We start from the raw sequence: 112,594 nt of genomic DNA, 5'->3' as shown, positions 1-112,594 counted from the left end.
CGACGATCGTAAACATCAATCTGTAATGCGGGGCGGCGGTAGCCCTCCCGGGAGCCGTTCCAACGTTTGATCTCCGTTTTTTTGTGATGTCGGACCGAGCTGACCTCGGCTCTTCGTGGCACGGACCCCACTGCACGTGCTGGCCCCCCCCAACCCGCCCGCTGCCGCCCCCCCCCCCCCACCGGTGTTGTCTTCGTGACGCGCAGGGCGCGCGTCACCGACTCCATGGGCGTGTTCAGGCGCACGTGGTGGCACGTCGAGCGAACGAAGCGGAGAGTTTGCTCTTGACTTAAAGCTTTCGTGACTTGCAGGTATGAATATTGTTTGGGTGTTTCGGTAAAGTCACGTAGGTAGAACAATAAAGTAATAAAAAATCTGAATGAAAATAAAGTGAATAAAAATAATAAATAATAATAATTAATAATAAAAATATCACGACGTTTCGATCGCAACACAAGCAATTGCCATTAGCTGAAGAAAGAGGGGGAAACGCTGCTGAGGCAGGCTGTTTTAAAGGTTTAAAACAGCCTGCTTCAGCAGCTTTCCCCCCTCTATTTTTCACATGATGACGATTGCTTGTGTTGCGATCGAAACGTCGTGATATTTTTATTTTTTATTCACTTCATTTTCATATTTTATTCGATTGTTCTATCTACGTGACTTTACCGAAAGACCCAAAGAATAAGAGAGTTTGCCGTCGTGATAACTTAAAGCGGCCCTGCCCAGCCCCTCTCCTTCACTTTGAGGCTTTCAAAGCGGCCGGCGCGGGGTTTTGGAGCCCGTGCCCCCTCGCACGGCGTCGAGCACCGGGGCGTGTGGCGGAGGAGGAGGGCAGGTGGATGGAGGTAAACAGAAAAAACCTGCCGCTAATGGGAGGCTGCTGTTCAAAAAGCGTTGCCAGCTGGCGCGTGGCCACATGCAATAGGTGAAAGCGAACTAAATAAAAACTTCAAGTGTTTGCAGACATATTTGGCCAATGCCCTCCGATTTGGACCGTACTAACTTTCAAGGCAACGTGTCCTTGCCAGTTAATGGGATAAGTAATGTTGTTGTGGTCGTCATAGAGCTACACGTGGAGACTGACGATGTTATTGTTTACATTCAGAGCGCAGTCGTGCCACTTAAAACACACAGGACTGGGTTTTGTGTCAAGGGAAGCAAGGGTCTTCTTTGAATATCAAGCAATGTGCTATTTCTACTCCTTAGGCAAGTGCCTCGTGCATCGATGATGGCTTGCTTCCCACAGTGATTCTGTGCGTTCTCGACTGTCACCGGCGGGGAAGTTGGTAACTTAGCGAGTCGAATGTGCTTACGGGTAGTGTAGCGGTTAGCGTGCTCCGCTGCGAACCTGGCCAGCTGGGTTCGATTCCCGCTCACGGCCAACACCAAGTGACGATTATCTTAACCGGTCCTGGACCTCCCCTAGGTCGGCTCAGCCTCAAATAAATACCTGGTGAGATGTGTAAATATGGCCAATGAAGAGATAAAGGTGGTCGAGCGAGGTGCTGGCCACCCACCCCCTCGTGTGCCGTGCTGGTCTTCATAGGTGCTCGCTCACAGCACTTGCCCCTACAGTCTCTTAAGACTATACGGGGGAATCTTCTTTTGTCTTCTTGAACTTCTTTCGCACCGTACGTAGCCAACCGTGCTTATCGGAGGTGAGTCGGTGGAGCTGTGAGCTCCCTCCTTCTTTGTGATCTCGCCGGAGAGACTCAGAAAGCGTGCAACAGAGCCGATCCGAGTGCTGCCTACATCAGTCAGCGGGGTCTTCAGCCACACAGACTCCCCGTGTGTGGCGGTGTTGATGTTGGCAGTGCCGGATTATCCCAGTAGCACAAGCTGCTGCAAATGCTACGGGCCCCGCACGCTAAATACTTTAAAGCTATCAATTCCGGTTCAGTGATTCTGCACTTGCTCTATTACTATAGTACCATACTGCCTTCAACGTTTATGAACTAGGTGTTTAAGATTAGCGATTTGTGGTATTATCTGGCTGTATACCAAATGAAAGTAAACAAAATTGTGTTTTAATATTTACGTGTTTTAAAAAAAAATTAGGGCCCCTTTATAACATATACTACAGGCCCCGTAACTAGCTGAATCCGACACTGAATGTTGGATTTGTTTTTCTTCAAAGGAGGCTGTAAGGACGTACTTGTGTGTCTTCCAATGAGATTGTTTGCTGTGGCAGAGTTCAGAGAAGAGATGTATGCTTTGGGTGGCACCGATGCCTCTGACGTGCGGATGATGTGGCCTGGCCTGCGTGACTGCACGGCCGTGGCTGATTTCAGGACCTCAGTGCTAGGAGTTCGTCATGTGGACCTTTTTTTGCCAGTATCAAAGTATGAAAAATAATAATAGGTTTTTACCCTTTCTGGCAATAAAATAGGCGTTAAGATGTCTGAACACCAAATAAGGTACATTTTGCAAGGAATCAAGTCCGCATTAACCACACGTACTTGTGGTGAACATTACAACAAACATGCTGCGATAATATACGCATTGTATATGATAATATACGCATTGTATATGATAATATACGCATTGTATATGATAATATACGCATTGTATATGATAATATACGCATTGTATATGATAATATACGCATTGTATATGATAATATACGCATTGTATATGATAATATACGCATTATATATGATAATATACGCATTGTATATGATAATATACGCATTGTATATGATAATATACGCATTGTATATGATAATATACGCATTGTATATGATAATATACGCATTGTATATGATAATATACGCATTGTATATGATAATATACGCATTGTATATGATAATATACGCATTGTATATGATAATATACGCATTGTATATGATAATATACGCATTGTATATGATAATATACGCATTGTATATGATAATATACGCATTGTAGGCCAATCGGTTTCAAAGACAATGCGTCTATTATTAGAGAATGTTTGTTTGTATGTTCACCAGAAGTCCCGTGTGTGTGGTTAATGCACACGTGATTCCTTGCAAAATGTATCTATGTGGTGTTTAAACATATCAATACCAGTTCTATAGCCAGAAAGGGTAAATCTTGAACTTATTTATTTCCAGAGGTGTGGACTCGAGTCATGTGACTTGGACTCGAGTCAGACTCGAGTCATGAATTTGATGACTTGCGACTCGACTTGGACTTGCATAACAATGACTTTGTCCCACCTCTGTTTATTTCCCATACTAGTTTCGTCTGTCCTCCGCAGCGAATTTTTAAATGTTTTCCGAATGCAGCGTCGATGGGCACTTCTCCACGGCTTTGAGGTGCCCTGCATGTGTGCAGGTTCAGTGGGAGATTTATTGCGGCCATGAGTGGGAAGAAATCGAGTAACAGACTCATGCCATCAAGGGTACTGCCGCATTCATGGTTCCTGGGCCGTAATCTCGTTACTCAAATGCATTATTTTACGGATATTTCCGGGATAGCGCTACCAGCATGGGCTGCTGCAAACAATACCCATTGTTGTTCCGTCCTTAGGATCTCACTTCCACGTCCCCAAACGTTGAGTGACCCGGACTGACCACCGGCGTGGTGAAGTATGGTCAAAACGCCTTGATGACCTGCGCTTGACGTGGCAAAGCGAGGCCGTCATCCTGCAGCAGCGGCGGCCTTGACGAAAGGGCCCAAAGTTCACGAGTCGACCAAAAGTTGTGCCCAGCCAAAAATACCAACAACAAAAAGCAAGCCCGTAACGACACGCGTACAAAAAACAAACCAGGCACGCGGAAACCAAATACACTCAAAGTGTAAGTTTAATAACTACGAAAAAAAAGCTAATGTTACAATTAATACAAAAAAAAGCACGTGCCAAACGTGATAAGCATGAGGCGATGTATCTTGTGCTGTGAGTGCGTTGTGTTGCGCGGGCAGTGGCGAAACGAGTGTGCGGGGTCACCACTCAATGTCACGAAGCTCCGAGTAAACCCAGAGGTGCTGATCAAAAAAACCATCGTTCCATCGAAGCGGTGTGCGAAATCTTCCTACCAGAGGTGGGACAAAGTCATTGTTATGCAAGTCCAAGTCGAGTCGCAAGTCATCAAATTCATGACTCGAGTCTGACTCGAGTCCAAGTCACATGACTCGAGTCCACATCTCATAGGTGGGACAAAGTCATTGTTATGCAAGTCCAAGTCGAGTCGCAAGTCATCAAATTCATGACTCGAGTCTGACTCGAGTCCAAGTCACATGACTCGAGTCCACATCTCATAGGTGGGACAAAGTCATTGTTATGCAAGTCCAAGTCGAGTCGCAAGTCATCAAATTCATGACTCGAGTCTGACTCGAGTCCAAGTCACATGACTCGAGTCCACACCTCTGCTTCCTACCCCCACCCACCCCACCCTCCCCGATCGCCAATGTCATCGTTGTATCACGACTATACGTTGATCGTTACAGAACACAGATCATGAATCTAAACCGGTGGGTCTTAGCCCCCCCAGGGGGTGCACGCACACCCTGGGGGTGCGAGATGCCCTTTCGGGAGGGGAGATGGGGGCGGGTGCGAGACACGGCCATTTTTTTTTTTAGAAAGTAAATAATGAAACTAATTTAGCACGGGGCACCGTGCTAACTTAGTTTCATCAACCCGGACATGTTTATTAACATTTGTTGTTAAGATTGAGAACCAGATTGGCGAGGCGTGATCGTGTGGCCGACGCCATATATCAAAAATCGCGATACGATATGTTCACGATATGGCGATTATCGCGATGTGACCCCCGTCTCACCACGCACACCTCCCCTCCCCTCTACTTAAGCATTATAACTGCATCTCGCATCTTGCGTCATTATTGTTTTTAGCTCGCAGGCCCTCCGAATAATTATTCGAATATTCTTCATCGGCACTTGACTCAACATCAGCCTGGCACGAGACGCTCACGCCATCAGTAGCACTGACATCAGTGAGTCACAGAGAAGCCGTTTGCGGTTGCAGCTCGCTGACCCGCCCCGTAATGGACATCTGTGAAAAAGAGCTTCATTGCTCATCGGATTCCTACGGTCCCAGTAAAGATTCTGATTCTGATTCATTAAAAACCAACGGTGAATATGATCCGTTATGATACGACGGCATAGTATGAATGTGATGATGTCATATTATTATTATTGATGTGGTGGCGTCATTTTATTCTGAATGTGATGACGTCATAGTATTATGAATATGATGACCTCATATTAGTATGAATATGATGACCTTATATTGATATTACCGTACGGTCAATTATAGCACCAATGTCACAGCGGTAAAATGTTACATTTACTCTTTGGTTCTTTCGGTAAAGTCACGTGGAAATTTCCACGTGGCTTTACCGAAAGAATCAAAGAATAATTCCTGCAGTCACGAAAGCTACAAATCATGTTAAACTTAATGTCATCGTGTTTGTGATGTATTATTTGAAGAGAGAAAAAATAATGATTTTTTTGTGTTTTTTAAGGTTTTTTTTAGTTTTTTGGTTTTAAATTGCAACGAATTATATGAATCGATGTTGGGAGCCAATAAAAATAGTTGTGACTTCGACAAAATTTTGAATAATAAGATGAAAAGGAAAGAAAATTTGCGATGTCACCATATTTGTGTGTGTGGGGGGGGGGAACGGGACAATACGATTATCGTTCACCTAACATCGTACGTGGATCTAACATCCCTCCACATTTAGAAAATGCAATGCGTTGAGAGTATTTGGCTGCTATGAATTTCCACACGATAAAGGCACTTCGTGGAGCTATAATTTGTGGCCAGGTGACTTCTGAAAAATAACTATACTGTATAGTATAGCTCAATTGGGCTTTACCTGATAAAATGAACATCGGTATTTTAGTTTAGGAGGGGAAGGAGCCCCTGACTCGTAATAAGAATGATGTTCTTATTTCAGATGCACTTCTGCGGCCGGTTGGAACGCTCTTCCGATATTAGGAAGCCACTGGAGATTTGCCCCTTTAAATCAAGATTGAAAACTCATCTCTTCAAGAACCACTTGTTGCGTCTAGTTTGTTGTCTTCCAGCGCCCCCGATTAGCACGGTTGGCTACGTACGGTGCGAAAGAAGTTCAACATACATACACATGGCACCATCTCCCCAGTGAATCCGCTGTGAGCATCCGGCCGCGCGCCCTCTCAATCGTGGTCGCCGGCTGGGGGCGACTCGGCGCCACCCGGAGGCGAGGAGGCCTGCGGACCTCCCGGGCGCTGCTTCTTGTAGAACACTCTTTGATTCTGGAACCACGAGGTCACCTGGCCACCATCATCAACAACACGAGACAAACACACGCGGTCACGGAACGGTGTCGGGTGACGTCGGCAGCTGCGGCACAAACGACCACCGCATTGCGCGGCGCTTTTAGATGTGCTTCTGCGGCCGTCTGGAACGCTCCTCCCTTCCGATATTAGGAAGACGCTGGAGCGCTCTACTTTTAAATAATCTGGATAGAAAATTCATTTCTTTAGAACTGCCTTTTTGTGTTCAGCTTGTTGTCCTTCCCGCACCTCCGATTCGCACGGTTGGCTACGTACGGTGCGAAAAAGTTCAACATTCATACAACGTAGACTCTCAGCTGCCTATATGGCAGCAGTTTTTTTTACGAATGGTACGAAAGAAGTTCAACATACTGTACACACAATGACCAACTCGCACCACCAACAAATGCGGCTCTGTCCAGACCACCAGCTCAACGGAACTGAATGTGCGACCATGTCTGTCGTTGTGACCGCCAACTCAAAGAGTCGAGAAAACGTGACCGTGCCAACTACTTGAAAGACAAAGAGCGACACGCGTTTAGATATTTTTGAGCACGTGGTTTGGACAAGGCCGGAGGCTTTTGTACATTAAATGCAAATATCTTTGTTATTGGTCTGCTGTAATTTACAGGGAATGAATAGGCAGAGTTTGACTTCTATATTTTGGGGGGTAGGCAAGCGGTTCGCTTTGTCCCGCACGTAAGGAATCGCGTGTGCATATCATTAATGATTATTATAAACTACTGAAAATAAACTAATAAAGGTGACCAGTTTGGGGAGGGCTTGCCTCCCCCCCCCCGTGCCCCCGCCCTTTTTATCGTGGTTTTTATTCTTATCTTAAATGTATTATTTTTTATTTAAAATTTTTACTTTATTATTTTTAGTTTTATTTTCTATCTACGTGACTTTACCGACAGAACCAATAATATGAATTCCTACAGTCACAAAAGTTTTAAGTCAATGAGTAGTTATTGTGGATGGTATCTTATACTCTATTGGGAGTGCCAGAACTTTTTTTTCATGAATCCATGGTGGGTGGCGTATAGGGCGACCCGTAATCTCTCAATAGCCCACTGATTTGTAACTAATGAAACCACGGACTTCTCAACAGCTTTTTGACTGCTGACCATCGAACAAAGACGGTCACCACATCGCGTGGCGCTTTCAGACGCGCTTCTTGGGCCGTCTGGAACCGCTCTTCCGTCCGACATTAGGAAGCCACTGGAGCTGTGCACTTTTAAAACTAGATTTAAAACTAATTTCTTTAAAATTGCTTTTTGTGTTTAGTTCGTTATCCTCCCCACGCACCCACGATTAGCACCGTCGGCTTGCGTACCGTGGGAACGAAGTTCAACATACATATGTAGTGACTACTCATACATGACAACAGAATACATGCCGATAAACGGTGCGTGCAGCCTATTGAGATGCAGTCGCTCTCAGACTCATCAATATAAAACCAAATACAAATCCCATTGTCTCGTGCACACACAAAGTGCATCCCCTGCTTTGCGCAACAGGTTTTTGTCTTTACAGCTGCCCTCCCACCCCACCCCTTGAACCCCACCACCCTCCTACCCCACGCCACACCCCACCCCCACGCCACACCCCACCCCCACTCTCCACCCCCACACCACACCTCGCCGCCACTCTCCACCCCACCCCTTCACCACACCTCACCCCCACTCTCCAACCCACCTCACCCCCACTCTGCACCCCACCCGCACGCCACACCTTACCGCCATGGGCGTGGTGGTGATGGTGGTGGGACCCTTTGAAATTCAAATGTCGACCTTTGGGGAAGGCGCGTGTGTGCATGCACGCGCCGCATTAGCATGCGAAAGAGTTCTGCCGCGCTTCATCACCTGCATCATTAGCATCGCAAGGTCGTGAGAGCGGGGGGAGCGACGGCTTTGCATTTACGCATCACTTCTTTCTCATCCGTACGCAGCCGACCGTGCCAATCGGAGGTGCGGCTTGGCGAGGCCTTTATCCAGCAGTGGATTGAGCCTCTAACTCCTGCACCAAATTGTTAAAATGCGAGTGGATCGCTCATCTCCTGCGGCGCAACGCGGCGGTGTTGCCGAAGCAGCAGCAATGCAACTGCCACGTGCGTTAATCACGCGCGTGACGATTTACGAGACACACCTAACTTCAATTGCGATGTAATGATCTTCTTAGGTTTTTTCGGTAAAGTCACGTAGGTAAAACATCAAAATGAATGAAAATAAAATAAAATCAAAAATCACGACGTTTCGGAGGCAACACAAGTCTCCGTCATCAGGTGGGACCGTCACAGCCAGATTTAATGCCCACACGTGACCTTTCCAGGTGACCCACCCACTCACAGGCACTCAATCCGCTCATTAAATACATTCCAGTACAAGTCACGTGTCGTATCTACGCTTAAACAATCGCTGCTTGATAATGTCTGCAAAAACAATTAGCTGATGGGACCAGAACAGATGCATGTTCATGCGTGGAGACGGAACGGGGTTTTGCTTTTGTTATACTGTGTATCATTGGGGCCGACTGGAGACAAATCCCAGCAAAGGGCCTCCCCTCTATCGCTGTTATCCCGCGATCATCTCTCATCCCGTAACGTCTCGCCTCCTGCCCGCGGCTATCTCTCACCTTTGGGACCCCCTCCAGACCCCCATGGGGGGGTGAGGCGGGGTAACCACCCCCCAACCCCCACCCACCCTCTCCCTTGATCCCCGAACGCCCAACGGGCAAAGCAGCAGCAGCAGCAGCAGGAGGCTCGGCTCTGTGCGGAGTGTGAATGGCTGGGGTGAGAAACGGCGATGGGGCGTGGAGATAGAGCAGCAAGTCGGGAGGGAGACATCGGCGCTAGGCCACGGTCAGGTTTGTAATTTAAGGCGCAGCCCTGCAAGTGCTTGGTAATTTCTACTGCTAGCTCGTAGTCGGATGGGGGGCAATGAGTTCACCACAATTGTACGCAAGCACGGGGCACGCGCGCGCACAAAGACGCGCACACCCCAACGACAAAGATCCCCCCTGCAGCCTAAACAGGCTGTCAGCGCAAGTGATTTTAGCGAGCACCTATGAAGCCTGGCACGGCACACGAGGGGTGGATAGCCAGCGCCACGCTTGGCCGCCTTTGTCTCTCTAGTGGCGATGTTTACACGCCGCACCAGGTATTTATTTGAGGCTGAGTCGACCTAGGGGACGTAGCAGTCGAAAACCGCTCAATTTAAAGATTCCTTTCTTTTTTATTAGAACAAATTTTGAATGAACTTAATACTCTATGAGGGGAAGCTCTTATCTTTTATTGTTTTCTAACTATTCAGATTCGAACATCATAAAATGCATATTTTTTTCGTTCAAAACCGCTTGAATCCGAAAAATCTCAAAACGCAATATAACATAGAACAATGGTTCTTGCTTTAATTTGTTTTGCTGTTGAACGCACTTTCAAATGAAAAACCCCGCAATCTTATAGTTTGAATGATTTATGAATGACACCAGGCACAAACAATGCATGGGGCACTTAAAATCGAGATTTCGAGGCCTTACTTTAAAATGAATAACGTCGAATATTCACATTTTTTCAATTGTTTGTTGTCCTAAAAGCTACCTGGGTAGCAAAATGTCAGCTTTATGCCTTGTCGGGAAGTACCCTTGCGTTTTATTGAGACGTACATACAGATCAAGGTATTTATTTTTATATTGTTATTCTGGCTGAAAATACTCTTTGGTTCTTTCGGTAAAGTCACGTAGGTATATAATACTATTTTAAAATATTATTTTTTAAAATATTATTTTATACCTACTTGACTTTACCGAAAGAACCAAAGAGTATGGATTCCTGCAGTCACGAAAGCTTCAAAGTCAAGTAGGTATAAAATAACATTTTAAAATATTATTATATACCTACTTGACTTCACCGAAAGAACTAAAGAGTATGGATTCCTGCAGTCACGAAAACTTCAAATCAAGATTGGATGAAAATAGCTGAATAAAAACGGACGCGTCGCGTGGTGTGGTGGGTGGAGTGGGTGGGGGGGAGCGGTGGGTCAGCGAACCCTGAGCCCTCACCTGCTCTGGAGTGAGGCCGATGGTGGCCCCGAGGCTGGCCCGCTCCGCGGCTCCCGGGCGCGGCGCGCGCGCGAACTGCCTCTCGAGGGCGTCCAGTTGCTCCGCCGTGAAGCGCGGACGCTGTCGGCCTCGGCACCGCTTCGGCCTCCCCACCGCCTCGTGGCCTCGATCCGAGCCCGCGGAGTCCGCGGCGACCTCGGAGGCCGCGGCGCCGTTGCCTGATAGGGAAGGACGCAGGTGGGACGACGGGGGGGACGCGGCGGTCAAACTTCCACACTCAAAATAAAAAAAAACATTTGAATATATATTCGTACCGGAGGAAGCCAATGAGCTACGGATATCCACTCGTATGGTGGGTGCCAATCCGTTTAATGGAAACCCCCTCGGTTGCCAATGTCCATGCACGTTAACACTCTGTCCTCTCTCTGTGCGATATGGAGACCATCACATGAACAACATTCCACCCAGGTGAGCCACGGACGTCTATCTATTCACGGGGCTCACGCTTGGGGTGTTTTGCGCTATAATATTTGATTTTCGCTAAATTTTCGAGATTAACCCACACGCGTGCACAATGAGGGACACGAAGCAGTTCCTGCACACACACACACACGTGGGTGTATACGAGAAGACATTTGTGTTGATATGATTTACGGACGGTGAATGAGTGTGCATCAAAAACAAGGGAAACCACTTTCGTTGCGTGGATTATGTAACGCTTTCGAACATGCGATCGTCCTTGCAAGCCCTATTGTCCCATAACTGTTTGAATGAATGTGTAGGTAGGTGGGTACTCTTGACGACTTACCAGAAGCTACAGCTGCGCTCTCCATCAGTGTCCCAGCAGCAGCAATAGCGGCGTGCCGCTGCTGCAGGTAGTGCCACGGAACAGGGAGAGGAGCCGGCGGCCCCATCAAGGGATACGCGCGCACGTAGACGACCTCGCCGGACAGCAGCGGGTGAGGAGGCAGGAGGACGCCACTCGCCGCGGGCCACGGGAAGGCCAGGGGGCCCTGTAGCGGCGAGATCACGGGCCTCGCGGGGCCCACGGGGCCCACGGGACCCACGGGCCCCATGAGGCCCACAGGACCCACGCGGGCCGGGCCCTGCTCGACGTCGTCCGCGAGCAGCGCCTCGATGGTGAAGGGCCTCTTGGGGTGGTTGTAGCCCAGCGGGTGCGCCAGATAGGAGCCTCCGTAGATATTCATGGTGGAGTTGAGGTCGGGAACAGTCACCGACGAGCCGCGCGACCAAAGACACTTTGACCTGGCGTGTGACCCTCCCTTTTAAAACTCACGGCTCGCACGGCGCATTATTTACATGCAACTCAAATGCAAATGGGGGGGGGGGGTCGCTTGCGAAGAGGGCTTCGCGCACCGATTGCGTTGTGTGAACGCCAAAGATGAGGGCGGGCAATGCGCGCATGAATAGCCCGGCCAACGAACTCTCGCGGTCTATTTTCACGGCTTGGAACTTTTGAAAGTGAGAATTATTTGAACGTCGTCGTAATTTTGTCGATTCCACTGCTGGATGAGAGGCCTTCACGAGTCACCTCTCACGATCCCACGATGTTATCAATCCACCGAGCGCCTGATGGAAAGTAAATGGGATGTCTCGTTTACGTTTTTGCTACAGTTTGACTTTAATTCTCTTTCATAGTCTCCCCAAAAGTTCGGCATGAAGACAATTTAAATTACGGTAGCGAGATGTTAACTACCTTGCCTAGTATGCAGGAGGTCGTGGGTTCGATCCACGACCCCTGTAGTATGTTTGGAGTTTGTACGTTCTCCCCGTGGTCGCGTTACTTTTTAGCCGGGTCCTCCGGTTTTCCCTCCACATTTAGAAACGTGTTTTACGAGTAATTGGCTGCTATACATTTACACATGATAAGCCATTTTGTGGAGCTATCACTTGTGGCCAGGTCGCTTCTGAAAAAGAAGCTATATAGCTCAGTGGGCCTTACCTGGTAAAATACAAGTTTTTGTTCGTCTTTTCCATCATTAGCAGCATGCACAGCGATTGATTCTTACCGACGGAATCCACGCAGCGCTCTACGGGGCCATCAAGATCTCAACACAGGCGCCGACAGGAGTGCTCTAAAATGGACGAAAAAACATATCGGAGTTGCGGGTGAAGGACAGCGAACTGAACAGCTTTCTTTGTGTTCAATTTGTCGTCCTTCCCCCTCGCCCACTCCAACGAGCACGGTTGGCTACGTACGATGCGAAATGTGTGCAGCCATTGCCGCATTATCCCAGTAGCACAAGTAGCTACACATGCTACGGGCCCCGCGCTAAATGCTTTCAAGATATAAATTCGGGTTCAGTTATTCTGCACTTGCTCTATTACTAAAGTACTATACCGCCTTTAACTTTTATGAACGACTGGGTGTTTAATGTTCGGGGCCGTCCATAAATGACGTCACGCACCTAGGGGGTCAGACATTTGTGAGAAATAAGACGTCACATCAAAATGCGCAACTTTAAATATGAACAACACGTTCTACTTAATTAAATAGAATCGTTATAACAACACTAATTTTGATTAATTTTTATTATTAACTATTTGATTATTTTAATTTATTAAGGTCACCTTTTATTTATTCCATGAAGGAGCATTCTGCTTATCCAGAATGAAGAAGCATAAATTTAGTTATTCAACATTTTTATTTTAATGATTCTACCAGCGCTTTTCATTCTGTGGAATGATATGTGATTGTTATAATTGTACTCTCCATTTTGCTTCATTCTACTACAAAGTTTCAAGTATTTTTTATAGTTATAATTACTTTTAATATATGATAATTCTAAGATAATTTCAATATAATATTCTGAACATCTGCAGTTTTAGTTAGACGATTAATATTTTCAAGTGAATTTTATGCTAAATTTCAGCTTTCCAACGCCTCCTTTTTAATCAATTAAATACGCACTACAATGACAATAGTTTAAAGCGATTTGAAGCATGTTTTATTTTCAAAATGGAAATATGTTTTTGGGGGGGGTGCAGAGCTTTGTGACATCATATTTGATAAATCGCTAAGGGAACAGTCCCTTAGCGATTTATCGTATTATCTGGCTGTACAGCAGATGAAAAAAATGCAATTACTTTACTATGCAAGTTAAAAATTCGTGTTTTACAATTGATGTTTTTTTAAGTAAGGGCCCCTTTATAACATGTGCTACAGGCCCCGCACTAGCTTAATGCGTCACTGTGTGCAGCACACGTGCATATGTACATAAATGCATGCGTTTCGCGAAAGGGCCGCGTGTCAGTCAATTATCATCACACACGCACACACACGAGTGTTCGATCGCGGTGCGTCAGTGAAGTCGCGCACAGGTCCGTTACAACGCGTTCTGTCGGAATACGCCCGTACGTTGGCACCGTTTGAAAAAAGTTTTCGGGTCGATCCAAAGGGTGATTTGAAGCGTTCGTGACTGCAGGAATCTATACTCTTTGGTTCTTTCGGTAAAGTCACGTAGGTAGAAATGATCGCTTGTGTTGCGATAGAAACGTCGTGATTTATTTTATTTCTACCTACGTGACTTTACAGAAAGAACCAACGAGTATCGATCCGAAGGGTTTGACACACCCACTGCCCCACTTTGACGTGCGCGTGTTGCTGAACGGGAGTCGTGGCGAAGTGTTTTGTGCACGTCCCCATACACCCGGCGGCGACTTGTAAGAGTTTATTGACCACAGTACACATTGGTGTGCAGAGACGGGCATAGTGATTGTGTACAACAACAATCAGGCCGTGGGTTCTCGAATACATCTGCGGAGTTGAGACTGCCAAATAGTAGGAAATCCCCTCGCCTCGGCAATCTTCTTCGCAATATCAGCAGCAACAATGGTTACATGAATATTTTCATCATCATCTGGAGCACCATTCCCATACTTGTCAACCCATTCGGTTTACCCCGTGTTCTTGTGCAGAAAAAATGAATTTTCACGTCCATACGGCGTATAGTCGTTTTAATACGGGATCAATAAAATGTTTGTCTCTTTGTTTGTGTTTCTCCCTTGTGATGGGACTTTGTAGAATGAATATTGAGATGTATAAGGGCACGGGGTGACCAATAAGGCCTGAATTGGTCTGAAATAAGGTATGGCACTGATAAGGGGTTGATAGGAATGCATTCTCTCACTATAAACACCCATTTATTATTGTATTTGATCACCATCACTGTAAATATACTCACATAATTACATTCACAACCCGAGTAACACAAAGCCCCGTGGACGCTTGGAACCTAATCCTTGCGTCGACACATTTTTATTAACAATTTTTTCGCCTGTTGGCAATTCGCAAGCGGTTGATTTAGCACGAACCCCCAGCCATTACGTCTCCGCACGACGCGATTTCACACAACACGGAACGCGTAGCGATTTTACTGCCGTTTCAGCTGCGACTCTTGCTTGCGCATGCGTGCAACATCATGGGCCCTCTGCCGCGCCTACCTACTGATCTTTACTTAACACCATGAATTCACAGCCCGTCGCTCTTCAAATGTAAATCGGGGGGCACGCGTCGATGCAGCCATATGCGCATTTACCCGACGAACCTCCACGGCTTATCTTCTTGGTTCTTTCGGTAAAGTCACGTAGAAGGGAAGTAATAAAATAATGACTTTACCGAAAGAACCAAGAAGATGAATCCCTGCAGTCACGAAAGCTTTAAATCGAAAAATCTCCACGGCTTACGTTTGATAACCATATCACGTGCACGTTGGTGTGTCGAGATGGACAGAAGGCAGTTAGTTACAAGAGTGGATTCGTGAATTTATCTGTGCGGAGATTAAACGAGCAACTCTTGAGTGCTAAAAGAGCGGGGGGAGGGGAGAATTGGAGATTCTAAGGGCCACTTTTAACGAATTTTATTCGGGGGAAATGTCGACCTGGCTCCGCTACGGTGGGGAGGGGCGAGACGGAGGGGGCGGAGGGGGTTAGAGGCCCCCCTGTTGATGGGGGGTCGCGAGGACTGGGGCTGTGGGGAGGCCGTCTTCTTGGACTGGAAGGGAAATAATGTTCCTTACCAGGTTTAAATTACTTTTGTAGCTATGTCCACATGATAAGCTATCATTTGTGTCCAGGTCGCTTTTGAAAAATAAGTTAATAGCTGGATGGGCTTGACCTGGTAAGATTTTAAAAAGTTTATTTGTGCTATTTTTAAGTGATTTGTTTACCTTTCCTATACTTTGCACTCCTATCGTGTTTTTGTTTCTTGGTGTAACGTTTTACTGCCGTTTCAGCTGCGACTCTTGCTTGCGCATGCGTGCAATATCATGGGCCCTCTGCCACTCCTACCTACTGATCTTTACTTAACACCATGAATTCACAGCCCGTCGCTCTTCAAATGTAAATCGGGGAGCACGCGTCGACGCAGCGATATGCGCATTTACCCGACGAACCTCCACGGCTTACGTTTGATGACCATATCAAGTGCACATTGGTGTGTCGAGATGGCCAGAGTGGATTCGTGAATAGATCTGTGCGGAGATTAGACGAGCAACTCTTGAGTGCTAAAAGAGCGGGGGGGAGGGGAGAATTGGAGAGACGAAGGGCCACATTTCATGAATTTTACTCGGGGCCCATGTCGACCATGGCTAGGCCACGGTGGAGGGGCGAGGTGGAGGAAGTTACAGGGCCACCTGGTGATGGGGCATGATCGCGAGGACTGCGGCTGTGAGGACGACGTCTTCTTGGAGTGGAAGGGAAATAATGTTCCTTACCAGGTTTAGATGATTTAGATTATGCTGCTGCTGTGTTCACATGCTCAGCCATTTTATTGAGCTATCATTTGTGTCCAGGTCGCTTCTGAAAAAGAAGCTATATAGCTCAGTGGGCCTTACCTGGTAAAATAAAAGTTTCTGTTGTTGTGGTGCAAGTTCATAACTTCCCCTTATGCAGAAAGGCACGAGTCCAAACACACTCAGCACAAAAGCAGACGTTTATAAATTATCCGAGAATAATCCCAAACGCGTACATCATTGCAGCCAATTATATTAGAACGTGTCCAAAAAATATTTATCTTTTTCTTTACGCGCGAGTCAAAATGACAACGGAGCCTTGTGGTCTGTGTGCGCGCGCGCACTCTCTTTGAGGTCAGAGCAGGTCGTAGAAGTAGTTGAGGCCTTGCCCCAGCTCCCAGAGAGCCAGTCCCGTGCCCAGGCTGCTCGCCAGGTGCAGGCGCTCCCACACCGACTGAGGCGGGGACACAGGCGGGGGGACACAGGCGGGGGGACGGGGCAGACACGGAGCGGGGTTCACGAAGCGAGACACGTGCCCAGACAAAGAGACACGCGCCCACAAAAATAGACACGCGCCCACAAAGAAACACGTGCCCAAACAAAGATCCCCCGTGTCGCCTTAAAAGACAGTTGGGGCAAGTGCTGTTAGCGAGCACCTATAAAGGCCGGCACGGCACAAGAGAGGGGTGAGTGACCAACACCACGCCCGGCCGCCTTTGTCTCCGAGTGGCAATAATTACACGGCGCACCAAATACTCATTTGAGGCCGAGTCGACCCAGGGGAGGCCCAGCACCGGTTCAGATAATCGTCACCGGTGTTGGCCGTGAGCGGGAATCGGACTCGGGTGACTGGGTTCGTGGTGCAGCGCGCTGAGCATTGCACTACCGCCCATCGCACACAGAGACTCGCAGAGCGAGAAGGGGGGGGGGGGCACAGGAGGGGAAGGCAGAGGCGGCTACGGGCACAGACTGAGCAAGAGGGACAGGCACAAGTACAGAGTGGGGCAGATACGTAATTGAGAAGCGCGAAAGGCCAGGGATGTATATTTATATCAAGGGAACAGCAGTGGTGGTAAAGGGGGAGAGGAGGGTGGGTCGATGGAATGTATTCAAGTGGTGCAGGGGATAAGTACAAGACATCTTGCGACGTGTGTGTGCAGACATTTAACGTGATCAGTTGAGACTTATTTTCCCCCGATTGAAGATAAGTGGACCTCATCCATCAAATGCTGCAAGACAAAAGGGGCCGTGCACCTGGGCGCAATCGGGTAACGTGTCCACGAATCTCGCTCACCTGCAGTGTTGGGAAGAACACGATCCCCTTGCCGCCTCTGTCCCTGCCACATCAACACAACTTCGTGTGAACCAGTGCCACGCTTCAGAATATGTATTCATACCGGAGGAATCCGATGAACTATAAAGCTCTTTCTTTTTACAGATGTCCAGTAATTTAAAACAGGTAAATGTAGGAATGCCCCCTGACACAACATATTTTTTGTACCTTACAAAAACAAAAATAGCATTCCATCAATCCACTGCTAGATTGGATGAAGGTTTCCCCCAGGCCATCGGCCATCTCCCACAATCCTTGGATGCAACAATCCCTGTTGTAACTCTTCCAAAGTCACGCAATGGATAAACTCGAGCGGATTGCATGGTCGTGTGACAGGTTACACCGGTAACACACAGACGCTTACGGACAGACGTGCAACAGATGTGCCCTGTGCAACACGACGCCACCACACACAACGTTCCATAGCACGTCGGAGAGATTTCCCAATGCTCAATCGAGCGTTACATAGTCACTGCCCAGAGAAAATGGTGAGAACTCCACGTGGTGTCATTTTGATGTACACGTTTGCTTACATTAAAATATTGAAATGATTATATACATTTAAAAAATTCGGTTGAAACTTTGAAAAAAAAAATATTTTATAAAATATTTCAATGAATACATTTAGTGCGGAAACAATGGGCACCGTTAACATTTTATACACGCAAGCCTCAAAATACAAAATCAAATACAAACTTGGGAACCCCCAAAACACCAGAAAATACAATTATCTCAAAAAATGTCATCTGAAGCCCCTCCTTGAGTGGAGGAGCCGTGGGCGCGCACACACAGGCGGGCGCACACACACACACACAGGTGGGTGCACACACACAGGCGGGCGTGCACACACAGGTGGGTGCACACGCACACAGGTGCGCACACACACACAGGCGGGTGCACACACACACAGGCGGGTGCACACACACAGGTGGGTGCACACACACAGGTGTGCAGCACCACCTGCTGGCGGAGATCGAAGCCAAACAGAAGCGTCGGGCCAGGCGCACGCCAGCCAATGCTGGCAACCACCACTCAATGCTGGCAACCACCACTCAAATCATCACCAGCTATCGGAAGTAAATTGCACCACAAAGCAGCGTTGCTCAGGTTATCCTGGTTCCTACTAAAAGACGTCCGTATGTATCCGTGTGTGTCGGACTTCTTTCGTACCATACGTAGCCAGCCGTGCTAATCGGAGGTTCAGGCGTTTTAGAGGCCACCGATATTAGCTGGGGGAAAAAAAACGTGACAGCAGAGGACCCTTATCGAAGAGCTGCTGTGGCTTTGGCGTGGAAGGACGTTGCCATATTATGATCATCTTCTTGGTTCTTTCGGTAAAGTCACGTAGAAGGGAAATAATAAAATTATAATAAAACATAATAAAATAATTTTTTTGCAATTGTATTTTATCATGTTTTATTTTTTGTATTTTATTATTTCCCTTCTACGTGATTTTACCGAAAGAACCAAGAAGATGAATCCCTGCAGTCACGAAAGCTTTAAATCGAAATATTATTATTAATTTCCCATTGCGCATCTCCCGGCGCGGCAGCTAAAACAGAAGTTTTTTAAAACCCCCCACACCCACCCACCTCTGTCCACGCAGCAGCATGAATGGGTCACGCTGCAGGCTGTCCACCTGCAGGTTGCGTGTGGCGGGATAATGTGCACATCTCCACCTCTTTCTTCTGAGACGCCAGGCCAGTGTGAAAGACCCACGGACACACTTCTTTAGGAATCGCTGATGCTCTATGTAAAATGCACAAGGGCTGTGTGCTTTTCACACTTTTTTTTGCATCTCGGTTGCAACGTATGGCTCTCCAGCCTTCACAATTCTTATGTTTGCGATGCGTTTCCCCCGCCCCTCCCCATCATTCACGGATTTGCCTGGATAAAACCGTCTAGAGGGGCCGATTCAGAGCCCTCTCTAGCCAAGTCCCCTTCTACCAGCAGTGGTGTGAGAAAGCCATCGCAGGGCTGCACCTTTGCCTCACGTAGCCCAGTGTTTTCAAGGGACCGCAGCGAAAAGCTCCAGCTCCGACTATAAATGTCAATCTCTCTTCTCTAAAAGCCAGACGGACCGCTGACTGAAATAAGTCCATTTAAGACTTTGAATGACGGGGGTGGCGAGATGTTTCTTACGTGTTTGTACACCACTACCAAAGCAGTCCCATCACTTCTGATCCATTTTTTTCTTCTTCAAGTTCCGTTGGATCACCGTCACAGTAAGGTTATTCAGAAACGTTTACAGCATCACGATCTTTGGCTTGTATTTTTTTACGTGATAATTTCATTGATTTCCTGAGAAAATGCGTGCCGATTTTGTTTTGGAAAAAAAAATGACGAATTAAGATCTGCAACAGATTCTCCTTCAGGGGAGCAACCATGCCAAATTTGGTGAAACAAATTCTGGACAGAATCCAAACAGCTGTTTCCACATTCCTTGTGTCGTGACTTATATGGAGTCACTATGGTGTTTAGCGCCAGCTACTGGCACCAGAGTGGATATGGCATGGAAGCGGACCCTATGGGAGCATAGTTCTGGTGAGGGTCGGAGAGAGAGCAAGTGAGGAAGTGATACTCTGTGTGAACCCGAGAGGGCACGTGACCGGGTAGCAAGGGGGCCCGAAAGGGGGCTCGAGGGACACGTGATATGGGCCAGAGCCTTCTAGTAGGATCTAGTAGGATATGTGGCCGAGGGTGGAGCGAGGCCACGCTCGGGTGCATAAAAGGGAAGTCCCGAGAGCGATCGAGGTTCTCTGTTTGAATGGAACCCGTGGGTGCTACGTCTCTTCGATCCTCGGTCTTCGATGTTACGCTTGGCATCGTGGGTCAGGCAGTGCGTTACTGACTGACCTGGTTATGTAGTTACCCCGTTGTGGTCTAGTTAACCGTGTAGTGATCACCTAGATGTAGAACCAGTGTACGTTGATGTAGTTAGCCCTGTTGGGGTGCTGTAATAAACGTGTTGCCTCCATGAACAAGTGTGTGTCTCCGTACAACACACTACACTTTCACCAACCTCCTACCACCAGCGAACGACGCTGATGGTAAGCAGACGGGCTGCTGTACTTTGCGTGCTTTGGCACACACCAAGACACAAACTGTGCATTGTGTGCAGCCAAGTGTTGTTTGTGCAGCCATCGACGGTGGCCTGGCACTATCCCCTTCGACAGAGAATGGCCATCCCTGCAACAGGCTGCACACGAGGGCTGTAGCAGCACCGGCCCTTGGCGCAGACTTTTGTCTTTGATGTTCAAAACTGCAAACGTCTCATTTTTACAAGCAGTTAACAATGTTTTGGTTTTACCAGGCTAAGGCCCAACTGAGCTATGTAGGTCTTTTTAGAAGCGACCAGGCCGCAAACGAGAGTTCAACAAAGTGGATTATCATGTGGATATTTATATCAGCCAAATACTCTAAACGCATGTTGAGGACCCAGAGATATATCCACACGTCCACGGAGAGAACATGCAAACTCCAAATATACAAGTGTCAGGGTTGGGATCGAACCCACGACCTCCTGCATACCAGGCGAGATAGCTAACATCTCGCCACCGCAAACTCGGATTGTTGAACGTGTTTGCAAAGTATTATCGTTGTGCAGCGCAGGTAATTATAAAGTGTTCTCGCCATTATCGGTGGGATCCCACCACAGGCTGTAAATGACTATTGTTAATCAAATATAAGTTCCCTAATCTCCAAGTCATAATTTCCCGGTGACGCCTCCGCGATGGCTCTTCTGGTTGTACCGCGTGTCGTGGGGCTGCCAGCCCGTGGAGCGAGACGTCGGCGGACACCGTGCCTGGACAGCACAACCCGGAGCAGCGCGACTCCCAACACCCGTGCAGTGACATCCCCGTCGTCCCAAGTGATAACGACAGTGATCTGCGTTTGATGGAGTCACTCGTCCTTCACACCAGGGCATCTCGGAGCGGCTTCGCACGCGACGAGCGACTTGCATCACATCCCGCATCAAGACGTTTTAAAGGGCACCCCCGGTAGCAGCTGTCACTGTGCGGTGCAAGGCGACGCTGCACCTGAACTGCAAGTGGGCATCAGTCTGCCATTGGGGGGGAGGATTGCTGCTTTGTGTCATCTCAATTGAGTAAGCTGTGGGTAATATCTTTCGAATTTTGGCGAATTTGGACCGTGACACCGGCACAAAAATTTACCCGACTCGTCACGAATGACGTCAAATGTATCTTTAACGTCCGCTGCGAAGCAGACGGCGAGTAATTTATAGCCAATGCACACCGCAGCAATAAGCAAGGCGGCTTGCCTGATGCGAACCGTGAGCCAACAACTTCACTGCGTCGGCGTACGTACGTTTTGTACTCAAAGAAGTGCTCGGCTGTCTCTTCGTCCCACTTCAGCTTGGGCTTGTGCTTCATTAAAATCTCCAAGTACCTGCAAACGTGAGCAGCGCGTGCGCACATGAACACACGGGTCTCCCTCCATCGCTGCGGTAAAAATCGTGAGTGCAATGTAATTGGTAACAAAAACAAATCGCCCGACGAAGCTGGTTGTATTCACCAACGAAACGTCACAGTACTCAATTTGTAAAAGTTGTGGGTTTACTCTCCAACACACCGGTGTGCTGAACTAATAACCAATTGGCACGTTTTATGTCACAAAGCTCACTAATTGGCTGTTCCGGGTGGTGGCGAGTTAACGACACATTTCTATTTACACAATCTAACCCCAAAAAAAAACATTATTATGAACGTGCCCCAACAGCTTATTGAGGCTATACGGGGAGATATTTGTCTTTGGTCTATGAGCTGGTTACCGGGCGATGAGTGTGTTGAACGAGCGTTGACGTACCGCATCCCCAGGATGGGCTGCCCTCCTGTGGCGCTGTACTCCATGCCGTAGAGGTTGACTCCGAGCAGCAAGCGCTCGCGGTGCCGGGAGAGCGGGTCGAGCGACTCCACGCACCTCCTCATCCAGCCCAGCGGCGCCACCGCCCCGGGCCTGCCGCGCCGCCAAACACCGCCGCCGCCGCCGCCGGCAATAGCAACCGCCCGCATTTGAGCTCATCCCGGCAAAAAGTAGAATTCAAAGAAAGTGGAAACATAACCGGAACGACACGGAGAGCGCGCACGCCGTGGAGTATGGAGCGATTACAATACCTTGCTTATCTCAAGGAGCGCAAACCATCGCGCAAACTCCGGTCATCCTCGCAGCGTCAGCGGCTTTTTGGCTCGCCATCGAACAAAGATGGCCACCGCATCGCGCGTTTTCAGATGCGCTTCTGCGGCCGTCTGGAATGCTCTTGCTTCCAAAATGAGGAAGCCACTGGAGCTATGCACTTTTAAATATACATTGACAAGTAATTTCTTAAGAACTGCTCTTTGTGTTTAGTTTGTTGTCCTTCCCCCGCACCTCCAATTAGCATGGTTGACTACGTGCGGTGCGAAGGAAGTTCAACATGCACACATACATAGCAGCTTATGTGCGTATTTATACATCACAAAACCGTGAGAGACAGCTACAGCTCACGGAGACCTTCATCCAGCAGTGGATTAATCATGGCAGATGATGCATTCAACAACACAAGTTGTATTTACGACATGTCTACGTGTAGCCGCTTCTCAAGACAGCCTACAAATGTTGTGGCATGCACAGGGACAAACTGCGGAACACGCACGCGGAGATACCTGCGATGTAAACATCCGAGTGACCTTTCAGGGGCGCATGAACGAGGGGGAGATGCTACGAAGATGCAGCAGCGTGGTAATGGTGCCGATGAATCCACTTGGTTGTGCTTTGTAGGGCTTGCCCGGTTGTGCACGTCGCTGTGTTTGTGAGCGTGTGGCGTGGATGCGCGGAGAGGACTTGCCGTGCCGGGTTGGAGTAATCGTAGGTCATGAGGCTGAATGCGTCCACGGTGAGCACCAGGCGAGCAAACTCGGCTTCTCCAAACTCGCCACGCTGCTCCCCGGGCCTGGTCCCACACACACACACAGAGGGCACGCACGCCACCGCGGGTGCGGTCGGTGTAAATATAATAAGATCCGATCGATTTATTACACGATGAGGCCCGCACTGACCGCTGTGAAAGTGGGGAAACCGTGTCGTCACAAATTAAAAGCAATTACATTAGGAGCCAGATTCATTGTACGCAAGCTATCCCGGGGAGGAAAAAAAACTCAAGACGAAACATGGCCAATGTTAAACAACGGCCGATGAATAAAACACAAAGTTTCGCCAGCCGAACATGGGGCACAACACACTGCCAGGTTAAGTGCCACGCACAGACAGAGCAAATTGAGCCACTGTGTATAAAGTGAGCGAAGCCTCTCAGGCTTCCCACTGCCCTCTCCTGGTCAACGAGGTTGACGCTCGTGCAAAGCTTGGTGCAGCGTTCTCGACAGTGCAGTTTCATACAAGGGCAGTCATGATGAGCGAAGGAGCGGGTGGCCAGTGACTGATGGGTATAATTACCATCGCTCTCTGTCAGCGGTTCTTAATCTTTACTGCAGCCTTGCACCCCTTTGGTTCTCAATTGTTACAAAAATGTATAATGTTAATAAACACATAGAGTTTGAAGAAACAAAGCAGCTGTACTTACGTGCCCACGCTGAATTTGTGTTTCAATTATTTAACTTCAAAAACTAAATCTGGCCATGTCTCGCACCCCCAGAAAAGGCACCTCGCACCCCCAGAGGGTGTGTGCACCCCAGGTGAAAAACCACTGCTCTATATGATCCTACGGCTGGGTGTCAAGCTGGTCACTGGGTGCAAGATATGGGTGTGTGGCTGTGACGTGGTGCAGTGTTCACTCAGTTTTCGACAATGCGGACACGGGGATAACAGCGATAATTATTGTCTAGGCCGAAACTCCCACTGGTAAGAGAGGCTCGTGGCAGTGACTTTGGATTGAGCAGTAATTGGCTCCATTTGCACACGTGTGGGGGGCAAATGCTGCATGTCCCCAGCAGAATATGAAAGTGCTGGCTCACTTGTGGTCTATTTTGCATGGTTTTAAAATCAAGCAGTTGATTGTCTGGAATTGTGCAGAGGGCTGATACGGAGCAATTAGGTAGCGATGTGTAATGGATAAGGGTGGTGCTGCTCTCCCAGGAATGGTATAAATAAAACTCAGGTGCCCAGAGGATTTGGAAGACATCAACAGCTAGCCACAGTAGAGGTCAGCTACGCTACCAGCAGCGGTACCAACAGTAGTTACAGCAGTGGTCGACTCAACAGCCCACTCGAAACTGCCAAGCTTTGCTCTGCGAGTAAAAGCCTACACTATATATGGTATTTAATGTATTATTCCATACACCAGGGTCCTTGAATAGGGGACTCCCATGTGAGTTACAATGGTCGTTGGTCAAGTAGAGTGCAGAATGGGAGCAGAGTGGGGGGAATGCCAAGGGAAGTTGACTGACGTCATTTCAAGTCGACGTTCCTATGCCCCCCCAATATAAGGACTCCTGCTGACAAATAATCACGTAACGCGGCATTGTGCTTTAGATGTCACGTACCCCGGGACGATGCCGGGAGGAATGACCAGGATGAGCTTGAGCTGCTCCGCGTGGAAGTCTTCGGCCAGGCGCTCGATCAGCTTCATGAGATCGCTGTGGGCGCCGGCACAAACACCGCGAATTGGAGGCAGCCAGACGGCCCAACACGTGTCAACTGGCAGAGGCATTTATGTGATTTACAACGAATGTGATATTGTTACGTCTGAAGATTTTCTAACGCCTACACAGCAGTCTTTGCCTTTTTTTTATTAAACCATCTCACGTGCGCCTAATCCAATCGGCCCTTGGAAGCTGAGCACGAGCCTGGACGGCGCCTGGATGGGTGGCCACACACGAGTAGTAGGGAGTAGTAGGTATTGTGGGCAGTGTAGAGGTGAGTGGCTCTCTATCAAACGGTTGTGAGTTCAAATCCAGGTTGGGGATGGATTCAACCCATCATCTTCCCAACGTTGACAAATGCAGTGCCACTTTGTCGGGGAAGCCATTAGTGTTTGCCATAGGAATGTTGAATTTCACCACTAGCTCAGAGCAGTGAATGGGAGATGGATACTGCCTCAATGATCATTTGAGCATAAAGTCACTTTGGCTTTTGAATGCCTCTGAATTTGTGGGATCAAAGGCCCGTCCTTTCTGATAAAATCAGATTATCTTGCTTGGAGTTTACATGTAAGAAGTCGCCACCAATGACTACATAAAACAACCTATTCAATACAAGTGGATTAGCGCCCACTTGTTATATTTAAAAAGGGGACAATCTCGTAATTGAGCAGCAGCTCCGACCTCGCACAAACTGCAGATGGTGCTCCCTCTGCAAGGTCTGGCGACACCACCGGTGAACACGATGCATGTGCGCCTATACAGCCCTGTCGAACCACTCCTGGATAAGGGCATTCCGCACACACTGTACAGATCCAGGGTTATTTGACCAAATTTCACTGCACTGCTTGTCGGTGTGGGTCCAGGCTCGACCCAGACAGTGCTTGGTATGGGTGACCACCAAGTACAGCAGATGACGAGAGCCTTCTGCGAGGCGATCTGGTGTCCAGCAGAGGGCAGGTTCGACCTGGCTAGTGCTGTTGCATTCTGGGTGATGTTGGTGGATGTGTGTACAGTACGTTGAACTTCTTTCGCGCCGCACGTGGCCAAACGTGCTGATCGGAGGCGAGGGGGAAGGACGACGAACTAAAGCTGGCACGCGGCGTGTGTGTGTGTGTCTACGTGGGAAGAGCTACGACCTGCCTTTTCTTATGGCCGCCAAACTGACTCCACACCTCCAGCACAAATCCATGAAACTTGTCCGTCTGAGGGTCAAACACGGCAGATGTTTACACGGTGGTTCTGCACCCCCTGGCGGTGAGAGATGCCCTTTGTGGGGGTGCGAGACGTGGCCAGATTTTGCTTTAGAAGTCAAATCATCGAAACACATTAAGCATACAGCTACTTTGTTTAATCAAACCGATATATTAACATTATACATTTTTTGTTTAATGGTTGAGAATCAAAGGGGTGCAAGGCCGCAGTAAAGGTTCCCCACTGCGACAGCAACAGAAGCCGAGTGGAATGTTTCACAGACAACCGACAGAAAAAAAATCACTTCCCCTGCAAATGGGATCCGTGTCATCGCTCTCACATGGTTTTAAATGTCGTATGCGCTGTATGGCTACTCATTATTTATCTATCAATCCTTTACTTTGATGTCCAATATCGCCCTCAAAGTGGACATCGTGCACATTACAGCGGGCGCGGTACAGGGTGGGGCACGGAGCAACAGGAGTGAAAATAGAAACCCGTCACTACCTCATCGGCTAACACCGACTGAACAAAAAAAGTGCACCTGCGCACGACGAATAGCATCAGAAAGTAAATGGATCAAAATTAATCAAATAAGTCAAGAAGGCAAGTCTGAATAGGTGTCTTGCACAGACCACAGTGAGATGCTAGGAGTATTATTTTTATGTGATCTGATGTTATGATTATTACGCTCGTTCACCCAGGAGAGCCTTGCAGAGTTTCATGACTTCTTCAATAGGTTCCCGCGAAATTTTCACAGAGATGCGATGATTGGCATCCAAACCCAGGTACACGGCACATGCAGAATATATATACACGCACCTTGGCGACTTTTATGAGGGCCTTGCTCAGTAGTTTTGCTTCTTTGCGACTGCCAAACACTTGCGCGTAATCCGCCACGCTCCACGCCTCAAAGAGCACGCGGGGAACTGGGCACGGCACACCACACCCAGGCGCTCGCACGACGACTCACAGCGACACCGCGACACACGCCACGCGCCCATCACTCTCGACCCCCAAGCACAGATCAAGCGACTGGACATCTGTGAGCTTTACAGCTCCTCGGATTCCTCCAGTATAAATATTCTGAAGCAGAGAATTGCCACCTCCCCTCGGGTTAAAAGAACAGAACCTATCGTGGGAAGAATATCTCACAATACCGGAAGAGGGGGTAAACTAAAAGTGAATTGCAACGTCTTGCGTGGATTATCATTGTTTGCAAACGATGAAAACTGGGATCTTTAAATGTCCTGGGAAGACTAACAAATCTTTCTTGGCCAGCTAGCCGCCTCAATGGTATTATTCTGGGAAAACCAGGACAGGAGTCAACCCTAGTCCAGCTTGAGTTTCGCCCCCTATCTCACACACACACACACAACACCTGCCGAATAACACATTCGCACAAACTGCATTTACCACAACACAAGAAAGCGCTCCATCACATCGTGCACACCTGTCAGGTTTGAGGAAACTGGCTGGAATACCTGGCAAAAACTCATCCTCGAAGGTCTGACGGGGAGTTTTTGAAATAACAATTGTCGGGAATGTGTTCCAGGACTACAACTCTCATCCACCGGTGTAAATAATGATGGATACAATGCATGAAGCACAGAGTTGTTGTTGTTGTTTTTACTACAATGTGTAAGCGATCTGTGTGAAATGAGAACCGAGTGGGGGGAGGGACTCACGGATTTTGAGATCCTTTTTTCCTCGTTTTACGTCCCGTATCCATCCTGCGTGGCCAAAGTGTGAACAGCACAACAATGCCCAACATTAGTTGGCAACGGTAGCTCGGCTTACGTTATGACACCTTACACAGCCACAGTCTTCTAGTTTACGTACAATTACTATATATTACAAGGCAGAATCATCATTGTGATATGCGCAAAGTGTTGGACTACTTTTAAATTACTTTAAAAAATTATCAATATGCAATTAAGAATCTAAAATACACATTTACCACTATGCCTGTTCATCATTTTTCATGAATGTTCTTCCACGGCTTTGCAGTGGGGGGGGGGGGGGGGCGATGTTGCTGTATGTCATCCCAAATGAGTAATTTGCAAGTAAAGTTTCAGAACTGTGATTGTTTTGGCCAATACCAGTTACATCGCGTGGCGTTTTTTTTTTAGCTATGGGAGGAAACCCTTGCAGAACGTGTGCCCTCCGTGGCTTAGTGTTGCGAGTCTCGACCACCAGCCATCATCCCTCCTTGTGACATGTCTTGCCCAAGCCCATTGTTTTAAACGTTTTTCTTTACTTTTTATGTTTTATTTTACCAAGTAAAGCCCACTGAGCTATGTAGCTCTTTTTCAGAAGCGACCTGGCCACAAATGATAGCTCAACGAAGTGGCCTATCACGTGGAAATGTATAGTAGCCAAATGTTTATCATAACAGATAAAATCACGTCTCTAAACTTGCATATGTTCTCTAATCTATGTATTTCTCTTTCCATCTCTTAATGTGTCCCTGCAGAGACGCTGAAATCTATTTTTTGGGACTTGGAAGTGGGTCCCTGACAGATGCACCATCTTCAGTGGGGGCATCCACCACTTTACATTAATGGTTTGCAAGTGTGATTGTACAATTCAGAACCGGAGTTGTACGCAATGCAAATGATGTTTAAACGGTGTCTTAATGAGTCGAGAGTGAGGCGTGTATGTAGAGTTTGGTAACCTTGATCAACGTCATGGCGACCTGTGACGTCATATGACCCCTGAACCTTGGGTTTCACCTGCAGCCATACTGGAGAAATGGTCGTAAACTTTGACCCCAACGTTTTTGCAATATCATATCCATGACTGTTCCACTGAGGAAGGGAAGGAGGGGGAAAACAAACACATCTTGTCAGTGTACAGTAATTGGTGCAAGCACCGTGAAAGAAAATCACATCATGAACATCCAGTGAGACAAGCTTAACAATAAACGTCCGTCACGTGCCATTTTAAAGAAAGATGACTCGGCGTTTCCCGTGCCTACATCGACTTTTCATTTTCTCGTGGAGTGGCTTTGGTTGACATCATTGAAGCTACACTGAGAGTGCCGTTTCCGTTTTGGTGGCATCTATACTGCAGTTCGGCAAAACCGTGTAAAGTGTGAGGTTATACAATTTAAGTCCATTACTTGTTAACATGATGCTCAACATCACAGATGAAGTAGGAATTCCTGCATCTACGAGATAGATATACAATAAATCAATGTACCTACTCTTAAAAACTTACGCAGATCCATAAGAGAGGTTTTTGGGCTAGATAGCATAAATATAAATGTGTCGTTAAACCCGACACAGCCAATGAGTAAGGTATTTCACGTAAACAAAACGTGCCAATAAGTTACTCGTACAGCACTCCGGTGTGTTGGAGAGTAAACCCACAACATTTAGAATTCGAGTTCGACATTTCGCCTCTATCATGGATAAGATTGGCAATTTAATACGTAGGATACGTAGGATTAAATTGCCACAGAAGCTGTTTACCGGTGATCTATCAATCTGTAATGCTCCAGCTACATTGTGACCAACACATCAACTCTGAAGGCCCCCTTTTCACCTTACATGCTCCGACATCTGCGTATGCCTACAAAACCACTCCACCTCCACACTTGCAGAACTGTTTTTATTGCTGTACGCAAAACAAAGATCTCCTGCTTTGCCTTAGAGAGGGATATTATTTCAGTGCAATATGCCTGAGTAAGCACCTCTAAAAGTCAGGATGACATACACAGGGCTGTGTCACGCAAGGTACTAATTTTAGACTTGAGTCTTCGGGTAAAAGGTCACCAGTTTGATCTCCCCCAGCATGGAAGTTGAAACAATGGGGGAAGTTGTTTAAATTCCCACCCACCCATCATCCCCCCCTTGATGATCCACCCATCAGTCGATCGGCAGGTCGGGTGTGGTGGGGCAAAGTGTGGGTACACCCTCCTCGTCTTAAGAAAACTGGTCAGCACGAAAGAGGTAGGGGTGGGCACCCTCTAGAGCTCCCATTAAGTGAACGCCCTTCGGCTAGCGGTGACGGCGTGCGAGAAATTCCAGGGCGGTACCTTTACCCCTCGCTACGCCATTGTATGAACTGTATGTAGAACTTCTTTCGCACCGTACGTAGCCAACCGTGCAACACATTGGCCGTGGGATACCAACCTCGCCGCAACCAGCACCGACACCACCCCCCGGCCTACACTGACCGGTGTGATGTAGCCGAGAACGGGGCCAGCCAAGTGAGTGGAGAGGTTCCGTCGAGGGCAAAAGGTCCCGTGCTCCTTCACGATGTCCTTGGAGCGTGGCGAGAGAGTCACCAGGTCTCGCTCCCACACGCTGGCGTCCGCCTCCAGTAGCTGGGGAAGGACAACCATGCATATACAAGTTCATTTATTGTGTAAAGCCCTGTGAGCCATTCGGCTCTTGAATCGGGTGCAACCGCAACAAACAAAAAACTAAAACATGAACAAGAAAACATCTTAAAGTGAATATGTGACTAAGTGCAAACAGAAAATCCAAGAAAAGACAGCAAAATATTGCAGAAAAAAACACCGTACACAAACGCTGTGCAAAAATCCCAGTGGGATGCAAGTCAAACAACAACAACCACAAGACAACTTACATTAAGGCCATCAGTCTTACTCCTACTACAACAAACAAACATGGCCAAACCAGTAAACTTTTCGAAATCACCCAAATAAAGCAATGAAACAGTGATCATAGGAACTGTGACGGAATTTTCACATATACACACACTCTGACCCGATGGTCATTTAAAAAAAAATGTAATGCTGGGTCAGAAGATGCGGCCACACTACTTGAGCATATTGGCACTGCAGGACGGAGGAAACGGTGGAAACAATAAATGACGAAATGTGCAGCGGACACCAAATTTACGGGTTTATCTGCCCACGGATCGAATACCTGTCAACCCCTTATCAATGCCCTACCTTATTACAGACCAACTCAGACCTTATTGGTCACCCCATGCCCTTACACATCTCAACGTTCATCCTACAAAGTTCCCATCACAAGGGAGAAACACAAACAACTTTGACAAAAAAATGTTTAATTCCCCGCATTGAAACGGCTGTACGGTGTAGGGACCTAACTCAATTGCCTTGTACAAGAATACACGGAGTTAAACCGTGATGTGTTGACAGTTATGGGATGATTATGATTGCGAATTGAGTCAATGCAAGGCTCCACTACCGGCTAATATCCAGGCTAAAACCCTGCTTAGCTTACGAACGAGACGAGCTCGGGGAGAGATTTGAGTGGAGTCGCGGGTCAGGCGGATGAGGAGCGGTGGTGCAGCGATTAGCCCGCTGCGCTACGATCACGTGGGCACCCGAGTTCAATGTAAAGGCCAACACCAGGTGACGATTATCTGAACCGGTTCTGGGCCTCCCCAAGGTCGGCTCAGCCTCAAACGAGTAACCTGGTGCGGTGTGTAAGCATCGCCACCGGGGGAGACAAACGCGGTCGGGCGTGGTGCTGGCCACCCACCGCCCCTCGTGTACCGTGCCGGCCTTCATAGGCGCTCACTAACAGCACTTGCCCCAACAGTCTGTGAAGGCTACACGGGGGATCTTTGTCTTTTGGAGTGGGGCTCTCACCGTGACCTCGGGCTTCTGCTGCCGCTCCTTCTGAGTCCGCGAGAGCGCGGAGCCCGGGACCAGCAACGTCAACAGCGCGAGCAGCAGCCGCGGGGACATCACTGCCGACAACAGCGACACGACTGCCAACACTTCCCACAACACCCCCACCACGCCTCCACCTACATCACCACGCCTCCACCTACATCACCACGCCTCCTCCCACCTCCATCACCACGCCTCCTCCTCCATCACCACGCCTCCACCTCCATCACCACGCCTCCACCTACATCACCACGCCTCCTCCCACCTCCATCACCACGCCTCCACCTCCATCACCACGCCTCCACCTCCTCCATCACCACGCCTCCTCCCTCCATCACCACGCCTCCACCTCCATCACCACGCCTTCTCCATCACCACGCCTCCTCCCTCCTCCATCACCACGCCTCCTCCCTCCTCCATCTCACGCCTCCTCCATCACCACGCCTCCACCTCCATCACCACGCCTCCTCCCACCTCCATCACCACGCCTCCTCCATCACCACGCCTCCACCTCCATCACCACGCCTCCACCTCCATCACCACGCCTCCTCCCACCTCCATCACCACGCCTTCTCCTCCATCACCACGCCTTCTCCCTCCTCCATCACCACGCCTCCTCCCACCTCCATCACCACGCCTCCTCCCACCTCCATCACCACGCCTCCACCTCCATCACCACGCCTCCTCCCACCTCCATCACCACGCCTCCTCTCTCCATCACCACGCCTCCCACCATCAACACGCCCCTCCCATCAAAGCTCCATATCGCCACTCCTGCCGACTTTTCCGTTCTTCTCCGCATGGTGGCAGCATCGTTATTGTTGTTTGAGGAGCTCGATTTAAATCTCGCCGCGGCGAGATGGCCTCGCGTTTGCGTTTAATCTATAAATGACTCTCCGTGTGAAGAGGCGCAGACTACTGTTGTGTATGGTCAACCAGCACACTGCCATGGCTTGTCCTTTAACTTTACATTTGCTGTTGATGTTCTGATGCTTCTAGATTTGAAGCTTTCGTGACTGCAAGGATTCATATTTTTAGGGTTTTTTCGGTAAAGTCACGTAGGTAAAAAATGAAAATTTATAAAAGTATTTTACTTTTCGAAAATATTTTACTTTTATTAATTAAAATTTTTTACCTACGTGACTTTACCGAAAAAAACCTAAGAATATGATGTTCTGATGCGGTCGATGGCTGCATCAGTCTTTGATGGGGAATGCAACACTATCGCTCCATCCTGTACATTGCACAACAGCTTGCGGAAACAACGCTTCTTTGCGCTTGGTGAAGAAGAGGCGATGATGTTTCATGCAGTGTCTGTGGGTATATTCCATCCGTTTTAAATAAATGATACGAGTATTGTAGTTGCACACCTTTTAGGCCCTGTCCCAAAACGTCCAACACGGGTTTTAAGATTCGCTTGTGGGAAAAGCGTTTGAAGTCGTGGTCAGCCCTGCTGTCTGTGCAGTGTGTAGCACCAACGTGGACTTGGCATCAGGCACGAATACACGAGGCAGGCCACGCGTATATGCAGGCCGGGCAATCTACGTTTGTTTAACCAGGCGAGGTCACTCAAGAGCCCCAGGATTAGTCTCATTTGCAAGAATGATTGGGGGGCATTAGTCTGCTAGTCGATAAATGCTGCTATGGCTAATCCATGTAGAATAATAATTTGCGGGTAATTTTCGAATTTGGCAGTCGGTGGATGTAGAGTCTGAGCCGGACCTCAAGGCGAGATGGGCAAGGCGAGATGGGTAGTAAAAGGGGGGCAAATGAGACCAGCCCTTGAATCGATGAACGCAAAGTAGTAATATGATGGCCGCGTTCAACATGAGTGACCTTGCGATCGATATCCGAGTATCGCTGTGGCGCAACACCAAAGCCTGCAATGACCTCGCAGGCGAATTTTGTGTCCGAATGGAATTTTCTTCCGCCTTGCGTTGTGGGACTGATGAGCGATGGAAGTTACGACGAGGTGAGCTCGTGTTCATTAGCACGGGAGGCATTCATCATCAATTAAACCCTCATCGTTTTCAGCCAAGATCGACCCACTGCTGGATGAAGACCTTCCCAAGCGCATCGCCATCTCTTGTGTGATGCAGAAAGTTGATGTCATGTCTCCGTCTCTGTGATATGGTCTCCTGCCACACAACGCAGTGGGCTGCCACTCTGCTGTTACCGTCGATCTGCCGGCCACAATCCCATCCTAGGCCCCCACTTATTTGTGTGAAGTCGTATTGGTCTGCTGAGGTTAACTGGATAGTCTTTTTGCACCCAGTAGGAGTTTAGGTGAAGGTATAGTTTACTGGTGGAAGGCTGCTTTTTGACAAGGATAAACATGATTGTACACCATTGCCTGTTGGTGGCTTAGAGTGACCTGATCTGACATTAGGTCAACATGACGAACCACTGTGCGTGGTGGTGCATGCAGTTTCTTGACAGTAGCTGAAGATGTTTACCCACAACTGTGTTCCTGTAAGTTACTTCATGAGTTACTTTATAAGGGAATTAACGTGACTGAACACTGATGTGTATCGGTATGTTGTAGTTGATTGACACGGTTAAAGCACCTTTTGTCGAGATGGCTAACCGGTGTGACGGTTGAGTACGTGATCACTTGGTCGTGGCGGTCAGCTGGAACGAGTCGTCCCGTGGCATCGGCTGACTTGTTGTGGCTGTCGACGGGAGGCAGACTGATGTACTAAATTCTCGATTGGTGGTCTCTTATAAAGAATTGCGAGTGTAGAGAATGCAACATGAACAGAGTGAGCAGGTAATACTATCACCACAAGGAGTAGTTTAGAGCTGTGCTGGATATGAGCTGAATGCTGATATATGACTTTCCTGCTCACAGCTGATGACAAATTGCCAACTGGGGGGGAGCTTGACAACTGCACTCAAAGTAAACCGCAATCATATGCGTTGTTGTGGAGAATATAAATAAATAAGCAGACATGTCCACTTATCCGTCCCTCTACATAAAATAAATATCAAGAATTTCATTAGACGACCCATCAGCAGCATTCCCTTCCAGAAGTGCACAATTTCAGCTGCGTTATGTCAAGACAACCAAACTGTGGACCGGTTTAATTCGAGCAAGCCAGACACTCTCTTTCCGACAGCCCTGTTCTTCACCTGAGGACGGCTGCTTGCGTTGTGGCCGAAACGTCGTGAAAATTATTTTATTGTTTTATTTTTATAATTTTATTATTTCCCTTCTACGTGACTTTACCGAAAGAGCCAAGAAGATAAACAATATATTTATATCGTATATAATATATCGCGGCAACCCTAGCGACATAGTGAGGCGAGGCTCCGCATCGAATGACGAGGCCGGCTGGAGACGTCTCTCCGTGGAGGGACGAGGGACAGGCGGTGGCTGAACAGTGGAATCAAATACTCTGGTTCCTGAATGTTTATTAAATTACCCCCAACCAAAAATAGAATACAAAACACAGTGCAAGCAGATGAGGTCATTTTTTTCTGTTTGTCATTAATGTGCAACTTTGCTGATCGTCAACTTTGTGAGTCATGAGTGGTCCACAGTCCCGTATTGGAGTGAGCTTATCTCTGTCTTTGTGTGTAGCGTGTGGTCTGCAGTGCTGTGTTGTAACGGAGCTTATCTCTGTCTTTGTGTGTAACGTGTGGTCTATAGTGCCGTGGTGTAGCGAACTTCTTTCTGGCTCTCTGCGTCGGAGCCTGGATGGCTCGATCCCGTTGAGAAGCCGTTCGTGGTCTCTTTGTCGGGCGGGCCCTGGGAGCTCGCAAGATGCGCGTATCGTCCCGTGCGGTGCTGGGCAAGGTAGGGGCCCCAGTCGGCCTCGGGCCTGCAGACGGCCTGGAAGCGCTGTCATGTCAAGGAGAGTGCAGAGTTAGATTATTGTGGAGAGCTTCATCGATGTCAACACCTAATAATCTCGACGTTTATCCATACAGACATTATTTTGTCCACAAAGACAAAGATCCCACCATATAGCCTTAACAGACTGTTGGGGCAAGTGTTGTGAGCAAGCACCAGGTATGTTCAACATTGCAAGTACCAAAGCTCTCAAGCCTTATCCAGACCACCAGCTCAACAGACCTGAGCGTGTGGCCATTGTGTCATTTAGAACACCAACTCGGAAGAGGTGAAAAAATGCTTGTGGCCATCTCGACAGGCACCAGTGAAACAAGCTATAGATGGGTTTCATCCTCATTATAGTCATCCCTGTTTGCTGCTCTTGTATGCATCTGGGAGCCCGATATGGAGACTCTGGGGACCCCATTCGCACTGCCTCAAAGGAACAATTCACATCTGTAAACGATGAGAAATGCCCCATCGAAACAGAAAAAAGTGTGCAGGCTGGAAGACCAAAAATTAAACAACACACAAGGATGTGCATTCAAACTTATTCAGTCCCTGTCCAAAACCAGAGGTGCTTCGTTTGAGCGGTGCAGCCTCACCTCCCAGATGGTGCCACCTCCTGCCTTGATTATCTTCCACACGCCAATGATAGGGATCCAGATGAGACTGAATATTATCATGCACCAGCCAAGTGCAATGGCCCACATGGGGTAGACCACGTCTCCGTATGTTGGTGCTTGAAATGTGATGATTGACCACAGGAAGATGGCCTGAAACGGGTTTTTGTTTACATTCAATTGGACGAGGCTCGTGGACACAACAGGTCATGTGAAATTCAAGCACAGGATGCTGTTACTTTTCATGATCAAAATACATTTTCCAAAATGACTAACCTGCTCTCACGCACCTGTTTAGTTCTTAATTTGCATCAACATTTACACGAGATAGACATTCTCAATTGTACTTTACAGTTTTGGCCATTATCACACGTGTGTGTGGATATATACATTGGCCTTAAATATCATAATGGGCAATTTAGAAGACAAGCAACTGCATAAGCAAACTGGATTACGAAAACAAATCTACAATTGACCACGTACGTACGATTATCTGGAGGGAGAAGGCGATGGTTAGTCGTGCACAGTCGGGAAGTGATTTGAGGCAGCCATCGTCGTGAGTGCTCATAAATTGACTTGCGGTAAGGAGAGGCGATGGACTTACGATGAGGAGTAGGGGTGAGATCACGAACCAACACGCACGCCACCAAATCCAGAAAAGCTGCGACTTCTTCCCAATCATCATCTCAATGTCGCGGATGAAACGGTTTCCACCTGAAAGTATGCAAACACACTTACCTCCAGCTCTCAGAGGGCCGTGCTCGAATTACAAATGTAAAGCAGACATGTAGCAGTGGCCGTATAACAGGTGGCCAATGTCAAAATGGTAATCCTCGAAGCACGCCGCTATAGCACGGTGGTTATTGTAAAATACGTTTGGAGTGCAACTGGTGAAGCCGATTTGAAGTGGGCACGTCCCTTAAGACTTCCCTTTTCCAAGCTGCTGGTTCGACTACTGAAATACATTACATGTGCCCATAAGTGGAAAGCGCAGGCAGGGTCATTGGTTGTCTTGCAAGAAGACACCGCACGTAGTCAACACCTCTCGAAGGCCGACAGGACTAAGCTGGAATTACGGGTATGCCAAAAAGTCACCCCAAAATGTTTTGTTTTAACTCCAGCTGGAATACCGTCGGCACGTAAACCAAGCCATGTGACGGAAGGACAAGTTGGTGTGGTCATTCGTAAACATGTTTCAATTAAAATGCATTTAATTTATAAAATGTCCAAGAATCTCACCGCACCATCAGTAGGCCATGATCGGTGAACCAGTGCCCGTGGGCACCCGCGTGGCATGAGCGTAGAACGCACGCAGCTTGCAATGTTTTGTACTTTAAATATTTTTGAGAGGCATATGGCCAAAATCTTGACTGAGCTGAGTCTGGCCCTGATAAGTTTGAGGATTGGAATAAGGAACTACAACCCACATGTTGGCTGAGATGAGTTTTACATGGAGACACAGACTGCTGTCTTATTTGCTACTCACAATCCTCCACGACAGAGCGCAAGTGTTTCTAGCACAGGACATGCATGTACTTGCATGGATAAATAAACATGTGACGCGTGCTCCTTCACAAAAGTAACATCTCATCCACCACCTAATGGAATTTCAGGACCAATGGTACCCAGGTAGCCTTCGCCATACAGCAACAATGCCTGTACTCCACTGAATTCGATTTGGAAGCCCAAATTTTACGTCGATGACTTGTCGATGCCATCAGTCTATCCAGTATCATGAATCTAAAGGCCACACTGCTGGTGCAACTGTAGAGTCGATGCTGGTTCAGGGTTATTTTTGGATAAACAATGCTCTCGCGAGCACTGGCTTGTATCGTTGCAGCTAAATGTGTTATATCTCACCATATATCCAGTTGATTCCAATCAGCTCTAGCGCAGCAGCCACCAAAAGTCCCCACCCACCGCAGAAATGGTCAACCAGATTCACCCAGTAGATCCCAGTCTTGGGAGATGAAGACACGCATACACACGGTAATACAACTGTGAATGCACATCTTGCCTAAATACGTAGAGCATCCCAAGAGTCCGTACAGAGTGATTCACAGAATAAAATAATCATAAGCTAGGCTCCGACGTCGATTGAACCTCACTTGGGCTGCATGCGGCGTGCGGGCCACGTGGTTTGGGCAACAAAGCGTCACCTTGGCAAGAGAGCAAGGGGCACCTGAGTTGTGGTTGTCAGCCCGAGCAGGAACAGCAACATGCACACCGAGAAGAGTAGCGGGAGGCGGCGCTTGCGGAAGAAGTTGGGGAACTCGTCCACCAAACCGGTGGTCACCGTCTCTGCAGGTGACACCACGTACTGTGCACTCACGGGGCGAGCGAGCCAGGAGCCAGGACACCTGGGGTCCGGTGTCTGTGCTCCCGGCAGTCGGTGCAGCTGCTCTTTCAATCGTTTGCCTGCTCTGAGCAGGGACTTTTTGTTTTGATTTACTAGGTAAAGCCCACTGGGCTATACAGGTTTTTTTTCAGAAGTGACCTGACCGCAAATGACAGCTCAACGAAATTGGCTTGTCGTGCGGAAATTTATAGCGGCCAGAAACTCTAAACGCATGTTTCTAAATGTGGAGGGAAAAACTGAAGGACCGGGAGAAAAATCCACGTGACCACAGCGAGAACATGCAAACTCCAAAAATACAGGCGTCGGGTCCCACACGTATCATGCCTAGAATAAAAAAATATATACATATATTTTGGAATAACAAGACTTTTCATCAGGGTTCTACTTTGTATTGTTTGTCAGCTTCCTTAACATAATGTATTTCTACGTTCCAATGCCTATGCTCCTTACTTTCACCAACCCAACGCTTACCAACGTGGCTACGTTTTAAATACTCCCCATGGCCAACATCGTGTGGCGAGGCCCTCTTCCAGTAGTGCAATGCCGTCAGGGCTGTCCGTACGCGTACATACTGTTACCCCGAACACTCGGATATTTATTTTTATTCAACTCGCCGGTGAAGGAACAGATTACGAGCCATGCAAGGGGCCCAGAGCGCATGAACCCTGAATGTGGAGCGACGCCTCCGTGCTCCATAGCATGGGCATGAGCCTTTTTTGAGAGGCATGGTTCATGGGAAATGTGACGCGGACTTACCTATCGTGGCAAACTGGCTGTCGAGGCCCAGTGTGAGGAACATGAGGAAGAAGAGGATTGACCAAAGGGGAGAGATTGGCAGTTGTGCCAGCGCTTCAGGGTAGGCCACAAACGCCAGTCCAAATCCTGTGGACAACAACATCGCCTTTGTCTCTCAAGTGGCGATGTTTTTTACACACCATACCAGGTACTCATTTGAGGCTGAGTCGACTTAGGGGAGGCCCAGGACCGGTTCAAATAATCGTCGCTGGTGTTAGCCGTGAGTGGGAATAAACCTCGGGTCGCCGGGTTTATAGCGCAGCGCTATACCAGCGTCTGCATAGCACCAACCGCACAGGAACTGTGCAATCGCTGTGCAATAGCTGCACACGGGATCCGTGTAAGAGCTAATAATAGTTTTTTTTTACCCTTTTTTCTGGCAACAAAACTGAAACCTTTTTACAAGGAGTCATGTTTACATTAACCACAATACCTGCAGTCAGAATGCAAACACAAAACAGCACTCTGATAATGTATGCATTGTCCTTGAAATTGATTGGTCCACACCAGAGACAGCTTTCGTTAGAGCCCAGTCTCATATGGTGTTCGACCAGATGACGCCAAAAGGTGCACAACTCAAAGACAATTCACTCTCAGAGTAATGAGGGCTCGGGGTAAGGATTTACATCATGAGGCCTCCTTTTCCAGTAGCAAAATATATTAATAGTTTTTTTTTTACCCTTTTTTCTGGCAACAAAACTGAAACTTTTTACTGTGCAATAGCTGCACACGGGAACCGTGCAGGTAACTACAGCAACTCACCGGCATCGGCCACCTCTGAAACCGGCTGCCCGGTGGTGTAAGCCATGTGCCCAAGAACACTGAAGATCACAAAGCCGGCGAAGACGCTGGTGGAACAGTTGGTGATGGTGACGATGAGAGCATCCTTGAAGCAGTTGTTGTGGAACTTGTTGTAGGAGGTGAGAGCGATGAGGCAGCCGGAGGCCGTGGCCAGGGAGAAGACGATCTGGGTGGCTGCGTCCTTCCACACCTGAGGACAAAGACAAAGATCCCCCCCCCCGTATAGCCTCGACAGACTGTTGGGGCAAGTGCTGTTGGAGAACACCTAAGAGCACACACACAGCCGTACACGTACAGTGGCTGCGCGTGCAAAATACACCCTTGGCTCGAGATAAACGTGGGTAAAACGAATTTCTGGAGGCCACAAACTTGGCAACGCACGATACGCACGATGCAATTTGGGTTTTTGTCGCGTGAAAGTACAGCTGTATCTGTAGAAGTTGTACAAAAAAATTGGGAGTCAGCAGAGGGAAGCCCAGGATCAGTTCAGATGTCATTTACCACTGATGTGAAAAATAACTCGGGTCACTGGGTTCATAGCACCTCCGATTAGCATGGTTGGCTACGTACGGTGCAAAGGAAGAAGTTCTACATACACATTGTAGTGACGCTCGGACAACTTGAACTGTAGAGGTTGCTTCATTTATTACTCGGGACGCGCCACGCAGATAACTTGCCTTGGGCAGGGATAACGCACAGATCGCTTGGGCCAGGGATGGCACGCAAGTAGCGATGACGCGAAGACAGAGACGGCGTGAAGACAGTCGACCCCGATCCCACAGCAGCCCCGAATCTCGCCTCTCACCCCCTTTTATTGCCAGCGTGGCCCCCCACTCCGCCTTCGGCCACGCCCTCTTTCTCGAATTAGCTCGCACTTTCCCGAACTTTCCAGACGGTTCCCTTCTGTCGTTACCCCTCGTGACCACTCGGCCACGCACTGTCCCTGCACCCGCACTGTCTCTACACCAGCACCATCTCACTCCCCGCACTGTCCCTACATATACATAGCACAGTGCACTAACAATTGTACCACCGCTCTACTCTCCACGGTTGATTGTCCAAGAGGAGGAATGGATTTGTCTGGCTTCGGTGTGGAGGTTTGGAGTGGGAAAGCTAAAGCCATGACGAACCTCGGCAGATTGCAGCTTCGTGAAGTTGGACTGGCGTCCGATGTAGTACTCGATGCCCAGGATGGCTCCCGGCAGCGTTGCCCCGCGGATCAACAGAATGATGAGCACCACGTATGGGAAGATGGCCGTGAAGTACACCACCTGCATGCGAAACATGCAGTCCATAACCCCACATGGAATCAGAAATATAGTCGCAATCGTACGGCAACACGGGCAAAAAGGTGATTTCCAGATGAACAATATGCAATTGTTACCATAGGATGAGTCCTCTCAGCATGCCTTGCATGTCACGTGACATCACCATTCTACACGTGCAATGCGCACAGCATTGTTTAAAAGATGGCGAGTCAATGTTGTGGCCCTGTCATTTCGCACAACGGCTCTACACCGGCTCCATCCGTCTTAGGAATCACTGAGGCCAGTCTAGGCATCCTTGGTTTCCCCTCCTGCTCCCTTGTGCCTCGCGAGCCGGATGTTGCCTAGGGGCAACAATAAACCATTCCGAACGCTTCCCATCCTCCTGTAAAACGATGGAAAAAGTCGTCGGGACGGGCGAGCGTGCCCTCTGACCTCCTGGTCGTGCCCCCGCGTGCCCCCTTCTCGGCGTGCGAGCGCCCACCTTGCCAGACGACTTGATTCCCTTGACGAGGGCCGCGCACGTGACGATCCAGGACAGCAGCAGGGTGAGCGCGAGGTGCCACACGACGTCCCCTGTTTCGTCCATGGATTCCGACCGCCGCAGAGCGTACTTGCTGGAGGGGGGGCGGGGCACCCGCGCGCACACGTGCATCGGTGATTCTTGATACGTAGGTCTGCTCGGCGAATATCGCGATCAGCAGCCTCATTCGTTTAACAGCCTCATTCAAAGAGCCTATTCATATCCTTATTCCACTGGGACATCTGATTCGATCCGAGCCAACGCCGGGCCCTCGAGGTTTGGGTGCTTTTCTACTGGATACTTTGGGTGCCGTCCATAAATGACGTCACGCGATTTTGGACGATTTTTGACCCCCCCCCCTCCCTTCGTCACACGGCGTCACAAAAAGTCAGACCCCCCCCCCTCAAATATGACGTCACAAAGCTCTGCCCCCCCCCCAAAAAATAAAACATGCTTCAAATCGCTTTAAACTATTGTCATTGTAGTGCGTATTTAATGTGGCGCTGCACTCTGATGTTGTAGGAGAAAACATCTATTAAAAAGTCTATTTAATGAAGTAGAACGTCTTGTCTATATTTATTTAAATATGGACGGCCCCTTGTATGCCGAGGCAGATCTCTTGTGGCCCCAACAGGCAGGGCCAGTGACGTCGCATTCGACGCGTTCGTTGCATGTGAGGTCGGTCGAGACACGGTGAGGGCACGGCGTCACCGCGTCATTTAAACGCACCTCGACTCGTTCGTTGTGTGTGTCGGTGGCAGAGCTGTGGCATTGCAGTGGGAACACATCCGGTGTTTCGTGAGCCGCACCGGGCTGGCTTGGCATGGGCACGGAACGTCACAGTTGTACCGTGGAAAAGAGCTATTAGTTGCACTCTGTATGTATGTTGAACTTCTTTCGCACCATGCATAGCCAACCGTGCCAATCGGAGGTTTTAATGCGGCACACTGCATCTGCTGCTTATTTACACAGCCTCACAGATGGACAAACCGAAATGGAGAGAAATATTTATTTAAAATGCAAATTATAGATTTCAAGAGTTTTGGAACCATTTGTGAGTGTCTATACCTATTATTATTATTTTCAAACTGCTTTGCCCGTTATACTTTTCAAGTACCGTACAGTGTGTAACACATCTTACACCAAAGGTAGCGAGTGACCCAGTGCTCAAACCGAGGCCCCTAGAGCTGCTGATTCTGCGTCACAACACGAGCGTCAGCCCCGCTGACGGGGCTTGCGATGGGGGAGCGCTGGGCTGCTACTGCTGTGAGTGTGTGAGTGTGTGCGGATGGGCAGTCCTCACTTCCAGTACTGCTCGCTGGGCGTCTGCTTGCTGGAATTGACGCTGGAACAGTTTGCCTCTGCGAGGGAGCTGTTGCAAACTTGGAACAGAGGGATGCAATGTCGCAAAAAGTGAGCAGTCCCAACAGTAAATGTAAGTCCATAATAATTTACTTCATGCTTTAATGCGCCGACAACGAAAAGGTGAAAATAGTGCGGTGCTGATAATGCACAGTTCACTAGCGACTCCGCCACACGTGGTTTCACGTCTCACCTGAGCGGTCGAAGCAGTTTCCGTCAGCTCCCCACCACTTCTTGCAGGATGACCACGGCAGCTCGGACGTGAAGCTCGCAAAGAGGTAGAAGAGTCCGTAGGCGATGATGGCGTTGTAGTAAAGTGCGATGAGGGAGGACGTTATCACCATCATCCAGCCCAAGCCTACGGGAGGGAGGGAGGAGAGGGAAAGAGGATATGGGGTAATTTATTTCATTCTTTTCAAATATTTAGACTCTGGACATGCTTGCAAACGAGATGTTCAATTTCGATTTAAAGCTTTCGTGACTGCAGGGATTCATCATCTTGGTTCTTTCGGTAAAGTCACGTAGAATGGAAATAATAAAATAATAATAAATAATTTTTAGGTTTTATTTTTATTACTTTATTATTTCCATTCTACGTGACTTTACCGAAAGAACCAAGATGAGATGTTCAATCTCAATAGATTTTGCAGGTACACATATTTATTAAAGTAAAAAAAAAAGCCATCATCTCAATTTGATCAACAAGGCAGGGTTCTCAGCCAGGGCTTCATGATCTCTTGGGGGACTGGACACGGATTTATTGAGTGGGGGGGGGGTTTCCTCCCAGTCTGACTCTATCCTGAGACCTACTCAGAGACGCACTTCGTTTATCTGTGCACCTTTCAACTCGGGAGACACCAATCGCGGTCATGATGGGGCTCTGCGTAACACGCTGCGTGAGCTGGCTCCGGTGACGAGCCCACTGCGAACGAACCCCCGGCCACACAGACCCCGGCCTCGGTCGCACCTCAAGTTCACTCCACCCCCCCCCCCCCCCCCACGTGTGTCACTGACCTTTGAGGATAGGGACGACCTTCCATATGGTGATGGGACCCAGGCTGGCGAACTGGCCAATGGAGCACTCGAGGAAGAAGAGCGGGAGCCCCACAAAGGCCAGCATGATGATGTAGGGAATGAGGAAGGCTCCTGTGGGGGCAACATCCGGGGGGGGGGGGGCACGGGGGAAGGAGAAGAGGACGCGTTTGAGAACCGGGCATGAGAACAAATGTCGAGCCGTTGGTAACACGATACCTTGAATATATTCTCGGTGTTCAATGCAGATTCTATAAATGTACTTGTGATTTGAATGCCGCTGCGGCGTGATGGTTAGCAGCACACTGTACTTGCAATCCAGGGGTCGCCGGTTTGATCTCCCACCGTGGTAGTTCAAACAAGGAGGCAGGTTTATTAAATCCCGATATATGAATCGCAATGGACACGTCACAAGATTGCAATCCAGATGAAACACAAATCAGATGTTTTTCTGCAATCCAACTTATTTGAGTGAAGTTAAAACAGAAGTATGCATTCGTGAGTCCTTGACATAGAATAGGAAATTGCAGTGACGGAACACTTACAGCTTGAAAATAAACTGAATTTAGCTTATAATGCTTAACTAAATTATGGAGGCTTCACGCCTATTTTAAGCTGATGGATTACTGACCCTGCAAACAACTGCAATCTTAATAGCCTCACTAAATGGGTCGTACTTAGAGATTCAAAAAAGTTTAACCTGTCGTTTTACTGATATGTAAAAACAATATAAATAAGATTGGCCAATGAAGAGTCCACCCATCGCAATGGCATTCTGTGTTGCAGCCTCGCGATGGTTAATGGTACAGCCCTGCAAGTGCTCGCTCGCACCACCGCTGGTAGAAGACTTTCCACGACAGCCGGGGTCTGTAACCTGCGGCTCCGCAGACGCATGCGGCTCTTCAAGGACTGCTTCATCTTCTTGGTTCTTTCGGTAAAGTCATCACGTAGAAGGGAAAAAATTTAATAATAAAAATAAAACATAATAAAATAATTCTCACGACGTTTCGGCCACAACGCAAGCAGCCGTCCTCAGGTGAAGAACAGGTCTGTCGGGGAGACAGCGTTGTGGCCGAAACGTCGTGAGAATTATTTTATTATGTTTTATTTTTATTATTTTATTATTTCCCTTCTACGTAACTTTACCGAAAGAACCAAGAAGATGAATCCCTGCAGTCACGAAAGCTTTAAATCAAAATTTAAGAACTGCTTCGTGATGGTTATTTATTCCGGATGGTCTCGCATTCACATGCATCGCGGCTCTTTAAATATTTTAGTTTTTTACCGGTTTCGGCAAAAATGGCTCTAGAGTCGTGGTTGTTCAACTTCGCTGCAGCCTTGCACCCCTCCGGTTCTCAATCGCTTAAAACAATGTCCAATGTCAATAAACACACAGGGGGTTTGACGAAACAAGGTTGTACTTCTTGGTTCTTTCGGTAAAGTCAGTGACTTTACCGAAAGAACCAAGAAGATGAATCCCTGCAGTCACGAAAGCTTTAAATCGAAATTTAAGGTTGTACTTACGAGCCCGTGCTTAATTTGTGTTTTGATGATTTACTTTCTAAAACAATCTGGCCGTGTCTCGCACACCCTAGAAAGGGCATTTCCCACTGCTCTGGAGGGTATTTTTTGCCTACTCTTCCAACAGAAGGGGAGGAGAGGGGAACTTTATAAACTAAAACTGATTTTATATTAAACTTACCACAGTGGTCTCCACGAAAGTAAACTCAACTTAGATTACATATTGAGGTCATTCTAGTTGAGTACTTGATCTATATTAGCTTTGGCTATGGTTAACATACAAGGTATCCGTGTGTCTTTCAACAAGAGGTGTATGAACGTGTAGAAAACACATGGGCAATACCCACAATGCATTTCTTGAAATAAGCACACCTATAGGGATACATAACTCGCAGGGAAAGAAAAACCTCACCAGCCCTGCAATCTGCATGGCACGCATGGCCTTGAGTTGCAATGCGGTTTGTGTTTTACGCTGTTCAACCTTGGTTCTCGACACAATAAAGTAACATTTATGATGCCGAGTGTTGTAATTTATGATCAACCCTCGCTGTTGTTCCGCACATGTCAAAGGTCTTCCTTATTGCTGAATGGGATTTTACTTGACTACTTTTATTCCTTTGGTCAAAACTTCACACAAATAATTCTGGTTGATAGCTACTCGATGTGGTAGAAAACCCTTCCCCAAATCCAGCTTGCTCGTGTGTGTTTGACTGGTCTCTAAAAATCAATCTGTTCCTTATTAATTTCATGAACGATGCCTGTGTGTGTGTGCGCAAGTAGGTTAAATCGCTTTGACGAATAAATCCGTTATGCCCACTCTGCCATGATTTAGAAGAATTTGTAATGACAAAAAAAGAGCTGAATATTGCCTGGCAGCATGGAGAGATGCATTCTTGAAATGACACTGAGAGATAGAAAGAGACTCGCATGGATTAGGAACATGCACACAAGATTTTGACTTAAAGCTTTCGTGGCTGCAGGAATTCATATTGTTAGGTCTCTCGGTAAAAGTCACGTAGATAGGTTCAAAGAAAATAACCAAAAATAACAAAACAAAAAACCAAGAATATGCACACACGAGTTAGAGACATAATTCTGGTTGTTAAGAGAACCAGAAGGCCTTCGAGAGGACGTGTCGTTAGAAGGCAGAGTGGCTGGTGGACAAGCCTGATAGAGCAGAGATCGCAACTGAGCATGACCACCGTGGAGATGGAGTGTGCAGGACTGTGCGGAGAGGCGACAGTGTGAGGTCTTCATCCAGTCGTTGGTAGACCAGGCACTATGATAATGATACTAATTGGGTCTCAGTGGTTTCTATCTCAAGTGAACATTGTGGTGGTGCTCATCTCCTGTTTTACAACTCTGAGCCAGCGGTGGAAGCTCCACGTTTCTATGACGGCAGCAAGTCTATCCATAGGACAACCAGTGCTAAATTTCGATTTAAAGCTTTCGTGACTGCAGGGATTCATCTTCTTGGTTCTTTCGGTAAAGTCGCGTAGAAGGGAAATAATAAAATAATAAAAATAAAACATAATATAATAATTATCACGACGTTTCGGCCACAACGCAAAAGCAGCTGTCCTCAGGTGAAGAATTATTCACCTGAGGACGGCTGCAGTGCTAAATTCCCCACAAAGTGGATCTATTTGTATCGATGGGCTAAGTCAACCACCAACCACAATGTGAACCTGGAACCTTCCGATCGCGATCCACTTGGTCTACCGCTGAGCTAATCGTGCGATGAATTTGTGGAGGTTTACGATGAACGTAGGAGATACATACATTCTCAAAAACAAGACGGGTGACGGGAGGACAGCAGACCTGAAGATTCGTGGAATGGTTAATAGATACGTGGACACAGATGGCAGATGGTTAACGAAACACGGACAGGCAGTTGAGTGATTCACCGCAGGTCTTAGGGCTCTTTATATCCTTGCTGTAGAGTTCTATTCATAATTGGGTTTTATATATGAGTAGTGTCATCTGCTTTTGCTATTTACAAAAACATTATCTGTTATTGTATTGGTAGGATCACTGTATTTTTTATGCAATACAACATTAGATGATCCCACATGAACCAAAGGTTTGTAAAAAGTTGAGTTTGCTTTGAGGGACTCGACCTTTCGCAAACGGGCAACATTGATCTCGGGGTTTGCTAAAACGTGGAGACACAAACCAATTAATAAAATGTCTCCGCTTTTTTTGTCTCGGTCATGCTCTCATCGTGACTTGCAGGCCTACCACCTCCTGTGTGCCTGATGCAAGTGCTACCTGTTTTTTTAATTAAATATTTACGAGGACAAACGCACGTTGGAATGCGTTACATAATCCATGCGTACGCATGATTTTTCTTCCTTCTTAAACATTTTAAATTTTAACCATTTTCAATTACATAACGTCGTGGGATATTATGACATTTCTATTCGCGACAGAAAGACGCAACGCGGTAACTGCGATGTTGAACGCATGGTTAATTATCTGACAGCTCGGATTATAAATCGAAATGTAAAAGAAGAAAACTGTTCTGAGGCTTTTTGTACATGGTGCTTTAGTCTTGTTGTTCTTAAAGATGTTGCACCATTAACGTGTTGCTATGATCGCCGTTTTTATTAGTGGTAAAACTGAGAGCTTGGACAATACATCTCAAATGAGTACGTTGCTCTTGTTGGTTTTTTCGGTAAAGTCACGTAGAATGGAAATAATAAAATAATACAAATTAAACATAATAAAATAATTCTCACGACGTTTCGGCCACAATGCAAGCAGCCGTCCTCAGGTGGAGAACAGGTCTGTCGAGGAGAGAGAGTCTGAAAAAAAAATGAGTACGTTGCTATTCAATTTCTCTTATTGTTGTATACTACCTTGCAAGGCGGTGTGTGGGCGAAACTTAAGGGGGAGGTCCTCATCCAGCAGTAGATTTACAAAAGGGCCGTACACGTATGTGTTCTTCCTTGCGCACAGGCATGTGAAAAAAATACAATTGGAAAGCACAAGGCGATTGCCAGAAATGTGTGAGGTGACGCTCCTGGCCACCACAGACCGTGACGTATAAACATGCCACGTTTCTCTTTACAGGCACTTATTTCTAGTCAAGCCCTGTTGTGAGGCCTCGAATGGACTTCGCCGGTTATAAAGGTACTTATTTATGACTTTGAAGACACGGACTCGATTGTTGCGTTGCAGATTCACAGTGGGGTAGATGCCCTCTGTGGAGATTACGAATGCGACGAAAAAGGTTCAGAGATGAAAGAAGGGGAACAAGGTGCAGTTGATGAAATGATGGCTGAGAAGGGAAAGGTATCTTTTCTTAGCAACAATTTACTGCTGATGACAAAACCAAGTTTAATAAAAGCTCCACAGATGATAAGATGAAACCTTAAAACACCAGCATCGTACCATGACTACAAGACAGAACACGTCTGTGCAAGTTACATTAAGCACATTACAACACGAATCACAGAACAATCATTCCTTATGCATAATAAACCGGCAACCTCAAGCAAATGAGAATGCATTGAATGGAAGAGGCAAGCTCAATACACCACATCTCTTTTGTATTGTTTTCATTCATACTATTTGGTTCTTTCAGACGACGTCATCAGATGACGGACGCTTGTGTTGTGCCCGAAACGTCGTGAATTATTTTATTTTATACCGACGTGACTTTACGAAAGAACCAAAGAGTATGGATTCTTGCAGTCACGAAAGCTTCAAATCAAGTGTTTTCATTTGTTCAGAATCATGAAAATAGAGCAATTACGCATCGAGCTACCAATGTACAAAACTAGTGTTGCAACAGAACAAAATGTTTCTGCGTTAGACGAATCGGGCATTTGGTCAAAATTCAATACTGCTCCCAAATATCCAGCACAGCCAAATGTTCAGTGCATCTCCATATAGGCACATGACCAACTACACTATATGGTGAAAGCATTGCTCGTAACACATTCTGCTGCGGAGGGAGCTGGTAGGAACGTCGGGTTGCTCGGTCAATGGCCTGCAGGGTCAACGGCGGCGTGGTGTATTCCGCAAATATGGCCGACTGTGAGGGCGGGCACAAGCCGGCGTGAGTAGGTTAAACGTTGAGTTTTATAAGGGCACCACGGGGTGACCAGCCCCTCCACACCCAGCCCCACCCCTCCCACCCCCCACCCAGCCCCACCCTCCCCAACCAGCCCTTCCCCACCCAGCCCCTCCCCGCCCTCCCCACCCAGCCCCTCCCCACCCTCCCCTCTCCACCCAGCCCCACCCCTCCCATTTTTGGGATTCACGACGGACGGACGGACACAATAATCCCCTGTGGGCTGGTGTAACCAGGAGGTTCCTACCAGTATAATGCCAGAACGTGTGTGTGCATGAATGTGGCAAGCGGTGGTGCAGTGGTTAGAGCGCTGTGCTGCAGACTTGGTGACCCGAGTTTGATTCCCGCTCACGGCCAACATCAGTGACGAATACATTAACTGATCCTAGGCCTCCCCTAGGTCGACTCAGCCTAAAATGAGTCCCTAGCGTTCTGTAAACATCAGCACCAGGGAGACGGCAGTCGGGCGTGGTGCTGGCCACCCACTCCCCTCGTGTGCCGTGCCGGCCTTAATAGGTGCTACTCGCTAACAGCACTTGCCCCTAACAATCTGTTAAGGCTATACGGAGGGGGGGGGAATCTTTATCTCTATCTCTTTGCACGAGTGCGCGCTCACCGCCGCCGTTCTTGTAGGCCAGGTAGGGGAACCTCCACAGGTTTCCCAGCCCAACGGCGTTGCCGATCATGGAGAGCATGTATTCGCTCTTTGACGTCCAGTTGCCGCGCTCCGCATTCTCATCTCCAGAGCCGCTCGCGTCATCCTGCGTGGCCCGTCACAATTCCTCCGACGTTGGGTTAAAGACGCTCGCGCAACAACAAAAAAACATCCCCGCAATTCAACGGAGAGCGCACTCATATTTTAACCAGGTGAGCTTTGTGTTGAGTCTTCACTCGGTGTCATTTCTTGCACGTGCCTCTCTCCGATTCTTGGCACTTTTCAGCTTTTGTTCCACTTTAATTGAAACTAAACTATTTTTTTTATTTTACTAGGTAAGGCCCATTGAGTCTAAATAACTCTTTCTCAGCAGCGATTTGGCCACAAATTATAGCCCAACGAAGTGGCTTATCATGTGGACATTTATAGCAGCCAAATACTCTTAAACACATGTTTATAAATGTGGAGGGAAAAACGGGAGGACCCAAAGTCGAATCCACACGACCACGGGGAGAAAATGCAAACTCCAAATATATAGGCGTCAGTATCTGCATCGGGGACGTTTCGCTCCTCTTATAATCCGGCGTGCGCGTGTGCGTGCGTGAGTGAGACCAGATTTGCGTGACCTCATTGACAAGTGGCGGCGTGGTGGCGCTGGCGGTGGTGGTTGATGATGTCTGCGAGTTTGCGCGTCTTGACTTTTTCCCGGAGCGCGTCTTATTATGATTGCGGGGATTGGTCGCAAAAGACGCGCGGACGCAGCCGGTGGCCTCACCTGGGACCGCTCGCCACTCTCCCCTCGTCGCGAGCCGCGCTTGGCAGGAACCGCCACGGCATCGACGCCGCCACCGTCGCCGCTGTCGCCCATTCGGCCTCTCGGGAGTTGCCGCCACCACCACCAACTCAGTCCGTGCGTCCTGTGACCGTGGGGAGGTGTGGGGGTGGTGGTGCTGGTTGGTTGTGGGTGTGGAGAGACGGACGAAGACGCAGCACCGCAAACGCTCTCCTCACGCCCACTGCTGCCAGAGAGGAGGAGGCTCCTCCACTCGCCGTAGCTGTTCGGCTCTTGGCCTACTCTTCAACTTGTGAGAACGACTGGACTGGTGGGGGGGGAGTTCCCACGGCGTTTGATCCCACCGCGCGTCGCCTTGCGATTGACCGCTATGCGTGGTCTACTGTCCGCTGAACTTCTTTCGCACCGTACGAAGCCAACCGTGCTGATCAAAGCTGCTGGGTGGGTACAGGCAGGGAGGGGGGGGGCGTGTGGTTTTAAGTTACCCCAAACAACTCTTCAGAATCACGATCAGAACATTAATTCGTGCTTGAGAAATCCGATGAGCCGTGAAGCTCTTTTTCACAGACGTCCAGCAAGGCCAGTGTGCTGACCGCAGCACCACGACAGATTTGACCTTTTACAACAACCACCTTTGACGGGCTCAACCAAATTGTTTGGGTCTTTCGGTAAATTCACGTAGATAGGTTAAAAAAAATGTTTTTAAAAATCACAAAAAACTACGACGTTTCGATCGCAACACAAGCGTTCGTCATCAGGAACCTATCTATCTGGCTTTACCGAAAGACCCAAATAATATGAATTCCTGCACTCACGAAAGCTTTAAGTCAAGAGCTAAACCAACTTAACCTGCGCTAACTAAACACAATAACACCGCACGCCATGCATCTTCAATACACACCCAGGGAGGTGTGTGGATCGATCTTAAGTCAGCATCATCAGCATCATCGTCCTCGGTAGCGGTGAGTCGCCAACAGCAGTCGCCAAGGAACCCCACAGCAAGCTCGTGTGGCCCACGACTGAGTCGCTGATTCGGCTGAGTTGGCAGCACCGCAGCCGCGGGCTCTCCACGTGTGCCCGGCCCACCGCTGCGCCCAGGGGCGGGTTTCGAGTTCCTTTCCACGGCTCGAGCCTCGCCGCCGGTGACTGGCATAGAGACCGGTCTACGCGCGTGGACTCCGTCCATAAATGATGTCACGCGATTTTGGACGATTTTTGACCCCCCTCCCCTCCCCTCGTCACACGGCGTCATAAAAAGTCAAATCCCCCCCCCCTTGAATATGACGTCACAAAGCTCTGCCCCCCCCCCCCCCCCAAATTTTTTTTTAAAATAAAACATGCTTCAAATCCCGTTAAACTATTTTCATTGTAGTGCGTATTTAATGCTGCACTCTGATGTCGTAGGAGAAAACATTTATTAAAAAGTATATTTAATTAAGTAGAACGTGTTGTCTATATTTATTTAAAGTTGCGCATTTTAATGTGACGTCACATTTCTCAAACTCCCCCCCCCCCCTCGTCACACATCGTCACAAATGTCTGACTCCCACCCCCCCCCCCTAGGTGAGTGACGTCATTTATGGACGGCGCCAAGGTCACCCGTACACTCGCACAAGAGACCCCGAGGTTTGCACACTATTTTTTATTGTTGTTGTATTTTACCAGGTAAGGCCCAGCTGAGCCGCGGTAGTTCTTCTTCAGAAACGAGCTGGCCACAAACGATTGACCAACGAAGTGGACGATTTCCATGAGCCACACGCAGTAAATGCATGCTTCTTAATGTGGATGGGAAACCCCGGGGGACCCGGAGAAAAAATCATCCACGCAAACTCCAAAATATGCAGGCGTCAGGGTCGGGATGGAGCCCACCACGACCCCGGTGTACCAGGCGAGGGAGTTAGCAACTCGCCACGCAGAACCGTCGACCTGTGTAGACGGAGTTGGTTCTCAAGTTTGGTTGAGTTGATGGCCTCAGCCCTGTCAGCAATCAATGATATAGCGAGCCATAGATGTAGATACAGAACCGTAGACTTGCATAGAGACCCAGATAATTGCAGAGACCCATATGCTCACAGGGTCTGAGTTGTGATTAAACCCATTTGTCAAGTGTGGTGAGTTCATGGTATCAGTCCGTTCACCGATGACTGGCATAAACCTTTATTTTATTTATATTATTTATTTTATTATTTTTATTATTACTCTTTTATTATGTATTTATTTCCCTACGTGACTTTACCGAAAAAACCTAAGAGTATGGCATAAACCTGTCAATTTTCTAGGATTATTATCCTTGACACTCACGCGTTGAGCATCTCGTGGCCGTGCAATGGATTTTCATGTTGTTGTTGTTGTTGTTTTTGTTGTTGTTTACCTTTCGTACACAACTCAGCCCTATGTATTGCCATGTCTCACCGGTGGATGCTGCCGATGGCTCATGCCTCATGTAAGGGTCAGCTCCAAAAGTGCTGTCTTTACCCACAGCCTTGCTCTAAGGCAACAGCAGGAAACTCATCACAACTATCCAAGGTGATTTTAAATTATCATTGACATATCAATGTTTGTGTGCCTCCCTTTATTTGGGGTTTCTCTAAAATGTATTGGGTTTCATCAGGATACGAAGCCTTTGGGGTTGACATGTATGCAAGACCCATGGATGTGCGCATTGTTACAGGACAGCTGCACGGAGTAGAGGCTTTCAGTAATGGCCCTGCTTAGGATGTGTTATCAATGATCTCCCTATCATCCACCAACCCCACTTGCAATGTGTTGGATTACAGGTGTGTGCCACCAATTGTGGATAAACACGTGGTGGTTGGGATTAAAACAATTTGGAGATGTGACGAGGGCAGTGGGTGGGTGGGATTGTGATGGGTAGTGGGCGGGCTAGAAGAGGTAGTGGGTGGGATTGTGATGGGTAGTGGGTGTGGCTAGGAGACGTGGTGGGTGGGGCTAGGAGACGTGGTGGGTGGGGCTAGGAGACGTGGTGGGTGGGGCTAGGAGACGTGGTGGGTGGGACGAGGACACGTGGTGGGTGGGAGTAGGTCACGTGGTGGGTGGGAACAGGACACGTGGTGGGTGGGACTTTGGAAAACGAATGGGAAACAGAATAAATCGAGAAAACAAATTAAAATTGCAGCTGGGTTCCGCGTGAACAGCATTCGTAGCCACCTAGAGGAGTGGGAGTTGGGTTGCCACCTTATCCTGGATTTCCCCAGGATCGTCCTCTCTTTGGGGCAACTGTCCTGAGAAATCTGTACGTCTTTTGCCAGTTTCGTCATGATTAAAAAAAAAAACACAACACTCGCGACAACAATGCATGTGCGTGAAGTTTTGCTCATTTCCCTTCTTGTGGGATACTATTCCCACGATATGTTCTGGGGTTTTGCACCTCAGGAGTAGTTAACCCTAGGTGGCAGGCAGCTTTAAGGGTCCATAAGGGACATTTTTTTTAAATCCTTTATATTAAGTTCGCTTGCTTGCTTGCTTGCGTGCTTGCTTGCTTGCTTGCGTGCTTGCTTGCTTACGACCGTGCAAATCTTTCGGTCGTTTTTTAACCCACTTCCCGTGATCCAATCGAGCTGACATTTTCCACACAGACTCGTTGTGCGAGACAATTAATGTTCGTGGAAAAAAAATTCCCAAAATTTTACACTGTTTAGGGAAAACAAATTAAATATTTAATTACCAATTGCTTAATACTGGCAGACAATCATCTGACCCATAGGTGGCAGCCATCTCAAGCCAGAGGACGAGAAGACTCTAGCCGCCACGCATATAAAGGATTTATAGTGAAAAACTTTGTTTTTACGGGTTTACTTGTAGGGCATTTTGTTGTCTTCAAAGGGCGATTGCAGGTACCATCCAGTGGCTTTTATCCCCCAGTGTTGTGTTCGTGGCGCACACGTTCAATGCATAATGGACCGTCCATAAATGACGTCACGCACCTAGGGGGCGGGGGTTAGACATTTGTGACGATGTGTGACGAGGCGGGGGCGGGGGGTTGAGAAATATGACGTCACATCAAAATTCGCAACTTTAAATAAATATAGACAACACGTTCTTCTTAATTAAATAGACTTTTTAATACATGTCTTCTCCTACAACATCAGAGTGCAGCGCCACATTAAATTGGCACTTCAATGACAATAGTTTAAAGCGATTTGAAGCATGTTTCATTTTGGGGGGGTGGGGGTAGAGCTTTGTGACGTCATATTTGAGGGGGGGTCTGACTTTTTGTGACGCCGTGTGACGGGGGGGTCAAACATCGTCCAAAATCGCGTGACGTCATTTATGGACGGCCCCTAACTGGTGCAGTCTTGTGTCATCTGCTCCTCGTCAGCCGCCTACCTTCAGGCTGTCCCTCCTGCCTCCGTCACACCCATGGTTTAGACGTGTAGGTGACTGTGACCGAACGATGTCAATTCTAATGACGTAGAAGGGTTATACATTTAACGTTAAGCACATATACTGTACAGTCAAGTGTACGCTTGTAAAGTATCTACAAACATTTGAAAAGTAAATATTCAGAATGTGTGACCGCAAGATTTAGAGCCCAGAGGTTGATTGCTCTCACTCACAGGACAGAGTTAACCCAAGGTGCAGCATTTCTTAAGTCTAGCCCTCAACATTTAGAAAATAATAATCCTCTCCATCAGCGAGACAAGTAACGCGTCTCCTGTGCATCGTGACGCTCAAGCCAACAGCGAACGAGTGAAGCCTGCTAAGTATGTATAACGTTAAACTTCTTTCGCACCGTACGTAGCCAACCGCGCTAATCAGCGGTGCGGGGGAGGGGAAGGACAACAAACCGAATAGGGAAAAAAAATCAGTTCTTAAGAAATTAGTTTTTCAAATCGAGATTTAATGGTGCGTAGTTCCAGTTGCTTCCTAATAAAAAAAACATCTCTACAGCACAATGGGCGTGTTCGTGTTGGAGCTGGTCATACACTCGGATCTGGAGAGGGAATCAAAAAACCCATCGAGCACCATGCATCTCCCTTTTAACCACATTTTTGGCAGCTCAGACGTGAGGGGGGGGGGGGTTTGGACTTGAAGACTTGGTCGGGACAGGGAATGCAAAACAACATCGGATTTTGCAGCGCGTTCCTCTACTGCCCACAATGCCATTAGCACCTAGATTTTCGTTGTCGTCGTCACACATGCGGGGATACCGCTTCAAGCACTCTCAGGGCTCAATGCTGATTGGCTTCTGGGGTCTGACGGTGATCGGGAGCAGAGGCATTTGGATGCACAAGACGCGTTGTGAACATTGTCTACGGTGTTGCCTGTGTGTCATCACGTGAACTCAAACTCTGGTGCTGATCCAGTGTGGGGGGAATTCACATCCCGCTCACAGGGACACTCTCCTCCGTTGGGGAACCTCTGTTGATTTTAATCCACACAAAGCGGTCCTCATTTTATCGCCCGTAGGGGGATGATGAGTAGTAGATATTCGAAAGAGAGAGAAAAAAAATTGTATCATAAACCTGCTGTGTGTAATAAGCAGCCATTCTGAGCACAAACTCCCAATTGGCTGTATGAGTCAAGGCCTAGTTGCGTGGCGATCGAAGGTGCAGGCGGTACGACTGCACCGAGGCCCCCGGCCTACAACGAGGAGAGTGGAAGTGAACATTGACACATTTGTATTCATGACACCAAGGCCCATGCCAAGCACACTTACACCCCTGAAAGAGCCTCGCATGCATGACGAAGCATATAATGTGCACGTCCAGATCTATGCTTTTTTTCATCTCTGTTTGCTTATTTTTGCGCTTATAACAACTTAAATTCAACGTAGTGGATAAACAAGACTTGATGAACGTTTCCAGATGGTGCCGAAGTGCTTGCAAGGGGGGGGGGGGGGTTGGAGTCCTTCTTGCAGGCACATACGACGAGAGAACATTTTGTAAAGATAGTTCTATCAGCACGGAGGTGGAGGCAGGGGCGGCCCGAGACGAGCTGCATGCCCGCAACTGGCGACCCTCAGCGAACCACGAAAACGGCACCCCCCACTCCCAAACCCCAAAGGGGAGATTTCGGCTGAGGTTTTTTTTGTAAACTGGGAAACATGTTGCCCATGTTTCTCGTTTAATGTTCTTTAAGCGTTTTCTTTTCAACAGAGGTATAATTATTCGGTCCGTCCGTCCGTCTGTCCAACCAATACATTCTCAGAACTGTGGAGAAATTAATTATAATTCATATTCCCTCTGTACACGCACAGGAATTGAAATTATGACATCTTCGTAATTTAATTTGTATATTTTTTTGTAATCTGTATTTGTTTTCTTTCGAATTTGGTGCCCCACTTAACTTGGCGCCCTAGGCACCTCATTCGTCTATATGGACGGGCCGCCCCCTGGCTGCAGGTAAACCCTCTATGCATACATTTCCATTTTCCACGGAAGAATTCCCTTACACACTTGGCGAGACAAGGGAAAGGTGCCGCCATGAAGACAAACAGCCACTTCGTTTTGTTTGTGGGATTGCACGAGTAGATAATGAACTTGATTTTGAGAAATATTCCATTCAAATCATAATCTGCTGCCTCCCCATCAGGCATGGCATCGAAAGTGAAAATAATAGTTTCAGACTGACTTTCATGACGTAACTCTTTATTCAGAAACGACCTGGCCACAAATGATAGCCCAACCGAGTGGCTTATCACGTGGAAATTTATAGCAGCCAAATACTCTAAATGCATGTTGATTCTAAATGTGGAAGGAAGGACCTGGATACAAATCCACGCGACTACAGGGAGAGAGACACGCAAACTCTAAATATACAGGCATAGGCGTACGGACCGAACCCACGACCTTCTGCCTACCAGGCAAAGTAGTTAAGATCTCACCAGCGCAGCGCCTACAAATGTATGAATGGTGAACTTCTTTCGCACTGTACGCAGCCAACCGTGCTAATTGGAGGTACGGGGGAAGGACAACACACACACAAAATCAGTTCTAAAGAAATTCGTTATCGAATATACTGTAATGGTTAACGAGTAAAGATACAGTTCTGCAATTGTCTGCTCATGCTTCTGCTGGTGGAAGGGTCTCCACTAGAGGCATCCTGGGGGGTGGCTGGTCGAGACATCTTGGAAGTGGTGGGAGACCTCACGCTTTAACCCCACCACACACGACCTGCTTGCTGATCGACCCGATGCGAAACCATTATTTCTGAAACTTAATCCAAGTTGTTATATCGTGGGTACGACCCTAAAATGCCTCTTTGAACAACCGTGGCCAAACGTGAAGTTCCCATTGCAATCAGGGCACACGAGTTCACAGACACACACACGTTAATCATACACGGCCCGGAATGAGAGTATTATTCCTTTAGCGGCTGTAAAAAAAACCGTTGCATTCAACAAATATGCAGAGCAGGGTGAAGAGTTCAATGTTGCAGCGATTTATGTCCAAACATATTTTTCGGGACACAGGCCATGTGGAAACTGGAATTATTATTGCTCATTGTGAATTTGCAAAGGAAATACAATTACAGGAATAATTTGAGGAGATTAAACGCTCGGACACGTGATGATGTCAATATGGTGATGTTCTTACATGGGTTAGAGAGCTGAAATCTAGCACAGATTGAGTCGAGCGCTTGTTTATAAGAAGACAAACGAAGAAATAAGAGCAAATAAATAAGACAAAAATACAAACATAATCGAATTTGGTCCCAAATATTGTTTTAACTGGGCCAGGCCGACGATTTAGCTCATCGCATCTCTGGGGATGATAAAAAAAAAGTGTGAGCACCACTTGGTGGTGAGGTCTGTCCCGCAATGAACAGATGCACCCCTCTTCACTGACACGTGAATTGTGCCTCCATTTTGTACTCTGTGTAATGGCTGACACCCCCGCCTGGCCTCGTGGCTCAGAGACTCTTAACTCGAAACTTCCTGGTCACGTGACCAAACTCAGCACCATCATTTCGAGAAGTTTCTGTGTAAACACGCCCACATATCTGTCGCGGGGCAGAAGAAGGTCAAAAAGTGGGAAACCCTGCTACAGGAAATGTGGAATTTCCTCCACTGGATCAGGGCTTTAAGTAGGAGATGAACAACGCCTCGTTGTTCATTTGACAAGGCTATCACTTTGATTTGTTTTGAAAATTACAGCGTGGAGGTGGATTGATTTTACAACACTCGATCGAGATTGAGAGCTCATTTCTTTAGAACTGCTTGTTGTCTTTACGTTTAGTTTGTTGTCCTTCCCCCAACACCTCTGATTAGCGCCGTTGGCTACGTACGGTGCGAAAGAAGTCCAACATACACACATTGGAGTATGGGGCGGGGGTCAGACATTTGTGACAATGTGTGACGAGGCGGGGGGGGGGTTTGAGAAATGTGACGTCACATAAAAATGCGCAACTTTCAATACATATAGACAACACGTTCTACTTAATTAAAGATACTTTTTAATAAATGTTTTCTCCTACAACATCAGACTGCAGCATTAAATATGCACTACAATGACAATACTGTAGTTTAAAGCGATTTGAAGCATGTTTTCAAAATGGAAATATGGTTTTGGGGGGGGGCAGAGCTTTGTGACGTCATATTTGAGGGGGGGTCTGACTTTTTGTGACGCCGTGTGACGAGGGGAGGGGGGGCTCAAAAATCGTCCAAAATCGCGTGACGTCATTTATGGACGGCCCCTATGGGTCTCTATGGGTCTCTTCCTTCGGATATTAGTAATCCACTAGGAGTTAGGATGCACTTTTAAATCATCATCCAGATTGAAAACGAATTTCTTTAGAACTGCTCTTTGTGTCTAGTTTGTTGTTCTCCGATCGGCTACGTGCGGTGCGAAAGAAGTTCAACGTACAGTACATACATCCCCCATCCGCAGTTAACCGAGTTATTCCCATTCCCGTGGGGGCGCCCCATGACCGATCATTGATATTGTAACTTGTAGAGCCGCCTCGCCCTTGACGGCCAATCGGTGGCCAGCGGCTCTCTCTCCACTCCTCTCTCTCCATTCCTTTCCCTCTCTCCACACGCCTCTCTCTCCATTCCTTTCCCTCTCTCCACTCCTCTCTCTGCGCGCTCCTCTCCCGGGACAGCGCCGGTAACAGCAGCAGCAGCAGCATGGGTGAGAGTCTGCACACCCTCCAGCCAGCATTTGATTAACTACGATTTCACCATGCGACATCAACCAAACTCCATCGTACACCACGGCACAACCGTGTTTAACCATCGCAATAGATGGCGACATCACACACGTATCGTACACCACCACCACTACACACCATCATTCACGACTATGGCACACCCTTCATACACTACCATGGTTACATCACCATAGAACCATCTACACCATGATTCGCTGCGATTTACAATAATATACTACCAGGCCCCCATGGTGCACTGGCATACACCGTGATTCACCACGTTATACCGTGATTCACCATGATTCACCATCATACACTGTGATTCACCATCATACACCGTGATTCACCATCATACACCATGTTATACCGTGATTCACCATCATACACCATGATTCACCATAATACACCGTGATTCACCATCATACACCATGATTCACCATCATACACCATGTTATACCGTGATTCACCATAATACACCGTGATTCACCATAATACACCATGATTCACCATCATACACCATGATTCACCATCATACACCATGTTATACCGTGATTCACCATAATACACCGTGATTCACCATAATACACCGTGATTCACCATCATACACCATGATTCACCATAATGCACCGTGATTCACCATAATACACCGTGATTCACCATAATACACCGTGATTCACCATCATACACCATGATTCACCATCATACACCATGTTATACCGTGATTCACCATAATACACCGTGATTCACCATGTTACACCGTGATTCACCATCATACACCATGATTCACCATATTACACCGTGATTCACCATGATTCACCACGTTACACAGTGATTCACTTTGATCAACTGGCAATACACCATCATACCCCGTGATTCCCCATCATGGCACACACCGTGACACACCTCCACGATTTCCTTTGCAAACCTGTTGCTGCTGTTTAGCAACATTCTGTTGTTGTTGTTGTGCTGCCGTGTTTTAGTGGGTAACGACAATCGTGTCTGCTGTGCAGAAGCAATGCGCGCGGATGCGTCGGTCAATTCAATTCCGGGATGCCCCTTTGTTGTAAACCATCGTTATAGAGTGGTGATGCTAAAATATATATATATTTCTTGTAGCATTTGGCGGCTTTTCTCTCTCTCTCTATCTCTCCCCTGTTTTTAACTCCAAAGTGCAGGCCGACCAATCCGTGCAAGCAAATACTATCCCTGCAGATGCCCCCTCCTCCTCCGTGCCAAAGTCCAGCGCGAGGCAGCTCGCTGGCGCGCATAGCTCGCGAAACTTGGCGATGACGGCACCCTCTCTCACCTCGCCGAACCAAACCGATGCTGTGCAGTTAAATGCGAGCACGTGTCGGGGAGGTCTGGGTTGTGCCCGGACACGACCAATTGTCCCCATTTGTCCCCTTGCACACCCCACCGCCACCTCTCTCTCACTTTTTTTACGATCAGTGGAAACAAGAAGATGCTCGGTGTATTCGGCACTTTGCTTCGTTCATCATTTCGTAAAAAAAATTAAAAATTTTTAACTTTGCTTTATGTAAACCCCCACCTCTCGCTCACTCTGTCGCTCGCTCTCTCTCTCTCTCGCTCTCTCTCGTTCTGCACGCAGTCGTTCTAGCAGTCCGACGGCCTCCGACGGGTAGCTCACATCAGCATACAGAGCTCCCCGACATCTGCCTTTCTCTCTCTCTCTCTCCCTACCCATGTCTAACTCTTCTCCTGAACTCGAATTCGCCGTTATTATTTCAACTGCGTCCGTCCAGTGCTCGCCTGAGCTGCATTGGCTTCCGGACGCCACGATGGCGAAATGTTAACTACCCCGCCTGGTGTATTTTTAGGGGTTCATGGGTTCGATCCCTAACCGTGACGCCTGCGTATTTAGAGTTTGCATGTTCTAACTCGCCGTGGTGGGGCGGATTTTTATCCGGGTGCGTTGAGAGAATTTGGCTGCTATACATTGCCACATTGCCACAAAACCACTTCGTTGAGCTATAATTTATGGCCAGGTCGCTTTTGAAAAAGAGCTATACAGCTGAGTGGGCCTTATCTGGTATAAGAAAACAGTTGTATAGAATATTAGAAAATTGCACACAAAGTGCTCACCACCAATGAACCACAGTACCACCTTGTTGGTCTCGTCAGGGAGAATAAATCATCACGCGAACTCCGGTCATCAGAGGTGGGACAAAGTCATTGTTATGCAAGTCCAAGTCGAGTCGCAAGTCATCAAATTCATGACTCGAGTCTGACTCGAGTCCAAGTCACATGACTCGAGTCCACATCTCATAGGTGGGACAAAGTCATTGTTATGCAAGTCCAAGTCGAGTCGCAAGTCATCAAATTCATGACTCGAGTCTGACTCGAGTCCAAGTCACATGACTCGAGTCCACATCTCATAGGTGGGACAAAGTCATTGTTATGCAAGTCCAAGTCGAGTCGCAAGTCATCAAATTCATGACTCGAGTCTGACTCGAGTCCAAGTCACATGACTCGAGTCCACACCTCTGCCGGTCATCCTTGCTCCAGCTTTTGGTTGGCATTCGAACAAAGTCGGGCACTGCATCGCGCACTTTCAGATGCGCTTCTGCGGCCATTTGGAGCCCTTTTCCGATATTAGGAAGCCACTGGAGCAATGCACTTTTAGATCATCCAGATTGAAGACCCATTTCATTAGAACTGCTTTTTGTAGTTAGTTTGTTGTCCTTCCCCCGCACCTCCGATTAGCACGGTTGGCTACGTACGGTGTGAAAGAAGTTCAACATACAATCTGACCTTTGATACATCATGATGCTGCCGTGCTTGTAATGGTGAGCACGCTGGACAATTAATTCTCCCAGCTCGGCAGTCAAAACAATGTGCAAGTTTGTTAACCACCACTGCCCTGCCTCTGACCATGAATAACAAACTCTGCCATCACACTATGCCTGTCCCCACGTGCTAATAATTATCGTTGTTGTTCCGTGTGTTGTCCATTGTGTCTCCAAACCAGCTTGTGGACACTGCGGCCCTGGGTTTAAGACCCCCCTGGATGCCATGAAAGGTAGCGCTCTCGACTATACCCCTGTAGTTCCTATGATCACTGTTACATTGCTTTTATGGCTTTATTTTTGGTGATTTCGAAAAGTTTTTTGGTTTGGCCATGTTTGTTTGTTGTAGTACGGAGTTAGACTGATGGCCTTAATGTAAGTTGTCTTGTGGTTGTTGTTGTTGTTTGACTTGCATCCCACTGGGATTTTTGCACACAGCGTTGGTGTACGGTGCTTTTTTCTGGAATTTTTGCTGTTTTTTTTCCTGGATTTTCAGTTTGCACATAGTCACTTTAAGATCTTCTTGGTTCTTTCGGTAAAGTCACGTAGAAGGGAAGTAATAAAATAATAAAAATAAAACATAATAAAATGAAAAAAAAAATAAAACATAATAAAATGAAATAAGAATTATTTCATTTTATTATGTTTATTTTTATTATTTTATTACTTCCCTTCTACGTGACTTTACCGAAAGAACCAAGAAGATGAATCCCTGCAGTCACGAAAGCTTTAAATCACTTTAAGATGTTTTCTTGTTCATGTTTTTGTTTTTTGTTTGTTGCGGTTGTACCCGATTCAAGAGCCGAATGGCTCACAGGGCTATACCTAATAAATGAACCTGAACTGTAATGGCTTGCCCTCGCCACGACGCTCAAGGCGCAGTTGTAATTAAAATGCAGAGTTAACGCCCAGCATCATAAGCCAAGTTGTGTTCGACTGATGTAATCATAGCATGATGCTTGGTGTCAAATTCCATATCGTAACGAGGTGGCCCTTGCCTGTAACATCTGGCAGTTGACCAGCGTTTGGGTCAAACAAGGCTGACTCGACTGATGAGACATTGTATGCCAAACCCCGTTCAGAGTTTGCTGCTGACTTGATGCACTCCCAGAAGGCCTTGTGGTTGACGGGAAGTGTAACAAAAATGCAACAATTGTTTTGGATGTGGAGGGACAGATATGTGATGACGGCATACAATTGTAATAAAGAGCATGGTGCGTTGCAGAATGGCACCTCCAGGCCCAAGGACCAGACAATAAGGACACGTAATCTCTATTTACAATGTGCATTTGCCTTTTTACAATGTGCACTACTATACACTACACTACTATACACTACACTACTATACACCACTGCTATACACAGCTATTCACTATACACCACACTATACACTACACTACTATACACCACTGCTATACACAGCTATTCACTATACTATACACTATACACTACACTACTATACACCACACTATACACTACACATTGGGTTCTATGGAGGCCCGTCGTTAACCGATTAGACGTTAACACTGGTGGTCGTTAAGAGGGGTTCTACTGTATACGCATGGCCGTGCTCATTCATTAACCTCCCGGTTCTCTTTCCTTTCTCCTCCCCAGGGCCCAGAGAGGAGATAGTCTACGTGCCTTGCATCTACCGCAACACAGGAGTGGACAAGCCAGATTACCTGTCCACAGTGGACGTGGACCCGGACTCTCCCACCTACTGCCAGGTCCGTTTAGCACGTCGGCTTTCGCGACCAATATTGTTAAAGGATAAGTGTCTCGTGGGTTACATCGCGTAAATATAAATGTGTCATTAACCCGCCACCACCCAACACAGCCGATTAGTAAGGTTTGTAAGGTTTTCATGTTGCTTAACTGTTACTAATGCAACTGGAAATATGTACTGCATATTCTCAGATTAACATAATACATCGTAATTCATGTGAATATATTAACCCTGAAATCCTTACAGTGATGACATCACCTCTACTTTGTTTAAGCCCTTTCTCAGTTCACTCAGATTCAGAATCGGTATTTAGACTGCGGGAGGAATCTGATGAGCTATGAAGCTCTTTTCCCACGAGACGTCCACAGTGCAGGCGGGTCGGCAAGTGACAACAGCAAACAATGCGACAAACAATACGAGTGCAAACATTGAGAAAAAGGTAAACAAGTCACTAAATTAAAATAAATAAAAAGCGTTCATAATCAACGTTTTTGGGTTAGATCGCGTTACTTATAAATGTGTCGTATCCCTCCACCACCCGACACGGCCAATCAGCAAAAAAGTGTCACATTGACAAAAGACAAATTTACAACATTTACAAAAACATTTTTTTGTAAATGTTGTGGTTTCACGCTTCAACACACAGGTGGGCTAAAGCAGTGAACTATTTGTCTTTTGTCAACGTGACACTTTTTTGCTGATTGGCCGTGTCGGGTGGTGGAGGGTTACGACACATTTATAAGTAACGCGATCTAACCCAAAAACGTTGATTATGAATAATATTGGTCGCGAAAGCCTACGTGTCAAAATGAAAAGTGACTAATTCATGAAATAAGTCCCATTTACCAAGCTTGGGCAAGGCAGTAAAACAACACCAACATTTAGTCCCAGGCCACACCAAGATGATAAACTGGCAACTGCTGGATGAGGGCCTCTGCACGCCTGTGCGAGGACATCTGGCGACGCTCCACCACGCTGACCGGTGAGGGTTGCTGAAGGAAAGGGCGCTTAGAAAGTGCAGTACGATAGTGCACTTCTCTTCACCGCCCTCGGCTACCGCACACAGAGTTCCTCAGCGCAGTGTGAACATGTGATCGCCCATCCAAGCACTAATCCCGGCTCAACTCTGCTTAAGCTTCTGAGACACAAGATTGAGCACATCCCGCGTGATTTTGTCACGGGCGCATTGCCTGTTGTTGCATGTCATGTCAGAGCTGGTGTGCACCGCGTGATATGACTCGACCATGCGTCGAGTGCGGTTACCCAGAGGAAACCCATGCAGACCAGGGGGAGAACGTCGGTGCCCCAGTGGAGGTTCTTGCTGTGATGCGCGGCTGTTGTCAAGAACCCACAGAGAACACTCTTTACGAGACTATTTTGGCTTGGGGTTCCTATGAATGAGGGTCACCTTGCTCGTGTGGCAGCCCTTGCTATCGCATGTGCCGGGGTCCACGATGTGTGTGGGGGGCGACAGTGCAGCGGCTAGCGCGCTGCGCTACAAAACGGGCGGCCCGGGTTCGATTGCCGCTCACGGCCAAAACCTGTGGCTATTTTCTGAACTGGTCTTGCGCCTCCTCTAGATCGACTTGGCCTCAAATGAGTACCTGGTGCGATGTGTAAACATCGCCTCTAGGGAGACAAAGGTGGCCGGGCGTTGTGTTGGCTACCTACCCCCTCGTGTTCCGTGCCAGCCTTCGTAGGTACTCGCTGAACAGCACTTGCCCCAGCAGTCACTCGAGGCTATATGGAGGATATTTGTCTTTGGTGTACGGTATTTTCTCAGCAGAAAAAGCTTCCCAATACCGTGCCGCTGCGTGCTCGAGTGGTCTGCTGAGTGTCGACACGGGCGGCTGCTGGCATCTTTAAAAAAACATTCAACTGGAAGAGCACTCTGAGTGATGCTCTGGGAGATGTTCTGGCATTCTGGGTTTTGTTGTTTTTTTCTTTCCCTCTGCCATGGACTGGTGGTCTTTCACATTATGTGTTTATATATTTCTGGCCAAAATACCAGAACACCTTTACCACTCATTGGTGTCCGATTCGTCGACATGCGCACGCGTGTTTCCTGCACAGTGATGTGCCGACAATTCCAGACACGCGTGTATATCAGGCGCGTGTACGTGTGTACTTGTATATTGCGACAACGGTTGCCCCAACAGTCTGTTGAGGTTATACAGAGGATCGTTGTATATTGTAAGCAGTGGTGGTTTAGCGGTTAACACGCTTCTCCACAAAACCTGGAAAAACGAGTTTAATTCGAATATCCAAACTGTTCCCGGGCCTCCCTGAGATCAACTGGGACTTAAATGAGTTCCTGGTGCAAAGTGTTGGCTACCCCCACCCACTTTTGTGCCTTGTCGGCCTGCATAGGTGCCAAATTAACAGCACTGGACCCAACAATCTGTTAAAGGCTGCACAGTGGATCTTTGTCGCTTGTCAAGTCTGAGTTCAAAGTAAGCTAGGGCTGTGGGCAAGATGGCTTTCATTAAAGTAAGTAATGTTTCCCTGTCAATATTTGACATATGGAATGCATACAGATCGCTGCATATGATGTGATGCAGGAATTTGGATGGCTCGTGTAAGTTATCGCTACAAGGTTAGAGGTCAGGCTTCGGGTCCACAGCAATACTGACCACACCTGACGGATGTTTGTGTTGTCCGCCTGATGATGCTGGTTCTAAATTACTGGCGAAATGTCACGGTACTCGAATTGTAAATGCTGTGGGTTTACTCTCCAACACTCCGGTGTGCTCAGCTAGTAACGAATTGGCACGTTTTGTTCACGTGACCGAACCTTACTAATTGGCCGTGTCGGGTGGCGGCGGCGAGTTTAACGACACATTTATATTTACACGATCTAACCCAGAAACCTCTATTATTGATGTTTTGTCCCCGATCACATGTTTTCTGTGCGAATCCTCTCTTAGCTGTACCACATCCAACGTGTGTTTGCCTCGTGATTTTATTGCTTTGTAATATTATTTTCAATTGTTACCCTCCATGTTTTTTACTCTGTTTTTAGAACAGCACTTGGTCAGTCCACTGCCGAATGGCGACTTGCAGATTAATGATAAGAATTTACAACTATTCGTAAGGCTCCTTCCAGTAATGTCTCAAGGGAATTGGATATCTCACACGCCAGTGATGTATTACACTCGTCAACACACTTTTTCTGGTATAAGGTATTCCAACGGTTTGGGTGCCGATTCCAAATCTGGCATCAGTTTTTGTGTATCACATCAGGTTTTTGAGATATCACATATTGCATTTTCAATAAAAACTGCAGAAGAAAAATATTAAATAAATGTGGATATCTACATAAAATGATATTATAAACACACTTTCCTAAAAATACAGCACCATATTTTAACACTAAAGCAGTCACTGACTCGCAACAACTTGCAATCATAAGTGACAGAGTTAATTTTGGGTAAAATCAATGAAAATGAGGTATGCCGATAGCATAAAATGAGATATGATAGAGAAAATCTGAGACCAGATTTGGAATCAGCACCCTGAAATTAGTCTAAAACAGCTGCAAAAGTCCAGGCCAGAAAATGTTTTTTTTGTTGACCAGTGTTATTGGAAGCCAAGTGCAGTCCCATGTTGGTGACGTGGCATGAACGAGGTAATTCAAATAGAAAATATCTCTGGAATGGGTCTGGAGAGGGCGGTGGAAGTCAGAGGTTGAATGGTTCCCTTTCAGTGAAGACTCGAGTTTGATAGCGGAACCTGCAGCACAGGGTTTGTGTGTGTGTGTAGCGTACAGCGAGCAACAAGCAGAGTGCGTGAGCATGTAATACAGTATTTGTAAAAAAAAAGTATCAAATACTCGGTGAGAATTTTCCGGTGTTAAAAATATCTCCGCATTAAATTCAGCTACGGTTTTGACATGAGCTTCCTGTGGCATTATATGCGAGTGCGATTGTACGGAAGGACATCATATTTTAGATTATATTTATATTTTCCTCTGCGTATCTCTTTACGTCATAGACATGGCTCGTTTTGGTTTTCCGTGAAGTGGCGACGCCGTGGGGCGCCACGGTGGCGAGATGTTAATTACTTCGCCTGGTATACAGGAGGTCGTGGGTTCGATCCCGACCCTGACGATTGTATATTTGGAGATCGCATGTTCTCCTCGTGGTCGCGTGGATTTTTTCTCCGGGGTTTTCCCTCCACATTTAGAATCAACATCACGCGTTTAGAGTATTTGGCTGCTGTACATTTCCACGTGTTAAGCCACTTTGTTGAGCGAACATTTATGGCCAGGTCGCTTCTGAAAAAGAGCTGTACAGCTCAGTGGGCCTTACCTGTAAAAAAAAATTTGTATATTTACAAAAACACGACATGCTTAGATTTTACATCGACAGCTTCATTTCGCTACATTGTGGCAATGAGTTAAAATGTTCCTCGTTTGTGAACAGAGTCAATCATGCGCTCACAGATAAGTCTGCCATTTATGGGTTATTGGGACCGAGGAAATAACAACTGATCATTATTTAGCAAATTCGGTGCAATACTTGACACTGCTGATGAGACCCAGAAAAGTCAAAAACAGTCCTAAATTTACTAAAACAAATTGTGTTAACAAGGCTCATAGGTTAATGGAGCTAAATGTTTTATTTTTATGAGGTGAATAGACTATGGCTTTCTAACCTCTGCCCCCATGATTTAAAAACGAGTCCAAATGTGATCAATAACTCACAAATCACTTTATTGGGGGGAAAAAACAAACACGGATGTGGCAACACCATACCCTACTGGCAGAGTAATGCCCATTTGCAGGCCGACGCTGCCTCCTGCACGTTGTGCCGCACAGGGACAGCCGCCACCATTGGTCCCCTAGGCCCGACCGCTGCAAGGCATCTCCACGGTTGAGATGAGACGAGATGCACGGCGCTCCGAGTTGCCCGGGGGCATCGACGCAAGCGCCACCGTGCACGTAGTTTAACACGTAGGCCTTCGCGACCTTTATTATGGATGTACACGTAGCTCCTCGTCCCTCCCCCACCACCCCCCCGGAGCGCAAGGCCTGAGCCCTCGGTGCTGCGGACGCTCCTCCCGCAGGTGATCCACCGCCTGCCCATGCCGTGCGTCAAGGACGAGCTGCACCACAGCGGCTGGAACGCGTGCAGCAGCTGCTACGGGGACTCGAGCAAGCGTCGAGACAAGCTCATCCTGCCCAGCCTCATCTCCTCGCGCATCTACGTCGTCGACACGGGCTCCGAGCCGCGCGCGCCCCGCATGCACAAGGTCCGGCCCGTCACGCGCTCCTCGGCCTGGCGGCCCCCTGCAGTGTCTCGCCTCCGCTGGGAGAAGGGCCCTCCGCTCCAGGCAGCTCCAGGGAGCTGCTGGAGAGGGTGTTTGGCCTGCTCTGCCGTGTCTGGCTAGACATCTGGCCAGACCAGGGGGAATAACAGTGGCCAGACATCTGGGTGCCACAGTGACGAGATGTTAACTCCCTCGCCTGGGTATGCAGGAGGTCGTGGGTTTGATGCTGACCCTCGCCCGTGTATATTCGGCGTTTGCATGTTATCTCCCCATGGTTGCATAGATTTTTTCTCTGGGTACTCCAGTTTTTCCCCTCCACATTTAGAATCGTCGTGTGTTTAGAGTGTTTGGCCGCCTCGTTGAGCTATGATTTGTGGTCAGGTCACCTCTGACAAAGAGCTGTAGCATTCGTTTTTAGTTTCGTTTAGATGGGAGTACCCACACTTTACCCCGCCACATGTGACCTTGCGAATCGGCTGACTGGTTGCGCCCATGTATGCTGCTGGGTGGGCAGATGCAGTGGAGGGTGGGATAAAAAAAAAACCTCCGCCTCGTTGTTTACAACTGCCGCGCCGGGAGATCGAGCCAGGAATCTGTGCATTATTAAAGCCAGCATGTCGACCGTTACATCTTAGTTGCGTGACTGGCACATAATTATGTCGCCTCACATTAAGCTTCGTCCGAGTCCTCTATAAAAGTTTATTCTGATAAATGACAAATGCAAGGGGGAGTGGGTTAGGAGGAGCTGGAACGCGGGGGCTCAGTTTGTTAGGCTCCGTGTGAACTTTTCGAGCAACTGTGAATTCGATGATTCGCACGATCAGGACATTCCAAAGGCGGAATCAAATCTGTGGTGAAGCTGTTTTTTTTCCTATTCGATTAGACGGCGTTGTCGCCAGCGATGCGTGTCGGGTTTGTCTCGCGATGCGTTACGCATGGCTGGCACGGCGATTGTATGTATGTTGAAGGACAACAAACTAAACACGAGAATCGGTGTTAAATAAGTTTCCAATAAAGATTTAAAAGTGCGTAGCTCCAGTGGCTTCCTAATATCGGAAGGAAGAGCGTTCCAGACGGCCGCAGAAGTGGATCTGAAAGCACACGATGCAGTGAACTACATTGACGTGTAGTTAAGGCGACTAAATTCCCCCGAATGTGAACGCGGAGCAGCGTTGTAGCGCTAAACGAACCCGCGCTGTGAACTTGTAATGCCGAGTTCGATTCCCGGGCACGACTAACATCACTGGCGAGGGACAACTGACCGTACGGTCTCTGTCTGATAAAACTTGAGCTATGTTTGCCACACTGTCCTTACGATGACAATCCATCGATCGATGGTGCTTCAAACAACGTTTGTGCTGCTGCTCCTGCTGCTCCTGCTGCTGCTGCTGCTGCTGCTGCTGCTCCTGCTGCTCCTGCTGCTCCTGCTGCTACTGCTGCTGCTGGGTGCTGCTGCTGCTGCTGCTGCGCTATGACAATGCCGCCCGGTGCAGGTGGTGGAGCCCGTCGACGTGTTTTGGCACACGGGGCAGGCCCACCCGCATACGTCGCACTGCCTGGCGAGCGGCGAGGTCATGATCAGCACCATGGGCGACCCCGCCGGGAACGCCAAGGGTCAGTGACCATCCTCCCTGCGCGCTCCCCCCCGGCTCGCGTTCACGCTCGCCCCCTCGTGCCGTGCTCGCAAACTCCGGGTTGGTTTTAGTTTCCAGGGTTTTTTTTGCCTCCATTCAGCCGTAGAGGGAACGGCAAATGTGCGGTCCTGCGATCGCTCGCTCGCGCCACCGCTGTCGGAAGGAATGTCCGGGAGAGGAAGCTCGAGAGAGCCACTCCAGAGCGGTGTTCTTCACATATTTTCAGATGGGGGAGTGGGTGGCGGGAGGGAGGGGGTTTAAGGTAACTTTCCCCCTCCTGCTGCTGCTGAACAGGGGATAGAACTGGCGACCTCTGGATCGCAAGTCCGTTGTGTTGGCCACGGTGGCGTGGCACAGCGTCGTTGTGCTAAAAATGAGTTCCGCATCGAAACGTTGCAAACGCCGGATCGATACCTTTTGGCTAATTGTATCGGATTCGGGGAGAAGCGCGAATCGCTCTTTAAACACCGGGTGGGGGCGGGGAAGTGCTCTGGGAGCGGACGTTACGCGAGGTTAAGAACGCGCTGCTAAACGTGAAAAGGTCGGATGAGCAAGTGACACGGTCACGCCACACTGCCGTATGGCGAAAATTATTGGCTGCGAAAACACGCATTTTGGGTTAACTGCCGTATGGTTACGAAGTAATCATAAACAAGACGTGTAACGCGCACGTATTTCACAAATCGGACACAGTGTTCGATCAAGAAGTCGGAGGCGCAGAACCAGAGCTCAAAGTCCATCGTGCACCAACCTGAACAGGTGAGAGCCTGGACCAGGTGACAGCCTGGACCAGGTGAGGGCCTGGGCCAGGTGAGAGGAGAGCCTGGAGCCACTGCGTGAAGGTAAACGACGACGCTGTCTCCCCTTTCTTTCCCCACGAGCTTCCGCTGACGACGCTGCCCCCGCGCGCGATCGCAGGGGGATTCATCCTTCTGGACGGCGAGAGCTTCGAGGTGAAAGGGCAGTGGCAGGCGGAGGGAGAGAGCGTCCCCTTCGGCTACGACTTCTGGTACCAGCCTCGGCACAACGTCATGGTGAGCTCCGAGTGGGGCACGCCCAAGGTGCTGGCATACGGATTCCGCCTGGAGGACCACCAGGCCGGTGAGCCTCGCACGCCTCTCCCCCCCGCCACATCACGCGCCCGTGCACGCACACCCCGCGTTTTGCCAATCCGCTGCTGGACGAAGGCCTGCCCACGGCCTTGCAGGACGCGGGGGGGATATTTGATCGCACTTGACCGCGCTGGTCATTGCGCGGTGGTGAAGGTGGTGCGGGGAGCGGGTGGCGAGCACAGAACAACAGTCGGGTTTGCTGCGCTGCCCTCTGCTGCTCTTTGCTACGCCTGGTTGCTGTGCCCGGTGATGCTCGCCCATCCAAGCGCTATCCAAGCTCGAACCTGCTTGGCTTTCCGAAATCTTGGCGAGATGGGGCACGTTCGTGTGTGAACATTCAGTGACGACGACGATAACGAAACCGGTGACCGTCAATGTCGTGCCGGCGATGTGGAACCCCCCCCCTTCCGGCCCAGCCTCGTAACCACTGACCTCTCGCCGCAGGCCACTACGGGCACAGCATCCACGTGTGGGACTGGGAGCGCCGCGTGTGCACGCAGAGCCTGGACCTCGGCCCTGAGGGCGACATCCCGCTGGAGGTCCGCTTCCTGCACGACCCCAGCGCCCCCCAGGGCTTCGTGGGCTGTGCTCTCTCCAGCAACGTCTTCCGCTTCTACAAGACCGAGGTTAGCGGCGCCACGCTGCGCAAGGCGCACCCGTGAACGAGAAGAGACCACGTCCTCTGAATTATTCCGCTGGCTCCCAGAATCGGAATCCCATGAGCTTATGATGCTATTTTCCCACCGATGTCCAGTAGGGACGGGCCAGAAAGTTTACACACAACAAGCAACATTTTTGGAGATCGCTCTAAACTCGCCATCTTCTTCATGGCCTTCCGGGGACTTTGCCTGCCTCTCCTATCTCACCTCACTCAGCTCCTCTCCACACACTCGCCACTCTAGCGAGCAATGCTTTTTTATTATCTCAGCCCTGCATAAATGTTATTGATGGGATGTCGCTCATTCTGCTCTGTTGACCTCAAGGTCTGGAACTCCCATCCCCACGCCGTCTGTACTGTCCTGCCCCTGTTCAAGTCCAGACTCGAGACCTCCCCTCGTTTCCTTCTGCCTGTCACCGACTGTCTCTCTCTTTCGCTCTATAAATAAACATGACCTTATGTCTGTACAACCTCTTGAGATGCAGTCTCATGCATATTTTGTACGCATCCAAAAAGTTTTGTAACTCATTCAGTCATCAGACTAGCGCCACCTGCAGTCCCCTGCGTAGGGTGGCAGGAGGAGAGGGCGTGCAGTGCCAATGAATGTGTTGAACTTATTTCTTGTTTGTATATTGAACTTCTTATGCACCGTATGTAGCCAACCGTGCTAATTTGAGGTGCGATGCTCATGCACACGGCATTCTGCACACACCTGCCCCGCTCCCTTCACCCAGAGTTTAGCGGGTTGTTATCATTGGTGGAGACGGTTTGGTTCAGTAACCTTCGACAGGAGCGTCCGGCCAAGTTTTTTTGCAGGAGGGGGGGGCGATGTTGCTGCCGTGGCGGTTGTTTCGTATCGGCAGTAAAAATTAGTTGCTGGTCGTGTTTCTCGCCGTGTACGGAAGCTCGGCTCGTGCGTAGGGTCGCGGTCGAACTGAGCGAGAGCACCGCGGCATCGCGTTTCCACTGTCGCAACAGGTGAGGTTCAGCTGCCAGCTGCCGCCCAGAGATATTCTCGCCCAAACACACATTGTGCGTGCGCGTGTGCATGCATATGCATACGTGTCATACACAGAAGGGGGACTGGGCTGCAGAGAAAGTCATCGATGTGCCAAGTAAGAAGGTGGAGGGCTGGATGTTGCCAGAGATGCCGGGTACGTTGACACACAAGGTTTATCGTCTGTGGCACTGCTCTGGGATACACTCAAAAAGTGATTTTTGTGAAATCCCCAATTGAGTAATTTGCAAGTAATTTTCAGCATTGACACGTTTGGCCAACACCAGTTACACAACAGGGGGGGGGCATATAAACCCCACACTGACAGGATCTCGAGTTGGGAATCAAACCTCAGGTGCTTCTTGCTACGAGGCACGAGTGTCGTCACCGCGCTGCCCAATGAAAGTGTGATGTTTGGAACGAACCCTCCGAACGCGCTGCGCTGATTCTAGGACTCATCACGGACATTCTCCTCTCGCTGGACGACCGCTTCCTCTACTTCAGCAACTGGGTGCACGGGGACATCCGCCAGTACGACGTCACGGACACGCGGCACCCCAAGCTCGTGGGACAGGTGCCGCTTTCGCATCCTCGCCACCAGGGTGGAATACCCACTGGGTGACCCCATGGGTGCCCCACGGGTGACCCATAAAGTGGGAGGGCCAGACCTACGACTGCGACCCACTTTACGGGTCACCCGTGAATAACCACCCCCCTTCCCCCCGGACATGGTGCTGACCTCATAATTCACCATCACCTGCTTGTTAACAAGGGCGTGGTGCTGGCCACCCACCCCCTCGTGTGCCCTGCTGCTGTCACCCCACCCCCTCGTGTGCCGTGGTGCTGGCCACCCCACCCCCTCGTGTGCCCTGGTACTGGCCTTCATAGATGCTCGCTAACAGAACTTGCCCCAACAGCCTATTAAGGCTATCCAGGGGCTCTATGTATTTTATTAACAGCACCAACTGAGTAGTGTGAGTGGGGATGCATGCGTGCAGGTGTTTATTGGAGGCAGCATTCTGAAGGGCGGCCCTGTGCGAGTGATCGAGGACAAGGAGCTGAAGGAGCAGCCTGAACCTCTGGTGGTGCAGGTGAGGAATCAATGCTGCTGGCTGCATTTACCAGAAAGAAATATAAATGATTTCAATACAAATGCACCCAAAAGCCCAAATTTGTGGGGGGTTTTTTATATGCTCCATCAAAATGATCGTCCCACACATTTGGAGTGAATATCGCGACCAGTTTTGGGCTCACGGCATGTTGCGTAAAAAACACACCGCCACGGACAGCTGACTGAAGCCTTGTCAACCCGTGAGTGTGAAATACAACTTCCAAATTTTGGGGAGGCTCGACTGGGACGCATGGAGAGCTGGCAGGCCCTCCTTCAATTAGCTTCGGTTATTTCTGCATACATTGTTTGGTCGTGACACCAGGGCCGGTCACTTCCCACGGTATTTCCTTACATTCCTCCATTTTCCCAGCTCCCCCTCTCTCCAGTGAAAGCTTCTGAACCCTTTGTGATGTCATCTCTCGGCCTCCACTCGGCAGTTAGTTTCGTCTCTCTCGTCAGTCGTGCTCGTGACCTCTCCTGCCCAATTCAACTTCATTTCTTTCAGTTTAACACGTAGGCTTTTGCGACCAATATCCATAATACAGGTTTTTTGGGTTATATCGCATAAATGTAAATGTGTCATTAACTCCGCCACCACCCGACACAGCCAATTAGGAAGGTTTGTCACGTAAACAGAACGTGCCAATTCGTTACGAGTACAGCACACCGGTGTGTTGGAGAATAAATCCACAACATTTAAAATTTGAGTAATTGATTTCGCTTTAACAGCAGCAGCATCATCATCAGTGACCCTTGTTCTCTTATTTCTTCATTCCTTCTCACTAAACCAAGCACCATAAATTAAACACTTCTATCGATCACCCTGTACAGACAACACAATTTCATTTAAATCGGCGACATTGCATATCCGTAGGTTAAATCGCAGCTCAGATCCTTGGCTCTGATGGTGAGGATTTGAGGCTTTCAGTCCTGTGAATCGAGGGGATGTATGTACGTATGTTGAACTTCTTTCGCGCCGTACGTAGCCAACCGTGCAAATCAGAGTTGCAGGATCTACGACAGTGAGAGCTCACGCCTCGTTGCGTTGCGCAGGGCAAGCGGGTACCTGGCGGGCCCCAGATGATCCAGCTCAGCCTGGATGGGAAGCGCCTCTATGTCACCACCTCCCTCTACAGCGCCTGGGACAAGCAGTTCTACCCTGAAATGATCAAGTACGTATACGTTACATTTCGATTTGAAGCTTTCGTGACTGCAGGGATTCATATTCTTGGTTCTTTCAGTAAAGTCACGTAGAAGGGAAATAATAAAGTACATTTTACAATTTTATTGTTTTATTTTCATTATTTTATTATTTCCCTTCTACGTGACTTTACCGAAATAACCAAGAATACGTCAGCCATGATCAATCCACTGCTGGATGAAGGCCTTCCCAAGCCTTCTTCACCTGTCCGCTATCCTGCGATGTGATAATCGACCCGGAACCTGCACAGTAGCTGACTTTGTCGCTCCATCTCTTCAGTGGAACGTCCTCTCGGATGCATTCCATTCAGAAGTAATGACGCAAACCGCGGTGCACTAACTGAGGTTATCTCCCAGCAAGTGCAGCACGAGTGTAACGTCACACCTAACGTTTACTCGTCGCAAGCCGGCAGATAACTGTTACGGTCGACTTGAGAATTTCTTGTAAAACCCAGTTTGTCTCGCAACATATACCGATTGAACAACCGGCTTATGCACGGGAGTATGGGGCAGGACGGCATTGTCCAGGCACTATTTCGAAATGTACGAGTGTGTGTGTGTGTGACCCGGCGACCCGAGTTCGATTCCCGCACACGGCAAACACCAGTGACGGTTATCTGGACCAGTCCTGCGCCTCCTCTGGGTCGACTCGGCCCCCGTTGAGCACTTGGCGCAGTGTGTAAACACCGCCGCTCGGGAGACCAGGGTGACCCGGCGTGCCGATGCTGCCCACCCACCCCCTTCGTGCGCCGTTTCGGCCTCTGTGGCCGCTCGCCCAACAGCGCTTGCCCCAGCGGCCCGTGCCAAGGCTACACGGGAGGGGATCTTTGTGTTTGCGGTGCGCCACGCAGGGAGGGCTCGGTGATGCTGCAGATCGACGTGGACACCCAGAAGGGCGGCCTCTCCGTGAACGAGCGCTTCCTGGTGGATTACGGCGCGGAGCCGGACGGTCCCGTGCTCGCCCACGAGGTGCGCTACCCGGGCGGGGACTGCAGCTCCGACATTTGGCTCTAGCCTCTCAACCACCCCCCCCCCCCCCCACATCGGGTTTGGCCGGAGCGCCTTGCGGACGAACGAGCACCGGGGCAAGATTTCACCTCGTGCGGCCGCTGCCCCCCCCCCCCCCCCCCCCCGCTGGTTTCGTAGTTCCGGCTCCACGACCTTGGCTTTAGGCCCACGAGCCCAGAGCAGCAGTTTTCTCGCTTTGTGTGGGTCACACCGCCTTAGGTGGCATCACTTTCGTGGCTTCATGTGTCTTAATGCGTTGCCCACAACAGTGACGTCTGTGTGTGTGTGTGATAATCACTTGGAATGGGTGGGTTGTGTCAAATGATTCGCTTTCATTGGTCGTAAAAAAAAAATGAGAACCACTGTTGTTTTGCTGTCTTATGTGGTGCAAACAACATCTGCTCTGGTAATGTTGTTAATAAAGTGCATTTGTATGTCATTTTAAATACAATTTCGTAATTCCTGCTGAAAATAAATCCAAATTGCAAAATAAATATGCGTTGACGTGTCTTTTTTTTTTGCTGTTGCGTTTTTGAATGAGCAACATGAATTGGACATCTGTGAAAAAAGAGCTTCATAGCTCATCGGATTCCTCCACTTAAAATAAATAATTGTGCTGACGACCCGGTGAGGCCCGCACGCCTTGCCGCACCTCGCACCTCCCTTCCATTGCCACCACCACACAGCACGCAGTCTCAACCAAACAGCCACCACCACACAGCACGCAGTCTCAACCAAACAGCCACCACCACCACACAGCACCCCGCATCTCCCCTGGAGCCCCCCCCCCTGCAGCCCCTTCTCTTCTCCCCTGGAGCCCCTCCCCCATCTCCCCTGGAGCCCCTCCTCCTACCCACTCCCCCGCCCCTCTGGGCTCCGCTAATTCACGTTCCGGGGAGGGAGGAGGAGCTCTGTTCAGATTCCGTGGCCCCCCTCCCGCCTGCGGCCCCTGAACGTGAATCGTTTTACATTTCCCACCGCGGATGGGCGCTGCTCGCGGCGTGGAGGAGCGCGCGCGCGCGGCGATTGGCTCGCGGCCTCGTCACGCGACGCAGCGCCAGCCAATCGCGCGAGCCGAGCGGCCCTGTGCGCGCTAGGGATTGTAGAGGGCGGCCAAGACGCGGGGTGGGTGGGGGGGCCGAGTGGAGCTGATGAGCGCCACAACAACAACTACCACAACAACAACCACCACAACAACAACCACCACAACAACAACCACCACAACAACAAAACTCCGACCGACTACAACAAACAACAACAACTCGCACTGTCCACTCGTCGCTCTACCGCGGCGCGTAGTCTTCTGCTGCGGGCAGACACAGCCCCGCGCCCGTGTGATGAGCAGCACGAGGTTGTGGTGGTTGGAGGTGAGCGATGGTGGTGGAGATGCGCGCGCGTGCTACTCCTGCTGTTGTTGTGATGTGCGCGGTGATTCTGTTGGTTTAAAAGTGGCTTCAGGCTGTCTTTCACCTATGGGGACCGCGAGATTGACCGAGTTCGAGCCGCCGAGTTGCGGTCCCGTCGACGCCGATGTCGGTGCCAGCGGCGTCGAGATGCGTCGTGTGTGCACGGCGCTGCTGGGCCGCCCGGGGCAAGCGACGCTCACAACAACGAGCGGATGATTAAAACGGAACCAGTTTGCCGGTGGTCCATCCGATAGTCCTCTCAGAGGTCACGGGACAACTCGGTCTTCTTGTCCCGTGACCTGCCTTCACCGCGTGCTCAAAGTGCACCTAGCCTGGTACAAGCGCCTTTGTGACGTCACCGCTACTTCGTGGCGAATGGGGGCGGTTGTTGTTGGGTGTTATGGACGCGCTGGGTGACGACTCACAGCCGCGTGGTTATCATGTGGCTGTCGTCTCCGGGAGCTGTGGTGGTGACCTCAGGAGCTGGGAGCAAACGCATCCGGTGGGGCTGTGAACGGCCGCGTGGTTTCGCCGTGCCGATCCCGGTTGTTAAGTTTGTTTAGGGGAGGACACACGTCCTCTTTGGCTAGGCTCGGACAGCGGCAGACTATCTACGTGACTTTACCGAAAAAACCAAAGAATATGAATCCTTGCAGTCACGAGAGCTTCAAATCTAGAATACAGCAGCCCCGGTTATATCAATGGGAGCCGACGGGAACGCAGCCGGGAAGGAAGGCGAGAGGGGAGGGGGTTGGATAGAGGAGCCCCCGTCCACGAAGATCTGAGGGACACGGGGTAGGGACACGTGGTAGATACAAGAGGGTGTGTCAATTTAACACGAAGTAGGCTTTCGCGACCAATATTAGCTATATTATTCATAATATAGGGGTTTGGGTCAGATCGCGTTATTTATAAATGTGTCGTAACCCTCCACCACCCGACACGGCCAAACCGTAAAAAATGTTTCACGTTTTTCAAAGGACAAAATAATTCACTTCTTTAGCCCACCGGTGTGTTGAAGAGAGAATCAACAGCATTTTAAAATTTGAGTAGTACGACGTTTCGCTGATAATTAAGTTGATTGTAATTATCAGCGAAACGGCGTACTCAAATTTTGGTGTGCTAAAGAAGTGAATTATTTTGTCCTTTGAAAACGTGACACATTTTTTACTGTTTGGCCGTGTCGGGTGGTGGAGGGTTACGACACATTTATAAATAACGCGATCTGACCCAAAAACCTATATTATGAAGGGGGTGTGTGACGTCTGCCCCGGGGCTCCCGAAAAGAATGGTTCCTGCGAGTGCAGGGGTTGAGGGATTTGAGTAAAGCCCTTCTTAGCCGAAGATCGTCTCGTGCGAGGGACTCCCTTTAATCGATTGATCCTCGGGACCCCGACCCGCAAGTCACGAGATCTAGAGTTTGACGACCCGCTCTGGGCTTGTGTCGTCTCGCAGTACCATCTTGAAGGGTTGTACCCAGTGCCGGATTATCCCAGTAGCACAAGTAGCTACTGATGATGCTACGGGCCCCGCGCTCAATGTTTTCAAGCTATCAATTCCGGTTCATTTATTCTGCACTTGCTCTATTACTATAGTACTATACCGCCTTTGATGAACGACTGGGTGTTTAAGGTTAGCGATTTGTCGTATTATCTGGCTGTAGAGCAAATGAAAAAATACAATTACTTGACCATGCAAGTAATAAAATGTGTGTTTTAATATTTATTTATTTAGGACCCCTCTATAACATATGCTACAGGCCCCGAACGAGTTTAATCCGCGACTGGTATTACCCATAAGACCACGTGAAGGGAGTTACGGCGTGAGGCTTGCCTGGGGTGGAATAGGCGCGTGAGTGACCTCGTATCATCACACTCGACGTGAGCAGTGTTGCTCATATATTATTGGTGGTCATGAGCCAGTGGTGGAAAATCCACCCCACGGTAGCAATCGCTGTGTCTGAGAACCGAACTCGTCGTGTACCGGAGACTAATACCCGCCAAAGGAATGTGGAATTTCCAGCAATGGCTCGCCGGGGGTCGGGGGGGAGGCAGCATAGATGAGTGCTGGTTATGGCTCGTGGGTGATTCCCTCACCCACGGAAGTGACACTGACACTCAATCCCTGCAGCAGGCTCCTGCATTGAGATCGATGGATTGTATTCTTAATTGTTTTGCTCGATGGAGAAAACCAGAATGCGCATAGGGAACTCCTGAATTCGAGTGAACGCACACTTTCCATGAATAGCATAATTTTTGTTTACAATTGTATTTCCTGCTAATGTTTTTTTTAATGTGATGTTTGGACCACGATGCTGTAACTCAACAGTAGTAGGCTCATGCAGTTGCTGGTATTATGGGTTCATTGAGTTCAACTTACAGGTCTGGTAGTTTCTTGCATGAGTTTCCTGGCAACTGTCAGAAACTGCTGGTCTCTGTAAATGGCTCTACACTGGACATTAAATTACTGCACGTTGTTGACGATGTGGATGTTATGCATTTGCTCGTATGCTGCTGGAAAGTTTTACTATTATTGTTCTACTGACAACATTGTAGCAAACTATACATCTGTCAGAATTTTTCAGTTATAATATTTAATGTCTTACCGTTCTTGTTTTTTTCAGAGACGCCTACATTCTGCAAAATATTTGTGAACTCGAAAGAGTGGCGCGTGGAAAAGAGAGCTCGCCAGAGGAACTGTGAAAAAAATCTTCATAGCATCCGATTCCTCAAAGACAAATAAAGATTCTGAAAGATTCTGACATTTAGGCAGCGGTGGTGGGACATGGAGTCATTTCGATATCATTAGGCCAAATGTAAATGGTGACTCCTGAGAAGACAGAGTGGATGGAGAGATTGGGTTTCTCTGTGACGCCTTCCTCCTGAACACTCGTCGGAAGGTCATGGGGTTAGAGACGTCATACTGCAACGCAATACTTTTCTAATAAGTCATGTTAAAATTTGATTCTAGCCGATAGAGACGCCAAAACCTGATATTGTATCCGACGGTCTGTAGCCATCGGAAGACTAGAATTTGCGTTTGAAGATTTTAAAAATATTTTTAATGATATACACTTTTAAATGTAACCTTCACTAACCTGCTTCCGTACCTCCCTTAAAACCCATTTCTTCTCCCTAGCCGATCCTACTGCTACTTCCTGTCCCCACCCCCAAGCTACGACCAGGCCTACCCCTACTACTACCCCTACCCTGACCCCGACCCCGATCACTACCCAAACCCCTCCTTAACTACTCCCCACCTCTTCTGTCAACATAACCACATCACCACTTTTAATAACCCCAATCTTCAACCACTATTATCTTATGTACATTTTAATAATTGTTGTAAAGCACCTTGGAATAAGGCACTTATGAGATAAGAAGTATACATTCAGCTTTTACATCTCTCAGGTACTGCAGGCGTTTAACGGAAGATTATTAGTCTGAAAAAGAGCTCCTAAAATGTCGCTGGGAACACCAACGAGCAACGATGCTTGCCTCAGCATTGTGCACAGCCTCATGTGCCACCGGCAAGGCGGGGAGAGCGAGTCCTTCTCGAAGAGGGCCATCGAAAGCCTCGTCAAGAAGCTGAAGGAAAAGAAGGACGAGTTGGACTCCCTCATCACGGCCATCACCACAAACGGCGCTCACCCCAGCAAGTGCGTCACCATTCAGCGGACGCTTGACGGCCGGCTGCAGGTGGGTCGTGGGACCAACTCCGCGCCACGGAGGCCGTACACATTGGCTGTTGTTTTTCAACGAATATTTTTTTGTGGCTTCTTGATTGAATATAAAGTTAGTTGCTGTAAAGAAATGATGTGGGACTGTATGGTTTAAGTGAATTAATGATCAAATCTGACTTTTCTTTACTTGCTGGGCCAAAAATGAGTGCTACAATCAAAGTAATAATCACATTGATGGTGATGCATCGGTTATATTCTAGAGAAGCTGCATCGGAAACAAAAAGCCACATGTCTATAACCTTCGGAGACTTATGGGTTATAAACATATATCATGAGAAATATCTGATCCTGCTTGTGAATATGACTTACGGTGGTATTCATGTTGCTGCATCTGCAACCATTTAAAACAGTCTTACGGTAAATATAGAATCCTATTTTTATGATTCTATCATTTTCCAGCCTGTAGCTTTTGTGAAATTAATCTTATTTACAGCCAGCAGAGGTTTACTCTTTGGTCAGCTTTAAGTGTTCATTTTTCCAATTTGAAAATAAAATAGAAATCAATTAAGCTTTCTAAAACGATGCCAAAGCGTCATGAGTGCAGTGATACAAGTTGTTGATCCTGCGCCCACGAGTATGAAGAGTGCAGTTGCTGCCATGCGCTCACGCAGATGTCATTTCTGCAGGGTTTTCTGTGTAGCAGCTGTTCATATAAAATAATCCTGCTTATACACAGTGGGGGGAAGCCCCGAGAGATTAATGCTCCAGCTTCTGTCCCTGCTTCCAACACCTGCAGCTTGACATTAGATTTTTTTTTATGCAAATTGGAGATTTCACAGTCTGGAGAGGAAAAAAAATAACAGCACCTTCAGGAAATGTTAAAACTTACTGCAAAATGCCCTTTTGCGAAAAAGTATCAATATTTGGCTTGTAGGTTCATTTCCACAGATATTTGAAGGGGCATGCTTCAGACGTATTGAGGCTGGTGGCTTAAAGCTTCTATTCACAATAACTGGAGGGGCATACTCTTTGGTTTTTTCGGTAAAGTCACGTAGGTAAAAGATAAAACAAAATAAATGAAAACAACTAAATTAAATCACGACGTTTCGGAAGCAACACAAGCATCCGTGATCAGGTATGACCGCCCCAGCAAAACCACTGCAGCGTATGAAGAGAGCTCTTCGGAGACAATGTGTTTATATAGAGCGTTAGGGGGGGAGGAGTAACTTTAGTTGTTTTCATTTATTTTGTTATATTTTATCTTTTACCTACGTGACTTTACCGAAAAAAATCAAAGAGTATGAATCCTTGCAGTCACGAAAGCTTCAAATCTAGAATTAACTGGAGGGGCGCGGAGGTTTGTAAAGTATTCTGGGTATTTTTCCCTTTGATGATAGGTGACCTTAACATAGTAACTTTAATCCATAATTCATGTCTGCAGACAATGTTATTTGAGGGGACCAGTTGATGTGATATTTTTTAAGATCTCCTAAGATCTATGATGGTTAAGTAGATTCATATTTATGTTTTATTTCCTCTTCCAACGTTTATTTTACTTTCCCATCCAAAATCAGTGTTCAGCTTTGAATTTACCACTTTATTTCATTCAGCGTGATGGTGAACCATTTTAAACGCTTGTAATAAGTAAAACTATTCCTCCATTTCAATCATACATCCGCCGCCAGCGGTACCCAAGTAAACTGATTGTATTTAAGTGTTAGAAGTTCATGAGTTTTTGCTTTGAAGGCTCGTTGTGATTCTCACTTGTTTTGTATTGCCACCGTGTCTCTCGATGTGTCGGGTGTCCACAGCAAAACTATTTCAGCAAGCATTTTATTACTGATCAAGTATGCCACCTATTTGCACAATTTTGTGACTTCATTCATGGCCATATAAATGATGCATTTTTAAGTGGGCAGATAATGCTTAAATATTAATCCTCAATTATATTTAAGTCAGTTGAACATCTACAATTAATTCTTAACCCAATAGCTTATGGTTTAAGAATCCATAAACAGCATGGTGTACAGTACAGACATTGATTTTTCTGCAACTGCCCTCTGCTGACAATGTAGCGCTGCCACAGCCTATGGCGCCTTTTTATGCATGATGATTTACAATCTCCTTAGCTTTCAAGACCTGATGAGATCAGGCTATTTCTGGGTGGTTTAGTCTCAGACAGTTAGCTATCAGCTGGTTACGAGGCTTATCATGTGTGCCTAAAGTAGCAAATGGACACGTGTGCGCGTTCGGTTTCATGCCACTTACATTTACCCTACCAGGGCATCTTTGTTCCTTGACACTCGGTGCATTGAGTGTGCGGTGCAGGGTTACCAGTAATTTGTGAGACCTTTGCATTTTCTGTGTTGCTGGTCATCCAGGAAATCATGTTGTGAGCAGAATGTTGAGCATGCCTTGATGAAGGCTTCATGGGCAAATACTTTTCCAGTGTAAATTTCGATTTAAAGCTTTCGTGACTGCAGGGATTCATCTTCTTGGTTATTTCGGTAAAGTCACGTAGATGGGAAATAATAAAATAATAAAATAAAACATTAAAATGTTTTTTATTATGTTTTATCATAAAAAATTATTTTATTATGTTTTATTTTATTTATTTTATTCTTTTCCTTCTACGTGACTTTACCGAAAGAACCAAGAAGACTTTCCAGTGTGTTTTGTCACATATTTTTTTCGTCCTTGAGCATTAAAACTTTTGTTTATTTCGGTGTCTAGCAGTACGCACAGTCTTAATTGTTGTGCCTTTTCTCTCCCGTTTCAGGTTGCCGGTCGAAAAGGCTTCCCACACGTGATCTATGCTCGCATCTGGAGGTGGCCTGATTTGCACAAGAATGAGCTGAAGCATCTGAAGTTCTGCCAGTACGCCTTTGACCTGAAGGCCGACAGCGTCTGCGTTAACCCGTACCACTACGAGCGGGTCGTGTCTCCCGGCCTAGGTACTGGCTTAGGTACTCTTTCCTTTGTCACACATTCACAGACGCACGGTGTTTCATCCAGTTTTCTCCACATTTTTGTCGAACTAATAAACAGTGCAGTTATCTCTTGGGATTAAGCACGACTTTAGAACAATGTTAATTGTGTGAAGGATGTATGCATTTATGGTATACATTCATTGTTATCGGCCGTCTATCCATTGCTGGGTGAAAGCCTCCGCAAGCTGCGAATTCATATAACTCTTGCACAGGAGCTTATTTCATCGCTTCATCTCCGGCAAAGTTCTCTCCCATGTCTGCCATTCAGTCCATGGTCTGACGATACACTAGAACGCCTTTAATATCTCATCTATGAATCTGTTCGCAGAGACCTATGGGTTTAAAATTAAATAGGCTAGTGTAACCCATGAAATCGTAAGCAAGTATTTTAAATGCAGTGAAATGTATTAATGGTTATTATCAACAAGTTCATTTTTTTATGGACTACATAAAACAATAATTCGATTATAGAGTGTTTCCTGGTCGCACGTGTGAGTGTTCTTCCGGTGCTGCGATTTCCTTATTAATTGGCCGATAACATCTTAATATATAGAGTACCGCAGAGCTTGGGCAATTGTTTGCGCTTCATCATGTGACTGCGTTCCTGCTTGCCTGTGTTTTGTCGCGCATCCGAGTCGCTTCGTGAGAGTGATCGATTAATGTCTAGCGTGTCAAAGGTTGAAATTAGTTTTGTATTGATTTTCACAATTACAGTAGAAAGTATGCAGAGTTCTAAAAAACTATATGTGATTACTGTAGCCACATATTGAAGCACCTGGATGGTATAGTTGTTAGTCTACTTGCCACGGAGCTAGATGTCGGGGAGTCAAAAGTTCTAGACCCGCAGTAACCTCTTGAATTCCGCAGGGAATGAACTAGAGCACACTGCTGTAAAATGGGAAAAAAATATCCGGTGAAAATCATCATTCCACAGGGATTGGCCATTATGTCTTCAGTTTCAATTGACTGGTCTCACATTTGAGAATTTGGTGTGATAGTAAATTATAAAGGCCATCTCTACACATTGTAAATACACCTACCCAGGCAACCGTAGATACATAGATTTTCATTGGACGCAATGAACTCTCTCCTTATTAAAGGGCATTTTTGTTGTATTTTATCGCGCACTATTGTTTAATATTCTTGTGCTGTATTCTGATTTGTGTTTTACTGTCGATTGTGTTCTGTTCACAGACCTTGGACAACTAACACTTCATGGATCTCGTAAGTGTTGTTCTTGTCTGTTAAACTATAAAATATAAAATAGTTTAAGAAGCGTGTTACCGATAACAACCCGCCCCTAACACCCAGCGCCATTCAATACATCGCTGCGATCTGTGGTCACGATTCCATTAGCAATATTATGTTTGTGTCATTCCGGTTGTTTCTTAGATTTTCTGTCTTTGTTTCATTGGTAAAGTTGTGCCCTCTCCATTAGCCCAAGTGCAACGTGTAACAACATATACTCTGCACATCATCTGTATTCATACAAAATGCATGTACTTGAGTGTAAGAATAAAATGTAATCGGTCACTCGATGTATTGTTAAGTGCCCATCCTTTATTACTACTAAATTACAATCGGGGCATCTGCATATCACCAGCTAATTGTGTTGTTACATTTTTGCAGAGGTAATCGCCAAATATCCCAGTGTGACACTTTGCTAAAAAAAGTATTGATAACCATTGATGGGTTTTTTTTATCCAGACGAAATGAAGTAATTTTTACTAAAACTATACTAAACTTTTTATTTTACCAGGTAAGGCCCACTGAGCTATATAGCTCTTTTTCACAAGCTAGCTGGCCGCAAATGATAGCTCAATGAAATGGCTTATCACATGGATATTTACAGCAGCCAAATACTCTTAAACGCATGATTCTTAATGTGGAGGGAAAAACCGGAGGACCCGGAGAAATATCCACACGACCATGGGGAGAGAGACACAAACTCCAAATATCCAGGCTTTCGGGGTCGGGTTCGAACCCACGACCTCCCGCATACCAAGCGAGGGAGTTAGCATCTCGCCGCCGTGGCGTTGATATTTTGTTGCCGTCCCCCACTCTTGCAGCACCGGGTGGGCGACTGGTTAAGGAAGAGTTCATGCCGGAGTGTGTTCCCGTGGAGGGTCCCGGCCCATCGCTGCACGTCCCCGACGGTCACTCGTCCATACAGATTATCCAGCACCAGCCGGGGGGGGGCACCCTGCCCGCGGGACCAGCCTCTGGGCCCCCTTCCTCTCAGCAACCCCCGGCAACCCCCTCCTCCTCGAGCGGGGAGCCGTCAACTTCCACATCTACCTCGGGATTCCCCGCTCTGCCTGCAGGTTTGGCCGCGGTCTCTTCACCCACGGGGCAGACTTTGACATGGGCAATAAAGATCCTTCTTGCAGTTGTCCTTCGGTTTTATCATTCAGGTCAAGCTTGGTCCGCTCCTGCATGCAAATTATCTTTAAATGAGGAGGTGGCGGATGAAGAAAGAGAGGATCATTAACCATTGATGGTTTACAACAAGGGTTGCAGACATCAGGATACAAGTTAGACTGCTTTCCTACCAACAACTCAGAGTATCAACTGAACGTGCGACCCCCAACAAAATATTGTTTATGACGTTACTTACCTAGGTTGTGTTTTCAACGGTTGGCTTCGTACGGTGTGAAAGAAGTTTCACATCCATACCTCAACAGTAACAAGAATTTAAGATTAGTTTTTTATGTGGTCAAAGTAATTTCTTACTAAAATGAGATCTCAGAGCCAGCGGTGGAAGTTTCACATTCCTGTGATGGAGGCAAGGCTTTCCAGTGGACAGCCACTGTTGCCTTTCCAACAAACTTATAGACATTTATCGATCCTGGAGGGATGATGGGCTGAGTCAACGCGCTAAACTAGAATTTGAATCCGCAGCCCTGAGCAGCTCTTCTGCGGAGACACCATAATGTGCTCTTTGAGACATCGCTACATTGCCGTATTAAAACCTACGGGAGTGATATATTATTAGAGTGCTTCTATGACGTGGCTGATGTGGCGTTAAAGTTTTTGCTGTGTCATATGAAGCTTCACATTCAAGTTAGCCCTGGACACAGAGCCTCGGTGTGTAGCTACAACATGAGCAATGTTTGAGATGTGAGTTGTATTATCCTTTAAACAACAAATATCACACTTGATGGTGATTCCTGCACAACAGTGGCTTGCTATTTGTGTGTGTGTTGTGTATATGCCTACTGGTGGTGGTTCTTTTAACTGAGCGTTCTCTTGACACTTTTGACCATTATAGTCCAGAATGTGATGTGATAATGCACAATACGGTCTATGAGGATGTATCACACTGTTTGTTACCTTTGTGAGGCAGCTGGGACGGAATTTGGATAAAAATCTTAGCCCAATTTTCACCCAGGAAACTGGAGAACACAGCCAAAGTGTTTATGACATAACATTAAAACAAAAACACATATTTAAGAATCACAGGTAAGAGGCAAACAAGATATACACTATGAAACAGGAACACAAATAAACAAATATGAAACGTAAAATCTTATTAATGGGTCTCATCCTATCCGAGACACTGTTCCAGGGCCCAACCAGGCTGTTTTTAGTGATGCACCCTCCAGAAAGAGGGGGCCGCGTGTGCAAAGAGCACAAAGCACCTTCCTCCAGCCCCACCGCTGCCCCCCCTTGGCTCACCTCCACCCCATCGCGCCTCTCGCTTGCCCCACTCCAGGGCCCTGCAGGGAACAGCAAATTACACACGGCCAACCGTGTTCATTCCACTCGAGCTTGCTGAGGACAAACCTCGCTTTAAGCTATTTTGCTCAAGTGTAGGTTTTTTTTTTATTTAAACTATTGATTGCATTTACTGACTCCTTTTTTTATTTAATGACGTTAGATCCATATATTTTTATTAAAATGGTTATATTTGACAGATTAACATGTATTGACCATACCCTGTTAAATTAGTGAGCATTGCTTTATACTTAGGCCATTACTGTTTTAAGTGGTGTGCTTATCTCTGTGTGCGTTGGCATTTTATTGCCAGCTAAGTAGTTAATTGACTGTGGCACTTCTAATACTGCCAATTGATTGCCCGCTAATTGTTCCTAATGCACTTAAGTGGCAGGCAACATGCTGACATTTATTTTCTGGGTTCTCTGAGCAAAGTGAAGGCGAGGGCAGACTTCAGTACAGAACCAAATGGTGAGCGGTGTCTGTCCCCGCAGTGTGCTGAGATTCTTCAGGACCTGACCTAAACGTGGGGGCTTATTGGCACAACGCTCGAACCCCCTGGCTCCGATGTAGGGAACGCTTTTATCGTAGCTGCTGTGGAGAGGGTATTATGCAATACAAGCTGCTGAGAAGAAATGTTTCAATCATAACAGCGGTTGCCAAGCGAGCCCAGAATACGAGTGAACGTACATTTAATTACATTTTAATGGTACTTGTTGAATATGAACGAACACAACATTTTGCATGCAAATCCATTTGTAGAGCACAATATTAATACGTTTTAGATGTGAATGATAGAATTTATTTACTACAAGGTTGTTAAAAATGCAGGGTAAGAATGTTGAGGCTATCCTTTCGAGTGCTCACTTTGCCATTCTCCACCGATGTGATCCTATTCACATCTGTCCTTCTCGTTTCATTTACCATGCATTACTGTATGACAATGGACACGATAAATATAGTCATTCTATAGAGTGTTGATACTACATGTTTTCTAATTACATTCAGCTCCATGATTATCCTGAACTTTGTTTTATTACCTGGAAGGATGCTATATTAATTACAGTTGCTGATGATTGCAGGAGCTTATTAACAATTCTAATTGGCTGTAATGTTTATTCATGTTTCTTAATTATATTGAATGAAGAAGCAATCCAATAAAACAACCGGGTGCTTTTTTATTCCATTAATACAACTAATATTGATCTATGGCACGAGTTGAAAGCTGCTTCTGTAAATAAAAATCTGCTAATTTAATTATTAAAGCCAATGCTTCTGGCTGCAGGGTTGTGGTGCAGCCATCATGCAAGAGCCCTCGAGTCCACTGCTAGATGAGGGCCTCCCAACACCGTGCGGGTCATGAAAGTTAATTTTACTTACGTCAGACGTGATCAGTGTGGGTTGCTTGAAGGTGGGAAGCATAGACGTTGGAGCATAGTCCAGTACAAGCAATTCATTGCATTACTGCCCTCTGCTGAAAAATTAGTCCCACAGCAAGCCCACATCACCTGTTTTGTGCATGGTGGTCACAAATCCAAGCACTGTTCAGGCTCAAAACCGCTTAGCTTGCATGACCTGATCGGTTGCATTCCGGTGGACATTCTTGTATGTAGCCATTACATTTGGGCTTTCCCCGCTGCTTGCCGGGCTCCATAGACTAACGTGGAGCACATTGCAGCATTGCACGCTCACCGTCACGTCGCCAGGGTCACGTGGGCTCTGACGTCGTGAACGCGAGCGAGGAAACTTCAGCGCGGCTGGGATGTCGCTAGCGGCGCTCTAGTGGTGCGTCCTGAAAGTCACGTGGTTGTGACGAGCGAACTATGAACCCGGTGAAACCAGCGACCCGAGTTCGATTCCGGGCCACTTCTAACTTCAGTGCCGAGTGATATCTGAACCGATCTTGGGTCCCCCGCCTAACCAACCCATACTGATCAGGATGGCGACGAATGGTCAAACAACCCCCGTGACCATTGTAGCGATGGAGGCCCTTGTCCAAGACTGGTTTGACAAAAAAACTAAATTATTTCGTTCAGAAGCTTACAGCTCATGTTCAGCTGCTTTTGATGAAGAGCCTTGGTATGTATCACAAAAATAACAGCTGTGTATATTTTTTGAGCTCTATCTCCCTTGAATTCGAGTCGCCACACTGGGCAGATCAAGGCATGGTTTGGTGAATACGTAAGGATGGCACTGATTGCTTCATCGGTAGATTGGTCCCAGAAGTTGACTCCACATAATTGCTGATGGGATTTTTGCAGATGTGCCTTCAGCTGGGCCACCAAATGCAAGCCAGTCCTGAAAAAAAATATTTATTTCACGTTTCCTTCAAAGCCAGAGAGGGTGTGGTGGTGACAAATTGAATTTGGGTATTTCACCCTAAAAGAAAGCTTAATTTTCTCAATTATGATTCAAACGTGGGTCAGACGGCCCAGCATTCATGCCACAATTGTGTATCTACAGAATAGGTGAACTATACTTGTGCTTTTTTTGGGTTGATCCTGTAATAATTTAAGTAGCAGTTCAGCATATTTGACAGCAGAATCTAAAATGTCCTCTACAGGTGCCAGGCCATATTCCTGATGACAATCCTTTACTGCTGTTTTGTTCAGCTGCCCATTATTGTTATTTTTGTTTACCATCATCGTTAAAATGACAACTAAACACATGTTAATAACACTGCTCTAAAATATATATATAAGTGATGTGTTGGGCAATGTCCCTTCATCATAGCACATAGAAGCCAGAGATATATGTGCTATGAATAAAGGCTACCACTGCCAATGTCAGCAAATAATAATTTAATATATTGCTTCAACTGCTGTAACTGCATGTGCTGCTTCTGTTTAAATGTCATTCTTGCATAATGTTTTATTATGATTATTCATTCTCTAATACTGCCGTGAAGATTGTTTGCTACCATTTGCATTTTCTCATGATGTAACCACATTTACATTTGATTGTAGTGATTAGGAATGAATCCATGTGGTTTTTTTTAATCAATACAATTAAAAGTATTGCTACATTTTGGACTTGTCATTTGAACACACGAGCCGGTCAAGAATAATTGAGATGAATGTTAGTCTTCTCTAGCTGATGTCTAAGTCACAGCAAGTGGATTTTGCATTTAACATACTGCACTGTGGTAAGGGCCTTTGTATTATAATGACATTTAACATAGTTGGCCATGGTCAAAGCAGACCTCTTAATTTTAAGTTAACATGCATTGCAGGCCAAAGTGGCTCATTACTGCCCTTGGTTCAGGGAGACAGGATCCTACCCATATCGAGCAGCCAGCAACAAGCCAACCAACCCAACGGATTTGCAGCTCAAACGCAGCCTTTCCACAGTGAGTGCATGGTTTTCATACACACCAGATGTTTGCACTTTGCGCTGGTTGCATAATTGGCATGTTTCTGCCCATTTTGAAGCAATGGCATTTAAATATTTTTTTTAATAATTGTCAGATAAACATTAATTACAGAAAAAAGTAAGGTGAGTCTGTTTAATGATGAACTCAAATACGCATCATCCGTTTTAAATGGCAAATTTATATTGTTGAAAGAAGGCAACCGTAGACCGTATTCAATTTCATTGAGTCACGATGAGGTTTTTACCCTGTTAAAGCAATGTTCACTGGGTACTCTGGTGTTCGAAGCTGTAGCTACCTATGAAGAAGTTATGCCCGAAAAGCACGGTTGATGAAACATTTTTTGAAAACCGATATTTAACACACTGCCTTGCGTCAATCTAAATTAGCTTTTTTAAAAAAGAAAATAAGATGTGCAGAACGAGGAACCGGCACGCGGTAGCATAATTTTTTTTCCTTTCACAATTATTAATTACCAATCGACCCTGATTAATTGCACATTAACGCTTAAGTCCTTTGGCTTGCTGTCTCAGAGGAGGAGGTAACCAACGTAAGCCCCAAAGCAGGAACTACACCGCCACCTGCCAGTGAGTCCTGTACTTCAAGCTCCACTCTCTGTCTTCTAATTTTATGGGCTTGCATGTAGCCACTTGTGCACCCCCCCCCCCCATTGCTTCTGTCAGTGCAGCCATTAACCCCATTGCTGTTATGCAGGTTTCACCATTGGGTCCAAGAAAAACACAATAGGAGCATAAATAATGGTCACGTTACTGCTGGTGAATTGCCGGTTACCATCTGTTTAAACGTGTGAACTAAACATCGGAGGAGATTCCTGCTGGGTGTGCAGACTCGAACCCCTTTTCCACTGTACAACCGAGCCACGCTGGGGCTGTGCCGAGCCAGCTCAGTTCGGCTATGGAGGCGGCGCCAGGTAGTGTTTTCCCAGCCAGTGCAGAAGCCGAGCCGTGCCTTTACCGACAAGCAATAAATGAGGTTACGTGGGACACACGTAGGTTATGGGTGACGCTGTGTTCACGTTGTGTACCAACTAATGTTACGCACAATGAACACGTCACTAGCCTTGGCTGCTTAACCCTGAGCCAAATGTCTACTGGACATCTGTGAAAAAGATCTTCACAACTCATCGGATTCCTCCAGTATGAATAAATATTCTGATTCTGAGATACAGATGTCTTGTTTTGACCATTGTATCTCATCAGGGTTTGGTTCCAACTCGGCCACCATGGTGACCGCACACTTTCTCGGCTCGGGATGCACGAGTGGAAAAGTGGTACCGAAGGCCATGTCCACAGAAGCACGTGTCTGCTTGCTCGATAAATGCAACATTCTCCCATTGTGTGCTTGTTTTTCCCCATCGACAAACTCGGACACTTTAGGTGTGTGGTTCCCTTTGGCTATATCTCTAGGCAGGTTCAGCAAACCAATCGTCAAATAATGGTGGGAAGAAAATAGAACTTAAAAAGAGCAGCGCTTTATAGGATGTGGCATGTTACCATCATTGTACAGTGATTATTGTTGTCATTCCCACTCTCTTCTATAGACAATATGGCATGTGCTAACACGTTATAATTGTCATTGAGAGAGATGCATTTCCACGGCTATGGTAGGAAAATATCCATGGGCAATCCTTCAGATCCAGTGGTCTCCAACGGCTGCTGGCTTTGATTTAAAATCTGTGCGATATTTATGCGGTATTGTTGCAAACGTTTTGCATTGTGTGTTAGAATCTGTTGCACCACTTTTGGAAGTAGCGGTGCGCTTTTTGTCACATTTCCCGCGTGTGCGTATCTTGATGCAGGTAGCGTCACAAACTGGACGGGCAGCAGCACAGCCACCTACACCCCCTCGATGGTCCACCATCAGAACGGGCCCTTGCAGCACCACCCTCCCCTGCACCACCCCAACCACTACTGTGAGTGTTACCCATCTCACACGGTGGACTCTGGCTGTGTGCATAATCGACCCTCGGAGGCTCACTGTACCGACGTCGTTAAATGTCTTCTTGGTTCTTTCGGTAAAGACACGTAGAATTGAAATAAAATAATAAAAATAAAACATATTACAATCATTCTCACGACGTTTCGGCCACAACGCAAGCAGCCGTCCTCAGGTGGAGAACAGGTCTGTCGAGAAGACAGAGTCTGAATGACACACCCCATTCAGACTCTGTCTTCTCGACAGACCTGTTCTCCACCTCCACCTGAGGACGGCTGCTTGCGTTGTGGCCGAAACGTCGTGAGAATTATTTGATTATGTTTTATTTTTATTATTTTATTATTTCCATTCTACGTGACTTTACCGAAAGAACCAAGAAGATGAATCCCTGCAGTCACGAAAGCCTTAAATCGTCGTTAAATGTGTTTCGTATTTTAATAAGGAAAACCCACTTTTAAATTGCATATTGCCTTACCTGTACTAAGGGCGTGTCAATTGCCTCGTGCTCATTTTAACAGGAACAAAAAACTATTAAATATGTGTTTTGCCTTTGGAGGATTTTATGGCAGGACACGGTAAGCAACTTGAAAGTTTATGAATGGTACAAATCGGAATAAAAATACATTTGACCCAACAAGAGGAGGTTGCAATGGCTAGGTGCACCTACGCTGGATTGGCAGGTTCTCAGGACAGGCATTTGAGTGGTGCACAGAGGTGATTACCACAGGGAAAACTTCAAGCCAGGCAAGTGTATGTCATAATGATGCGTGACATATGCTATGTCACGCATCATTACGCTCCATTCTGGAAGCCTCGGTTATATGTGAGTTACTTTATGAATTGTGCGGAGTGGCTAGAGAGAGTTTAAGATGTCAAATTACGTTTGAAATAATGCACATTTTTATTGTGTTAACACTGTTAAAATTGTAATATGCAACTTACATTATTTTCCCTTAATTTATTTTTTAAAGAGATCTGTAAACACAATATCTGGATTAAAAGCATATACGTTTTTTTAATAAACTAATACCTTTTTTTGGTATAATATCTAACATTCAGTGTATGCATTTAGGCGAGATTCGGCACGTATATATCAATGCAGTAATCGGTGCCAAACACAATAGCCAATATTTAAATTGAATGAATGTCCACCATCAGTTTAAAAAAGCACAGAAAGCTGCTTGCCATGGCACACGCAGGGTGTTCAGGTTCAATGATGGTGGATAAGAGTAGTCCGCTGTTGTTAGTCCGCTGCTGTTAGTGACGCATTGTGGCTTTAGGAAAACCAAAAATCATCTGGCAATTCAATAATGGATGATCAGAGTCTCGTGCACAGCCTTTGTTACAAACCATTAACATTACCAAATCGTCAGTGTGGAATCGTCCATAACTGTATAGAATTGCAATACATCCAATTATGAGAGTAAAGTGTGAATCTGTGGTGGCGTCAACCCTTAGAAAATAATGTAATAACTTATTTTTTTAAATAAAGGTCACTATCAAAACACCTTGTGACATTTTACATGTAGAGGATTTCAACATAGTTGCCTGTAATTGCATTAATTATTTTTTTTTACTTTACAGAATTTAAATGATTGTTTTTTTGTTAAGAGCCAAAGGCATTATTTTACGTCGTGCATTGTAATTCAAGTGTTTACCATTCCCCGGCGCTCTCCGGAAAAACACGCCGTTGAACATCGTGTTCCGTTTGGGAGCGCTCTCTTTTGTCGGATGACAAATCTCAGCAGACGAAACTCAAGCGACCCCTTTTTGACTAAAACCCGAGCGAGGACGTGCCGTGCGCTCGTGCGGCTGTGTACCGCTCGCTCGCGCATCCGATCGGCGGCGGTGAAGAGACGGCGGTGTGGCGGCTGGGGACGGCCGGGCTAAGTGGGGGGGGGGGGGGGTTCCTTTGTGTTCGCATCGGGGGACCTGACCTGCATTGAACTGCTCTGCCAAATAGAAAATAACAATAGCCCAAGGCTTTATGCAGACCTTCATTCTTGTGTAAATAGGACGCCAAATGTCTGCTGCAGATGCTTTCTGCGTAATGGGATGGAAGTGGCATCAAGCGCTGTTTGTTTCTGGACTGTGGGCTGCGAATGCAACGCGTGCTTACGAGGGCAGGCTTTGGCAATTGTTTGTGATTTTAGTTTTCTTGCAGTGCAGCATCTTTACAGTTAATTTTACCGATTTACAGGCATTGCATTTTGCTATTCATGAACCAACTGCTGTCAACAACAATACCATGGCAACAGTATTGCGGGTATTGTAAAAATATAAATCTAAGCACAGCGATCGTACAGATCAGGATGTATTCAACGTATTAAACCTGACCTTAAATTGCCAATTTATGAAAAGCAGAAAAGAATGAATAACTTAACGGTGGGTTTCTCGTTTGGGTTTACTCTTCTCCGACTCCTCCCTCCATTATCCACAAAGACTCGTGGCCTAGTGCCGGAGTAGAAGGAGTCTGATCAAACGTAATAATGACAAGCTTGACGGGAGAGAACAAACACACCTGATGTCTGCGAAACTAAAGGAGGTGGCAGGAATATCTTGAGACGAGAAACAAGCGAAGGAAAAATAAAGGCGAAGAATGGGGAGATATTGACAGAGCCAGAGGAGATGCGATGTAGATTGAAGGGGAGTGCATTGAGACACGTTACGATAAGGAAGGCCAAGCGTGGAGGTTTAGAGGAAGATGTAGAAGCTGATACAAACGGGCCTGACACTTTAGACAGCCAAACAACAGCAACCATCAAGGACAATAAGAAACAGCAAGGCTGAGTATATAGATGGGGTAGCTGTAGAGTCTCTGAAAATCCTTGGGACAAGGCAGCAAAATTACTCATTGGTATCTGCAAAAGCATGTACGAGCAAGTTGAATGATCAGAACATTTGACAAAAAAGAGTCATGGTGCTATTGCAAGAGAATCCGAATGCATTGGAGTCTGCCGCCCACCTTGAATTTGCTTTGTTCCTCATCAGTCCTCTTCCTCTATTGATCCTGTCTCTCTGTATAATTCACAGAGAGACAAATAATTCGACTCCTTGACGATTCTCAGCCATCTCTTTCGTTACCATAAGTATTGCAATTAACTAAAACGTGTCTGCTGCTTTTAGGACATTTGCGCTTAATTGATTGAATGCATGAAAATGCACTTCTCCCCCCTATTCTCACCTCGCTGATGCCAATGATGTCCCAGCTTATTTCCGAGTTCATGCTCCAGTTCGTCGAGCTTTTATTCTTTCAGATAGAGCCCTGTGGGTCGTACGTCGCAATTTCGTCAACTCGACGTGTCCCTTTCGCACCCAGCGGGTTCCTTTACACTCGACGAGTGTGCAAACATTTGAAATTATCTACCGCCTCTTATGATTGCATGGTGGATTGCTTCACTATTCTGGCAAATTGCCCGATGATGCTGGATGTAATTACCAGCGAAACGTCGTACTACTCAAGTTGTAAATGTTGTCGATTTACTCTCCAACACTCCGGTGGGCTGAAGTAGTAACTAATTGGCGCGTTGTTTACGTGACAAACCTTACTGGCTGTGTCGGGTGGTGGAGGATTACGACACATTTATACTTACGCAATCTAACCCAGACACCTTTTTTATGAATAATATTGGTCGTGAAAGCCTGCGTGTTGAACGGTGTGTACGTGTGTTTTTACAAGGAGTCGAGGTGTCTAAACGTGTTTGTCTGGAACTTTTAATTTCAGGGCCGTCTCATCACAATGAGCTCACCTTCCAGCCGCCAATCTCTGCACACCCGGGTGAGGGCTTGTGCCTGCATCGATACATCGATTGATATGTTGAGACGAGGGCCTTCTTAATCCCTATCGTAAAAACCACATGGGAGCCCTTGTTGCAAGCGGTGTGCGGTGTGAAACCGTTCCGTTGCTTTGCCTTGGCGAGGGTTTGGCGCTGCGTCTGTTTTACAAGCAACGGTCCAGGAAATTTACAAATAATAAATGCTTATGGAAATTCATGTTTATACAGTTTTTTTATAAATGTATAAATATTACAGACACATCCAGCAGTCGCGTCTGGTGAGGTACGGTCTGGGTACTTCGACCTCTTCCAAGACATCTGACCAGTGTGGAAGAGTAGGCCAAATACCCTCCTAGTTGGCGGCAGAGGGGGGCCCTCCCGCCAGCATTGGCGTCAAAAATCGAGCACACGGCTTCACCTTTACAGACATTCGGTGTCACTTTTTGTTTACAATCAATTGAACGTGTTGTTGCTGTGATTCTGCTTAAAGTTCGTGGACACTCAAAAGATTCCCAGTTTGAATGATTGAATGCATGAAAATGTCATCCCGACCGGGCTTAAATTTGTAAATATATACAGATGGAAGGCGTAGTGGCCATGCCCTTATCCTGTGAAAGGTCACAGGTACGACACAGCACTGGGTGCATTGATGCAAAAAACGAACAGAGAAAGAACCAAGAAGATGAATCCCTGCAGTCACGAAAGCTTTAAATCGAAAAAAAATAGAGCACAGTAACTTCGTGTTTGCGAGATGCTCAATTGATGGCTATGTTTGGCTATTTCACCGTGAAGGCACATGGGGGAGTGAGGGTGAGCACTGCTCCGCTGCAGGCTGGATTTGTGCAGCTGCAGCCTGGAATTGTGCAGGCCTGAGGTTATCCACACACGTCCAGGCACCATACGGTGTATGAGGTGTGACACATAACGCCGTGCCAAGGGGTCTGGTGTGAACATCGCCCACTGGGTATTTTGCAATACCGGATGTGGATTCTGAGTTATCCCGTCGCGTGTGGGTTTTTGTCAGGCGGCCAAGGACGTAGCAGAACAGCCCAAACGGGACTCTTTGAGGTGTCCCTTGAATAAACAAATGACCCGCCACCAATCTCAATTGGAAGTTACCTTGCATGCATTTGAACTCTGTGCAACGTCAAGCCCGTGTATTGTTTGCATTGAACACCTTCAGCGGGGCCAGAGTTCTGGTGTTCCATCGCCTACTTTGAAATGGACGTGCAAGTGGGGGAGACCTTCAAGGTGCCCTCCAGCTGCCCCGTGGTGACGGTGGACGGCTACGTGGACCCGTCGGGAGGAGACCGCTTCTGCCTGGGCCAGCTGTCCAACGTCCACCGTACCGATGCCAGCGAGAGAGCGAGGTGAGCGTGCGTGCGTTCACCTATGCTCTAACGCTGCCATGGCGAATGGTTATAGGGAAACCGCTGCTTGTATTACCAGTGATGTCAGAGCCAGGGAAATAAAACGTGTATACCGGTGGATTAAAACTTTCATTGTAAAAAAAGAAAAATCCTCTGTTGGTGAGAGCCATTATCTCTACCCTTGGGGGATGATGTGCTGAGAAAACCTCTGACCTGGATTTGAACTCGCAACTTGTGTGTGGCTCTACCAGCATTGCCTCCTCGCCAAATAAACACTCGCGTGAGCCATGAAAGTCAGGTTGTAATCACATGTTGACAAATATTTTTCAACAAAACTAACAGCCCACACATTTTTCTTGGTTCTTTCGGTAAAGTCACGTAGAAGGGAAATAATAAAATAATAAAAATTAAACAATACAATAAAATTCTCACGACGTTTCGGCCACAACGCAAGCAGGACGCTCTCTTTCCGACAGCTCTGTTTCTTCACCTGAGGACGGCTGCTTGCGTTGTGGTCGAAACGTCGTGAGAATTACTTTTTTTTAATGTTTTATTTTTTTTATCTTATTATTTCCCTTCTACGTGACTTTACCGAAAGAACCAAGAATATGAATCCCTGCAGTCACGAAAGCTTTAAATCGAAAGCCCACTCATTCTTTCGACTTCTCCCTCCCCCGCCAGCCAACGAGCCAGCCACACTTTTTTCTCATTGCGTATGATATAATAGTATGATAGCGTATCCCACGCATTTGCTAGGGATACATGGCCAGGGTGGAGGATGGGTGGGAGGGGAGGCGTCAGCATGAACCCTGCCCCTACGCTGTAGGATGCGAGTGACCTCATCACGTGGAAGTGCGTGGTATGCATGAAAGTTTAACTTCTTTCGCACCGTACGTAGCCATCCGTGCTAATCGGTTGCGGGGAAAGGTGCGGGGGAAGGACAACAAACTAAACATGAAAAGCAGTTCTAAAGAACTGCTAAGGAAACTACTTGTTGCGGTGATGTCACCACCGCACACGCGCGCTCATCTGTCCACAAGTCAGGCAGCCAGGAAGCCAGTCAGCCAGCAAAACTACTTTCTAAAATATTATGATTAGAATTATTCGTTTCTTTTAATCCCCATATTTAAATGTCCTAAACACAAACCTAACCAACTAGATGAAGTGGTGAATCCTCTGATATAACCCAGACGCGCACCCCCTATTGTGGCCTCCCTCCCCTACTCTACCCTTCCCCTAACCCAGGGGTGGGGAAACTTTTTTCTGCCAAGGGCCATTTGGATATTTATAACATCATTCGCGGGCCATACAAAATTATCAACTAAAAAATTGGCCTGTTATATTTGGTCAAACATTTAATTAACTCACCCCTAATGTGATGGCTGGAACTGCTTCTCTTTGGTGAGGCGTGTGATGTTAGCTGGTATTGATGATGTTGCTACTCGCAACTGATTTTCCAGGTTTGCTCCTAGATTCATTGAATTTCGAGTCCCGCCTGCGGTTACCTTGGCAGGGCCAGACCAAATGATTTCGCAGGCCTTATACGGGAATATTGTTACTCATAAAGGAAGGCCCTCTCTTTTTTTTCCCTGTGTCACCGGTTATGGAATGTTCTCTTGTATTGATTTTCCTATTTTCTTGAATGAACGAGATGAGCACGTTAATCGTCTCGACTAGATTGGCTTAAAGTTCTGGGTTACGGAAGAGAAAGCTTACGAAAATCAAACATTTGATGCCAGTTAAGTTTGCAAAGACACTTTTTTTCAGATGGATTTAAATAAAATTAAGATCAAACATTTGTCAGTAGTAACCAAGAGTGACGTGGAGACCTGCTAATTTTCACTGTGTACTCTCTAAACCTTTGTACTTGTTCATCCGACACCATCATAATACAAACCTCTCATGTAACGTACTGAAAACGGCCATGACCTTTGAAGAATGTACACATTTTGATTGTAACGCCTCGACATTTTACGTGGCAGAATAATTTACCAGAGAGATTGATGCGATAACAAGGGATTACGATTATTATTGTAATTATTACAATTATTTAGACCCAGGACAGCTTCACTTAATCTCAGTTGGAGCCAACGATTGCTATTTATATTTGTAATTTATTGGTAATTTTTCAAATTTGGGAATATTTGGACCTTGACACTGGCACGCAACGGCCTCCTGTATCGGATCTCTCATCGTCTGGTTCGAACCGCGAACCTCTCAACGGCGAACACGCTGCCACGTCACCGCGCCATGAGATCGTAGTTGCTATGGGCACATTTCCTATGACACCCTGGGCTATGTATTGAGCGATATAAATGCACCATTGAAAAAAAATTCGGCTTTGCCTTCTTCCGAATGCTTTCTGTTATCTTCTTATATGTGGATGATGGGAAGAGCTTAGCCTCAGCCGCCATAAATAAACGAGAGGCCCACAGATCAGATGATGTTTCACTGCTTGCACAGAGCGCATGCATTTGGTTTGCGTACAAACTGACGTGGGTGACACTGGCAGGTTGCACATCGGCAAGGGCGTTCAGCTGGAGTGCCGCGGCGAGGGCGACGTGTGGGTGCGCTGCCTCAGCGATCACGCCGTCTTCGTGCAGAGCTACTACCTGGACCGCGAGGCAGGACGCGCGCCGGGAGACGCGGTGCACAAGATTTACCCCGGCGCCTACATCAAGGTACCGCGGCGGGCGTGACACGTCACCTTAACTCCTCTACGCAAGGCTGAAACGGGAGGATCTGTTTGCAATTCTGGCACCGCCCGCTGCGTGCGAGCGTTTCCGTGTCTTGGACGTTCCGCTGTGCCCGCCAGGTGTTCGACCTTCGCCAGTGCCACCGGCAGATGCAGCAGCAGGCGGCCACGGCGCAGGCGGCTGCAGCGGCGCAGGCTGCGGCGGTGGCCGGAAACATCCCCGGGCCGGGCTCCGTTGGGGGCATCGCTCCTGCCATCAGTAAGCGGCAGCTGCCATCTTCGTCGGCAACGCAGCATTGTCTATGCGAACGTTGGTGGTAGTAGAGATGACTTCCTCGCCTGGTATACAGGAGGTCGTGGGTTTGATCCCGACCCTGATGTCCGCATATTTCCAGTTTGCATGTCTCTCTTTTCCCGTAGTCGCGTGGATTTTTCTCAGGGCCCTCTGGGTATTCCCCTCCACATTTAAAAACATGCGTTTACAGTATTTGGCTGCTAGAAATGTCTGCATGATATGCCACTTTGTTGAGCTATCATTTGTGGTCAATTTGCTTTTGAAAAAAGGAATATAGCTCGGTGAGCCTCACCCGGTAAAACATAAAGTTATAGCAGAAATAGCCTTTTTGTTGTTACACGTTATGCTCGTATGCATTCGTGTACAGTACACAGACAGGTGTGGGAAGCTACTCATCTGGTCGGCGTCCTAAACTATGGTGAAAATCCCACTGCCATCTCAGAAAAATGTAATAAAGTCCCTTGCTAAACAAATTACTTGGAGCGATAATGGGTCCAATAAACTCACGATTATGAGCTTCAAACTCTATTCGGGAAGGGATAGTGGGTGACTTGGCGGCCCATCATTATTCTGGGGACATAAAATGAGTACCACTTTGTTGGAAACCAACAGTGATTGCCCCTTTGGAGAACCTGGCCGATGTCATAGAGATTAGGTATTTACATTGCTTGTGCTCTTTTTTGCTGTAACTGGGAGGAGATTTGGACTTTTGTATGCACTTGTTGCCGATATCAGCCACTAGGTTGTGCTCGTCACTCATGATGCTTCATCTGTGATGATTATGGCTCAGAATTGTTAGGTTCAATGGGCCCTCACGTCTCTGACATATCACCAACTCATGATGATAGAGCAGAAGCCACTTTGCCAAACTGGTTAGCCTCCACCCTCCCTCACACAATATGGTAATATGATGGATCGTACGATGATCACTGTATCGGTTTTATTGTTGTTGCAAAATTTCATTATTTGGGATCATCGTCGCTTTTTTTTCATATTTTATTTTCTCACAAAACATGTATGCAATAGAAATGGCACAAAAATCTAAACGGAGCGAAATGGCTGTTACCAATTACACTAGTGCTTCGTAAAAAATAATCTTCCAGAATAATTGACAGCACGATGGTTACGTGACACCACGTCATTCGTTTCATTATTCCTCACGCAACTGACAGAGGCGTGCCGCCCCCCCCCTTCCCAGGCCTGTCGGCGGCAGCGGGCATCGGGGTGGACGACCTTCGCCGGCTCTGCATCCTGCGTCTCAGCTTCGTCAAGGGCTGGGGTCCCGACTACCCGCGGCAGAGCATCAAGCAGACTCCGTGCTGGATCGAGATCCACCTGCACCGCGCGCTGCAGTTGCTGGACCAGGTGCTGCACACCATGCCCATGGCTGACCCGACCCCGCTCGACTAAGAGCTCGCGGGCGGCGCCGGCACGGCACGCGGCAGCGTGGGCGACTCCTCGCGTACCGCCCGAGCCGACGGGCCACGTCCCAACGAGCCGCGTCATCGTCCAATGTGGCGCCGCGGTGGCGGGCGCCCCGAAGGATTCATCACTCGCCTGTCTTCTGCGGAGAAGGGAACGTTTTGGTTTCTTTCGCAGACGAGGAACACGTGAAAGATGACGCTACGAATGATTGTGGTGCAACGCAGCGCACACTAAACCGTGTATGAACCCGTCGACTTAAACACGAGGTGTCACTTTTCTTAACCACACACTCCCCCCACCCTTCTGTATTTGACTTTATTAACCACGCTCGATGAGGGGAGACCCTACGCGCCGCGGGTAAGGGAGCATTATTGATGACGAAAGTGATTGTTCACAGAAGGACAGGGTTATCGTGTTGAGTGCCAGAGGGGGGAGTGGGTGGGGGGAGTGGTGCAGAAGCAGTGCAGCAGGATGTAGGGAGACACAGCCACAGGGCTCTGTGCTGCCTTCCACGGGCACCCTCGGTTGAAACATCGCCCAGCACTCGTGCTGGGTGATGCATGTGCTGTGTGGTGTGGTTTCACAAGAGTCTTGCTGTGTATACAAACGCTGCAACACATCATATAGAGCAGAATAACCATTCGCCATTGTCGTGGAGAATATAAAGAACAAAGTAAATAAGCATATATTTGTCCCTCCGTGTAAAATATATTTTTTTACATATCCCATCACAAGCAAACTGGACCGCTTTCAACATTCACCGTCTCATCAGCAGCCCAGTCAGGCTCATGTATGTTGAGTTTCATTTGCACCATACGTAGCCCACCGTGCTGATCGGAGGTGCTGCTGAATTTCCATTTGTGCGCAAAGATCCTCTGTTAGAGATATGTCTTAAATACAGGAAAATTGTTGAGTTTTTATTTAAATAAGAAATTACACGAAATAATCATGAGCAGCGTGGAGAATATAAGAAGGGACAGAAATGTGAAGGAGGCACATTGCTTGTTTCGTTGCTCGTATTTTCGACAACGATGCAAATAATTATTTAGTGTTAATGATGGATCACACTGGGATTGCTGCTGTATTACACATAACGCAATACATTCTACACAACACTGCGCAATGCTGAACCACGACTCCACTATATCACACTTGAATCCAATTAAAGCGCACCGCTCTGTAACGGCTCCCCGTCGTCGTTCACAGAGGCGCGACGTTCAGCTCCGTTTTCATCTCCGTTCCATTCAACCCCGTTCAGCTTTTGCACCCGGGGAAGCAGAGCTGTTTGAAAACGTTCTCCTTGCATCTTCACGTATCCACCGCGTCGTGCGAGGTCGCAGCCCGTCGTAGCGTTCCGCAGTGGCTCTCAACAGCTGCTGCACGGCTCAGTGGGCCCCCCTCTGCTCCAGCCTCGTCTCTCTGTGGCCGCGTGAGGCAGCGAACGGCCCTGCCGTGCGGTGAAGAGCAACAGATGTGTTTATTGCAGCGTCCGGATTTCCAGCTCGTTATATATTTTGACACTTTGCGCCTTTTTTTTTATATTGGAATACATTTAGTTTCTTTGCCATCCTGACACGTCAGCTATGAATGTCTTTTCATGGTACAAGGTATTATTGCAGATGTCGCGATGCTATGGAAGGCAGTGCCCGTTAGCAATGTGAATTCTAACCAACGCAACGAAGCTGTTACAGAGGTTTTTTTTCAGACATCCAGCATCTCCAGGAAGTGTGGCGGATATGGGAGTCGCACCGAAGTGTCTTCTACTTGTGGCCAGCGGAAACATTCGGGGCCCTTGGCACTCGCTTGATTTGAACCACTGCGGTGGCTGCATCACTAAGTTTACCACTCCAGGCGATTTATAATAAATATCCATCCAATTATGCGCGAAGATATACGTTGGTCTCACGTCACGTGTGCTGATCGTGGGGAATGTAAAAGGCACTGCACATCCTCGTGCAATGCGAGTGTTTTATATGTTCACCGAAAAGGTCTTCGACGACACCGAGGTTGCACGCGTCCCAGAATTGTGCAGCGAGTGCCGTACGTCCACGTGCGGTATTAATATATCTCCCGTTCGTGAACTGTACAGCAACACACTACATGTCACGGTTGGGCACGAAACTGTACTGGAGCATAAGGTCGCTCCTTTTTAGCGCAGATTGAGCCACGGGTGTTTGGCTTGTGAATGAGTGCATTGCCGGGCATTTGCCTTCACACACGAGGTGCCTCTGTGCCAGAGGTCGCAAACGGGTTTTGAGTCCTTACCCGTACCTGGCCGCACCAGGGTCGCAAATGGGTACCCGGCCGGGTACGGGTAGCCGGGTACGGGTAGAGTACCCCTACCCGTACCCGTACCCTACCCGTACCCTACCCGTACCCTACCCGTACCCTACCCGTACCCTACCCGAAATGAGTGACAAACGGTTACTCACCAGTGACTCACGGCCTACCCGTACCCGGCCGCACCAGGGTCGCAAATGGGTACCCGTACCTGTATCCGGCCGGGTACGGGTAGCCGGGTATCGGGTAGGGTACGGGTATCGGGTACCCGATTGCGACCTCTGCTCTGTGCTTGCATTTATGGCACCGGGCATACAGCTCTCACCCTGTCACCGGCATCTTGTCGATGTTAAATAGTTGTCATCTGCCATAGACACTCTCCGAAAGGATCCCACAGCGACGAATCTGTCTCTGGCAGCATTAATATTGGTGTGTACATTAAGAACATAAATGAGATGTTTTATGAGCAGTTTAAAATGGGCCGATTCTTCCCATTCGTGACTGGGAACAGCCCCAGAATGCATCTACAGGCCGGAATGCACCCATACAACCCATACCGTGCCCCTGCCGCTCCAACTCTGCACCCCTTCGTGGTCCACCTCGGGATGGCATCCATCTTCTAGGTAGCTCGGGGTGAGAACTCAAGAGACCAGGATGAGTGATGTGCAAGAGTGACCTGGGTAGAAATGTAGCTGTGGCCAGGGGGTGGGTGGTAGTGCAAGGTAAAATCTATTGGTTTTTATATTTCGTTTAAGCAAACTTCAAATGTATATACTATGTTGAACTTATTTTGTATCGTACGTAGCTAACCGCGCTAATCAGAGGCGCGGGGGAAGGACAACAAACTGAAAATTCTAGATTTGAAGCTTTCGTGACTGCAAGGAATCATATTCTTAGGTTTTTCGGTAAAGTCACGTAGGTAAAACATCAAAATTTAATGAAAATAAAATAAAACAAAAATCACGACGTTTCGGAGGCAACACAAGTCTCCGTCATCAGGTGGGACCGTCACAGCCGAATTAGCTGCATCAAGTGAGGCAATGATTCAAGAAGTAATCCCTTATAAGCAAGTTGAAGGGGGGAGGAGAGGGGGGGGGGAGCTCATCAGAATGTGGTAGCCAATGAATGGAACGTATCGGGAGGGAGGGGGGCGGGGCTCTGAAAACACAAAAAGCAGCTCTAAAGACAATAATGTAATGGTCGGTTAGGTTCGCATAAATTGTATAAAAAGCCTTCATTTTATATTTCTTTGTCTTGTCGTTTGTAAACTTAACACAACCGAGCGGAAGAACCAATCGAGTGGCGTCATAGCCGCTGATGGTGGACGCAGTGTCACCGCGTCATACCGTTTATTTGTCTTGACTGACAAAACGTGACGAAAATAATGATTCACCACATCTGTGGCCCCGGCATAGCCCAGAGGCAGATTCAGATGTCTCGAGGCCAAGCTGTATCAGGGTTCACTTCTGGGTGAGGCCCAGCAAATCACCAGTGGGAAAGAAAAAAACCCTTACCGTGAGGTCTCCCCCGTGCTGGCGCGGCTCGAATGTGCCAGTGGAAACGTGGCATTGGATGAACGGGCACTGCTCCTCGCGGTGGGGTGGGGGGGGTGAGGCTCACTTCGCGGTGACACCCGCCGTGCTCCCGCTCCCTATGCACGGGCACGACACATTTGGGCTGCCGTGAAAGGTGTTCAACTCCACCTAACGGATTTGCTTTTATTCTCAACGATAACGAGTTCGTGTTTTGCCTATCGCAGTTGTGCGCACAGCGCAGTAGCGCGCTAGCCCACTTTTTTTTTTTATATAAAGAGGCAGTTGAGTACAGCCATGTGCGTTTCAATTCAGGGAATTCAATGTTGTTTGCAGGAGTGGGGGGAGGGGCCGATTATTGTCGCGTTGATTCTCAACAGAGTAAACTCGCGGGTGCATTTTACAATGTGGAACGTTTGACCACGACGGTGGAGTCGCTACCCCCGCGACCCAATTCACTTCGGAAAAGCGGGACGATTATTGATCGATTGACCACGACGCCGACAGAAAGCAATGTCCTACTCTCGCATATGAACCTTGCAGGATATATTTACCGGCCACTGTTTTTTTGATGGTTAACGCACCGGGGGCAACCGCGTACCTCTGCGATGAAGCGGCCAACGTGCTACCGCTCTCCGGCCGCATCACTGCCGCTCCCCCCACACCCCCACGTGGCATGACAATTTAAATCACAAAGGGAATAGCGAATGCAAGTTTGTATGACCCGCCGTCGTAGCCAGTCGTGTTAGGCATTGAACAGTGTATACGATTTCGAGGCAGGATTTATGAGGAATGTTTTATGTTTTGGTGAACGTGCCAACTGTTACTTGTCCAAGTCGGTGCCGAGCGTTGAATTATAATCGGCTATCCTTCATGATGTGAATACATTGAACTGTATTATATACCGCAATGAATTGGAAAATGTACCCTACGCTACACACTGCACATCTGCATCCATGCTCACCACACGAGATCGAACCACAGACGTCATGTTACCAAAGTACGTCTACACCAGACCCTACTAAACTGTTTCTGCGTTGCGTTCTATCCCAGGCATTGCAACACCACCTATTTCACAAGTTCACGAAAAAAATGCCTTCAATTGCCTGGAATAATGTTCCCTTTTAACTGATCGGAGGCATGCACACTCATCTGTGAGCATGGCCGTGTATGGTGGGTGATGTGCAGCCTTGGAGGCAAGTACAACCTGACAACCCTCTAGAGATCTGAAAATTGGATTTAAAATGACATTTTACAACTGGGAACAAGAGAATGCAGACGAACAGTGTCAATGTCATATCAAAGGTGGTTTCCTTTGATGTGATATTTTTATTATTAATATGCAGAGGGAATACAATTCACTCAGAATCTTCTATCAGAACCTGTATTTCGACTGGAGGAATCCGATGAGTTATAAGAACCTCTCTTTCACAGATGTCCAGTAGGTGCAGAACCACGAATGCAGAACCCAGTGCAGTTCCATCTAATGGAAATCATGGTGTACAAATGTACCAGTGTTGCATACACCCAATTGTACAATAACGGTAAAACACAAGTAGTGGAGTCAAGCAAGCTATATTTACACTTGTGAAGCATAAACCACATGTTCGGAACGGGTGCGGAAGTTCGTCCACATTTTTACATTTTAGTTTAACACGTAGGCTTTACATTTTACCCGACTCTACCGTACAGCCACATGCGTTGCATGCACGGGATAATAAAACGCGGTGGCGCGAAATGAAATACAAGGTCACAAATGTTACGAAATGTTTTTGTTATCTCTTGTTCCGCATGGCTCCGAAGGCAGAGGACATACTCTTAAGAGCACTTGCACGTTTGTATCATCCAGATTGGACATGTCAGCAAATGGTGCATTGGTGAACTTGGGCAGTCACGTTATTATCCCAAAGGTCAATGAAAAAGTATTAACATTAAATCAGCTTGTAAAAAAAAGTGTTGTAAATTCGCCTTTAAACCGGAAATTGCATTGTTGACATAATCGACCTGAATGTTACGCAACGTTTTATAGGCTCAATACTTTGATGGACATTTTTTTCTATACGAGCACATAAGGGCTGATTTGAGTTTTCGTGTTTCCTAACGACTCGTGCGAGTTTGTTGCGTTTCTACATAATCTGAAGTCTGTACTTAACGTTCGCAGCATTACAACTATGTGTACGAAGTATTCCGTCTCAAGGCTAGTTCACATTGCTCATCACCGGTGTCAGGGCATCACACGAATTTTGACATAAGCCTTACTGTCTGAACGTGGTAGTGGGTTAGTATACATCAAATGCAGGAAGATCGTTGTGTCTGCAAAGTTGAGTTACAATACAACGAGCCTTGTTTCCCTCTGACCAAACACTGAACTGCAATTAATTTTCAGTCACAAGAACAAACAATGGAAAGTACTTTTTTTTAAACGGAGGGTGGAATCGATCCACCATATTTCAGTTTCACTTGTTGAAACCTTTCTTTGTAACGCTCCCATCTCTCGCGGGTGATCTGGCAATCCTCGTTTGTATATTTCTGCGCAGCGTGCGCCGCTGTCGAATCCCCGAGGCAAAGGCAAATCGAAACCAACACGTGGACACGTTTTTTTCACTTTCAGTGTCCAAAGGATGAGGTGCGTGGCGTGTCCTGATAACCTCCGCGATGCGTGTTACTGAGAATAAACAAACTTTATAGCATCTGCTCATGGTCGTTGTCTTTTAAAGTGTGGCCTGTTGTACTAGAGATGCGTGTCGGATTCATCATAATAGGATTTCGGATGTGAATCTTTTTCGGATAACAAGATGTACTCGGTTTTAACACGTAGGCTTGCACGACCAATGTCCATAATAGTTTTTTTTAGTTAGGTGGGGAATTCTGGTTATCGCCTGTTGAAGCTGGTGGTAATTACCGGCGAAAACGTCAATCACATTCTAAATGTTGTGGGTTTACTCTCCAACACACCGGTGTGCTGTACTCGTAACGAATTGGCACCATACTAATTGGCTGTGTCGGGTGGTGGCGTGTTTAACGACACGTGATGTACTCATTTAAAATGTCTTCTCAATGAGAAAAACAGCATGGGCCGATGCCACGCGACGGTCGTTTTTTTTGTCAGGAAAGGGGCACGTGCTCAGAAACATCCGGATCTTTGGTCCGAACTTCCTAATATGAATTCCTAAAAACAGGTTCAGATTTTTTCAGATGAATATACAAATCGGGAATTACATGCACGTTGCACATCTTTCTTAGCCGTACGTAGCCAACCGCGCTCATCCATGTATGATACAGAACAATGGCATCAAACGTGTCCACGTACTTTTGCATTCGTAATTACTTGGTGGTTAACTTTAAGAAGGCTTCCCCTGTAGCTACAAAGCAAATCCGTGGTGTGCTACTGTTCGGCAGTTAAAAATGTTTTGCCCAGGTCGTGTTGGTCTTGTACAAAAACCCTGCCAGAAAGGCCACTATAGGAAGACCCCCTGTAAGGGGGCACTTGTTGATGTTCAGCAGTCGAGTGTTCATTTTTGGATCACGTCGGGGATGGGAAATTTGAACGGAGCATTGTCTCGCAGGTTTTGTTAATGTCACTGTGTTGGCATCAATTGGTCTTTGCGCATGGTGAGAAATAAAACGACTTTGCAGTTCTATAGCGTACCTCGTGAAACTATGTAAATTATGTTACTCTCCGATTAAGATTTGTAATTGATCTCAAGCATGAGCTTTTATTCTTTTGAAACGTTTGAGTCAAAACTGGTTTGTTTTCCAATTGCGTAAAACGCCCAATTGTCCGAATAAAGGAGTTTGATTTTCTGTGGCAGTTCCGTGTTGGGAAGGTTATTGTTCTAACAATCCTGGACCAATGCTGATTTTTTGTTTTGAAGGAAATGAAACCTCTACACAAAAAGTGATGGTTGTGGCCTCCAAGTAGAAAGTGGGCATAGTCCTAGTGTTTGTAAAACTAATTTCTTTAGAACTGCTTTGTGTTTAGTTTATCCTTCCCCGCACCTC

At 47.5% G+C, this 112,594-nt stretch overlaps 5 protein-coding genes across 7 annotated transcripts; 2 read left to right on the top strand and 3 right to left on the bottom strand.

The window, feature by feature from the left end:
• Positions 1-4,254: 4,254 nt before the first annotated feature.
• LOC144946016 (uncharacterized) lies at positions 4,255-11,601 on the bottom strand. The gene is made up of 3 exons (XM_078874753.1): positions 11,132-11,601; positions 10,324-10,541; positions 4,255-6,261 (listed from the first exon to the last, which is right to left on the bottom strand). The coding sequence occupies exons 1-3, from the start codon at positions 11,529-11,531 to the stop codon at positions 6,145-6,147; spliced, it is 735 nt and encodes a 244-aa protein (XP_078730879.1). The 5' UTR covers positions 11,532-11,601; the 3' UTR covers positions 4,255-6,144.
• Positions 11,602-16,281: 4,680 nt separating this feature from the next.
• CHID1 (chitinase domain containing 1) lies at positions 16,282-31,955 on the bottom strand. Its single transcript, XM_078874392.1, has 12 exons — positions 31,792-31,955; positions 30,379-30,528; positions 28,873-29,005; positions 27,884-27,928; positions 27,018-27,124; positions 26,145-26,206; positions 24,906-24,998; positions 23,255-23,359; positions 22,237-22,386; positions 21,739-21,819; positions 17,371-17,413; positions 16,282-16,530 (listed from the first exon to the last, which is right to left on the bottom strand). Exons 1-12 carry the CDS (start codon positions 31,888-31,890, stop codon positions 16,432-16,434), a joined length of 1,167 nt encoding a protein of 388 aa, XP_078730518.1. The 5' UTR covers positions 31,891-31,955; the 3' UTR covers positions 16,282-16,431.
• Positions 31,956-35,461: 3,506 nt separating this feature from the next.
• Positions 35,462-51,551, bottom strand: LOC144945897 (sodium- and chloride-dependent neutral and basic amino acid transporter B(0+)-like). The gene is made up of 14 exons (XM_078874526.1): positions 51,443-51,551; positions 50,629-50,773; positions 44,393-44,524; positions 43,572-43,736; positions 43,320-43,377; positions 41,978-42,110; positions 41,359-41,499; positions 40,190-40,418; positions 39,389-39,514; positions 38,456-38,574; positions 38,134-38,233; positions 36,878-36,987; positions 36,256-36,426; positions 35,462-35,659 (listed from the first exon to the last, which is right to left on the bottom strand). Exons 1-14 carry the CDS (start codon positions 51,533-51,535, stop codon positions 35,462-35,464), a joined length of 1,920 nt encoding a protein of 639 aa, XP_078730652.1. The 5' UTR covers positions 51,536-51,551.
• An 8,891-nt stretch (positions 51,552-60,442) lies between these two features.
• SELENBP1 (selenium binding protein 1) lies at positions 60,443-78,574 on the top strand. Its single transcript, XM_078874391.1, has 12 exons — positions 60,443-60,555; positions 63,564-63,614; positions 64,996-65,108; positions 70,175-70,360; positions 71,872-71,992; positions 72,931-73,113; positions 73,569-73,750; positions 74,858-74,936; positions 75,232-75,353; positions 75,778-75,870; positions 76,944-77,062; positions 77,942-78,574. Exons 1-12 carry the CDS (start codon positions 60,552-60,554, stop codon positions 78,102-78,104), a joined length of 1,416 nt encoding a protein of 471 aa, XP_078730517.1. The 5' UTR covers positions 60,443-60,551; the 3' UTR covers positions 78,105-78,574.
• Positions 78,575-79,277: 703 nt separating this feature from the next.
• LOC144945834 (mothers against decapentaplegic homolog 4-like) lies at positions 79,278-108,132 on the top strand. 3 transcript variants are annotated; one of them, XM_078874388.1, is made up of 12 exons: positions 79,278-79,465; positions 82,128-83,202; positions 85,966-86,152; positions 87,371-87,400; positions 88,246-88,500; positions 93,126-93,242; positions 95,083-95,196; positions 98,944-98,997; positions 100,179-100,365; positions 102,878-103,046; positions 103,181-103,319; positions 104,554-108,132. In XM_078874388.1, the coding sequence occupies exons 2-12, from the start codon at positions 82,966-82,968 to the stop codon at positions 104,763-104,765; spliced, it is 1,701 nt and encodes a 566-aa protein (XP_078730514.1). In that variant the 5' UTR covers positions 79,278-79,465; positions 82,128-82,965; the 3' UTR covers positions 104,766-108,132. The 3 variants fall into 3 exon arrangements, with proteins under 3 accessions (XP_078730514.1, XP_078730515.1, XP_078730516.1); XM_078874389.1 differs by having other exon boundaries at positions 79,279-79,465; positions 85,966-86,140; XM_078874390.1 differs by lacking the exon at positions 93,126-93,242 and having other exon boundaries at positions 79,279-79,465.
• Positions 108,133-112,594: the final 4,462 nt, after the last annotated feature.

This window comes from Lampetra fluviatilis, chromosome 39, assembly GCF_964198595.1.
Source record: "Lampetra fluviatilis chromosome 39, kcLamFluv1.1, whole genome shotgun sequence".
In the NCBI taxonomy this organism is placed as follows: Eukaryota; Metazoa; Chordata; class Hyperoartia; order Petromyzontiformes; family Petromyzontidae; genus Lampetra; species Lampetra fluviatilis.
Note: the sequence above shows the minus strand (reverse complement) of the source record. Positions and strands in the feature narration are given on the sequence as shown.

Bases quoted from the DNA above. Each gene is read 5' to 3' on its own strand.
- LOC144945834 (XM_078874388.1), top strand. From the start codon at position 82,966: ATGTCGCTGGGAACACCAACGAGCAACGATGCTTGCCTCAGCATTGTG. The intron at 87,401-88,245 runs GTAAGTGTTGTT...CCACTCTTGCAG, and splicing joins ACTAACACTTCATGGATCTC to CACCGGGTGGGCGACTGGTT. The intron at 103,047-103,180 runs GTACCGCGGCGG...TGTGCCCGCCAG, and splicing joins ACCCCGGCGCCTACATCAAG to GTGTTCGACCTTCGCCAGTG.
- LOC144946016 (XM_078874753.1), bottom strand. From the start codon at position 11,531: ATGAATATCTACGGAGGCTCCTATCTGGCGCACCCGCTGGGCTACAAC. The intron at 10,542-11,131 runs GTAAGTCGTCAA...CTTCCCTATCAG, and splicing joins GAGCGCAGCTGTAGCTTCTG to GCAACGGCGCCGCGGCCTCC. The intron at 6,262-10,323 runs GTGAGGGCTCAG...GATGGTGGCCAG, and splicing joins TCGGCCTCACTCCAGAGCAG to GTGACCTCGTGGTTCCAGAA.
- LOC144945897 (XM_078874526.1), bottom strand. From the start codon at position 51,535: ATGGGCGACAGCGGCGACGGTGGCGGCGTCGATGCCGTGGCGGTTCCT. The intron at 38,575-39,388 runs GTAAGTCCGCGT...TGTCACCTGCAG, and splicing joins CAGCCAGTTTGCCACGATAG to AGACGGTGACCACCGGTTTG. The intron at 36,427-36,877 runs GTAAGTCCATCG...AACCCGTTTCAG, and splicing joins TCTCACCCCTACTCCTCATC to GCCATCTTCCTGTGGTCAAT.
- SELENBP1 (XM_078874391.1), top strand. The intron at 63,615-64,995 runs GTAGCGCTCTCG...TCTCCTCCCCAG, and splicing joins CCCCCTGGATGCCATGAAAG to GGCCCAGAGAGGAGATAGTC. The intron at 75,354-75,777 runs GTGCCGCTTTCG...GCATGCGTGCAG, and splicing joins ACCCCAAGCTCGTGGGACAG to GTGTTTATTGGAGGCAGCAT.
- CHID1 (XM_078874392.1), bottom strand. From the start codon at position 31,890: ATGTCCCCGCGGCTGCTGCTCGCGCTGTTGACGTTGCTGGTCCCGGGC. The intron at 27,929-28,872 runs GTTACCAAACTC...TTGGCCACGCAG, and splicing joins TCGCCATGACGTTGATCAAG to GATGGATACGGGACGTAAAA. The intron at 16,531-17,370 runs GTGAGCGAGATT...TCCCCGCCTCAG, and splicing joins TGTTCTTCCCAACACTGCAG to TCGGTGTGGGAGCGCCTGCA.